The 120323-nt window shown below is 40.5% G+C and overlaps 3 protein-coding genes across 14 annotated transcripts; all 3 read right to left on the bottom strand.

Moving 5' to 3' along the window:
* Positions 1 to 16525: 16525 nt before the first annotated feature.
* On the bottom strand, positions 16526 to 29011 carry TAGLN3 (transgelin 3). Of its 2 annotated transcripts, none has more exons than XM_048494730.1 (5): positions 28687 to 29011; positions 28182 to 28363; positions 26932 to 27106; positions 20099 to 20201; positions 16526 to 17052 (listed from the first exon to the last, which is right to left on the bottom strand). In XM_048494730.1, the coding sequence occupies exons 2-5, from the start codon at positions 28359 to 28361 to the stop codon at positions 16911 to 16913; spliced, it is 600 nt and encodes a 199-aa protein (XP_048350687.1). In that variant the 5' UTR covers positions 28362 to 28363; positions 28687 to 29011; the 3' UTR covers positions 16526 to 16910. The 2 variants fall into 2 exon arrangements, with proteins under 2 accessions (XP_048350687.1, XP_048350686.1); XM_048494729.1 differs by having other exon boundaries at positions 28679 to 29010.
* A 4786-nt stretch (positions 29012 to 33797) lies between these two features.
* ABHD10 (abhydrolase domain containing 10, depalmitoylase) lies at positions 33798 to 44639 on the bottom strand. 3 transcript variants are annotated; one of them, XM_048494670.1, is made up of 5 exons: positions 44522 to 44639; positions 43788 to 43971; positions 41790 to 41901; positions 38396 to 38533; positions 33798 to 36478 (listed from the first exon to the last, which is right to left on the bottom strand). In XM_048494670.1, exons 1-5 carry the CDS (start codon positions 44625 to 44627, stop codon positions 36137 to 36139), a joined length of 882 nt encoding a protein of 293 aa, XP_048350627.1. In that variant the 5' UTR covers positions 44628 to 44639; the 3' UTR covers positions 33798 to 36136. The 3 variants fall into 3 exon arrangements, with proteins under 3 accessions (XP_048350627.1, XP_048350628.1, XP_048350630.1); XM_048494671.1 differs by having other exon boundaries at positions 41820 to 41901; XM_048494673.1 differs by having other exon boundaries at positions 44431 to 44567.
* A 2715-nt stretch (positions 44640 to 47354) lies between these two features.
* PHLDB2 (pleckstrin homology like domain family B member 2) lies at positions 47355 to 113749 on the bottom strand. 9 transcript variants are annotated; one of them, XM_048493507.1, is made up of 20 exons: positions 113633 to 113749; positions 100968 to 101072; positions 96921 to 98251; positions 87723 to 88106; positions 82043 to 82186; positions 80121 to 80258; positions 69330 to 69458; positions 65945 to 66100; positions 65147 to 65257; positions 64765 to 64854; positions 62310 to 62453; positions 61185 to 61358; positions 59496 to 59630; positions 57144 to 57234; positions 56023 to 56230; positions 55219 to 55309; positions 54311 to 54457; positions 52961 to 53180; positions 52473 to 52558; positions 47355 to 50804 (listed from the first exon to the last, which is right to left on the bottom strand). In XM_048493507.1, exons 2-20 carry the CDS (start codon positions 101011 to 101013, stop codon positions 50664 to 50666), a joined length of 3966 nt encoding a protein of 1321 aa, XP_048349464.1. In that variant the 5' UTR covers positions 101014 to 101072; positions 113633 to 113749; the 3' UTR covers positions 47355 to 50663. The 9 variants fall into 9 exon arrangements, with proteins under 9 accessions (XP_048349464.1, XP_048349466.1, XP_048349465.1 ...); XM_048493509.1 differs by having other exon boundaries at positions 64789 to 64854; XM_048493508.1 differs by lacking the exon at positions 113633 to 113749 and adding an exon at positions 113389 to 113611.
* Positions 113750 to 120323: the final 6574 nt, after the last annotated feature.

The raw sequence follows: 120323 nt of genomic DNA, 5'->3' as shown, positions 1-120323 counted from the left end.
TCTAATTGCATTCTGGCTACCAAATCCAGTTTGAGAATATTCTGCAGCCCTTGGGTAGCATAGAGTTTGGAGAGTTGAGAAAGCTCAGTAAGGATCCAGTGTCACAGAATATACCCTCCAAAGCTACCAATTCCACCTGGATAACTGATCTCTGTGGTCTGTAGCTCACTTATAATTCTGGGAGTACTTCAGACCCTGCCTGGATGCTGACAATCCTAACTTCACATAGAAGACTTCCCATGCTTACATACTGGACTAGGAAGTGGCTAGATAAGACTAGGAAGTGGATCTTGATAAATGTTTAGGAAAATTTTGATCTTAATGCTGATAAGCCTCTTGAGAGTTTTTGCCTATATATATATAACTTAAACACTTCACAAGTCATAGAGCAAACTTAAAAGGAAACATGCATACCTGATACAACCTAAGAAACACATTAATGCTGATACATAATATAATAAGGAATATATTCTGTCTTCCTAGCAAGCACAAGCAAAGCACATGTGACTTTGGCATGGACCCCCAAGTAAAGATATCCCTATGTAAAATAATCTGAGAGGTTCTGGACTTTAGTGTTCCTGCTGTCTGCCTTAACTAAGTTTAAAAGCATAACAACTCTGATGGAGAAGTTGAGTCAAAAGTCCCTTCCGCACAGAGGCGGAAGGGGTTGCTGACGACGCTGGGACCGTCCGCATGGACGGTCCCAGAACCGGCTGGGACAACAGCGCCACAGAGCGCCGTCACCCGGCCAACCCGCCTCTTCCCCGTCCCTCTCCCATCACCTCCATCGCCCTGCTTGCCTCCGTAGACCCGCCCACGCTGCCTGGAGGTCGGAGGACAGCGAGGGAGGGCCCTGGAGGTTGGAGGACAGCGAGGGAGGGCCTTCGGAGGCCAGCAGGGCGATGGAGATGACGAGGTGAGTGGGAGAGGGACAGGGACAACAGCGCATTCCCAGCGGGAATGCACTGTATTCCAAAAACCTCCCTCCAGGAGGGAGGTTTTTGGAGGCGGTCTGAGGCCGCCCTGGGGGAGGGAGAAGGGAGCCAGGTGGGCGCTGCTGCATTTTGGCAGCTCCGCCTGTGCGAACGGCTCCCTGGGGACGGCGTTTTTGCCGTCCCCAGGGCGTCGTTATTGGCCCGTGCGGAAAGGGCCAAAGTGTGTGACTGCTACTGATATCAGCCCGCGAGTTGCAGTGAAAGCTAATATACACAGACTGGAACGACCGATGGAGGGGTTTATTAAGAGGTCAAACTGAAGGGCCATATAAACCAGCGAGGAATTTTACAGAGAGGGAAGGATTCCTATATACCTATTGGTCTGGGATATGGGGTTTTGTTTTGGTTACCTCAGTAGTTTGTTTTACGGTTTGTTGACAGTTTCCTAACAGAGAAAGTTGTGTGGGAGGGTACTTGGTCTATGTACCAGGCCAATGTTAGAACCCTGAGTGAAAGTGAACAAACCATTAGCCAAAATATCTTGAAGTAAAAAGGAAACTGCACTATCTGTGAAACATCTAAGAAACTGAATAAGATCTAAGATGAACTGTAATTGAGAACTGAAACTGAGCAAGTATTCTCAAGTCTGTGCTGTGCCAACAACTAAATACTGATACTCTGCCAGGCTCTTTTGTAAATACTTATTTCTGCTGCCTTATCCATTCCTTTCTCCAAGTTATTTATCTTCCATTCCCATTTCCACTCATGTTAAATAAATCTTTTACTCTCTGCCTCATTATTATTATTTTGGTATGCCTTATAAAAGGGATCTGCCAAGGAAGTTCTTAAAATAATGGACTTCCTCCCCCTTCTGGGAATATAACAGGGCTGAGGGAAAGTTCTTCTTGTCACCAAACACTACTATTTCTGAAGCAGCCTGGAGGTGGAAAAGGTGGGGAAAATCTGACAAGTCTGGCCAGTGAGTGGTTTCCCTGCCTTGGTGATACTGGAAGATTTGGGGAGTCCATCTCAGTTAACAAAAGGGCAACTGCAAAGCTTAACATAGCTCACAGCAGTATATAAAGGTTTATGGGAAGGAGAGCAAAATATGGAAATTCCAAAGAGAATCCATAGAAAGAAAAAGGCCTGGTCTCACTAAAGCAAAATTCTGCAACAATATACCAGAGGAGAAGCCTGTCAACTGTGAGAAATGGCAGTATGACTCTAAACTAGATGTTGACTATAGCTGTGGGCAGATGTTCAGCAGGCATACAGGGGAATGTAGTGGGATCAGGTGCGAGACTTGTTTCAGGTGCACAGAGTTGAGAGGTGCAAAAGAAAAAGTAAGTAATATACTAATTCACTATTCAAAGCTGCCATGCTTTGGAAAGGGTGCATTTCTATTAATTCAAACTCAGCCAACCAAGCAGGGGCAGCAGGCAGGGCAGAAGGGAAGTGCCCCATGCTCCACCAAGCTCAGTTCCTTGCTGTTCGTCATCTTTTTAGTAAAAGCAGAGTAAAACAAAGTCTCAGTGAACGTAATACCAGTCTTTGCTGGATGTCATCTCTCTCTTTATCAATTTTACAGCTCAATTCAGAGTGGGGAGCTGAAGGGAGGTTTGAAAGTGGCAGGATCCTATGCCAGTGGAAATGCTCTCCCCAAAGCACTTTCCCTGGAGGAAGGGCAAATTCTCTGGCAGGTAGCTGTCACTGCCTCCTGAGATGCTCTGTCAGCACCTCAGCACCACTGCCAGCCCTGCCAGTCTAGCGTGGGCATTCTGAAGGCATGGCTGAGGAATGTCGTACATAATTTACACTGTTTTGTGTAGTGTGTTTATTATTTTAAAACAGCATCCTTGGCAAGGAGCAGTTGTCACCCAATCAACAAATGTGGTAGGCCAAAAATCAGAAAAGAATAAGAAAAACAGACACATGGAAGTTCTTTGCCACAGCAGCTTCCATCTCAGATTAGATAAGCTGCATTTCAGACTAAATAGCAGCTTGCCTCTTTGGGTGCTGGAGCTGCTTGAAGAATGCTATGAGACTCCATCAGCCAAAATTCTCACAGCACTAATTGGTGATGCCAAGACAGCGTCCTCTGGATTGGCTAAGCCAGGCACACAGGCAAGATGTTGTTGAGCATCATCATGGCAGACATGTTTAACATGCAGATGGTTTTCTCTAGATCAAAACATGGAACTATGTGTGTCCCACATGCCCAGCGCATTACAGGGGTAATGTTTTTACACAATGTTTCCTTGTGAGAAGAAAGTTCTAGAATGTTGCAGTATCCGGAATATTTTTTATAACATATGTTTAATAACAAATACAAATGCACAGCATAGGATAACACCTAGGTACTGGACATTTTTGCCGAAGCAAACGTGCTGTTAGTGCTGTCAATGGCTTCTTATTACCAGCCTGCTGCAACTTTAGATTTGTTTCCTTTGCTGGTTACATTTACACTCATTCATCTCCAGCATTGCTTAAGTAGGTCAGTTGTGTAGTCAGTCAGATCCACCAAACCATCAAAAGTCATTAGTGAACATTGAAATGCTTCTTCGGGCTATCAGTGCCGATTAAACAATCCTTCTTAGCTTTTTAACTGGATAAAACCCTACAGGATATTGCCATCTCCAAGGAAGATGTGTACAACTATATTTAATTGAATGTGTATCTGTTTATATTTAGGTTTCTTCATGACAGAACTTTCTTCCTTAAAATGCCCTGTGGACTTTTGGGTCTAGTGTATCAAATCTCTTTAGTCTCTTTCTTTATGTCTCAGGAAACTATTTGTATGGGCTCCACTGTCAGAACAATCAATTTTACACATGGTGATCTTCTCAGGAGCAGCAAATTTAATGGCTGATACAATTTAAATACGCCAAATTATTTATAGTCTCCTACAACAGTGCTTCATGTTTTTTTCTTATGCTGATTCCAATTACACATTGCTGAATTCATTTCCAATAGTAAAGCAATTTAAGTATCACAGCACACTAAATTATTTAAATCCTCCTCTTCTTTTTTACCACGTCAGGTCTCCAGGACAGCTGCAGTTACTATGCCAACAAACTGCACGCAGACTATATTTAGATACTTTTTGGCATATGAGGAATTAAATTAGTTTAATAGAAATACATTCTGGCTCTTAACAATCAGCTGCCACAAACTCTTGTGTTTTATTAGTTGTGTGTGACTACATACAAATGTTACACAAGAAATACACAATATATTTTCATCTGGGAATCTAGTAAAATTTACTGCAGTATTCTACAGGCAGTTACTTCTCAGAAACTGATTTCACTTTCACATACTAAATAAATAAATTCTAAACTGAAGCGCACTCATTTGGTATCAGGCATACTTCAATGCATGCTTAAATTTGTTTACTTACACTTAATTCATCTTCAGGATTTGCAGGTTTGTCACTGGTTTGTTCATCCATTGTCAAGAATTCTCTTTTTTTTAATAAAAGGATAAAATAAAATTCACTCCAGACACTATAAACGTCTCAAAAAAAGGAGTTACTACTAAAGATTCTTAGGAGCTGTTGCCCAAGAGGGACTGGTACAACTATTGAAGCAGACCAGCTGGGGATGGCATCATTTTACACCAAGAATTTCCATTGGTAATTTCATCTGCCTGGTCCCCAGTCTCTTGCAACCCGGTCCTAAGCACCTTTACTTTGAAATACACATCAGTGAATTCATTGAGCCTTAGGGCCAAAACAGATATGCAGAAAGTAAACTGCAGGTTTGCGTTGTCCTAATAAGGATACTAATCAAGACTACTTCTCAGAAATATTTTAACTTTAAAGAGGAAAAAAATTAGTTGAACTAAGTAGTGTAATGTTAGGTCTCGGACTTGAATCAGTAAATGGACTTGTTGATCAGCAGCATTTATTGGAAGGCAGTGAAGCACCCAGCTTGTTAAAGGCTGTTCTGGCGAACCTGGCTTTTGCTATCATCTTTATTCAGAAGTAATCTCCCCTCCCATTTTCCCAAAGAATGTGAGAAAGAGTTATTTTGGAGCCAAGGCGCCCCAAGGCCAGCAACAGATAGAGACAGAGTCACCTAGCCTCCTGCCCCCACAGGACAATGGAAACATCCCATTTCCTATGATACTAGAAGTGTCAGGGATAAGCCTAGTTATCTAAGCAGTGTGTGAAGCCATAAAGAAAAGATCAAGGAAAAAATGTCCCATTACAGCAGTGGTAACATATAGTAGGCTGCTAGCATATATCTTGTAGCGATTACACTGAGGTAGGAATACATCTCAGTTAACTAGATACAATCACCAGCAATATATTTTGAAACAACTACAGTGAGCTAGGAATGCATCTCAATCAACTAAATGCAATCCCTGACATGAAGCCATTTCAATTTGTGAAACTAAGTAGGGGTGAGATCCTTCCCCGAAGTCCTTCTCATTTTCTGTTACTTTCTCTAGACAGTGTTCCCACCAGTTTTTAGGTGTCCTAATGTTGGAATTCCTGTTAAATTCCAGTAGATCATCTTGGTCACTGAGTTGTGCCTCTGTTTGAACTCGGTCTGGGTGATCTTTTTGCAGCAGCTGCATACATGATCTACAGTTTTTCCGGCTTCCTTGTACAATCTGCACTTTGTATCATCTGAGGATTTCTTGATTCTGGCCATGATCGCAATTGTCCTAACGGCCTGCTCTTGAGCAGATAAAATCAGGGATTCAGTTTCCTTTTTCAAAGTTCCAGTTGTTAACCACAGTTAAGTCTTTACATTGTCCACCTTGTCCTTGACCTTCTCCAGAAATTGGCCATGCAGTGCTTTGTTGTGCCAGCTTTCAGTCCTTGTTTTACTCACTTTTTTCTGTATTCCTGTTTGGAATACAGATTCAGAGGGCATCATGACTGTTAGCACTGGCTAAGAAAAACCAGAAGTGCTTAAGAGGCATTTCAAGTACCACCATAAAATAAATGCTATGTAAAATGTTGCAGTAGATGAGAAAGATAAACTACCTTGTTCTGTTTACCACACGAGAGTTATAATTTTAACCAAGGAAAACAGTATCTAATAAGCAAGAACTCAGAGAAGACAGAATACTTGTCTAGCAAACTGACAGCAAAATTACAGCCTGTCATGGCTAGTGAAAAAGCCTGTCTACATGGTTCTAGAATCAAGATGGTTACCACAAAGGGGCAACAATTGAAGCTGAATATTGAACAGAATAATTGTCAGTCTGGGTTTCATGTTGCAAATGCAGCCAGTCCATTCCTATTCCCTTGTCTCTGTCCTTATCCTGTTATTGACCTATAAGAGGTCCAGGGACATTTCTCACTTACAGACATGTTGACCTCTGTGATATAAATGTATACTACTGTTATGATGTTGACAGAGTACGTTTTCATTTTAAACATCTGGCTTTTAATTGAAGTTTATTGATTAAACACTATTGTGAAAAAGTGAGCTTTTAGAATTCAAAACATTTTTATAGCCCTTGTGGATCCAGATTCCATATATAACTGTCATTAACAGACCTGCTGTAAGACAGCATTGCTTTTGTAACTCAATTCAATCAACATGATCCAGAGCCACTAAACTGATCTTAGACAGATGGGAAAATGTAGCTTGCCTATTTCTACATTATTATTTATTTAAAAGGGTAGCTGAGCACAAAGCCTGCCTAATCAGCCATTCATTTCCCAGTGACATTTTAAGGACACAGAAAGAGGCAACAATTACTGTTAGCTAACATTTTTGCCTCATTAGCCTTTCATCAAAGCAACCAATTAAATGTGCCCACCAACTTTTTCTCCCACTAATGTGATTAACAGCAAATTCATATAAACAAAAAATAAATAAATAAACTGCCTAGCAAATAGGAAACTATTCAGTTTGGTCAAATCGAACCACTTTCAGCCCTTTCCCTACTGCAAATGCAGCTGGATATTCATCCAAAAATATATTATTACTTACACACAGTTATACTCTGACCATCATCTTTTAAAAAAAACAGGTTTCCTGTCAGGGCAGCTAACAATGAAAAATAATTAAAATCACAATAGTAAAAACATTTAAAAACTTAGGCTTATTCCGCACATGCAGAATAATGCACTTTCAAACTGCTTTCAGTGCTCTTTGAAGCTGTGCGGAATGGCAAAATCCACTTGCAAACAGTTGTGAATGTGGTTTGAAAACACATTATTTTGCATGTGCAGAAGGGGCCACAATGTTTGGAAAAATAAAACATTAAAAGAAAGCAGAAATCATAACAGAAAAAAATAAGTGTTTATCTTGTGCTGGGAAGACACAATTTAGTACTAGGTAAGCAGTAGCCAAAATGAGAGTCTACTTCATGGAGCAACGGGAACAAAATAGGGTTCAACAAAATAGTTTGAATCACTTCTGATGCAAACCCTGAAGGGATTCTGCTGCAACAGTGCAACACTCTAGGTTTCACCTAAAACTTTGTGATAACATGGTATCTGCCCACACCCTGCCATAGCAGCATTTCAGGGAGATCAGCAGTGGGAGGAAGGAAGGAGAAAAGTTCTGTTCTCTTGAGTGAAATGTTTTCTATTAATGGAAAATTTAGTCTGGATCTAATGCATAAACGTAGAGGTTAAAATACAAAATCAAGTGCACATCTGCCTCTCTTCAAAATCATTGCACAGACACAATACTGGATTAATGACTGGGCTGAACTGGACTTTTGTCCAGAAACTTTAAAAGAATCTTCTTAAACTAATGACTAATGACTTAAACACTTGATGTCATTTTTCTCTTCAAGATGGAAAAAGGTCACAAAGAAAGTGAATGGAAATGTTTGAAAGAATTCTTATTTTTCCACTATATATTAGAAAAGTATGTGGATAGTGACAAGGGAAGTATCTAAGTTTAATAAATAAAATCATACATAATCACAGATAAGGGAAAATTTGAATGAACCTGGCTTTTTGATGGGCCCACAAATGCAACTACACGGCATCTCACTGGAAGATTGTCTCTCGGCCATTGAAATATCCATTTAAGATATCATCTTTTTTTCAAAGTTTCTAGGCCTTCATGGAGAGTAAAGAAGGGATTAGAACAGTCCCTGTGCCATTTACCTTAACAACTAAACCAGACCTCTGATGTGTATGAGGTGGAATAATCACTTCAAAATCTAGAAAAATACATTATGTGGAAAAATCCTGTAAAGCTTTGAAAGCAGTTTGCCAGATCCGCCAACCAGATTCAAGTAACTGTAGTTACAGTTTCAATAATACCATAAAGCACTATGCTGGTTTCCTATTGTATGAATCTCTATAACAGCTTTTATTCATTTGAAGCAAACTGGAGATCTCATTCATTTAATGAAATGTACTTTTATCTACATCCAACAATCCAATTTGTCTGCACCAACTGTATTCCTGGGAGAATTCAAGGTATAGAAAACGGAGAGATCAGATTTTTTAGACACTCCTCATCTTACACTGAGGCAGCTCTCACAGTATAGCCTTTTGTGAAGGAGAGGGTCCTGTGACATTTACAGGAGTGACTTGACAACTTTGCAATTGCATGCAGACCATATTCTTTTTTCTGAACTTTGTCAGAATTCACACTTGTTATGGATCATATGGGCAAGAGTCTATTAAGATACATCTCTTGTGTCAAAAGAATGATTCCATGATTGTTCTCGAGAAATAGGAACCCATATGCCCAAAAATAGAGTAAGAGTTTGGGTGCTGTGTGGTTTCCGGGCTGTATGGCCGTGTTCTAGCAGCATTCTCTCCTGACGTTTCGCCTGCATCTGTGGCTGGCATCTTCAGAGGATCTGAAGATGCCAGCCACAGATGCAGGCAAAACGTCAGGAGAGAATGCTGCTAGAACACGGCCATACAGCCCGGAAACCACACAGCACCCAAGTGATTCCGGCCGTGAAAGCCTTCGACAATACAGAGTAAGAGTTATTTTTCCTTGAAGAAGCAGGTCACATTCAGAAAGTACCTACATTTTTAATGTTATGGTTTCATTTTGATATTTGGCCTGTTCCCGTATCTCATTCTCTCTTGGATGTCTACCTCTGTAATAAATTTTGGATGTCTATTCCTTTAAGAAAATGTACTGTAAGACAATAAAAGCTGTGCAATAAGATTATTGGTTTGCCACAAAAACCTTAGCTCTTCTTCTTCTTTTTTTGCTTAGTGTTTTCAGTCCCAGAGAAAGCCAAGACTTCTCCAGCCAGCTTTTTTGCTGTGGTGAAATTTCCCTTCCAAAAAATTGTTACAGATAAACATTCCTCTCTGGACCTAGATATGCCAACCTTCTTTTTATTAGAAAAAAAGCTAGGTTGCAGAAACAAATGTGTAATCATTTTGTAGGCATATACACATATATCAAAACATGCATACTTTAAACAGCTATGAGAACCAAAATTAACTAGTGACAGCATTCAACAGGATATTTAACAATATTTCTTCTCACAGCAGTCATATATTTATACCACATGCCAGTCAGAATGGGGAAAAAAAAGATTTTGCACTAATAGTTTATCTAGAAGAGAATTTTGGTGAGGTACGGGCCAATTATTTCCTTGAGGCAGGAAATAATGCTGCATGTATAACTATCCTTACTTCTGCATCTAAAATATTCCATTTTCTTTTGGAAGACTTTAGTTAAACTTGCTTACAAACTGTTTGTTTGTGTTTGTGTTTTCCTGCAAAGAGGATACAAATTTGAAGAAGCAGCAAATTTTAAGGGTGTCTTTCTCAGGTGGAATGTATAGTCTTCACACTCAGGGTCTCTGATTTGGTAGGAACATCATGTCTCAGTTGAGCTGGCCACTATTTGGCGGGAGGGACAGGGCTCCTGTGCCTTAAACAGCTGCACAGCAAGAAGAAATCCAGCAGCTGAACCCATTCCAGGCATGCCAAAGAAGTTGGCAACCACATCTGTATAACATGCTTAATCAATTTTTTAATGTTTCCCGGCAGACATGCCTATGGCTTTAAGTCAGAGAAATACTAGTGTGGCATTTCATAGAGATCAGATCCTTCAGATGTTTCAACCAGGCTTGCCACCAAAAATAAAGAACATGGAATTCAAGTTGAATATTGCCATTTGGTTACTTCCAAATCTTGGTCTAGAAATTCCGGCAGTCCTTCCTGGTTCTTTCATTCTTTTATGAATTTCACTCTCAGGAATGGGCAGTTATACACATATTTTATATTCAACCATTTCGCAAACCATTTGCAAAACTCTACCTTTTTGCTTCAAGCCATCTTAATTCTTGCATGAGCAAACATGATGCCATCTGTAATCACTCAATAGTTTAACCTTTTGATGCCAGTCTTCATTCTGGTGAGTAAAATGCACCCAAGAGCCATTCTTCAGCTTCAGCATAATAGAAATGAGGGAAGTGAGTAATACCATTCTGTATACAGAGATACTTTCTTCATCATTGCTCTTTCTGAGGTGTGGGTTCTCATTGGCTGTAAGTACAATGCAGGCTTGGTGTGGCAAAGTAGTTTCCTAGAGAGTCCTTGTAAATGATGACATTGTCATATCTAGAAAATCCCTGTAAACAAAGAGCATCACGAATCACCCCAGGATCACTGAAAAATAGTGGCCTGAACCCATACCACCCAAATCCAACCTAAATATTCTATAAAAGCAAATCACATGACAAACTGCTTTCATGGGAACTCAGAGTGAGCAGGCCCCTACTGGAATTTTCAGCTCTCCCTTTTGTCATCCCAGTTATCAGAGATGTTACCTATTTTATTTCTGAAATGCCATAAATAAATGATGTAGGGATAGGAAGGGATAGGAAGGTAAAGAACTGGAGCCCTCATTCTAAAAACGTCCTTCCAAAAGGTCAACAGGTTATCTACTAGGTAGCAGTGCTGAATGAATTGACGCACAGCCAAAATGCATAAAAACATTTGTTGGAACCAAATTTTCTGATGCTCAGTCCTGATAATCCTGCTACCTAGTTGATGGCCTGATAAAACATTGAGAAAAGTAATTCCTCCAATTTGTCATTTGTCAGTAATTGTATCAAAGTATTTAAAATAATTGTAGGCCTACCTATAATAGTCTAGCAATCCCCAAAGCCTTGGACATAAACACAAATCAAATTAGCATCTATCTGTTTGCGCCTGCACATTTACCTTTAACCATCAGTGGAAAGCATCCATGTGCAAAGTCGTCACATATAAGGGCATTTCATACATTACTGAACAAACTCATCAGCAAAAGAAGGTTTAAAGATCTAAGCAAGCAGCTTTTAGAAAATGGCCTGTACACTAATTGGTTTATAGTTTATTGTGCTGCTAATAAAAATGCATAAAAGCATATAAATAGATTGTCACACTTTCTATCTGTAAATTCTCAGTGAATTTAATGTTTTGAACAATTGCAATTGATTCCTTGATATACTTTGATTTGCTCAATGAAAATTCTCCCTGCAAAGATATCCTCATGCACCAGAAATACAAATATCTTGGAAATTTCAGATAATAATTTGTTCTATGGGTTCATTTTATGCTTGAGTTTTTGTTTTGTTTCATGCTAATCCAAGTTATTAGTCTAAGTTTTTTTAAAAAAACAATTAATAGTTGAGCCAGAAGCAGACCATGGGCAGGGCAGGAAGTTCTTGTTCTGGCATTCTTGCACCAGTGCAGGGAAGGAACAATGACAGCAGTATTGGAATATGTGCATATTAAGCAGTATTGGAATATGGGAATGTAGGCACCATCCCCACATCCCTCCACCCTGGGTGACTTTCCTTGCGCATGTTGAATCAATTTTTAATTAGGCTTGCAAACAAATTTGAAACTTTATTAAAATAAGGGATTGTCATCTATGTTAACATTCTGTCTGCACTGTACAGTTACAGGCTTCATCTGCTGCTGATACATCATACAGCTGCTAGAGGGAAGTTATATCAAGGGAATCATTCCAAGAAATCTCATCAGAAATAAAGGTCATGCAACCAGCACTGACTATTACATTCATTAAAACTTCAGCTGTATTTATTCCTGCTGCTCTGACACAGCATTAGGTCTTTATTTTACAATTTTATTTAAGGTTACAGATGATGTATTTACAAAGACAGAGATTATAACACCAATCAGCTACAGTGAAAGTGGCAGAAAAGAGCATGTTATTAAAATTTTTAGTGTTGTCCATGATACAACAGAACAGGCTAGCTGGTTTTTCTTTTTAAACTCCCTTTCCTGTTTACCTAGTAGACTGGGTTTAGTAAAAATATCCATTGGTAAGCAAATGTTTTTTCCTGACCCTGCTATGACTGGTTACAGTCTTAGACAAGATGTTTCCAAAGCACAGAAATTAGAGGCATCTTTTGAAATTAAGTAGCTATATTAGTGTTTTTCTCATAGCTACCTTCAGTAATAGATATCTGGCTCAATTCCCATTGATGCATTTTTGCATGGGTGCATAAAGTGGAAAAGAAAATGTCTTATTTAAATTTAAAATGCTGAAATATTTATTTACATTGTTATACTATACTAATAATATACTACGAAGCTAATAGTGTATATTATTTGTTTGGGCACTCTGAATAAACCATGTGATGGATTCTCACAACAATAAATTTTAGCTCATGTCATGCCCCTAGTGAGATACCCTCACCATTTTCTTTATTTAAGCCTCAATAGTACCTTTAGATAGAATGGGCTTAATTGTTTTTGTACAGTATTCTGTGGGAGGGAACCTTAGTTAGACCCTGTCCCTTTAAGAAGCCCTCTATAGGCAAAGAGCGCTATAGTATCTCTCATTAGTTAGAAGTTCCTTTTTTCAGTTTGTTTTAGTTTTAGGTGTCTGGGGAAAGCTGGAGACAGCAATATCTCAGACGTATAAGGTGTTAAAGATCCATGGTAGTTTGAGTAAACAAGTTTCAACAGAATTGCAAGGAAACAGAGTCCAAACAGGGGACACCGGAAGATCTCAGAAGCAGCACAAGCGGAGCAGACTTTCTCGGAAACAAGCAAGGAAGAGTTGGTGTCTGTAAGTTCTCCAATAATCTCCAATAGTTTCCAGCATTGCAGGTATTCTTTATTAGTAAGACTTCATGGAAGCAGTCAGAATCCTAAACTTTCAATATTATTAAACCATTTTTGAATTGTTACTCATTCGTCTTTGGGTCTTACATTCTGTTCTGGCCAAGAGCAAGGCACCTGATAATAGTTCGCTTGGGGAATAGAACAGTTCAGATTTAGGCAAATAGGAGACTACTTTATTTAAACCACAAGAGCCGCATGGCGTAGTGGTTAAGTTCTTGCAGTGCCACTCACATGGTCAGGAGTTCGAGCCCCCTGTGAGTCAGATATCCTGGCAACTGGCTCATGGTCAACTCAGCCAACCATCCATTTCTTGGTCGGTTAATTAGTACCTAGCTCATAGCTAGGGAGTAAAGAATAGCCGGGAAAAGCAATGGCAAACTACCCCACAAAAGAGGCTTGCCTATAAAATCACTGCTCCCAGTGGTACCCCAGGGTCAAACACAACTTTTTACGTTGTTTAATGTCTCAGTCTCAAGCCTTCTAGGACTGCTGCCATTTTGAATATTGTCCATGACATACTCATCTGTGGTCCAGTATGGTTGCAACTAGTTATCCTACCAGAGATTTGGCATATATCTTGTGTTCCTATAAAATAAAGTAGATTTGAAAGGCATAGAGCTGTATTTTCATTGGAACCCATCCCTCCCACTAATATCAAGTAAAAAGTTATTGATTTCATTTTAGCCCATCGTTTCCCCTGTGTTGGACCAAGATGGATTAAAATGCAATGAAGCTATATACTGAAGCAACAGAAGCAATAGAAGTAGTCTGGAGACATAAAACACATCAACATCAAATCTGACAGTTTTTGGGATGGGACTTATAGGAGCAGGACTTATAGGAGCATGTATTTGGGGCATTGTAGAACTTGTTGAATATGTCTGGTTGGGGGATACGGATGACCTTGTAGAACTCCAAAGGGAGAGTGTCTGATTGGGGGATATTTGTGCCAATGTGCTTGTATTTGGTCAGTGCTGATATTTGAATGACCCATGGTCTGTTCTGTTCTCAGCTACTTGCTCCTCTGCCATGCTAAATGTGGCTTTGGCTCTTTGCGGCTCTTTGGGGGGAAATTGACAACTTTTTCTACAAGTTCCTTCTTTATCACATGAGTGGGCGGTTGGGACAGTGCTTCCCACATGAATGGTCAAGTGAGACAGTGCTTTGAGACAGCGATGGTGATCTTTGTCCATCAGGAAAGCATTGTGAACAACTACCCTCTGTCACTAACAGCAGGAGCAAAGCTTTCCTCAACTCCTTCTCAACAGACTGCGCTGCTGGAAACATTTGAAAAAAAAGGGGGGGGGTTGAGATAGCTCCGAAGAACTGTGACTAGTCTGAGGTCACCCAGATGGCATTTAGGCATTTTCTTACCCCAAATGAGCATCTTTACAGCAGGAGGAGGGGAAATAAAGCATTCTGCAGTCAGAAAGGAGAGTCAGAGCTGTTTCATTGGAATGGTAGCGTGTTCTGTGAACATCTCTGCCAAACTTCCTTGTTTTTTGCCGGCCAACGAGCGCTCTGTGTGTGGGGAAGATTGAAGCAGAAACACCTCGCGCGCCTCAGTTATGCTCCCCCTTCCCCATGTAAGTAGGAAAAATGGCCACAGGAACCTCACTGTTTGAAAAATAGCCCGTTTTGGCAATTAACATTTTGCTACATGTGGCAATCCTTACACGTCTGTGAGCATTCCTTTCTTGGCACAAAGCTGCATAAGACTACGCTGGCTTTTTGTTTTAAAAAAAACACATGAAAAAGTATGCACTGACCCTGCAAGTTAGAAATGTATGAATAAACCTAGACAAGCACAGACATGCCAACATATATCTGAGTTGGCAAGGTGGTAGGCCTATAGTTTGAGATCAACTAAGTCAAATACTGGTATCAGATCAAGTAATAACAGCAGTGCTGATCTGCCTGGATCCAGCTGTCTACAGAATTTGTCTTTGAGGGTGACCAACACCATTTCCATCACATGGGTAGTTCAGAAACTGGAAATGATAGTCTTCTGTCAACAATGGTCATAGGATACAGCAGGGAGTGAGAAAGACTATTCAAAGGGCATGCTGGTCACTCCTGATCCTGTGGTTCCCTTATCTCACTCTCTTGAGATATTGTTCGGTGTATGGTTTCTTCCAAGCTCTCTTTAGATATGGCTTTATTGTTTTTTTTTAATGCAGCATCATAGGAGACTTCAATGAGAGTGCATGAGCCAGCAGCTGACTTCTTATTCAATTCCCCTTGGTTTGTGCTTGTTTGGGTGTTCACATTTTATCAAGACTAACATTGCCAGCCTAAGAACACTTTCCTGGGAGTAAGCATGATTTAATTGGCTTCAGCAGGATTATGAGCAGACCTGATTCAGACTTCCCTCTAAAAACTCTCATGTTCAGTATCCTGCTTCTTTCCCCACCCCACCCCACCCCACCCCCTTCACAACTTCCTGTGGCCCGGGAAAAGGCATTCTTGAGAGACAAGTCAAGCAGGTTGATGTCTGTGGAGAGAAGTGGGAGAGAATGTCTATCCATCCTTAAATAAACAGGAGCAGGATATAACTCACCGTGTGTTCTACTTAAATTAAGAACGGCAGCTAAAATTAATTATTTTATAACTTTCAAAGTGACAGCAGAGATAAAACTAACACAGTTCACAAATCTGGGTACTTCTGTGGTTTTACTTCTGTGATTTTTGTGTATTTCAAATTTGGTTAGATTGAAAACAGCCAGTCAGTTTCCTTACAAGCATGGAGGATGACTAAGAACTTTGTTATATTTTACCTTGTTTGGGCTACTCTAAAAAATATTTGAAGAAAGAATTTTAATCTTCACCACCAGTAGTATCCATTCATTGCCTAACTGTCCACAAACAACAAGCAAGAGTATAATGTAAAAAAGATTTAAATTATATGAATTTGGCCTTGGATGGGCGAAATAGTAGAATATTCCGAAGAGAAATGTATCTGTAAAGATTAGTAAATTATTATATCCAAAAAAACAGAGGACTACACAATCTTTTTAATTCAACTAGACTATCCACAGCTACTTACCTTTTCAGTTTCCCAGATGATGCTAGTTTCCTGGCTTAATCCAACATACTTGCTATATAAGGAACCAATAAGCCATTTGTTTAAATAGATTTACCTTCCCATCCCATTCAAAGTAATTGAGCAATTCTCTGGTATGCCTGCTCCCTTTTGGGAAAGGTATTTTCCAGCTCTTTTTTTGGGGGGGGGGAGGGAGGGGAAGAGTTCTGTTCATATCTCTAACTATGCTCTTTACTACCAGATGATACTAAATTTGCCCTGTACTGTAATGGGATTAATTGATTAATTTCTTCTTTGTATATTCATCCTCAGAGTATGTATAGGAGCAGAAATTAGTAGGATCTTCTTGGTCAGCATTAACCATTCCAAGTACAGGACTAAATCGTCTTAGAAGTCTTGTTAGATGTGTTCTTATTTAATATTCCCTTACAGAACAGAGTATTTAGAGTATGCTTGCATGGCACAGCAAAGGTTGTGTACAAAGCATACTGTTGTGGCTGTTTTTTTAATTGATATTTATTTTTAGAAGAACAGATATCATAATTAGAGTGAAGAACAAGATAATTGAGGAGGCAAAAGCAAGTCCAATAACACACAAATACAGAAGATAACAAATTGCAAATAAATACAGAAAATCAGTGTATTTGCATAGTTCAAAACTGAACAATATGTGGCACCAGCCTGCTGTGTGAATTGGCACACAACAAACACATAGATAAGCATTATAGACCAAAGGTTGCAGCTGAAAAAATATATCCAAATATCTCAAAAAGTGAAATTTAGAAGCAGATTTTAGCATGAACGGTAACAAGCTAACTTTTTCCCCAGGCCATGCTGTAGTGTGTTGTTGGTGGTGTGTGCCTGTGTTTTAAAAGAGACCAAGTTATATTATCTGTCTTGGCATGCCATATCCTGTCATCCCAGACTGGGAGGCTCCCTTGTTGCTTCCCATTTGCAGACCAATGACATTCTGTCCTTGACGAAGTTGCTCCTCTGAAAACCCTCGCCGGTTTTTCTGTGCTTTCCTGTAAAAATGGGTTGTAAAAGTATTGTGTGCATTATTACTTAAAGTCTCTGTGCATTGCTTTGAGTTCTTAGGTAAATTGTACAAGCAAGTAAAATCTTATAAAAATAAAGCAAAGTACCTCTTTCATTCCCGATCTTTTATAGGTTATGTACTACTCCCTCACCATGATGATCTGGTGAATTGTGCAAATTCATAAGTACTGTGCTCTAACATAATCATTTATAGCTCCGTGCTCCTGGTTATTTCTTGGTAAAACGTCCCAGACAATTTAATAACATTCTGATCTCGTTCATGAATGGTTCCCACCCATCCAAGCGATCAGAATACCAGCTCACCCTGGAATGCTATTGTTGATACATTAGACAGACCCACAAAATGGGGGGAGAAATGCTCTTTTAGTATAGTTAAATCAATAGAAAGCCTTTCCAGTGGCTGAGATCTTAAGTAATCTGGCTAGCATCCAGCAAAACACTTAAGTGGATGCCCAAATGATCTGCCAGATTAAGACAAGAATGTATAAGACTGAACACCATTGTTCAAGAAATAGCTCTTTTGGCATAATAAAATAACTATGACAAAAAATGACCAATATTCCATTTATTCCAGGGTCTGTATTCTTTTCTGACAGCATATTCCAGTCAGATAACCAAATGTCCCATTGTGTAGGAGGCTCTGCTTTTAAAATCACCACATGCAAGAACTGTATTGGATACAGAAATCTTGATGAATGTGAATGGCTTGTTGGATTTTGCCAAAGAAAATAGTTTCATTAAACTGTCATCATTTAGATTTTCAGTTTTCCATTCATGTCCAGAGATCCCAAAGCCTGCCACAGCACTCTGGATCTTTTCACATTTTCAGTCAGTGTGGGTAGGGAAACTTTCTTAGGTACCATGTTGCAAAGAAAGGTTTTGAAATGTATAGGCTCCCTAAAGAAATCGCTCTGAATCCAAAGGATTACAGAGGAGCTCATCTGTTGGTTAGTGGCAATTGCTTTACTCTGAGTCAAAAGCACAAAGCTGACTGGTACTATTTAATGGTTCCTGGTCACATATTCCAATTTCCAACATTTTCCTCATCCTTTGAAATACTTTGTCTTGTCATAAAAATCCTTAACCTTTTGAAATGTGGAAATCATAGTGGAATATCAGTCAAAGCAGGCAAGATGCTAGAAAAAAACATGATTGAATCTCCAGCACACTTTCCTTAATAAACAGCAGCCACAATAGACTCCAGTTTGCCTGACTGGCAAAAAAAAGGTGGTGGGCACCTAAAGATTTTGCGTGAAAATGTGTGTTCTATCACCGATCCTTCCTTCTCATTTCCTGTTCTCCACTAAAATGAAATTGCCCTTATTGTGCAAAAGCTAAAGTGCAAAGGATGCATACTTTGGGTGATTCCCCACAGTACATTTTGTAGGGTTCGACTTGCGTCTGCTGGAATTTTTCTTCATGAAGTCGACTCACTGTCATTCCACACAGCGGCCGAGCTCGTTCTTCCTTAGCTGAGCTGAGAGGGCGGGATGAGCTGTGGACGCCTCTTCCTGCTTCGCATTCTATTGGCTGCCAGGAAAAGTTGGCACCTGAGCTCGATTCGCCGTTAATCCACACATTGCCGAGTTCGTCTCTCCTTACCTGAGCTCAGTGGGTGGGGTCGACTCTGTGTGTCATCCATTGGCCGAAAACGCACTGTGATTGGTTAAAGGGAAACTAAGCCCTGATTGGGCGAAGACAGGAACGACTCGATTGGCTGGAGGGGCGAGTCGAGTACAACAGACAGTTTGCACAAGCGTGAGCTTGACACGAGTTCACCAAAAAGTACTCCCTCCGAGCAGGGATCGAGAAGATCCGGCTCAGGCGGGTTGAAGGAGAGTCGGACTTGTGTCGAAATCTGCGGCTGTGCGGACTACCCGAACACAAGTCGAGCCCTGCTGGTAATGTACTGTGCAGAATCACTCATTGAAAGGCTCTTTGAGACAAGCCTAGGAAATATTCATGCCCACATCTGTAAAGGTGTTACTCATGTGAAAATATTTAGAGAAAAACAAAATTATAAATTGTTCAGTTGCTTAGAATCACCTGTTCACATGAGATATAGATTGCTCCAAGTAACTCTAGGAGAGCTAGTGTGGTGTAGCATTTAGGCATTGAACTTGGACCTGGGAATCCTAGGTTCAAATCCCCATTCGCACCATAGAAGGTTGCTGGGTGATCTGGGCTAGTTACACACTCTCAGCTATAATCCTGGCTAGTATTTGGATGGGAGACCTCCAAGGAATTCCAGGGTCATGATGTGGAGGTAGGTAATGACAAACCACCTCAGAACATCTCTTGCATAGAAAACCCTATGGGGTTGCCATAAGATGGGACTTGATGGCAAAAAAGCAACTCTGTCTGCTCAAAGTAGCTAGCTAACTCACTTTGATTCATAGAGTCATAGTCATTCTCTCCCAGTTCAGACACTGATTTGTCCTCAGGAGTGATACTTCCCATGGTAATTTAAATGATAAATGAACACATAGGTTAGTATCCTCTTCCCTGTGTAGCTCTGCAGAGACAAGGGGACACCCCCCCCCATGGCCATGGCGATGCCTCGGAGGTCGGTGGCCAGGTGGCATGACTCCTCATCCCCATGGAGCTACGCAGGGAAAAGGAGGTCATTGAAAAAAGAAGTGGTGCACCAAAAAAGGTGCCTTCCACCCGGTGCCGTTCACTCGGCACCAGGCGCACACCACTGTTTTTGAAAAACAAAAACAGCAGCTCGGGGGGGCGGGGGGAAGCACAGCACTGCCTTGCTTGGGAAGCAGCAGCTGTGCCAACAGCGCACCCAGGATGACATTTTTGCTGTTCTGGAGGCGCTGTTTATGATCCGTGCAGAATCCGCCAGAGTCTATTTTTTAAAAATTATCAAGGCGCAAAGAAAATATTCTTGGCAAAATGTCCAAAATACACTGTGTCAAAGGATTGAAACCAGTTTCTTTAAAATAACATCTTTAACATGTGTCCTAAAATTATTATCAGGGAATGGTGAGGTATGATCCTTACCTGTGAAACCAGGATGGATCTCCCCTATAACATCCATCATCCCTTGTGACAGCCTCACTGCCCAAAGCCATTAAAGTTCTTTGCACAGCCGCCATGTCTTTCCCTACAAATGAAGAAAAAATACATGATTTACTTTGAAATTATTCAGTTATATATTCAGCCATACTGTGGATGCCAATTTAATCCCAAAGTATTTCACTTCATCATTTCTTGTGTCCTGAGGCACAATATCGGGGGTGGGGGGGGGGCTTGGCTCACCTCTACCTGGCAAAGCACTCCACTGTTTTTACGAAGTCATGTTATGCCCTTGAAGCTGGCAAAACAGATAGTGGCAGGGCATTTGGGAAACTGAGTTGGTTGCCACATCTAATGGCTCTTGGCTCTGTCCACTGAAACCTGTTCCCAACTGTATTTTTTTTCTAATTGTATATTTTGTTTTGCAGGGTGAGGGCCTCTGCACTGAGGATCTGGGCTAGCATGGTCTTCAGCACCATGCTCTAGCCTCAGGCCTTCAGATGGCCTCAACCCTTGACTGCCACTTCCTTCTCTCTAGGCTCTCCCTCTAAGCCTTCCCTCCTCCTGCTGTCCTCTTATAAGGCCAACTCAGTAGTCACATCTGCCCAGTAGGACTTGCCTGCCTCTCATAGTGGGGAACAGCTTCTGCAAAAGGCCAAGTGTAGGCTGGATGGCCCATCCTAAAGTTGGCATTGGAGACAAATGTGGCTCCTTAAAGGGCCAGGCCTCCTGCCTGCATTTCATATTGTTTTCACTGCTGTGGGTGAAAGCAGATAGAGGCAAGGAGCTGTGCTAACCTTTGCCAGGAGACTCTAGTCAGCCATTTTACCCTCCCTGCCTGCTAATAAGCCCAAGGGCACTATAGCAATCCTTATATATTCATACATTCCAAAATAAGACAATAATAGTACAATTTACAAATTAAAAAAACTATCAAAACCATTCAAACCATCAAGTAATAAAGTACAGCCTCAACATTATGAAACAACAACCAGTTAAAACGAAAAACAGAAGCATAGTATTATTCTTTATCAGACTTTCATACAGCTCAATAGCAACCTGCATAACCTGCAGGGAGAAAGCAGGCAAGGAGATAAGTCAATTAAAATCATGCTGGTCCATGATCACCAACTGTTTGCTGTTATACTCTTCAGTAAGCCCTGTTCCCTGGGTCATTAAGGACTGTTGCTAAAGTTCCTCAACTGCTCTTGCCTCCTGCATCATTCTTTCACTACCTGCAAGATCTCTAAGACTGCATGCTCCTTTGTCCTATTTATACTATCAGATTCTTCATTATGTCTTTGTTCCTCTGTTGTTCCTAAATACCATTGTATTTTTATTAGCTACCTCAATACAAATGCCAAAGGTCTGTCAAAGTGCTCCTGGTTCCATGCTAGGAACTTAAATCCACAGGCCTGACTTGGATTGGAACCATTGGAAGAGATTGTTTATGTCTTATTCCCTTTCCTGTTTTGTCAACCTGAGATGATCCCAGGGAGCAATTTATCCCATTGGGGCTCTACATACATTGATGATGTAACCAAGGTTTCCTAATGGCGGTACAATGCATGAGCCAGAACTCTGATTAGTATTCACAAGCACTCTTATAAGCTACACAGCTTCTACGAGGCGCGGAAAATATAGATAAGAAATGTGACACAGAAATGAGAATAATTTTTCCCCTGAAGCTGGTTTCCTGATTTCAGACTACCCCTTAGAGTTGCTATGTTTTCTGTTGGAAGAAAGAATACTTCAAGTACATTGACAATAGTGCAACAAGCTCCGAATCAAAATATTCTTATTGGTACAATCCCAAGCAGAGCCATACTTCTCTTCAATGGGTTTAAAAGTACTCTAGAAATGCTAAACCTTAGTTTCCTGCGGGGAGGGGGGGATACGGTTCAACATTTTATGGATGACATATAATTGACAAAGCCTTCACGTTCCAGGTCATGTGATTTAATATAAAAATATTTTTATGCTAGGTAAACTGGGCTTTGCCCTAAGCTAGAAAGTTCATTTATTTATGTTTATTTTATTAGACTTTTAGGCTGCCCTTCTCTGTTGGATGGGCTCAGGGCTGCTTTTATTAGTTGGTCAAAGTCACAGGCAAAAATAATTCCCAATTCTACTTTCTCAGCTCTCATATATAATTGACAGCACAGCACAACCATTTCTAACAGCTGAAAATAGTTATCAGTGCTGCTTGTTTCATTCTAATCCACCAACTCAAAACTCCTGATCAAATGAAGATGAATGGGTATATCAAACATCCTCCATTTCTGATTCCGTAAAAATAGAATTTCATTGCTGTGATGATTAAAAAATGCTTGTTCTTTTGCACTTAAATGTTTCCTCTGTGAAGCAGTTTTTGAGCAGTGATTCTTGTTTCTCTGATGATTATTGATTCATCTCCTGCCTCAGCCACTCCATTAGGGCAAAGCAGAAATTGTTTTTGTGAGGAAGCAGAGGTTGCTTCATACCTCCTAAGGCAGTGTCTTTGGCTAGAACTTTCATTTCTCTGTGCCCATCATAATTTAATATTTACAGAAATGGCTATTTTATTTATTTTATTTTTATTCAATTTAATACCCCACCATTTCCCAGCCAGGGGCAGAGCAGCTCACGCATATGAATTGTACAAGACATGAATATAAATGATCAAACAAGCCCAAAAGCTGGCAGCAGTTCAAAACACAAAATAGGCATAAACTGAACACTGGGCAAAAATTAGAAATAGAAAATGATAACAAATAAAGAAGAGGGTTTGCATTGGCTATGTAAGAACCTGTTTTTGTTTTTGCTTTGTGGTGGGCTGCAAGTGTTTATTCTGACTCAAGTACACAGATTAGACAGCTGCTGCACACATGCTTTCCCTTTACATGGCGATTAGTGCTGTGTGAGAAAAATATCATGCATGAAGTGGGCCTTAATGTGGCTACTTTTTTGAAAGACGTTCATATCTATTCAGTACAGGGTATTTGAAATAATTCACCATGCAGTGGATTAAAATGATTGTGTAATTTGAACCTACATGTGGTGAAGGGACGGGAAAGGCCTCCACAAGAAACCAAATTAAAGACAGAGAGACCATCCCATCTGGCTGATTATCCAAATGATGAAAATGAAAGATGTTGCAGAAAACCAAACAAGAAAATCAAACAAGAAAGAATACCAACTGAAAAATAAAATACCTCAAATATTTATTTTCCCCTCAGTTCAGCATTTCATCACACCCATACAGCTGCTTTACACTAAGTTGTAATATTGGTCTATCCAAGAGTAGTATTGTCTGCTCTGATTGGCAGCAGATCACCAACATCTTAAGCAGAGACCTTTCATACCACTCACTACCTGATCCTTTTAACAGCAAATACAGGAGACTAAACTTTGCGAAGCTGATGCTCTATCACTGAACCACTGCCCCATTGATCAAACCCAATGATCAAACATTGTCATGTAGGAGAATCTTCACTTGGACATCCTCACATTTTAACATTAGAAGCAGCTACAAGGAGAAGGGTTGCCAACTTCCAGGTGGTTGCTGGAAATCTTCTGGAATGACAACTGATCTCCAGGCAACAGAGGTCAGTTCACCTGAAGAAAATGGCCACTTTGGCAGGTGGACTCTATGGCATTACAACCAATTGAAGTCCTTCCCCTCCTTAAACTGTGTCCTCCTTAGACTCCATCTCCAACATCTCCTGGAGTTGGCAATCTGAACAATGAGGGAGGCTAGTTTACATAGGGTCACAAAGCTGACAGCATCACTTTCTCAATAGAAATCACTACCCAGAACTTATTGAGGGTAGCTAACTTTCACCAGTCTTTTTTTATTAGTTCCAGGAGGCAATTCTATCAGGAAAGGATACATGTAATATAGGGTTTAATTGCCCTTCTTGTGTCATGACCTCAAACCAAATCCATTTTGCAGATACTTTTTAATGTTAAACATAAGAACATAAGAACATAAGAACAAGCCAGCTGGATCAGACCAGAGTCCATCTAGTCCAGATCTCTGCTACTCGCAGTGGCCCACTGAGTCCTCCTTTAAAACTCTGTACTCCAGCTCCCCCATTTTGGGTCAAAGGCTTCTACTATTAGCATAGAGACACCTGTATACCCTGTCTGGGATATCTGATCAGAGATCTCCCATGTAATTTTTTTCCTGATACCTAAACTGCATGTTAACTTCATTAAACTGTAGAACAAGGCCACGTACAATTTTTAGCCTTTACCATTGCCTGTGGCTGGAAGATATCTGTTTATGTCTGGTATACTGCAGGGTTGCTGTCTATTTTTTAACATAAAATGGAACATACAGGTGAGGAAAACAAACCGTCATCTCTGTCCCCTCTTAACTAGTTGCACTCTGCTGTTTTAGACATTTTTCATAGAGCTTGACTCATAGTGGTGGAGACAAACTGGTAGAAAATGTTTCAAACAAAAAACATTCAGAGCAATTTTAAGCAGTTACACCCTTCCAAGTTAATTGAAGTCATTGGGCTTAGAAAGGTTAATTCTAATTGGGTTTGCACTGATAGTAAAGACTAGAGGGGAAGGACATGAAATTAATAAACTAATGAATAAACATGTGGACTCCCCTACCATGTCCAGTTTGGCTATGAGTTTCTGAATTATAATGTGATCAGTTTTCAAATAGACATTGCTAACCTTTATCACCAGTGATGGGATTCAGCAGGTGCGCACCACTTCGGCAGAACCAGTTGTTAAAATGGTGCTTATAAACAACCAGTTGTTAAATTATTTGAATCCCACCACTGGAACTGGTTGTTAAATTATTTTAATCCCCACCACTGCTTATAACAAACTGGATTTAAATAATGTGAGTTAACTAACACCAGAAATAGAGCTGCTGCAAGTGGTCACCCCATGAGATAGTGAAAGAAGGCCTGTATCCAATGGTGGGATCCAAAAATTTTAATAACAGGTTCCGATGGTGGTGGGATTCAAACAGTGGCGTCGCCGCACATGCACTTCCAGTCACTATTGGGCAGGGAGGTTGCTTTAGTAACCCCTTCTTGGCACTCAGAAAAAATTAGTAACCACTTCTAGAGAAGTGGTGAGAACTGGTTGGATCCCACCTCTGACTGTATCTTAAAAGTTTGTACGTCCTGGGTGGATATTTTGGCTTCTGTTTAGGGTTACCAGGTATCTCTGGATGCATGATAGATGTCCTTCATGGAACATGCTTCAATCAATACCACAATACACACACATAAATGTATATTTCTTATTTTGGAACTACATGGACTAGTTGAAAATACTGCAGAGAAGCAATTTGATAAAATGTATTGACGGCAATTGGGCAACTGGTCATATATCTGCTGGGGAAGTGAATGCTTTAGACAAGTGGTTTTCAGAGGTTATCGTAGGTTACTAATTGAAGAGATCTGTAATAATAGACAAACTTTTGGAATACTGTTTGCCTACCACAATTGATATCACCTTGCAGTGTGCAGCCATAAGAGAATATTGGATGTGTTCTGGGTTATATTCTCACTTCACATGGTGCAATAGTATAGTAAAACAGGTAATTGTAAAGTAAAGTACTACATAAGCATACATTGCACTACATAAAGCCAGACATGTTGCCAGGAAGTCATCTGCAAGCCACTGGGATTTTGGGTTGACCTGGAAAAGTTAGTTGGAGATGTAAAAACTGGGCAACCATGGATTCAGGCATAAAAGACTCTGTCTTGAGTACAGTTTCACACATATAATCCATTAGGACTGTTTAAAGTCTAAATAAGCTAAGGTTCCAACATCTAATTATGGTTGCCCATACGTTTTGCTAGAAATAGGCCTGTGGCCATGGGCAGAGAGTTAGCAAAAATGTTTTCTACAAACACCCAATTTTACAAGGGGGTTGGAATGAATACACGAATGGAAGCCACTAGTTGTGCAGGGCCACTTGCCCTTACATTGACATAACATTTTAGTGGCCATTTTCAAAAGGGTAGAAGAAATAAGGGAGCCAGCTGTGCAAAATAAGTAGGTCACACTGTCCAAATTTCTGATTGGTATGTTGCACAGTAGCAGGCGCCTAGGCCTAATTGGCTGAACCCTACAGTTTCAGCACAGCTTGCACACCATCACAGTTCATCTGCTGCATGTGTAGGAGGAATAGCTGGCAACAGACGGATGACGCAGGTGGGTTCCTACCCAAGGCAAAGCATCATTTTGACAGCAAACTGTAACATAAAGCAGTGTAAAAACAACATCCTCACAAGTCTCAGCCCCCTTTTAAAAGCCCAAAGTGGAGCAAGGGTATCCTCCCCAACCAGGAAGTCCTATGACTATCAAACTATGATGCAGGCCCAAAAGGTGGAATAAGGCCAAATAGAGTTGGCACTCCACCCAGAAGGAATGGAGACATTGGTACATGGATTCCCTTTTTTCCTTTCCCAACTATGGGCACAAATTGGCCCCACATGAGTACAGGAGAAGTCATTAGTCCTTGGAAACAGACTTTTTATATCATCACAATTTTGCTGGTTATGCCAGTACAAAAACTTCTAGGTTTTTGTCTGTTCCTGTCAAACTGATCTAATCTAATCTAATTTAATTGGCACAAAATATTATATTTGGTACTGGAAAAAATAGAACTACCTCACAGAAGATAACAAATCACTTAGAAAAACAGGGCAGTGAGGCGAGGCAAACAAAAGGGAAAGATAATGACATTAGGGATTTTTCTCCTTGGGGAAATGTATGATTAACACCCATCTGCGTAGCGTAAAACAAAGAATGCAACTGTCACATCAGTGATGGCTCATATATACAAAGATGTGTACCTTCCCATAAATCCACCGTCTGGAAAATATCTGTTGTTCTTACTCCATAAATTTCTGCAGCTTTTAAGAACTGAGAAATTTGCTCCATTTGTTTGAAAGCCATCTTTGATTCTGAGATCTTTGGAATGGGTTCCTTCCCCCTTGGATGTAAACTGTTTATTAACTTGCACAGCAGCTGGGAAATTGAAGATAGAAGCAGAATTGAAAGCAGAAAACAGTCAATTAGTTCCAGTTGACAGACGACCAATGTATGTACTTAATTTATGCTAAACAGGCATTCTGATGCCACTAGTAAGTAAAATTTTAATTAAACAATTAAAATAATTAAAAAATAGGAATTTATACAACTGAGAATAATTCCAGCAAGTATGTTAAAAACTCTCTGCCCAAGCTTTCATACCCACAGCTGGACAAAACATGCATGGATGCACTTGAGCTTACAAAATCAAATCATTTGCTAAAGGTTACATAACAATTGACAGTTGTGTGGGAGTGCAATAATTAGTCTGAGTCCAAAATTAACTACTATCAATTAGTTTGCTGTTAAAAAGCACAATGGAGTACTCTTTGCATCTCTATACTTAGTTGACAAACAGATGAACTATGATTTAAAGCCATTATAGTGGCTGTTCTCTCCAAAATTGGATCAGGGGTATACTACACGTACAATTTTCTTATCCCATATTTTTGAGAAACAAAATATCATTAATTGGTTTCTAAAGAAGAAAAGCCTGGTATTAAAACGCTTGGGTTTTTTTGAAAAAAAAATCTGTCCTAATTATCAGAGAAATGGTAATCTGTAGTTACTATATTACATAATCATCCATCCATCTGTCTCTGCAAGCAGATGCTTACTGCTCTTGTGAAGATCTCCATATCATGATACATCATAGTTTAAGATATTTGAATAGTTATCTGCCTCATAAGACATACGAGGCTAAAAAACTGAATTGCTATATTCACAATAACAAAACACAATCCTGCTTCTAAAAACGTGATTTAGTGTGCAATCTTAAGTAGGATACATCATTCTGTGTCTACTGAAGTGAATAGGCTTAGAAAGGTATAACTCTTTTGGGGATTGCACTGATAATGTTCTTTGCTTCCAAGCAATGTGTTTAGAAGCACAGTACTTGTGTTAATTGTTTAACTTCACTCAGTGTAAATAAAGATGGGCCAAGTTAAGGACCCAGTGTTATTGTATGCAAACATTAATATATGAAACATTTGTAACATCAAATGTTACTTACTGTTCCATCCATTAGCCATTTCTGAAAATGTTGCCTTCCAGGAGGGGGCTGCTCTGTATTTTCATCACACTGTGCAATAATCCAGTCCACCAACCGACTTTCCAGTTCTGGGTCATATTTTTGTTCAATCTTCTCCTGGACTTCTCGGCTTAAGCCATAGCTTGGGCCCCTGTTGGCCATCTCTAGGAAGAAGAAAACCCACTTAATTTAATTTGTAAGGAGCACATCATGCAGCATCTATTAAGAATGCTGGGAAAAGATTCTAAAGTTTCCTCCCAAAAAATTTTTCAAAAAATGTCGCAAGTGTAAAAAATAGTCAAGGTTGTTTCTTTCAGCATGGTGCCAAATATTTTTAAGATCATATGAAAAGCTTAGCAGAGATTGCAAGTGATGTTCCTACAGTTGCTAGAAAGAGATGTAAACATTTCAGGTTAACATTGCAAAACCCAGAAGTATAATGGGGATGGGGGTTAAAGAACAACAAAAAATGACTATACAGGAGTACTTAAGAAATCCTTTCAGTGATGCAGTGCGCTCTTCTCAGCAGTGATCTAGGTCTGGAAATCCAGGGACCATCGAAGCAAGAGATGTCGGTTAAAATTTAAGACGAGATGAAGGCTGCTGCAATGTGCTGCTGCTCTTGGTACTGCTGCTGTAGAAGCATCATGATTTGAAGGAGGGTGTATTGATTTGATTTGATTTTCCTCACAGATGAGGAGGGTCAAAGCAGGGGCGTTGCTAAGAGCTACTAAAGAGGCCCTCCTCCCCTGTTATAGCTAGCAAGAGAGCTCTGCTGCAGCCTGCTCCTCTGCGCACCCTTCCGCTGCTGTCAGTCCTGGACTTTCAGGCTGCGCTTCTGTTCTTATGCTGCAGCCGTTGTCATAATGCCTGAGGAGATGGCAGTTTAAAACACTCTCGGGATAAATAGCTGTGGTTGATCTTTCTTTAAATCCAAGATATGGTGGGAGGGGGGGATATGGATCTGAGCAACTGTAAGCAATGCTGTTTCAAAAAGGTTTGCAGACTGTTTTCAAACAAGATGACAAGGAGAATTTTAACGGAATGGAAACACAGATTTTTTTTTCAAGGAACATTGTGAAGTTTGAATAAGATTTATTTCCCCAAATTCCCAGGTGCTAGACCTTCATGGCAGAGCTCAACAGAGTATTTCAAATTCTTTGACACTGGCATACCAAAAGCTGAGCTGGGCACAACATGCAAATCATTATTGCATATTTATTTACTTAATGGATATACTATTTTTCTCTCCAGGGGAACCCAAAAAAGCTTACATCATTCTCCTTTTTTATATTATCCTTACAACAACTCTGTGAGGTAGATTAGACTGAGTTAGTATATGTGGCTGGCCCAAGGGCACCCAGCAATCTTTCATGGCAGAGTATGGATTTGAACCTGGTTCTCCCAGATCCTAGTCTAATATGCCAACCACTCAGTGGTGTATCTGCCCGGGGACAAGGGGTAACACCTGTCCCAGGGCGCAACTAATCTGGTCACGGGGGGGGGGACAAAATTGGCCCCACATGTGACCAGATGCCTTTGAGAAGATGATGAGGCAGCAGGAAGTTTTCGGGCTCCCTTGGCCCTGCCCACATCATGGGAGTGACAGCTTGGGCAGGGGGAGCAACAACTTGGACGAGCCAGCTTCTGCCCTTCCCAGACCCTGGAACTGGCCTCTAGGGACCTGTGGGGGGAGGGGGATCTCCCACCCCCACAGCCCAGCCTCTGCCCTCCCCAGAGCCTGGGGAGAGCAGAAGCCACTACCAGCCTCCAGAGACGTGCTTTTAAAAGCATGGAGGCTGGGGGTGGGGCTCAGGCATGGCCCCACCCACAAGAGGGAGAGGCTTGGGCATGGCCCTGCCCAAGCCCCACCCCCAGGCTCTGAACTTTTAAAAGCACATATCTGGAGGCTGGCAGTGACTTCTGCTTTCCCCAGGCCGGGGAGTGTGGAGGGAAGGCAGGCCTTGGGGAAGGGGCCCTATCCCCCAAGCCCCATCCCTTGGAGGGAGGAGTGTGACCCCACCCCAAGCCCCACCCCCAGCTTTGGTGCTTTTAAAAGCACGTCTCTGGAGGCTGGCAGTGGCTTCTACTCTCCCCAGGATCTGGGCAGGACAGAAGCTGGGGAGCAGGGAGGGAAGGGCATGGTCCAGCAGCAAAGTTCTTAGCATGGTATAGAGGTTAAGAGCTGTGGACACTTATCTGGAGAACTGGGTTTGATTCTCCACTCCTCCTTCTCACGAGTGGCAGACTCTTATTTGTTGAACTGCATTTGTTTCCATGCTCCTACATATGAAGCCTGATGGTTGACCTCGAGCTAGTCACAGTTCTCTGAGAATTTTGGTAGCCCCACCTACTCCACAAGTGGAGAGAGGAAGGATTTGTAAGCTGCTTTGAGACTCTCTCGTCTTCTCACACAAATATAGTGATCGTGCTCTTTTCCCTGAGGAATGCTCACCATGACAAAGCCATAAGCCTAGTCTTGAAGGCATCTGTTTATCAAAATGCATGCAGTTTTCTGCATCAAATAAGAAACAGTGAAATGCTTTGCACAACATATCTCTTTGGCTTTGTACAACCAAACCTGCTCTCTGCAGATTGTCTCTTCTGCCAGATTCTTGAGTCAGGAGCTTGAGTACATGAAATATTCATTAGGTGACCTCATTTGACTGCTGGCTTTTGATATTATGTATTTTTAAGGCACAGTACTTTGTTGTATAATCCAGCTTTCCTAGAACTCATCCCATCATACAGCTGCAGCTCGATGGATCAAGTACCTGAGCAAGCCCGTTTATTTAACCACTGCCTTAAACATGCTGCATATAAAGGGGAGTACAGTACATTTGTATCATTCTGAAATATGCATGTATAAGATGCATATGGTCCAAGTTACCAAACAAACAAATCCTCAAATAATGCAATTTTAATTTGTAGAAGTTTGAACACTTTAGCTTGACAATAGATGGGTATTAGGTCCCATTAACACTAGTAGGGTCTTTTAAAAAACTTGGGTTGCTAGGGATTGAAACTGTGACCTTCTGTGTGTAAAAGTAGATGTTCCAACAATGAGCTACAGTTTTGCCCCAAAGTATTTTGTATTCTGAAAATCAATAATATACATATATTTCAATGTTGATCTGGAGATAGTTGTGAAGCCTGCTGACAGGCACCATTTGACTTAGATATGTGCTGTTCTTAAAGAAACCAAATTTGATGTTTCTGTTGATGAAGGTATATGGATAAGGACAGATGAGAGAAGAATGAACTATTATACAATGTATATAATTTTCAGCATGGTCAAATCTGCTGGCACATAAATCCAGAGACTGGAGGAATGAATAGTTAAGACAGATCTTTCTACAAGCCTGAAAGCATCCCACATTTGCCTCAAAAAATTAAAAAGCAGGGTTAACCCACCAAAATAGAAGAATCAGTACTTGTAAATTAAGAAACAAATTTTCCTGCTGGGCACATTTGGAATTCTGACAAAGCACAATGGGCCAGCAATAAAATGGCTGCTACAAGGAGGTGGACATAAGAACATAAGAAGAAGTCTGCTGGAACAGACCAGAGTCCATCTAGTCCAGCACTCTGCTACTCGCAGTGGCCCACCAGATGCCTTTGGGAGCTCACAAGTCAGTTACAAAATGATTGCCACAGGTTAATCACAATGTATTGCCAGGCTTCAAGCTTAGTTTGTAAGAACCTTTTTAGGACAGTTTTGGTGGTGGTAGAGCCTTTTTAGGACAGTTTTGACCTTTGAGGGAGGACTCATTTGGGTCAGCCCCAGCAGCTGCCACCAGGTTACTTGCCTCCATGACTCATCCAGACCTGGCTGCTTCCTACTGTTCCACAACAGCTACCCCATGAAAGCCAGTAAGGTGTAGTTCAGAGTCCCTGATCTTTTTGAGCTTATGGACACATTTGGAATTCTGAAAAAGTACCGTAGGCCAGCAATAAAATGCCTGCTACAAGGAGGCGGAGCCAGCCACAAAGTCATTGCCACAGGTTAACTTCAGTAACACAGTGTAGATCCTTGTGCTGTGCTGGCAGCTGCTGCCAAAGTAACATTAAAATCTGCATGGTCAGTCAAAAATCCTATAATTAGGAGCCTGCCTGGGCAGTTTTCCATGCCCCCTGTGTGGTCACCAAACCTCCCCTTTGGCATTTGCTCCACTATTTTTGTGTGTGGTTCCCAACCTGACACCTTACTCTTCTCCCCCTCTCCTCTTAATTCTTCCTGTTTTCATGTGTCTTCTATTTTCCCTCTGGTTTCATGGACCACTGATTCAGCGAAGCTATGTAGTATCGCTTCAGTGCATGTGTGGAATGATTAAGCGAAGCTACGTAGTATCGCTTCAGTGCATGTGTGGAATGAAAAAAATTTACAGCAGCCAGAAAACATTTCGAGGAGCAAAATGCTAAAAAAAACATTGTGAAAAATGCGATTGAAAACATGGAGTAAGTGCTGTGTGGAAAAGGCAAGTGTTTTCAGGCACAATGGAGAAAAAGTGTTTTGGAAGCATTTCAAAAACAAAAACAATGCGGAACTCCAGAGAGGAAAAAGTCATAAGTAGCATATGTGAAAAAGGCCACAATTAAGTGTATATAGCATTTTAAGTGCTTCATACACATTACTTTAAAGTATATCAAGTAAAACAGACCAGGATTATCTCTACACTCTGGATAAAGAATAATGATTTCCCTAAAATATGTATGTACCATCAAGTCACAACTGATTTATCATGACCCCAAGCAAGGTGCTTTCAAGTCAAGTAAGAAACAAGGTGGTTTGTCATTGCCTTCCTTGTCAGTCTCTCATCAAAGTTCCACCCCTACTTAGGTTCTGAAATTGGGCTACACAATACTGCTCCACATCCATTCCCTAAGACATGGATGGGCAAACTTCAGTCTTAAGAGGGGTTACTTTCCCTCCAGCACTTACGGAGACAGTTGCAAAAAGTTTTTTCAGTGGTCAGTCCTGGCCAAATGTGGATATAGGGAAGAACCAGTGATAGATTCTTGCAGGTTCAGCTGGGGAGAAAGGAAGTGGCATAGTAAATATAGAAATGAATCCCCCAAAAGTCTGAGAACCACTTTGTTAATGGGCTCCCACTAAATGCTCACTGTACTCAGATGTATTCAGCAAACAGAAGAAATCTGTTGCTTCTGCTCCCATACTGCTCTGCACTTGCCCACAATCATTTCATTTAGTTAACAGCTGCTGGACAGCCTTATCTACCACCAATGTGTCCGGCCTGTGTTTAAAGCTTCCTGAGCTGCTGATCACAATTTGAATGAGACACTGGATTTAATTAGTTTAATTATACATCATGCAAAGTATTTTCTAACGCTGGCCCTGAATCTTAACACTTACCAACTTCATTGAGTAATCCTGCATTCTAGGAATATGGGAAAGAAAATTTTCTACCTGCTTCCTCAAAACCCCAGTTTATAAGCCTTCCTGACACACCCCTAATCATGTTTGCTCACTAAAAAAAGGCCGCAAGCTTACTGCTTTTAAAAATAATGTGATGCTGTACAGTTGAACCTTTAATGTTCCACAGTTGGAGAGTACCAGAATAACTGTATACCAGTAAATTAATACTAAAGAATCTTTTTAATGAGTACAAGTTGTTTAACATGGTTACAGATGAAAAGAATGTGAAATCGCCATCTTTGCTTTACATTTAAATTATTAACATGTAAAAGTATTTTTATCCTTCAGAACTCTTGCTGTGGTTATGTAAGTCAACTGAGCTACTTTTAAAACAATTTCTTTCACTGCCACACCTGGTATGTTTGTTGAAGTATCTGAGGCAGCATCTGAATGTACAAACAAATTATAAGGGAAATATGAGAAGCAAAGCTTGTTTTAAACTTCAAATTCCTCCTAAGCATAATTTGGTTCAAGGAGTCCCGTTTCTCATCTTTGTGGAAGACATTAAAATGTTATGTATAAATAGATATAATGTGATCATCCAGTAAAAGACAGCTTAAACAGATCAAAACACACTGAGGGACAAGAAACGGGTTTCCTGTAATACATACCTTGGCTGTACAACAAAAAAAGCAAATAGGCATTAATCTTGTAGTCTACTACTGTATAGGAAACAAAACCACAATTTTTGCTAGTAACACTGGATCCATATTAACACAAAGTATTTTGATAATGCAAATCTGAGTTGTGGATTGAAGAGCATAACAGTCAATTTTCAACAGGAGCAGCATAAATCTATGCTTATACCTACTACAGGTTAATGCACCAGTCATCTAGGATTGTGAAGACAGGCATGGTCATGCATTTCAAAGGTGCTGAACTGCATCTGCTACTTTACAATTAAAAGGCAAACTTTCCCCAAAGAGGTTAGATAGTAAATGCTGAGATCCATATTTTATTAGATTCCAAGTGCTGAAGACCTCTCTGTTGGAACAGAACTTACTGAGACCATGACTTTTACTCACAGTAGTAATTTTAGTACCCAGAGAGGATAGTGTTAACAACAGTAAAAATGCACTGTAACATGGCCTGTAATTCTGAATGTTCACATAATCTTGCCTTTCACAAGTAAGAGTGATTTGCCCTCTGAAAAAAGTCTCAGGCAAGAGAACAATGCCAAAAAAGGACTTCAGCATAACAGAATAATCTGTCAATGTCATTCCTTACTGCAGAATTAGATACAGAATTTTTTAAGTTCATAATGCATATTCTAGACAAGCAACATATTTCTCAACATTTTTGGTCAAGACATTCCATTCCATAAAGGCGTTAGTGATTGTTGTTTTTTTCCCTCTCATCCCCAAAAGCCTGCATCCTGTAAGGGAAAGCCTTCTAAGAAAATCTGGAAAAATGAGCAAGCCTTAGAATCCCATGTTTCACTGTTTCTTCAAAACTGCAAGCAGAAGAATAAGTTCTAGTATCAAATGTAAACATTTAAGTAGTATCATTTAACTGACCAGCAATTCTAGAAGATGCTTTCCCTAAATCACACCTGTACATTGGAAAACCGCAAGAACTCACCATTCACAAATAAAATATTCACAATCATAAGATATTTGAACTGAGCAGGTTGTGACACTCTGAAGTCTTCTTTGGCTAACAGGCAGACATTTATTTAAAATATAGCAATATGGTGGACTATTTACCTGTAGACATTCAAAACACACTCATGATCTGGTTGTACCCTCTGCATAACACAGCCACCACACACTGCTTGGAAATAACTTATTTTGAAAAACGAAGGCTTGATTCCACGTAATGTGGTGAAGCTTTCGTAGACAAATGTCTGACAATATATATTATTTCTCCAGTTGCATAGATGTATATTGGGCAATTGGCTTCCATTTGGTTTCACTGTGGTGACAGCATGGGTTAGAAAATAACATTGAACAATTCCAGAAACTTCTAACTCTAATTTTAAATATGAAATGTTTATTTTTCCTATTTGTTTCTGCTAACTCACCCAATACTAAGCAAGCCTTTCTTCAACTGAATTTGTATGAACCAAAAATAGTGTGCCAGTATTCCAGGCAGTTTTCTTCTGAGTTTGAATAGATAATTTGCATTTTACAGCTCAAGTGGAAGAACATTAGAATGCATATATATTTTAAGATATTAAAAAATGAAAAAAGTCACAAGAAGAAAGTAAAAAAATTGTTGGCACACATATATCTGGGTACAAAAGCATAGGAAATACTGCCCCAAAAGGTGATTTGGTTGTGGTAGAAAGGATTTAGACAGCAGCGTTTTCTTCACATTTTCTGACTTTGTGCAAATGCCTTATTAATATACAAATTTACTTTTTAAAATGGTGATGCAGAAACAGCTCTAAAGCTCCTGGTCCTTCCAGATGACCAATCACAGTTTGAAAATTCCCCCGCCCTCCAACCAAACCATAGAGCCAAGTGCAAACTTCTTCAGCTCTTGTCTGTATTGCAATTCATGCTAGTGTGGTCAGCTTGTCAATCAAGTCTTCGACAGTGTACACAATAAGTTTGATATCATCTTGTTCTTTCATTCGATGTTGCCCAGCTTTGCGGAGAATAATATCCACATCTGTGCTGATCACACGTTCAGCAATTTTCAAGGAAGTCTGCCATGGAATATCTTCATCTTTTAGGCCATGGAGAAGTCGCACAGGGCACTTTATGGGAAGAGGAGCACCCAACACACAGTGATTTTCTGCTTCTTGAAGGAATTCGTATGGCACATTGTAAAAGCCTTCTTCGTTGTACTTGGTTGGCAACTTCCATTCACCCTTTTCTTCTATCTCTTTCTTCTCCTATGAAATAAAACATATGTGATAGACTCCTTAAAATAGACTTAGAAATTATTTTAAATCAAATTCAATCCAAGGCAAATTCACACAGAACTGCACATTGCTATCGTGCCCTTATGGACTGACTTGCATCATTCTAATGTCCCCTAAGGAGGAGTTAACTACTGAATTAAACCACACATTTCAGTTTATGACAAATTCCAGGATTACTAGCCATTCTGACCAGGAAATAAAGCCCTTCATCAATGTCACATACGGATACCAGATGTGGAGTGTGAACAAAAACTCAGGGGTTTAAAGTAAGTAGAGAGATTAAATTTCAACAGCCTAACCTGCATCTAGATTACCCTGCAGTAGAGGCAAATACATGTCCAGCCATTTGACAACTGTTCTAGGCACAAGCTAGTATGCACATTTGGCATGAATAATAGTTTGAATTGTGTATCTGCTGTGAACTTCCTAGGAAGCATCAGGCAAGCCATTCTGTATGCAGACATAACAAATCCCAATTTATTCTTGACAAACTCAAGCCTGGTTTATTCTAATATTCACAAGTTCTTTCCCCTTGCTATTGAAACGGAGATCAAATACTTGATTTAGGAACCAGAGTTTAATTCTAGTTTACTAATCCCATCATGAGCACAAAGAAACTCTGAGTTGCTGAAATAGCCATATAAAATGTAGCTAAATTGACTATTTCCTGATTTAGGAAGTTTTGAATCTTGGCTAAGCATAAGAGGAAGTGAAGTGTGCAGGCATAAAAATGAAGGGTTGTTTGAGGTATCTGAATGCAGCCCTCCTAACTTTTCCTACACTTCAGCTCCTCATCCAAAAGTGGAGATAATACTAATCGTTGTCAACAGCATTGTAAAAACCTAAAACACTTGAAACAGCCTATGCTACAATGTCAATTACACTTTTTGAGTAAAGACACTTTCTTACCCTCAAAAATCTAGCACTGGAAGATAGAGACTGCTGGCTTCACCAATTTAGATCACCACTACCCCACATACAAAATAGTTATCCACTGAACTTATGCAAGAGAATATCATATTTCACCCAAAGTAATCAAACTGATACAGCAAACATGTAGTTCTGTAAGGACACTGCTGGTTTTGCACAGAATTCTTCAAAATCATACACAAAAGCCAAATGCAGCAGTTTTTACTGGCTCCCATTGTCCTCCATGAAACAAAATAAACATTTGGAACAGGAAACAAAAACATCTCCTAGCCCAGATTTTCTTTTCCTTTTGTATTACAGGGAATGTCTACTATCTATTTGTAGGAGGCAAAAAATACAGTTTATTACTGGGGAAGACAACAGCATAACACAGAAGATCCCTTACACAGACATACAGCATTTGCTTTATATGAACAAAGTCCTAAACTCAATCCCTGACATCTTCAATTAAAAGGATCTGGTAACAGGTGATATGAAAAGCCTTTCCTTGCTGCCTGTCAGAGTAGGCAATACTGACCTTGAAACAGCAACGGTCTAACTCAGTACAAGGTGGCTTCACATATTGTCAGGCAAGCCATACATAGCAGTTTCTCCAGTGGTCCTTCAATTCCCCTACAATAAGGCCATCCCTCAGCATATCAACCTGACAATCATCACTGACATTTAACCAGTGATTAAATAAAAGGTAAAAAGGAGAGGTTATATGCAACAAAAAGGATTATAATGGAAACCTGCCTTTTTTAATTAATTAATTAATTAATTTATTAGATTTTTATACCGCCCTATCCCCGAGGGGCTCCGGGCGGTGTTTCTTGCAAAAGCTTGCAACATAGGAATGTCCTCTATAGCGTTCCTTTGTCAAATGTATATCCTCTTTATGGCACTGCATTTCCACAAAAAGAATCTAAGCGAATTTTAAAGACAGGATTGATGAGAAAAGCCTGTATCTCTACTTACCTCTATGGGAAGCTGTTGAAAAGTTGCTACAAGATGATCTGCAGAAGCAGCTATCCCAACAAGAGCAGCCATTTTTTCTGGTCGGGCAATTGCTGCATGAAGCATCAGCCATGCTCCCAAACTAGAACCAACTAAAATCTTAAACATCAAACCAACAAGTGTTAGTCTTTTCGGTGTCGCAGAAACGAAATGCAGTGATTTACTATATGAAGTATAATTAATCTATCATTATGATAATTAATCTATCATAAAGAAATGAAAGATAAAGCAGTATGAGGACTGTCTGAGAATGTACATGCTAATTCATTTTGCAACTATATTTTAGTCAGACTTTAACCTCAAGTAGAATCCAGACACTGACTTTTAGTAGCATTTCCAGTGAACATAGTTACTACACAGTTTACACCCTTGAATTTATTGTTGTATATTATTTGGAAGACTTTTATTTATGTTACTCATCTCCTGCTTCCAAAGTATGCTCTCAAGGCAGTGTATTCCGCCCCCCCCCCCCCAGCAACCATTATTCACAATTGCCTAATGAACAATTACACATTAAATAATCACAGGAAGATAACAGTGTGATTAGCTGAGGTGCAGCAATCAAGAAAATAGCATGCTTCTGCATTAAAATATAATCCTGAACAAATATGGAATTATTCATTTTTACATGCTGCCTTTGTCAAAGCCATTATCTTGTGCATTTTTGAACATGGTACTTTGATACAAGAGCATTTATAGTTCACCAATACTTGAATTTTAAAAACAGCATCACACATCTTCTTGACAAAATGGCTGACAGAGTAAGAATGGGCATGTATTCCTGCGGACAGAACTCTCCTCACTGCTCCAGTTGTCCCTTCCACAATGCCAAAGCACCCCCCCCCCCAAAACAGGCCCAGGTACCACAAGTGGGGCTGCCGAGGAAAAGTCCACATGTCTGCCACTATCAAGTGGCCGCCACTGACAGTTGCCTCTGGGTCATACCCAGAGAGGACGAATAGCTGCCACCGCACACAGGACACCAGAAAATGCTGCAGCCCTGCTGCTCGTTACCACTCAGAAGCAGCCAACTTGTCAAAAAATTTTTTTTTGAAGTTTTCCAGATAGCAGGGGGTGCCACACCCCTAACCCCAGCTACTCATGGCTGGCAAACGGGATCTGAGTAAGGGAGACCTACAGCCTGCTGTTCTTGGCCAGCCAGCATCAGCAGGGAGACCGGGCTCACTGCGGGCAGGTGTTTAGGCACCATCAGAATGGTGAATGAGGAAGGCCAGCTGGGAGTAAAGGTGTGTAACTGAGTTGAGTGCCAATGTTGTATAATTAGACTGAATGCCAAAATGTATTTTTACTTTTACAGGGGGAGAGAGATAGGGCTAAGTAGGAACTAGGACCCAGGCCGAGCATTCTACAACAAGGAAGATCCAGCATGGAGCAGGTGAACACACAATCCTACTACTATTATCTTCCTGTAGAATTTTGTTCCAGCAAAAACACATCCACAGTGACAGGGCTGTAGTAAAATCAGAACCTTTCAGGGTAGTTTTACAAAGTAACAAGGACTGTGCTTTTTATCACTGTTCATTGCAGACATTTATTTATACTGCATCTATATACTAACAGTCAAGTCAGCCAAATTTGAGGATTCTTATTTCTGGATTGTGATTGGAGCTGTCAATGAGAAAAAGTTCTTTCCCCAAACCTAAAAAGTCCCCTTGAAAAATGTTCTGTAGAAAAATGTAAAATCTAAACAAATGATACGGGGGGGGGTTTTAATGTGAAAATTATAAATAGTATGCCTGTAGCTGCACACAACAGATTTTTTCAGTGGTTGTTGCTGGGCAAACACAGTATTCCAGGATGGTTTCTGTAAGAGGGCAGGGGGAGAAGGCAGGGTCTTTTCCAGTACTATTATGGCCTTGAGAGAGGACTCAGTGGGGCAGGGCTGGCTAGGGTTGCCAGATCCAAATTGGAAAATTCCTGGAAATTGTGCAATGAAGTTCGAGGTGGGCAGGATTTGGGGAGGGGAGAAGCCTCAGCCGAACAATGCCATATAGTCTACCCTCCAATAGTCATTTTTTTCCCCAGACAGATCTGTTGTCTGGAGTTCAGTTGTAATTCTAGGAGATCGCCACATCCCACCTGCAGTTTGGCAGCTCTAAGCCTGGAAGAAACCTTTGGGTGGCTTGATACCACCCAACTTCCATGACTCAACCAGACTTGGCTGCTTGCTACTGTTCAACAGCAGCATCCTATGAAAGTCACTGTAGTATAGCAGAGCTTCAGAGCAGGGGCCAGGACACATAGGTTTGAATTGTCATTTTGCTGGGGAAGCTCACAGGATGATTTTGGACCAGTCACATACTTTCAGCCTGACCTACCTCGGATGGTTGTTATGTGGATAAAAAGGAGAACAGAATATCGTTAGCTGCTTTACACCCCATTGCAAAGAAGGGGCGGGGGCGGTATAAATGAAGCAATTAAATAATATAACTGAAGATGGGAGGCAGATAAAAGATAGGTTTGTGAATGAGAAAGAATGAGGCAGAGAAAGAGGTGAGAAGGAAGGAGTTCCAGGAGGAGGGAAAGAGGAAATAGTGTGAGATAGGTGATACAGTGGAAAGTAAGATGCCACCCCACAGGTCCTTGAGGGATCCCTACCATGTGGTGGCTGGCATGACACAACTGGGCCACAGGTTCCTTAGAGAGGCTGTGGGGGGGGGGCGGGAGTTTAAGACAGAGAGAAAGATAAAAGTAGGCTGCCTGTAGCGTAGGAAGGAGATACGGTTGCCAACTCCAGGTTAGAAAAACGCATTAGAGATTGGGGGGAGGGGAGTAGCCATCTCCTCCAGGAAAACTAGAATTGCCAATATCTAGGTGAGTATTAGAGATAAACTGAAATGGCCATACCCTGCTGAGGTAGTTTCTTTCTCTAAACTTTATCCTTCCAAGGCTCCCTCCCCAAACCCCCAGGAATTTCCCAACCAGGAGTTGGCAACCTGAAGAGGGAACTGGTCTCTATAGCTAGGAGATCTGTTGTGAATCCAGGAGATCCAGGTTGGCAAATTTAAAAGAAGAGAAAGAAGCAGGAATGGGGGAAAGGCTATGTGGGCTTTCAAGAAAGGAAAAGAGGAAATCGTGGGGGAGGAGGAAATGAGATATATCCCGTAAATCCGTGTGAGTTCCCACTTGTTACTTTCTAATTTTTGTAAATAAGTTTTTGCATTTCTTGCAGCACAGTTTGCAGTATTCCTGCTGTATTTCTCATTTTTTTGGTAATCTGCCTTGAGTCCTAGCTATAAAGGTGGACTGTGAAATATATAAATATCTAACCATTTTGATTCACTATAAAAGGTTGTGAAAATTGTAAGCTGGGTTTAACAGTCATCTTAAAAACCTGTGGTCCATCTGTGAGTTCATCCAGTACCGAAAGAACATCCTTCCGCCATTTTCCCATGGTAGATTCTTTGACATCGCCTTCTGAACTTCCACAGCCAGTGTAATCAAACCTATGAAGTCGTCAAAATATTAGTCTACATGAGTACAGATTTCTTTGAGTTCAAAATGACTCCCAAACAAAATGAACAATTACCGGTAACATAAAATGCAATATAACAATATAGTATAACAGTATATTTTTTGGGGAAAGGTGATAGCACATTTTTTTCTTTCTGCCCCCAACCTCCAATGCTATCAGCAACACATGCAACAGGGAACCAATCTAGAATGGCAAATATAAGATGCATAAAAGCAGGCTGCATAGTTAACTTCCCATGTTTTATCTAGACGGGAAAAATAAGCCAAGCAATCTGAATCTACGAACATTCAATTTTCCCTATTGAAACATGGACAGCCAATGACATCTGAAGTGAAGAAGGTATACTAGGAGGATGAGAGTAAAGATGTACTTTCTGTCCTAGGCCTCACAAAGCATTTTTAAGGTGTCTACTTGCCCGGGCAATTAAATATTGCTTCTAGTGTCATAGTTGCAGAAAGGCCTACAGGAACAAAGTCCAAATCATGATGTCCTTTTTAGTACTTGCCACACTACTATGAGGCTCAACTGTTTTTTACTTTGGTCTGAAAGCAAGGTCAGATGGCAGCTGGCTGGGCTCCAGATAGAAGATGCAGTGGCCAGCTGGGCACCTGGAAATATTAGAATAAGGAGGTACAACTCCCAATACAAGCATGAACGGAGGAGGAAAAAAGTGGTGCCAAACAGCCAATATCCTACCAGAATTGCCTTGCCCTACTACAGTGGTGGTTAACCTATGGCACTCCAGATGTTCATGGACTACAAGTCCCATCAGCCCCTGCCAGCATAGCCAATTGGCCATGGCCATGCAATTGGCCATGCTGGCAGGGTCTGATTGGAATTGTAGTCCATGAACATCTGGAGTGCCATAGGTTTGCCACCATGGCCCTACTACCATCCTGGTTCAGCAGCAGAAGGGTGTATAGAATCGGAATTCTAAGTGCTGAAGTCAGCAGGAGTAATAAAATTAAAAGCAAGCTTTCTTTTCACCTAAACCACTCTTATTTCCTTCATGCTCTCTTCTTCTACATGGGCAGTATCTCTAAGTATATACAAAACAACCCTAGTGGCATACCATTTACTCAATAAGAAGATGACTCTGAATGTTAAGATGACCAACCCTACACAAAATTTTATTGTTGGACACAACTGTAATTTGTATGCAGATTTAAGACAACCGTATCCCTCTTTTTATGGCATTCCTGAAAAAAATCCTAATCTTTCATTTGAGTAAATACAGTATCTTCTATTTGTTCTTATTTTTGCCTTGCAGAGCGGTCTTAATATTTCGTGCAAGTTGTCATTTTTCAGCATTTAGCCCTTCTTCAGAATCTGTAGAGGTTTATGTCTTGTTTCTAGTCCTATGTACTGCATAAATGAATTATCATTAAATGCATGGCATGACATTTTCACTGCAGGCTCTGAAGTATTCCACATTGTTGATAACATATTTATTTGTTCGATTTGTTCGATATATATCTTTAACAATTAGAATCGGCACTCTCTTGGCTCTCAACTCAGCACAGGACAATCCACTGCTGAATACATTAATGGAGTATACTTTTCAGAAAATAATGGAGGGACGGGATTGGCAGTGATCCTTGTTGCACAACACAGAGGTTGCACAAGTGTCTACCTATTGACATTCATGATGTATTGGAGTGTGTTTTGTTTCGAAACAGCAGAAGAAAATCAACAAACTTTGTGTTCCGAGACTGTAGGAGGTGGATTCCAATTTGGACCAGATTTAACAGTCTTGTTGCCCAACCCCATGTAGGGCTGCACATTATCAGACCTGATGAATTATTAGGAAGAGCCAGTCACTGACAACAGAAGCTTCACAACACTCTCAAGATGTACCTTACAAAAGCATGACCAAGAGACTTGCAGAAATCTTCAAGTGCAAGTGCCTTCTTGCCATTCATAGTTGAATAAAGACCTGGGAGAAAGACAACTCCAGGATTCTTGCCTTTTAGCTTATTATAAGCTAGCTTTGGACGATCCGGCCGGCTAAGGAAACTCGCTGTTGATTTCTGTCTGCAACCTAAAAAGAAAACATATCTTTTGGTTTGTTTAATATTCCAATTATTTGCCTCACTTTCAAAATACCACATGAGTTTATTAGCTCTGGGTAGAGTTCTGTAAGGAGTTAATTTGACAAGTTCTACAACTTTAGCTATGGCAGTATATTTGGTGATTTGCTTAACCCTTTTTCCAAATTATACAGAATCAAACACTGGAAAACATGGTTTACACTTTTAAAAAATTAAGTTCCTTAAGTGCTCCACTGGTCTGGCTAATGGCAACCCAAAATATCTTACAATGAGAAGTAGTTTAGGCTGAGGCTGGGTTTGATTGGCCCAAGGTCACCCAACAAATATCCATGGCTGAGAGGGGATCTGCACCTAGGATTCCCAGATCCAGCCCAATGTTCTAACAACTATGTCATGCTGGGATGAGACTACAATTTCTTTTAATAAAGCGAGGCACTTTCGTTTCTTACAGTTTCTTACGGCAGCTGCGACCAACACCAGGCAGACGTCTGGGGCGCGGCAACAACCGCTCCGCAACCGTCTCACATCACCCGAACCTACCTAGCAAATAAGGAAAATCCGCGGCCGCCCCACAGCTGAACTTCCCCCACCGCAGCAACCTCACAACTCCCGCCACCGCCATGTCCGTGCAGAGTGGGCGTGGCATTTAAAGCGACAGCCGCACCCCCCAGCCCTTCGCTGGCTCGTCAAGGAAGAGCGCGTGCGTAATATGAAGGGCCGACGCCGAGACGGCGGCGCGCATGCGCTAAAGCATCCTACTATAATCTTAGAGGTGAAAAAGGGTTTTTTTAATCTTAGTGGTCATAGAGTTGAAAAAGGAGCGGAACTGTATCCAGCCTGAATTTCCAATAAAATTTAAAAGTCCCGGAGCTACGTGAGCATAGTGAGGTGCAATATGTATTTCAGGCTCACAGATACCAGTGCTTAGAGCAGTTCCTCTACCCTTGCGTAGGTTGTGGTGTCTATTATTCACGGTGAATTTTGATCTGCAATGACGTGTGTGAAGTCGCGCCAATCTAGCCTTTTTCTAGTTCTATGGTCCTGAACCATGGATACATAAACAAATTTTACTAGACAGGCAGTTGCCTGGCTGCAGGATTTTCTGCTAATGTTTGACTATCGGTAGGGGGCATAATGGACAATGGTTCATTAGAGTCTATGAAAACTTTATGGTTGCTGTTAGCGTCGCCGTCTCGTCATCTATCCATGTCACAAAAAATCCCCATTCCCGATAATATTTAGTGGGGTATTTATTTAGTTGGGTATTTATTTTTCATATTTTTATCCCGCCCCGTCTCAGAGGGCTCAGGGTGGATATTTGCAGCAGGCATTTTGAGAAGGGGATTATTTGGCGTTACAGAGTACTTTTTTGTTTATTTGTTTTGCCCTCAAGTCACAGCTGACTTTTGGCTATCCCACCGGGTTTTCAAAGCAAGAGACCTCCAGGCCTTGCAATTGCCTACCTCCTCATCACAGCCCTTGTATTCTTTGGAGGTCTCCCATCCAAATACTTGCCAGGATCGAAGCTATAAACCTTCCTCTCAGTTTCCATGTGTTCTATATAGATTTCTGCTGCTATGAAGTAAGCTTTGTGGTGCACAAGATTATTGAGATCACTGAGGCTGTATTAATATATAAACTAAGGTTTATTTACCTACTGGTTGGTTTTAAAGGAACAAACCAGCAGCACAGGTCTCCAGGTAGACAAAACAGAAACCTGGCTGAGGCACAAAAATTTAAACTGGTTATCTTTAGTAAGTAGTTAGACTTCTACAATGCTTACAGGCACAAACAAGAGTTTTATTGACTAGCCACTAGGTTGGATCCTCTCTCCCAAACGGGATTCCACCCACACTATTCTTCCCTTTCCTTGGGCGTATTCCTCATGGGTCAAAAACAGTGGTGTGAAAATGGTGTAAACCGTTTCACACTGTTTTCACACCGTTGTTTTTGGCCCATGTGAAATCCGCCTTAGAGTCAGACGAGCGGTAAAATCCTACCGGGGGGGGGGGGGGGTTAGTTGCACCACGACCAGGGACAGCACAGACACAGCACAGCTGAGCTATATCCTAAGTGGCTTCTTGTGCATGGCAAGACATAGAACTGCTCTATGCAGCTCCCTGGGCCTACCTTTTTGCCAGTGTAAGCTTGTGCCAGCAAATGTGGGATTTCCTAGGTGAAAAGGCGCAGGGATAGGACTAATAGAGGATGGGGCGGTATAAAAGTTTAAAAAATAAATAAATAAATAAAATGCCAGCCTTGCCCTGGGAATGCCCCATTTGGTGCCGGTGAAAGCTCCTGCACCAGAGGCATGCTGCCTCCATGGCTGCACTGATGCTCATGTGTGGCACAACCATGCTGCTCTCCTGCCCCAGTGCAAATATCCCTTGCCATGAAACAAGGTTATGCCACCTCTGGAGTGTCCTCCCTCTGGATTGTGCTGTGAATTTTATTTATTTATAATTTGATTTATAGGTCTGCTCCGTACCAGTGAGAGGCTGAACAATCAAGCACCCTCATCTCCCAGAGATAAAGCTTAACTGCTCTACCACACTACCAAAGTTACCCTTCACTCTGTCTGTTCTTGTTTATGAGCCAGACCTGACTTGTCACTGTTCCCTGAACTGAACACTTTCTTCCTCCTACATCTCATCTCCTATCTCAAAGTGACTGGATACTGGAATAGCATTCCTAAGGGCTCACCTGAGTAGCTGATTTTCCCTTCAGTGGCAGGACAGCCTCCTGTCTATCACAGACCCACTGAACTCAGTGCAATTTATTTGTGTAAATATATCTAAGAGTCTTAATGTGTTGTATTTTTGTGAAAATGACAGGGCAAGCATCTATTGCTTGTAACTAATATACTTTGTATAGGAAAAGGTGAGGAGAAAAAACCTACAAGAAACTTAGTTTCTGACAATCGAAAACTCAAAACAACAAAAGCTGACATTGCTCCAATAAAAACTGGGTCTGTTGTAACAGCAAATGTCCCTGAACCTCATTCCTTGAAACCATTTTCAGTTATGCTATTTCCTCAGGAAATAGACACCTTATTTCCAACTTGCTTGACTGTCGTGCAGATATCTCAGTATGCAGTGGAAAAGTCAATTTGGTCAGAACTTGGGCTTTATTTGGTGAGAAATGATGCAGATTAGGGAGGGTAAATGGTCTTTCTATCTATTTCATTTGAACCGCCTAATAAGCTCAACATTAGTTCATCTTGGCGTCATATACCAGGACTCTTGCAGCATCTGGGCTGAAGGCAAGCTATACTTATTGACAAATATGGGCAACTGTAGCTCAACTGTGCATTTGAAGAGAAAACTCCTCAGATGGAGAGTGAAACTTGGAAAGAAATGCACTAAGCAGGAAATTTGTTCTTAGAGGCATTTAATCGTTTACAGACATTCTCCTAACCTAAGTACAATCCTAAGAACACTTGCTCACCTGGTTAGTGTTGTGACTAGATACCATCAACATCAACAATGGATCATATGAGCACTAATAAAATCTAACAAGAAATCCAAAACGTTGTTTGGAAATAGGATATTTTTGAACATTTATTTAAATGTTATTACAACATGCAAGATACAAAAATTTAGAAAACATGTAAAATTATATAGAGAATGAAAATCACAATACATGGTAGAAATGTTATAAACCAATGCCATTTGCTTCTGGAATTTATCTTCAGACGCCACAAATATTGTTAATCAGATCTCCTTTTAAGAATACAAACTAGGCTTTGTGGTTCCATCCTTTCTTGCATTATTATTCACAGTTACTTTCTGCCTGTGGTACATTTTCTGCTACATTCCTTGAGCCATTTATTCCAAATTTCAACCAAATGAACGGAATATTGCCAAGCAATTGTTCTAAGCACTGTTAACATGAATGTATATTTCAGTGTTATTTGCCTTCAAATGAATATGTTTAGCGTTGTGGCATTTGAACCACTGTAATCACATTACTTGGTTATACCACATCTTACAGAATTCACCTCTTCATGCAGGATGTATTGTAAAATGGCAACAATTTCTACAAGTGTATTTTATTATTTATTATCTTAAACAAGTAATAATGTTATTTTATTGCATTGAAAACATGGCACAAAGTCAAATTACTAAAAGAGAACATCAAACGCAGATTTGTAGTTCAAATTCAACCAATCCTCTCAAGGCTAAAAATGTATTTTTTAAATTGAAAAGATGTGTACAAGAGAGGCACGGTAGTACTTTGTCTACATGAAAATTACAGAGTTCAAACTGCCTTAGGATCATGCTTGAAAACCGTTTCTGACCCATCAAAGAATAACTGACCTCTTGAGTCAAAGTGAACCACTGGCCACATAATTTCTGTATTAGTATGTTTTTATACAGCCTATTTACATTCTAGAGAAAAGTATGGAATTGTTTGTTTTTAGACATTTTTCATATATTTCTTTAAGCAGAAATCTTTTTTGTGTACAGTTATGGAAAATGCATTTATTTTGGTTGAAGATGTATATGATAGAAATACACACAGTAACAGACATAACTAATGTTTGACAGCAGTCCTGGGGATGGAATGAGGAGTGAAAAATAACAAAGATTGGAAGCCAGCAGCAGTTATTCAATTTACAACACCGAATAAGTCTATGTATCTAACATTTAGGGAATCCTCAAAGTTCCATGGGAGGGAGAAGATACTTAAAATCAGTGTGCTGTAATGCTTAATGTTGAATTAGGTCAGAAGAGACCCACGTTCAAATTGGCAGTGGGCTATGAAGCTCACTGGGTAACCTGAGGCAAATTACGCACACTCATCCTCACCTACATCAAAGGGTTGCTATGGAGACAAAATGCAAGGTGGGAGAACTATGTGTGTTTCCTTGCAGGAAAGTTAGCTTGAAATGTTTAATTCAAAGAAATAAATGCTGCCATCCTTCTGAATAATCCTTAGTCAATTTAAGAGCTATGTTTGATGACTAGCCATTTCTGCACCCACAGAAATCATCCCAATTTACAGTTTTATGTCTGTCGAAAGGTATGTAAGAGTGCCAAAACTCTCATGGCCCTTGTGTGGAAAGCTAGGGTTTGTGAACATTCTCAATGGATTACAGAGAATTATTATCCTACCACAACTACAAATTCTATGATACTCAAAACTTTAGTGGATTTTGCATAGGCTGAAAACAGTGGAGTGCAGTCGGTGTAAACGGATACATATCTGCCCCAGGGCGTTTGCATGGCCGGGTGTCCCGTGGACAGCATGCAAATCGGCCAAGCTGTGAGCCTTCGCACAGTGCAGCGATTTTTTTTGTTGGCCGTCCATTCCTGCGTAGCTACACAGGAGTGCACACATGAACCCCCACAGCCATGCTGACATCCCACAAGACCCAGATACGACCCTATGCTGCTGCATGGCTATGTGGAAGTGAGCTGGAAAAAAAACCACATGCAAGTGTGGCTGAAGCAGAAGCGCCTTCTGCTTGGCCGTTCGCTCAGCGCCGGTTGCTGAATGGCGTTTTTAAAAAGATCGTTCATTTAGCGAGTCAGATATACACTAGTTTGAGGAAAATAGGCCATTGTGGCTTTGCTTCAGCAGCGGTAGCTGTGTGAAGTCCTCGCCCAAAATGATGTTTTTACTGTCCTCACACCGCTGATTTTGGCCTGTGCAGAATCTGCCTTTGTCTACTACAGAGAAATGTTGGACTTGACTTGATGGCCCTTGGGGTCTCTTCCAACTCTGTGATTCTATTATTCTATGTATTTTGTGGAAATATTAGTATTTTGGGGATGGTGAAATTGCCAAGACAACTCTGATGTTCTGACTGCAGGACTACCAATTTTGACTTACTGCAATTGAAAAAGAGTATGTTCTTTGGATATTAACGTTTTGTTGTGGATGAAGAACATTATGTAACAACTTGAAAATCTACAGAAATTAAGAATGGGAGCCAGACAGAAAACCTGTGTATGTTCGTTCGCACGACTGCCAAACATTTGGAAATTACTAAATTTTTATGTTTGCATTTGGAGCTAAAATCATACCTGTACGGATACCTGTAGCTATCTGTAGCTATCTATGCCTGTAGTATCTGTCCAGAATAATCAAAAGAACAGTTTTCAATACTCGTTAGCATTTATGAACAGTTTTATACATTTTCATTACATAAATGTAAATCACATTATACATTGTGAATCTTTGGATGTGTAATGAACCCAGACAAAATTTTCATGCACTCTAGTTTTAAAATGTGTTACGCTATACCTGTAAGGAAAATAACTTTATAATTGTACAGCAAAACAGGCATTGCCACTTTTACCTTCCATTTCCTAGTGGCACATTGTATCATTTTTAAGCTATAAAGTTTAATTTTACAGATAAATCCTGCATGACAAAATTTATAAGAAATTACCAAACAATTTGTATGCCAGGTATACGGTTTTCTGATTATATATATTTGGAAGCACTACTGTGTTTTAAGCATATTTTCTTTTGCAAAAATAGTGATTAACAAATTTAAGAATTAATGCTTGCATACACAGCATATGATTTATTTTGGAAAATAAGGGAAGTTACCTGTGTGTTATTTTTACATTATGTGACTTTGTCAAATGTGATTAAATATGGCTTTTCTTTCCCAGATGGGAGGCTATTATTGCATTTTGCCCTGTCAATGAACCCTTGTACAATATTACTATAACATGAAGTGGGTGTAGCCTTCTGCTCCTGTAACTATCACATCCATCCATATCCGCATAGCTTCTGGTGTTGGAGCCACCATGTAATATATTCTGTCATGCGTCTTAACACTGAAAGTTAGTAATGGATTAGGACTCTGAAAAGAAAGAAAGGGAACATGAGGTCAGTAGCCTAAATATGAGCTTTCTAGCGATATGCTGCAGCCTCATAACTGACCACTGAAAAACACAGATGTAGACTTTTCCATTGGTACTCTTAGATTCATTGCCTTCCATAGCTGACAAAGTGACCAGGTGGCAAAGAAAACAAAGTTTCACAGCCCAGGTCAAAGGAAGGGCAGTAGAGCAGCAGCCAGGGGCAACGGTGCAGCACTACCTCCAAAGAGTCCATTGGCAGTGCAAGCACCAAAGGAGAAGGAGAAATTCCTTTCTTTTCTGGAAAAGCCCATTGAGGCATACGGTTTATGCTACCCTTTTTGATGGCGTACGCCTGTGCTGCTGAAGGGGGCATTCCTGATCTGAAACGTCTTTGGAGGTGACTAAAGTCAACTTCCCTTCTGGAATGCCCAACACACTGGTGTAGCCTCCTTCAGTGTGGAAGCAACAGCGTGGGGGGAAACAGTGTCACAGAGCCAAAGTAAGTCCCTCTGCACTGGCCCCTGTGGCACTGTGCATGGCACTGGTGGCACTAGCACAACCCTTCCAGCGCTTCTAGTGCAGCTTCAGCCCTTTCCCTTTGGATTAGTTAGTAATTCCAAAGACAAGCACAGTTAGTAATTCCAAAGACAAGTAGATTGAACTAAACATAATTCCATTTTTGCACCAAAACACAAAAATCTCATTTGTATCTGGCTGTCCTGTAGAGGAAATTACATGTATGCATAGTTCTTTTGTATTATAATCTGTGAGTAGAACTAATTATTGTTGCCCCTTAAAAGTCACTGTAGGAGTTTAACAATGTTTAATACATTTCTGATAAATAATTTGGTTCCACTTTCTAAAAATTCTGTAATATTTGTATATTTTCATTTCCTATTTTGGATGGTATATCATGCATACATGTACCTGTATCACCCAACCCATCTGAAGAAGACATGGAGAATACTATACAAATATTACTGAACAATTTTTAAAGCATTTATCCTAAGCCTATATCTGCCTTTCCTCTGTACCAGGACCACACCTAAATTTGTAGACTTACTGTAACATTTTTTTTCAGAGTGTACTCTGAATTACTTCAGAGGATTCACATTCCTTGTACTGGCAGGCAAATGGAAAATTTTACAGTTTCAATAAGGCTTCTACTTTGGGTACTGAATGTTTGCACCACTTGATTACACTGTTACTAAAAAGTTGCTAACCTTGAAGTGGTATTTATGGACATGCTCATAAACTTCATAGATTTCAGTGGAATATGGTTTATAAGTAGGTATTCAAACTACTCTGTTTTCAGATCAAGCCAGATGCTTATTTATGACAATTACTTGACATGAAATGTTTGTTGATAATAAATAATGAGAAGCAGCAACATTTAAAATTCAAGCATTGCATATTGTTGTATGCAATGTTTCTCCCTTTTAACTTTTATAAGAATTTTGAACAGAAATCCCTGGAGATTAACAGTGATTTCCTAGGATTGTTTTCTAGCCTTCTTTAGTATAATTAACAAATAATTTATTTACCTTATGTACAGTCTGCCTTTCTCACTGAGACTGGATTATAGAGTATTATAGATTATAGAGTATATAAAACAAACAATACTGGATGAACAAGTCTATGAATGTGTTGTTGTTGCTGCTGTTTACCTTGTAGGCATTCTTTAGATGATCATAATATACTTCTTCAATAGCTTGGAAATAAATTACTCCTTTTAATTTAGTTTCATGTTTGTCTGCAATAAGAAAAAGGAGCTGAGATGAAAATCTAGGCAGCAATCAAAGGATTAGTTTTTCATGCATTAAAATGTTTTTATGAAATATACTTGTTCAATGTTTGGATGCATACTATCAGCAAAATTACAAGTTCGGTATTTCTCAGTGGAATCTGCCACTTGAGGCGGGAATCAAACCTGTTTTTCCAGCTTAGAGTCCACTGCTCTTAACTACTTCCCCATATAGGTTTAACCAGATTTACTCAAGAATTGTTACTAGGGTGAGTTGGTATAATGCAAATTATGACTTGTGAAGCATCAGAACATAAACAAATTACTATAAACAAATAAACAAATGTCAGACTGAAAGAACTTAACAGAGAAGCCCCAGACACTCGACGCTAGCCAGAAGATGCAACCCACCTGCATAGTAAGAAAATGTTCTTTTGTTTCTGTCGAAGACAAACCAGCGCTTTTTCCATGTTTTAATTTTCCCACCCATCTTAATAAGAAAGCCTCGACAGGTCTTCTCAGTAAGTGAAACATGGTAACAAGTCTCTATGTTGTGGCCAGCTGTCTCTACATGGCCTCGCAGATCAAAATCCTCCTTTCTGACTGGCAAATAACGAGTCAAAGGACGAGACTAATGAGAAAAACAAGCAACGTTGTATGGGCTTATTTTTTTTCTGAATACAAACATCATGCATTCATAGTATTTGAAGTCTGAAATAATATTTTATATTGCTTAAGACAATATTTTAAGATTACAAACTTAACACTTGTATATACTCTAACCATTAAAGACACGTATAGCCTTAATAAAAACATTTATTGAACACATGAAGCTGCCTAATGCTGAATCTGACCACTGGCAGATCAAGGTCAGTATTATCTACTCAGATTGGCGGTGGCTCTCCAGTCACATGCAGAGGTCTTTCATATCACCTATTATCTGATCCTTTTAGCTGGAGACTGGGATGTAGGTAAGGGTTTTTTTTCTCCGGTTTAATCCTCCCCCCAATTGCATGTCTGGTGGGGGCAGGCTAGAGCTACTCAGAGCCCGGGCAAGAAAGGAAGCGGCAGCGGCAGCGGGGAGCGATCCGGCGGGGAGCAGGCACCCTGGCTCTTCCCTGCCCCCACCTGCTTTGCAGTTTCCTTGCTTGCAAGCAAGGAAACACCAGACAGAGCAGTTGTCTGCTTTTTGGGTTTCCTTGCTTGCAAGCAAGGAAACCCAAAAAGCAGGCGAATGCTCTGTCTGGGGCTGCTGTGGGGATCTGGGAGGCGGAGCGATCCGGCAGGGAGTGGGTGCCCCGGCTCTTCCCTGCCCCCACCTGCTTTGGAGTTTCCTTGCTTGCAAGCAAGGAAATCCCAGAGCAGGCGAGGGTTGGGGCTGCTGTGGGGATGCGGGGGGGGGGGGAGCAATCTGGCGGGGAGGGCTCTTCCCTGCCCCTGCCTACACCTCTGCTCCAGAGTCAGCCAGAGCAGGGGAAAGAAAGTTTCGCCTCTCATGAAGCTTTCCCTGGCTCCTACTGGCTTCCTGGGTGGAGGCGGGGCTTGGGGAGGCAGGGAAGAGCCCCACCCCCAAACCCACCCCATAAAAAATCTATATCTACATCCCTGGCTGGAGATGCTGGGGATGGATCCTGGGACTGTGGTGTTCTGCTGCTGGGCTACGGCTGCTTCCCAAGTCAAATCTTGGCAAGGTGATGTATAAAGCATAAAGGATTACATGTCATAAAGGGAACAATTCCATATACTAAGCAGATTACTTACCTGTGACCTTTGCTTCTCACGTATCTTTACTTCTTTTTCAATTAGTTTTTGTCGCTGGCTAGTTTCTTCTTGCAACCTTTTCTCTAGCTGCTCTCTGCGACGCTTTTCTTCTTCTAATGCTCTTTTCTTAGCTTCCATTTCCCGTTCCTAAAAGCCACATAATTCACTGAATCATAAACTGAAATTTACGCTAACTTTAAAATACAGATTAATTTCAAAAACAGTGCCTTACAAATCCACTCATTCAGACTCGCCTGATGTTAAAAGTCAGCACTGTGTGATGTCCCGTGTGGTGCCGATGCAATGTTCTATTTTTTAACTAACGTCCCATTTTTTAATTAATGTTTTACTGCTGCATCTCCAGACAAATGCTGGCAGAGCTCAGAAATAATGTGATGGTGCAACAGCTCTTCACACTAGCCCTTAGCAGAGGAAACTTTTATGTGTTACTGCTGCCACTGTACTATGGATATCTTTAAAAGGCATTAAAATTATACTGGGAAATGGAATGATATTAAAAACATCAATAAAGAGGCTTTGCATGGAATGAAAATTGTAGGCAAAACTGTGCAAAAGCAGGTGAGAATGGAGGTTAAACTGCCAGCATGGCAATGCCATGACACTGTTTCCAGTTACACTCCAGCAGTCTCCCCAAAGTATACTGTAAAAGCATAGAGTTTGTAGGGCTTACTACTGTGTTATGGCAACATATGACCTCACTTCCAGTTACATGATTGGAAGTGACCTCACAACATAGTGCGACACCGGGCCTCGCTCCCAAAAGCTTTATGTCGATAAAAAAGTAAGCTGTCATGTTGGTCCTCAGCAAAATTGCAAACCAAAAGCCCTGTAATAACTCAGCCTACACTGTTTCACCAGAATATTTGATATCACTATTTTAAAGTTACCCTTGATTCAAGTAATTGTGTTTTTTCAGCATGAGCTTGTTTCAAAAGTCTTTCCATCTCTTCTATTCTTGCAACATTTGAAGTACTGGCACTGTAAGAAAAAAAAAAGTTCTTTGAAAAAGCAGTTTAACAGAAGAATTTTAAAATCTGAAAATTTAGAATGTAAGAGAAGGATGCACACCAGTCCTTGCAATACTGTCACAGGGGAAAGATGGCCTTGCCCCAGCCCGACCTTGTCCCTGCCCCACAAAGGAGGAAGCACCTGTCCAGCCATTCTCAACTAGGAGGTACCTGACAGAGATGGGCAGGGTGAGGCCGGGCTAGGTGCTGGAAGTTTGGGAGGGTATGTCCTTTGCTGCAGTGGACCCACCTTCCCCTCACCTTCTACTTGTATTCTCTCTTCTCTTTGAGCTGCAGTGGTCTTAGCAGGGTGGCCATCAGCCCCTGGGACTGTTTCCAGTGGCCTTCATGGCCAATCCTCCATGTTTAGATAAAAACCAATAAACACAGCAAAACTGTCTCCACAGTTTGCTGAAATAATTCACAGTACATGTATGTACATAAGCCATACAAAGAACTACCATTTAACACCACCAGTCATTTATTAAATAAACACTGGCAGTGCAATCCTAACAAGACTGTAAATCTGTTTACAACTACACTGCAAATAAGATTTTAGAAGTAGACTTTCTAAACATTAATAAAATTTTAATAATCTTGTACATAAAAAGTTTTAAAAGTAGTACCAATATCTTGTATTTCTAATGACATTTACTGTCGTAATAAAATATTGCCATGATTTACCTGGAAATATTATCTGGGGAGCAGGCAGATATGCTGGTTTCCATGCTGTCAGAGCTGTCTAAACTTAGAGTATCAAAGGCATGGTCCTTGTAACTATGGTCAGAATAATGGAAGGTGTTCAGATACACATTGGACTCTGAGGCAGTTCTGTTGTAGAATTCAGGAGATTTCTGGCTTTCATCTTCACATATAAGCTGGTAGTTATATCCTAGAAAGACACACAGAAAATGTATGTTGGTTTGCCTTTGCTTTGAACTTCAAATAATCTGGAATGAAAATGCACAAGCATATTTATTACATTTTGGTTGCTGCTACGCAGGTGCTAATCCCAGTTCATGTCTATGAAGCTTTGACTCAGTCTGACAAGAAGCCAGCTATAGAAACACAGACTTCTAAGATTATGTCCCAATCGCTTTTATGTAGTTTCCATTGAATGAACTGTAATTCACAAGGGATATTAATCAACCACCCAACCCCTCAGTAGTTTGAACAGAAACACTTTAGAATTGATCCAAAAAAAGAAAGCTCTTTGCCATTCAAGGAAGGTTCAGGGAGTTGCTGCCAATTAAATAATCCACCCCATGTACACTGCTCATAACTCGTGTGAGGGCCTGCATAGAGAACATGGAAACAACAGATCTAGATGTTTTGTATCTAATGGTTTTTATACCCAGCTTTTCTCTACCTTCAGGGAGTTTCAGAGTGGCTTGCAATCACCTTTCCTTCCCTACAATAGGCATCTTGTGAGGTAGGTGTGGCTGAGGGAGTTTGGAGTCACCCAGAGAGATTCTTGTGGAGGAGTGGGGAATCAATCCCAGTTCTCCAGTTTACAGTCCACCACTCTTAACCACTATGTCACACTCTCAATTTCATTTCCCATTTTGGCTCAAGAGACCTGTGCACTAATGTTGAACAAAAATTACAAAAACTATTAAGAAACTTGATTCCATTAAAATGTTGTGGTTGAAACATTCTACCTTTAATAATATATTTATGAACTTAAAAGAGAAACAAAAGTCCAAGTACCAGTTGTGGTGATTACCATCAAGTTGCATTTGGGATTTGTTCAGTAATGTTTTATTGCATACTAATACATAAAGATAGTTATTGAAGGGCCTTACCTTTATGCACCCTCCTTGACTCAGACTCTTTGGGCAAACAATGGGGAAGAACACTGCCACAGCTATTACTTTGCCCAAGTGGCAAATGACCCTGCATGAAATATTTCAAATGGCTAGTTACAGATACTGTACATTAAACGTTATTCAAATCATTAACATATTCATGAGTGACTAATACTTCCTGTTCTCACTTCTTCCTTGCACTGCCTAAAGTGGTTCTCATGTATCTTGACTGGTTGTTATAAAACCTGCAAGCTGGAGGATTAATTTCAGATGACAACTTTGGGCATTACAGTGAAGCACAGGAAGCCAGAGCAACTCCCATTTCCTGCCTTCCCGCATTTAGTAACATCCAAAGGTACTTAAAAATACTTGGAGAGCTGGACATTCCATGGAAGTACAGAAGGAATGCTCTCAGTACCAGTAACTAGAACTGAAAGCTAGTTATTTTATTTTTCAAATGGAATGGTATTAGATATAATCTACCAGGAGCTTTGGGTGTACATTCAGAAGTTACTTTCTATCATGATCAGGACTAGTCATGAAAGTCTTTTTTTCTTGATCCCTGATGTGTTGGGGCTGATTACAGTTATTCACAATGAGGGGAAAGGATCCCTTCAAAAATATACCCCTCATTACTATGCCACATTTTCCCATAGTTCAGTTTTTGTATCAGAAACAGATTCCAGGACTGGACCTAGGACACATTCTAGTAAAATACATGAACATTCTAGTGAATTATGTGGATGCAATGGAGTTAACAGGATTGCACATCACTGTCTGGCCTAGACATGATTTTTTAAATTTATGAAACAAAAGGGGAAAATCAGATTATTCAAATCCAATTGAGAGTACCAGTATGGTGTAATGCAGCAGTGGACTTTTTATGGTAGGGCCAGGCCCAATCCCTACTCAGCTATTGAGTTACAGGAGTTACTATGGCCTATTAGCCTCTCTTAGCCTAAGCCAGTGATGGCGAACCTATGGCACGGGTGCCAGAGGTGGCACTCGGAGCCCTCTCTGTGGGCACGCGCACAGAGAGTTCGTCATATGGGGGGCGGAAAATCACCCCACACACACACATACATCTAGGCTGGCCTGGGCCACTGAGCACAACGTGCACGCACCGCGGTGAGCAGGGAGGACTCGACTGGCAGGCCTGGTGCCTATGCTCCGGGTGGCTGCTGCCGAGGGGAGGAGGGCAGAGGAGGCAGAGATGCTAGGGAGGCACAGAGCGGTGTGTGTGGGACTTGCTGGAGGCTAGAGCAGGCTGGCCCCTGCTCGAGTGGGTGGGGCGGAGGAAGAGGGAACCAACCAGTTTTTTCTAAACTAAAACCTCAGCATTCAGGTTAAATTGCTGGGTTGGCACTTTGTGATAAACAAGTGGGGTTTGGGTTGCAATTTGGACACTCGGTCTCCAAAAGGTTCACCATCACTGGCCTAAGCTACAGAAGGATGCTGGAGGAGGGAGAACAGAAAGCCACATATATGCTTCTTCTTTTTTCTTAGAGGAAGAATTAGAAACCTATATAAACATAGTAAGTAAATAAAAATGCATACACTGATGTTTACAGATCGATAGTAAATGACATTACAGGAACTTAAATTCAAAATTAGTTTGTTCAGCTTTCTTTATGACGTTGATATGGATAACATAATGTCAAAATAAAAAAAGAATCACTGAATCCATATACAGGCTTGCTTACCATAGCAAAATTAAAACAAGTGAAGGTAACCATAACAATCCATTTGATGTACTCAGTTCTGAAGTAATGGACATGTTATGTCCAGTGGTGGGATCCAAAAATTTTAGTAACAGGTTCCCTCGCCAGCCCCCTCCCTCAGCAAAAGGGGCAGAGGCATATCTAGGCAAACCTGAGCCCTGGGCAAAACTTTAGTTGGATGCCCCCCCATGGGCAGCCACCCCACCACAACCCCCCAAATTTTTTTTGCACCAGGTCACTTCTAAATCATCACATTATAAAAAATGCCCCAACTCACAAATCTGAACACAGCAATGGTGAAACACACAGGTTCTTTGATAAAGACTGGTGAGATAAAAGATACGAAAGGCTGAGAATCAATGAATTGCAGTAACCTGAAAGGGATTAACCCAGTTCAGGGAGTTACATTATTAGTCACAATTGCTATATGGAACCTTCATGTTCAAAGGCAGTATGCCTCATGGGGTGGCGAGGGTGTGGAGATGAAAAAGCGGACCCAATTAGTAACCCCCTCTCGGCACACACAAATAATTAGTAACCCACTCTCGGGAACTGGTGAGAACCTGCTGGATCCCACCTCTGGTTATGTCACAATATAACAGCCAGGTTGTGTCAACATGTTGCCTACCTTAACACTTCGCCCAAGAGTAGAACTGCTGAAATGGGGTGATACAGAGGAGGCAGTTTTCTTGCGAGGCAATGTATCACTCATGTACATGCCTTCTTTGTGCTGCTTCTTTCTCTCTTCTAGATTTCTGAAGTGCTTAAAATGCAATTAGATACATCTCGTCAAGTTTAGGTTTTTCAAAAAATGGATAAAATCCCAGCATAACTGTAAGGGAGACTGTGTGGTGGATTCCTTTAAATCACTGTGCTATTCTAAAAATTCTTAATTTATATTTATCATGAATTGGCTGAGTTTATTATTTCTAAATATAACCAAAGCAACTGTAAAACTTCTACTATAGCAACAGAGATTTCCAAATGACAAAAGAATGAAAAAGCAGTTTTGAAATGATGACTTGAACAAACAAATTAAAAATGACAGTGGAATTGCAGTTGAATTAGTAAGTTATTTCCTTTTTCTATTACTTATTTCTCCCTTTTAGCCTTGGGATTGGGCGCCCGTTTTTACCGTTTTATTGGTTTACTGTTATTGTTTAAATTGTATATGATTGCTGCTGGATTTTAAATGTGTTGATTCATGTTGTTGGAGTTGCTGTCATAGAACAGCCATGTTGGAAGCCGCCTCGAGCCCCTTGGGGAAGAGGCGGCCTATAAGTTTGAAATATAAATAAATAAATAAATATATTGCATCTTAAGGAGAGTTATATTTACAAAACCAACACATTTCCTTAAAATGGATTTGATGTAAATCTGTCTGCACTGTAATGCAAAATATGAGTGCATTGTAATGAAAAGCTGGATGTTAATTTTTCATTAGTTCAGTATTGAATACTGAATTCAGTATAGTTATACCAATCTCCTTAATAGTGGTAAGGGAAATGAGGATAGTGCCTCATTGTTTTGAGGGTTTTGAATTGAGAACAAGAGGGCCTTTGGCACGGAATGTTGTAGATAGCTTCCCCACATCAAGTATCTTTGCTCAAAAACGGATGTATTTTTGTAGATCCAGAAGGGTATTTGGATAGAATAGAGATCCAACTGACAGATCTCGGTTGTCTTAGAACTTTGGGTAGGGGACCAAACAGATGTCTATCAGTGCTCCCTTAGTGTCTGTGTTGTGTCCTTCTGGCTCAGCTGTTCCTGTAAGATGGGAGAGGGAGGTATGGTGGTGAAATAAACTTTGTTGCATGAAGAGTGATATGAAAATCCTGGACCTTTTCTAATGTCCATCCTATCCAGAGGAATGGTGGTATGTAGCCCCAATTAATTCCCTTCCCTTCTATTCAAATATATCACCATATAATCACAGTGTAGGAGTAAATTGCAAGAAATCTGTCCTACATGCTGAGCTCCAGTGGTTTGATTTTGGCCATTCTAAACCAGACGTTTTAAACCAGTCCAGTCTAGGTTCCTAGGACCAGACTCACTTTCTCTGAAGCCATACAGCAGCTGAGGTGAATTAATTTTTAAAGCACAGCAGGGTATGCCTTTGGATCAGAAGTATGGACCTTGGATCAGAACCTTCTCCCTTTCCTACTAAATAGCTAACTGGTAGGATTCTAACTTCTTTAAAAAGGGCTTCAGTCACACAGTCCTGGATGTTCTGCACACATTTCATAGGATTGAGTAGAAAAGTCCATGCAAACTGAACCTCATTGCTACTGAGGCTGCCTTCCTACAAGCATGTTACCTGTGGTTGCCTTCGGTGTTTCTTAGCTGGAAGAGGTGGTGGTGTGTCAGGTAAAGGAAAAGGTTCTACATTTGGAGCCCTGACCTCAGACCAGTGGACTGGTGAAAGTTGTGCAAGAGGGCGAGGAGAAAGGGAGTGAGGAAAGACAAATCCAGGACAGAGAGATGACCTTAGCTTTACAGGAAAGAGAGAAATCATATTAAGAGTTTTCTAAATGGAATGACACACAAGCTTCACTTTCTAGCATTCTGCTGGTGGCATAAAGCACCGTAATTTGGACCTGTGAAAAAATGGGGGGAAGGGGAAACAGATATGGAGCTACCCACAGAGGCAACAACTACACAAGTGCTAGTTTCAACAATGAAATGTATACCACACACATTCACAAAGCTACAGGTCTCAGTGTTATCTCTATGGCTGAAACAAACATTTGGATAAAAATGAGATATCCCATGTTTGCCTTTTTCTGCTGCTGTACTGTTTGCAGCAGCAGATTATTCCTACCCATCTGATTATTCATTTAAGTACTGAAAAAAAGTGTATGCCATCCATCCCTTCACACAGTCAGGTTTGGCAACAAGAAAACAGCAGGTAATATGGCAAATAATACGCGGAAAATGTCTAACTTTCATAAGGGATATTTCACTTTGTATATAAGTTATCCATAATACCTTTGGAAATACCTTCAGAGTTTATTCTATAAATCAAACCACATGTATATGATTTAAATTCATTCTTTATAAATTAGTCACAAGTACTGGTTCAGTTGACAAAAGGGCAAATGATTTTAATTAGCCTTTTCTTTGAGGTTCTTCTGATTGACAGTGTGGTATCTTTTTGAACTTCTAGTTACTTCATAGAAAAAAAGGGTGACTTGAATTGGGTCGTAAGAGACAGACTGTCAGGTATAATCGCTTATATTTCTGTGGCAAGGATCAAAAGGAGAGATTGTTCATGCAGCCAAGATTTCTACCCCTCAAAATTATGCCATGGAACGTACCATCAAGAATACACTTCATTTGGCTGTCCAACCAAAAATACAGTATTAGAGCTATCCTACATGCACTGAAGGAACACAAAGGTAAAACACAAAGTATACAAATGGGAAATATCTCTCAAACAAACCTCTTTGTTTTGTGGCTGGCTCACCAGGCCACCTGTGGAAGGTTCAGTAGGAACAACAGCAGCAGCAGTGGGGGCTTGAGTGGAAGGGGATATATTCGTGGAATTGCCATATGGCTCATTAATGTCACTTACACTCATATAAGCCTAAAAGGAGGAATTCAGAAGTTAAACATATAAAAGAAGCAAAAGCCAAAAGGCATGCAAGAGTATTAAGGTACCCAACGTGCTGTGAAGGATTAGTTTAGAGTGACACAGCTGATTCTTTGTGGTATTATTAAAAAAAAGTTCATTAGGCTATAAGGAGTAATCAAAATTACAAAACATTTAAAAGAGTGAGTTAAAATGACAGAATTACTATGTATATGATCAGAAGGTTATTACATTTGAAGTGGCCTTCTGTAGCAAGACTGTGTCAGCACTGATGGGGCTGCATCCAAGGATCCATTATGGCCTGGGTCCAAAAATCCAAAGAATGGATGTTTCCTACCTTCCTCCTCCCATTGCAGGTTCCTAGCTGCCCAAAAAAGTAGCCTGGCTCTCAGAAACAGTGCTTGGTGTGATTTGGAGGGTATGCAGTACAAAGGGGAAAACAGCAATTAACGAGGTGGGTGGGGAGTGAAAATATCCTTCTGCTCACAGAAAGATGTCTTTGTATCCAAGCCAATTTGTTGGCTTCGCATGCTCAAATTTAGAATTCACTGCCGTATTTCAAATTTAATTTATTGTATTTCCCTTCAAGTCAAATTCATAGACATTCATAGTCAATTTATGAATGCAGATTACATTGTGATAGCTGCTTGGTAGCATCTCACAATAGAGTACTTTTCTAAAGTGGTTCATTGGAAATTTTGACTGTTTTCATCCTGGAAGCACAAGCCATAATTCTCTTGCCATGGAATATGTCTCTGTAGTTACATTTCAAGAAACATCCATAATACAACTGGATGTAGAAATTGCCTTTTAAACTTTGGTATCCTCCTTTCCATTTGGAATCCTCCTTTGGACCAAATTCACTTTTTGAGAATCAATTTGTGATGAAATTAATGAATCAATTTGTGATGAATTAATGATTTAGGATATTATTAAACAGTTGAATGTTTTTGGTTAAGGTTATAACAAAAATGGCAATTTTCAGTTGATAATTAGGACTTTACAAGCAGTAGTGGCAGCAGTAGCAGCAGACAGACTTTAGACAAAGGCAAGCATCAGAAAGATACACTGGAAGAGTGCATGTGTATGTTTCAATTCTAACTGAATAAAACTTAAGAACTTCAACAATTCTGGGAATTTGGGTGCTGTGTGGTTTCCGGGCTGTATGGCCGTGTTCTAGCAGCATTCTCTCCTGACGTTTCGCCTGCATCTGTGGCTGGCATCTTCAGAGGATTCTCTGAAGATGCCAGCCACAAATGTAACGGCAAGAGAATCTGCTAAAATACTGGCTTCCCTTCCAACTCCACAACACCAAGCTATTCGACGTGAAAGCCTTCGAAAATTCTGGGAATGTTGACAGAATTGATTAGAACAATGTAATATAGGGCTACCATGAACAACATTCAGAAAAGCTACAGCTATTCACATTCAACAGAAAGCCAATCACTGGAGAAAGTCATATGGACCATATTGCTACAGTCTTGGTCCATCTACAGTGGCTTCCATTTTGTTTATGGCCTGCTGAGCTTTAAACGTGTATATGGTCTGAGGCCAGCATAATTTTAGAATCATGTCCTCCCATACAAATCTACCTGATCATCATAGTCATCTTCTGAGGCACTGGTTCAGTACCTCTACCTTATGAGGTCAAAAGTGTGGCAACCTTAGAAAGGCCCTTTCTGATTGTGATATCAAGAACTGCCTCTCCAGGGATATTGATCTTTCTCCTTGTATCACTGTCTTCTGCCAGCAAGTGAAGACGTTTTTGCTTCTTCAGCTGTTCATTTTATATTGTGTTTTTATAATGTTCTGTTCTATGCTGTTAACTGCTTTGGTCTGGTTGGGCTGAAAAGTAGGATATAAATCTTTACTATTAGTGAGATTTTGCTTTTTGTTCTGCAGGTTTGATAACCCTACTAACTTATGTAGTTTTGGGACAAAATACTTCCACAGGGAGATGTGCTTGTAGGCATGCTGATGGCGTAAGACGCATCCAAAAACGTTAAAAGTGGTTGATGGTTATGTCAAATCTTACAAAAGCCTTCCTGAGGTAAACTGGCAAAATTCTACATTGTCAACAAGTAGCTCTTTCACATATATAGAATACTGAAATTATACATATATTTTCCCCTAGGAACTGTAAATTATATAATTTATTTATTTATTTATATTTATTTATTGGTTATATTTTTATACCGCCCTCCCCCGAAGGGCTTATATAAGTATAAATCATCATTGAATATAAAAGAATACAACAGTAACAGGTTCCTTCACTCCATTTTCCCAATTAAAAAAAAATGAATACCTCTTTTAAACTGGTTGGACTTACAGGGAATCCCTTTCCTCCGGAAATTGATGAATATTTCTTTTCTAGATTGCAAAGGTTTTCTTTTTCCTGTTGGTAATAGACACAGTTACATTTTGGAGGTAAGAACGCTATGGATGCCATCGTAAACTTCAAGGAGAAAGAGTAGATACAACGAAATGGATAAATATTTAAAAGTTGAGTTTGCTATGACGATATTTACAACCCAGCTGATGTGATTAAACTTAGTAAACCTGTAAAATGGCAACATGATTTGACAATGAGGAACAAGATAAGTCTTTTCCAAGTGACTGCACAACCGTCATACTGCTCTTTAGATTATTTTTAATCAATGTCTTAGAGGATCAGAAAAAATGCTTACCCTTTGCAGCATCATTAGAAGGTTATTTTTCTCTTTGACAAAATGATCTTGTTCTCGTTGGGCTTGCTGGACAATATGATTGGCTTGTTTTTTGAGAGCAGAAATTTTCTCCTGTTATAAAATTAGCATAGATACTCATTGCAGAATGAGCTTCAGAAAACAAAGTATGCCACATGAATACCAATCATCAGGAGGCTCCGACATTCATCTGACAAAGATGCTGTATGCCCCAGGTACCAGCACACAGACGAGGGCAGGTTCTTGCCCAGTATGGCACGGACAACACAGAGGCTGCCAGCGTGCAGGAGAAAAGAAGAGCGGTGATATCAGCAGTCATCGGACCACCCACAGAGGCTGCAGGCGCCCGCAGATGAGCGGGAGAGACCGGAGAACACCTGCACTGCACCAGAGAACAGGTAAGTGGGACCCTCACTTGAGTATAAGCCGAGGGGGCCTTTTTTAGCATTAAAAATGTGCTGAAAAAGTTGACTTATACATGAGTATATATGGTATGTTAGCCACTGTGAGTCCAGCCATCAGCTGAGAAAGGGTGGGGTAGCAAGCCTAACAATTTAAAAAAAAAAATGTAATGTGGCTAATGAATTTTTCCTCAATTCATCCATGAGGAAACCAAATGGACTTCATTCTCTCTGGATCTTCAACTAGAATTAGAATCAATTCACAAAAAGTAATGTGCTGTGCAGTCTCACGAAGAGTCACACACCCTTCTAAGCCCAGTGTAGTTGATAGATTAGAAGAGGGCAAATCAGTTTAGGACCAGTGGTTTATTCCTCTTACCTTTCTGCTAACAATGTTACGTTGATATTCAGCTACTTCACGCAGGAGTTGCTGTGTTAAATTCTCTTTTTCTTCATCTAGCCTGCTTTCATGTTCTAGCTGCTGAAACTCCAGATCTTCAAAGTGTTTGCTTTCTACCTCCAACAGATCAGCATCCTTTAATGACAAAACATCAGTGTAAATAAAAAAATTACTGTTAGTGAAAATAGATTAGGATGCCAACTTTCCACGGTAAAAACAAAAATGTTTTACAACTACAGACTTAAGATAGAAATTCTCCTTCCCAGTAATGCAGTGAATGAACAATGGATAAAGAAACTAATTCACAAGCATCTTTGACAGCCTCTCCTTGTCAAGAGATGAGGATGGGAAGAGCTAAAACAAAACAAGGAAGGGAACACCATTTGTTATTTGTATATGCTTCAGGAATTTCTTTTACCCTGTTTTTCTCCTCAATGGGGACCCAAAGCAGCTTCCAAAAATCTAATTTAACAGACAATTTATTGAGCCAAATGCAATTTAAATAAATAGAGAACAAAAAATATGCCAAATGATCTCCTGGGCTGGTCCTGTGTCCACTGGTCTGGCATGCTCAAAACCATAAACTGCAAGTCAGCAGTGGGCTTCAACCACCAAGGTGTTTGCCCCATGCCTTTTCCCACTAAGGAACAGTGACAAGATGGTTAAAGGGAAGTCATACACTGTGAATTTAGGCTATAGCTGATGTTACATAATGCAATAAAGAGATAGTTTTGAGGCCCTACTATTTGCTTACATGAAAGGTGTAGCTTAGATAAATAGATAAGGGAAAGGAGGTTATAGCCTGCCTCCTATATTATCTCCTTGTAATTTTCAATTCAAACTATTCCATGGCCTTTGCAAAGGGGATAAAGAGGTAAACTTAGCTATCAGCGCTCTGACTTGATCCTCACTTGTACCAGAGTAGTAATGCTAGGTGAAGATATACCTATCTCCCAATGGACAGTTCTCCACTGCAAGCAATGTTCATTGACTGGCTTCTTGCACATACATGAAAGCATGTCCAGAATGGAAATGGGCCTTGCCCATATGCACGGGGTACAGCCAGTGCGAAAGAACTAGCCCTTTTTTACTCAGATGAGATGGGGCTAAGAAGGAGCTCAGAGGTGCTGCACAGAAAGATTGAAAAGAAAATAAGCTAAATTTCTCTCCGGTGGACTAAAATGCTGCTGTGTTACTTTCTGACTGGAAATTATTCCATTTGGAGCTGCCTTATATCCAAAAGTCTGAGCTCACACTTTAAGGGGAAATTCTACTTCATTGTAATGAAAACTTCTGGAGGCTACGATCAGGAGTGGAGGAAAGGCAGAAGGAGAATGGTTATTTTATCCTTCACACTCAGCAACTGTTGTTTATACAAAAATATTCACCATTAAGCTACAGGAGGAAAAGATATGATAACTTGTGTCTTTTTATCTGCGAAAGGAAAAGTATGTGGGGGCATGATTTTGGGGGGAAGAGAATGGATTTAGCTTAATTACGCATCTTCCTCTCCCAATGTTAGCCCCCATCTCTGTGGAAAACTACTGCACAACTTTGCATTACTTGTACTGTTTTAGTCTGTGAAGAAATATGTGAAGTGGAAACAATGAATTCTTGGATAAGCAGCAATAGTTCCATGGAAGCAGTATTGTTGCTTAAAATTATCGTACAATGGCAGTTCAACAATATGCTTTAAATAAGCTAATTTTTCTCTATCTCTCTCTTCTCTATGTATATGGTATAAGTATACTTACAAAAACACAGAAAAATATTTTCTATTTATTGTGATTTCTTATGTTCATAGCCATTGTTCTGCTTTCCTACATTGTCAGCATAAAAAATAAGGAAATCACAAGATCCTAACAGATGAAGTATGGCATGGCTTTAAACTTTTTTTTTGGTGCTTCTTAAGTTACAGTATGAGAGACCCACTCGCTCCAATACAAAAGCAGGAATCTCACATTAGTTAACACTGAACAAGCTTATGTACTTTGTTTAGTGCTTGTAAATATGCAGCATTACTGAGTAACAGGATTATATCATGGCCTTTTCACATATAACATAGAGGCAAACCCAGATTTGCCAAATACTTTCCCAGAGCCTCTGTCTTTCAGCTCTCTCTCTTCTTTCTCATTCCTCTTAGTCTCACAATCTACCCTGTGGTGTACTGCCACAAAAAGGCACCCGGGGCTTGCCTTGGGCACCACACTCAGCTCCCTCCACCAAACTCACTCTCACTTCTGCCCCCCAACCCCCACCCCCGCCAGCACAAAGCTTTTCCTCATCCAAGCATCCCCAGCTGGCAACACCCTGGGGGTAGATACTTCCCTTGCATTAACTCTGTTGCCAGTTGGCACCACACAGAGGAAGAAAAGGGTTAGTAGTAGCTGCTGTTGTTATTTTAGGAAATGGGAGTTCGGAGGGAGGGACAGAGGAGTTCAGCCGAGGGCTGGACATGGGAGAGGGGGATCAAAATGCACCCCATGTGACCCAGGCGAATGGTGACTAGGTTGCTTGCCCCCTACTAAGAGGAAGCTGACTTATTTTTGGGACTCAGCCCACCATTTTAAAACCACTGCTTTAAAGAGAACAAATGTTTGCATCTCTTTAACATATAAGCACTGAACCTACTCTTCACGTCCATAATCTTAAGTACCACTCCCCAAGAAACAGCAGGTATAATCAGTGATCACAGGATCTGTAGATTATACTAACTCCTTACATGTTCATTAGTGTGAAATTTTGTAAAAAGGATACCCCTTAAAGGTTTTTTATTTGATTTTAGATATTGCATCATCAACAGTTCTTTCATTATGTTACAAATGTAAAGTCAAAAAATGTTAAAACAGTAGTCAAATACTGAAATAGGTAACAAACCACTTCTTGAAACAAAAGGCATTTCATCAGCATATTTAAAATTAAGAGCATTCTTTAAAACTGGACACCAATCAACAGAGATGCTCTATTATTCTGCAAAAGAGAGCTTTAAAATTGTTTTTTTAAGTGCAACAATTTACTGTAGGAGCTGTTATTGGAGGGTAAAAAAATTCAGTTCTCATTTTATAGTGGACTCCCAAAAGCTCAACCAAACATAACATTCACCAAAAAACACCAAAAAACCCAAACACCTTTATTAGCCGGAGGCGCTAAGCACTAGCTGGCAGACAACCTTTAAAAGGTACGCGCTACAAACAATTCTTAATCTAGTTCTTTGCATTCTGCTTATTTGTCACCATGCAGCACTCTTATTAGCAATGTACAAAACCAGTATTTAAGGCTGGTGATGAAGAAGTCCTTTGCACACTTGTGGTTGATCATGTTACAAGTAACTAAGCAAAAACAAAAAAGAATCCATGCTACTGACCCTGTTTAGTTGCTGTTGCAATTGTTCCCTCATGGCCTCAGGGCAATTATCAAGCTGGGTCTTCTGCTCGGAGTAAAGCTCCTGAAGCTTTTCTAGTTTTTCCCTTTCAGCATCAAGCTTTATTTTTTCCTGGAGTTTCAACCAGACAAATAAAGGACAGAATTACCTTCAAACCCAAGCAGTTGTTAGTGATTCTGATGGCGTATAAAGCAGGGCAAAGGAAAGAAGAATGGAAAGCGGGTCTTGATCAGTACAGAAGACTGGTATAGAAGGCTGCAGTTAATTTGGAATAATCTACATATCTTTGTCACTCATCTATCAGGTTCTGAATTATGTTGGGTGTGGGGAGCAAGGACAACACATTTCATTTATTCCACAGTATTGTTATTCTGCAGTTCTACAATTTGGGTGTGGAAAACAGGGTTCATCTCTTGGAAATCAGGTTTTAAAAATGGATTCAGAAGACTGGGAACTACAAGATAGTTACTTGGCCTCCTCGCGGGGATGGGGGTGCTGGGTCAAACCACACAACTGAAGGTGACAGGCACCATATCAGACACTTCAAGAAGCTACCATATGATTCTTAATTTGTCTCTCCTTGGTTCTAATTCTTTCAAAACTTTCTCTGCAGACTATTTTATTTATTTACGTCATTTATTTACTTCCTTCTCCATAACAGGGACCCAAAGCAGTTTACATGATTCTTCATTTTATCTCCACAACAACCCTGGCAGATAGGTTAGGCTGAGAGTGTGTGCGTGGCCCAAGGTCACCCAGTGAGCTTCCATGGCAGGGTGGTGAACTGAGCATGGGTCTCCCAGATCCAAGTTCCACACTATACCACACTGGTAAAAAAAACTCAAATTGTAATCTAATCTCTTCAACAAAGGGAAAGTTGCCAGTAATCATTTTCAAAGGCAAGAAGGAATACTCAGGATTACAGTGGTTAGGTGGGTAGGCATACAACCTGTAGCTGATACACCACCCACCTTCAATATACAGTAACTTCTATTAATTAATGAACAAAATCCCATCCTTGATTAGAAAGAATTAAAATTATGGATTTGTCAGAATTCTTATTTTTTAAATGAACACACTATCCTTAATAACTTTTAAGACTGGATAATCCTGTTCTCTGTTTTTTATATGGTGGTATATTAGCTATTTAGAAGCCAAAGTATTGGTAAGTTAGTCTAAAAATGATGGAAGGATGGGAAATTATAAGACTTTATGAAGTGAACTAAATGGCATATTATCCAGCGCAGTACAGAAGTAGGCAGAATGAAAACACAAGTGTGATGGTAAGTCACAGAGGAATATTTTTACAAGCTGTGAAATGAAAAGCTGCACAAGCATAGCACAAGGAAGTTACTGGTTTGGAGCAGGAAATTCTGTTGTAGTAATCCAACATGCTGAATAAATAGAATTGGTTTATTTCATTCTGAAAGGAATTCTATCCTGATCTCTGGGATAACCTTGGAACTCAGATATAAAATCTCCATTTCAACAATAAAGAAGAATGCACATATATTTTATACCCAAATCAAAATAGGTTGAATATATATGTTTAGCCAATTACCGGTACTCTGTTACTCACAAATATGCTGCAAGACTTCTAGCCTCTTTTGCACACAGATCTACAGAAGCAGCAAATTATGTTTAATTACCAAAATGAAAACTGTCTCATAAAAAAAAAAGTTCATACAGCTCATTTTGAAATTTACACCAGCCTTTTACAGACAAGATAACTGTGTACTGTCAACACCCATAGAGTGGTAGAAAACTGCCTAATGTCAACAGTAGGCAAAGCATTTATAAAAAAAAATTATGGACTCAAATACTATACATGCTCCTAGGCTCGCTGTATGGATGTGTGGCTGACCACATAGGCTAGTGGCAGTGTTAGTTGGTACAAACCTGGTTCCTCTTCTATACACATTTCCTGCATGTGATTATGTTTTGTGTAGAGGTTTTATGTTTCAGTTTTTAAGAGAACAGACTTTTTCTCAGAATAACTGTAGTCTCCATTGAAAGCTGGCAATGATGTCTGACTTCACTACTCATCAAACATTACTTTATCTTATGGAATCACAAAAATTATGTGAAAGATCTTCAAATTTAACCTACAAATCCTGGTTTTAAAAAAATACAATGATCAATTGCCTTATCAATACACATTATTTCTTAGGGCGAAGAAATATTTCAAAATCACCACTGTTATCTTAAAAAATCACCTGAACATCCACTGCACCAGAATGGTATACACAAATGTGCATATGGTCTGTCCTGACAACCAGTGACATTTTGATCTGTTAGGTACAAATATAATGTACCACATCCATCCCAAGTAGATCAGCCTGATCTCAACACAATGTAAATTCCTGTAACTGACCTCCATTGTTCTAACATTACCAAACAAAATTTCCTTTACTGCTTTTCTCCTCCATTACCTTTTCCTCATCTGTCATGCATGTGTCTCTAGCCCCAGTCTCATTTTCCTTTTTGTATGGCATCTATCACCAGCATTGTGCATTCTGTTTTAATTGGTAAAAGTTGTTTTGAAAAAAATTATTTCTAAAAACTAGGATTTTAAAAATCAAAATCAATGTATTAGTTAATATAGCAGTCTCCATTTCTTTCTAACTGAAATGTTAACTATTTTGCCACAAATTCATTGTTTTATAGGAGCTTCAACATTCATTCTTATAGAACATCAGAATCTCACAAGACTGTACCTCACCATTCACTTCCTGAATAAATAAATGGAAATATCACACCACACTCATAAATCTGTCTTATACTGAATCAAACCACTGGTACGTGAAAATTAGTATTATCTACTCAAAAGTGGCAGCAGCTTTCCTGGGTCTTGAGGTTTTTTCATATCCCCTCCAACCAGTGGTGGGATCCAAAAATGTTAATAACAGGTTCCAATGGTGGTGGGATTCAAACAGTGGCGCTGCCGCACACACACACCTCTGGTCCCTATTAGGCAGGGAGGATGCTTTAGTAACTCCTTCTCGGCACTCAGAAAAAATTAGTAACCACTTCTAGAGAAGTGGTGAGAACTGGTTGGATACCACCTCTGCCTCCAACCCAACTGCAGTGTCCTTCTGCATGTCAAACAATTGCTCTACCATTCAGATAACAAGTAGAGTGCATTTTCTCTCATCTCTCACCTAGAAAGTGACCATTCCTAAGTTATCCATAAAGATAGTTTCAGAGAGTAGCCATGTTGGTCTGTAGGAGAACAGGTAGATTTGAGTCCAGTAGCACATCAGAGACCAACAGATTTTCACGGTATAGGCTTTTGGAGAGCCAAAGCTCCCTTTGTCAACTTCAACCATCCCCCCCCCCATTCTTATTTGCCTACAGATGCTAATTTTCTACCCCTAAGCATTATGCCTCTGTAGCAATGTATAATATACATAGAACATTTTCATCGTTTGCAAGCAGTCTTTACAACACTGCTCCCATCTTCTGAGTGGGATAATAATACTTGTGCCTCACAAACAGAACTTTGACTCTTGAAAGCTTATACCCTTAAAATCTTGTTGGCTTCTAATATGCTACTGGACTCCAATCGAAGATATCCATAAAAGAGAATCTAAAAGTTGATTAACACATACTTTTCCTAGCCATTCTGGAGTGTGTCATCTCCTCAGCTGAAGAACACAAATTTTATATTTCAAGTTCAATACTTTTTGTTTCCAGCTGAGAAACAGTTCATGCTACCCGAGACCTTGAAAGTGGCTGCCAAACAGAGAATACTTCCTGCCTAGGAACATGAAACAAACTCTGTCAAGCCACAACTAAGCCGGAAGAGCCCATCTGCAAAGTTCGGGGAGCTTGTATGTATATGTGTGCAGGGGGAGAATCTGTAAATAAACTTTTTTAACTGAATAATTAGGCTAGGTGGTAAATTGTGGGGGCAAATGGGGAGGAAAGGCAGGAGGGTTGGCCCTCTCGGTGGTCACTATTAACCCACCAACAGTTTTCTAGAGCAACAGTTTTCCAGAGTTAATGGTATTTGTTATATAATGGGCTTTACTGATAGTCTGTTATAACTGTGCTGGGCATGCTTCCAGTTACTGCTTGAAAAGCTAGAAAACCTGGAAATGTTGATTTGACTGAAGCAGCTAAAATAAACAACTAACCACACAAGAAACAGCAGTTCTAAAAATCTCACTTTGAAATCTGAAAAGCTATACACATCTTTTAATATTTTTCTGGATTCTTAGAGCTTCTGTTTCGGACAATTTCCAGAGTAATAGAACATATAGAGGAAACCTAATGTGGCTTATTAGTCACTGATGCTAAGTACAAGGCTGTCATTAAGCTCATTTTACAAGGGAAGCCATTAATTCGGGAGACTAGCAGCTGCATGCTAGGAATGGAAAGAGAACCTGACACCCAGTGGAAGAGCCATTTCCTTTTTCTACTAACGCAGAGCCATTATTTTTGCTGTGGCAGAACCAGAATCTCTAAGGGAAGGGGAACATATAAACAATAGTGAGAATAACAAGAAAAATGTATGCTGCAACCTAGCCACAAAAGTAATTTTTTTTGCCCATGATTTTTACTCATTTTAAATATATTGATCTAGATCCAAAGAATTACAAGTATATTGAAAACAAGCTGCTGGTGCTGTTCCACAAAGGTGTGCACAAGGGGTCATGCCCAAGAATTCACACAAAATAGATAGGATTTAGAGCAGTGATGGCGAACCTATGGCACGGGTGCCAGAGGTGGCACTTGGAGCCCTCTCTGTGGGCATGCACACAGAGTTCATCATGTGTGGGGTGGAAAATCACACACACCCCCACACACATTTAGGCTGGTCTGGGCCACTGAGCACGGCATGCGCGCACCATGGTGAGTAGGGAGGACTCGGCTGGCAAGCCTGGTGCCTGTGCTCTGGGTGGCTTCAGCCCAAGGGGGGGGGGGGTGCAGAGGAGGCAGAGATGCTAGAGACGCACAGAGCGGTGCACGCAGGACTTGCTGGAGGCTAGAGCAGGCTGGCCCCTGTTCAAGCGGGTGGGGAGGAGGAAGAGGGAGCCAACCGTTTTTTTCTAAACTAAAACCTCAGCATTCAGGTTAAATTAAAGGACCGGGTTGGCACTTCGTGATAAATAACTGGGGTTTGGGTTGCAATTTGGGCACTCAGTCTTAAAAAGGTTCACCTTCACTGATTTAGAGGGATTCTCATAAACCTGTTAGTACAGCTTGCCTGAATTTAGATTTCTTTTCCAAACAAGGCACTAACACAGTGGTTCTCAACCTGGAGGTCAGAACCCCTTTGGGGGTCGAACAACCCTTTCACAGGGGTCACCTAAGACTCTTTGCATCAGTGTTTTCCATCTGTAAAATGGATAAATGTTAGGGTTGGGGTCGCCACAACATGAGGGACTGTATTAAAGGGTTGCGGCATTAGGAAGGTTGAGAACCACTGCACTAACACAATATGTAAATTATCCCATGTAGGAACAAAAGCTGCCTTCCACATGTGGAAAATGCCTCTGCATCCAACCCACTTTGATTATACTAAAATAAGGAGAGATCCTACAGACCTATGCAGAACAAAGAGGTACAGATGAAAACAGGACAAAATTCAACAGTTGACTGCTGATTGCTAAGTACCCCTTCCTTGCTCCAAAGAATATTATGTCCAGTTTCATAATGGCTCACATTCTGCATCTGCCAATCATACTAATCAAAAATGAGATTTTTTTGACAGGTCTTCACCAGTTACTTAGTTTAATGCCAGACAAAACCATGTCTGATTCCCTGTCCACATTTTCTTAGTCAGGGTAATATGGAACAATAAAAGGTTTATCAGACACTGATGTGAAGTACAATTAATGCTGTCATTAATTACATCTCACTCAACCAATGTACAGTAGTCTCATGAATTCACTTTTACTTCAGGCAATTTTTATTAAAGCTAACATCTGCAGTCTTATACAATTTACATATTTTGTCAATTGAAAGAAAGGATAGAACAAGCTATAGTGGGTAGTTCATAAGCAACCAACATGGAAAATTATAGAATGAAAAAAGTTCCAAACCCCCCAAACAACCATTGGTGATACTAGCTGGGAATCATTTTTCCCCTCTAGCAGTTAGGAAGCTGTGGATTGTTTTTGCATGAGTACATCGTTAGGTATCAAAGAACAGCCAATCCCAATCTGACTACATACCCTTTGATGTCTGGAACGAACCCATAAATTTAGCCAAGAATCCAGCTGGGAACTGGCCCAGATCAAACTTCTGCTTCTTAGTGCTGCTGCCACCATTCTCCATTTCCTTCCCCTGTCCACAACAGGCCTTTTTCTGCCCAGGTGAACATGCATGACAGAGATTTCAGTTCACTGTTTTCCTTTCCAATTGATCTTTGTTGTGAGGAAGATCCTAGCCAGGAGATAAGCAGCAAGAGAGGGCAGAAATGGAAGCTGCAGAAATCCAGTGGCAGGGGAAAGCTAAGAACCACAACCCATCCTGAAAACACTTTCCTTCCTCTCCAGCAGCTGTGACCGTGTCAAATATCACAGCTAAGAGCCTCTGCTTGGAGTCTTAGCTGTGGCTGAAGGCTCAAATCTAATCTATTCCCCATACATGGACATATATGGTGTGGCACAAAACTTCACCCCAGGGGAAATTCCACTGAAACACCTGTTTTCTCCTGGTTTCATCTAACATCAAAGATTTTTTCCACTGGGGAAATGGTTTGATAGCACCATCTCAAGCTGCACTGTAGAAAAAGGCATGTTATATATGTTATATATCTACCAGATGAACAAAGTATACCCTTCCAAATAGCCAGATAGAAGTTTAAGTAATTTCTGCAAAGGTCAAAGTTTTCTTCTGAACTCCGAATGGTTTTAAGAAATTTAGAAATCAAAATGATGAAATCAATAACAGGAACTGAACTTACTTGGTTAAGCAATACATAAAATCTCTTCCCCTAGTAAAGTGGCTGAAATCCCAATTATTTTATCATATTTGATTCTCATAGCTATATGATTCATTAAGGTAGTAGAAATTTTTTTTAAAAGCAAACACTAAATAGGCTTACATGAAAATGCCTGCAACAAATATCGACAGCATTAACCAAGTCTAAGTATTAAACGTACAGGTTTCTGTGGAAACCCAGTTAGAATTCAAATGGTTTTTAACAAAAATGCAACTACTGAAGTCCAGCGAGCCTGAGCAATGAAGCAGACAAGTTCTAACTTACTTTCTCAAAAATATCCTGGAATCAATACAATAACTTCCTTCCAAATATTAGTATCAAAAACTATGAAAACCAATCATAATATATAAATAAAATACACTGTCTATGTAGATTTCTTATCACACAATAAGGAGAGAAAGAAGCAAGAACTGAAGAGACTATGGGAATAGTGGGGAAGGGGGAAATCCTTGCAGGTTTCCACCTGTTCCTATGGATTACCCAAGCAATACTGCTAAATCTTCTAATACCTCAATAGAGGTATGCAAAGGAAAAATAATAATTTTGGACTTGGGATTTGGTGGAGGTGTTACTGTGATTGCTTATTTTCAGATAAATTTACTAAGGGAGAAGATTTTATGTATTGCTATTTTATGTATTTTCAGAAACACTATCAGTTTGTGTTTCAACTCCATGTAGGATTTTTTTTTTGCGGGGGATGTTCTGGACCATTATTTTCAATGGGAAATAAATATAAGAGGGTCTGAAGCAGCTTTCATGAAGATAACAGAACCAAATTTGCACAGAAACTGTCCTTTCTCTAAATTAAAGGTCCCCTAAGTTTCAAACAGATTGAACAAATTAATTTATTTTATAGATCATCAAAGTAGGTGCACCTTGAAACACATATATAAGTTCTCTCTACTGATTCTTAAGGGGGGAATGATAGTCAAGCAGCAACCTAGCAGGAGAGCACCTCCTAGCCATTGGTATTTTTTAAAAAAAACTATTCTCAGTTTCTACCATAGCAGCCCAGTCCAGAGACTTAGATGGGCAGAGACAGCACCACTGCAGCACCGCTCCTCCACCTCCAAATGGCTTTCTGGCAGCATGGCTGAGAAAAACCCCAAAACTGCCCCTGCCACAAAAGCCCTCCATGGGACTTAATGGACTTACATCGCCCAACTGATAGCAAACTAACATCAGCTCCACCCCCAGGAAAGCCTCCAACATGCCCCTGCACTGGCATAAGTGCCCCAGGAAGGCCAAATCCACTAGTGCAGGCCTGTGCTGCTTCCAGGAGTCACTTTGCCCCCCGGATTGGACCATTATTCTCAGTGACTGAATGTAATATCTTGCCTAGGAAAACTCTGTATTTGCTACCCTTACTTGTTGTGGTCTGTTATTTACTTCCTTTCACAAAGTTAGGAAAACTTTCTTTGCAGAAAAACATCCATCCCCATACCCAAAGTTTAAGAAGGCACATCATCCAAGAAACCATTGTAATAACCTGAACTAGTGATTTCCATGTACATCTTCTGCTTGGGAATTTTGTAATGCTCAACATATGAAGAAAAACTTAGTACAGCTCCTCAATTCCTAATAATGATAATTTGCAAGAAAGCAAAGTTTTGAACTATATCGTGACCCTTTTAGAGGTTTTTGCTTTAGTTTAGATTTTCATCCCTCCAGTTATAACACTCCAAGGCAGGAATGCTCAGGAAGTAGGCATTTCAAAATGGGCTACTCTCTTATTTGCCTTGCTAGCTAGCTTTAATAGTTTTGTGTCTTTCTTCAGTCTCTATATCATATTATTTATCCATACATCCTACTCAAATCCATTTGAGTCCCACTGATCATTCTCTTCATATATGTCTTACTGACAAGTGGCACTAAGTATACAGGCTAGTGTAAATGGAAATCTTGTAATATTTCCATTTTACTAACTGTGAATACAGATTTGCGGCTGTATATTAATTAAACAAACTGGATTTGTTATTTCCATGATGATTAATATCATGTAACTATGTTCCTGTGAAAGTGCAAAGAATGTTGTAGTAAACAATTATAGTAAGTAAAAGAACTTGACTCCTTCATATCACATTTAATATCTTCAGAGATGACAAATAAAATTGCAAGTAATATGAAAATTCTCCCTTTAATCTATTTTAAGCACCCTGCTAGTACACCATTAATCTTTCCATTTATGATAATTTCTTTTTAAGAATTTCACAAGCTCCTGAAACAGGTGCTCCTACAGTGGTCAGATGAATTTGTGCATGACTTCCTGTTCAACAGGTGCCCAGATCAACAATTAATTCCTGCACTTAACTCTTTCCATAAACATCAAGCTCTCATCACCCCAAGCGGAGGGGTCATAATGTATACTACTGTGAATGAAGTTGGTTTTATATTTCAGAAGTTGTATGGAGATATCATTTTACTATTTGCAGAAATCAGTTCACTTGTAGAACATATTATAATGACAGCTGTCTGGGAGCAAATAGTAATACCAGAAAATGGACTATGACCTGGGAAATGATATGGCATGTGATTTTACACTACAGACAAACATTTAATGAGACAAAGAAGATATCTGGCAAAGATGCAGGTGCAAACATTACAACCTTTCCAAATTATTAGGGAACTACCATTGAAAGTGCTGAATTCGTTCAAAAATTCCTTCCACTGTCTCAAAAAAAGGGGGATGCCCATATGCTTTTTAACATTACCATGTGAACTAACTTTAAATAAATAATTAAAATTATCCCAAAAAAATCTTTGGCAGACACTCATCATTTGCCTTTAGATTATTTCCATCAACCGATATGATTAACCTTGAGCTTTCTGTGTCTATTAAATATCTCAGCATTAAGACCTTTTTATGACAGAAATTGGGAAAATTTGAAGAATAGGAAACCTGAAAGCATAAAATAAAATTACCAAGTCAAACCTTAACTGTCCATGCACTATGATCCTTCTGGTCTATTCTTGAAGTAGCTCTTTTGTTGGCAGGTCTCCCTATTCTTGTGTGGCTAGATGATACATACAAATGCAGTGACTGATCCTGTACTCCCTAATTGACCAAACCATAGGGGCTGACATTTGTGCCGAATGTGTATGGTTTCCTTGGGAAAAGTGCCAAAAGTTACATAATCTTGAGATTCTAAGATCTGGGCACCATCTCCTAAAATTGAACTGTTGGCAAATTTGCAGCATTGTTATTCACAAAAACTACTGCGCCAAACTCTAGCTATGATTGCAGTTTATTTACTTTTTTGCTCAAATTATATATTCTGCAATAGGATATTGACGTTATTTTGAAGGAACATATATCACAAATGTGTAAAATATTATCTAGCCATGACAGCTGCACAAAAGTAAGTTAAATTAATCATCTCATGAATGTATAGGAAAACGATTGCAGATTACACCATATACTAAACAATTAAATGGGGAGAAATTACTGCCAACATAATGATGTGGTCCTGCTTTAATTATGTGTTCCTGCATTGCAGGGGGTTGGACTTGATGGCCCTTGGGGTCTCTTACAACTCAATGATTCTATAATTTTAACATAAAAACTCTCCTCCACCCCTCATAATACCCCCATATTGTTCCTTTAAAACAGTAATGAGTTTCTTCAACAAGCAAATTTCCATTTAAAATATGTTACAAGTTATCTTGATTTCCATGAATTCTAGAGAGAAATCAGTAAATAAGATTATTTTAAATTAAAACAGTGCATCTCTGGGACATTTTTTTTCCAAATACTGTTTGATGAAACTCTAATTCTGTGCAAAAACCATGGAGATCATATAACTGTGGACAGTATTTACCTTGGCCTTCTCACCAATAACATTTCTATCCAGTTCTGCAATCTTCCGGTTTAAATGATCCAGTATTTCCTTCTCCTTGAGAAGTTCAGCTGTTTCAGATTTTTGCTCCCCATCCAATAAGGCACATTCCATATCCATCTAAGAATACAAAGCAATTCTCAGCCTCATTCCTGCTCACAAACAAATTCTGCAGTATAATTTTGGGAGTCTTATTAGTGCATGATGCATTTTTTTAAAAAAATCCTGCTGATGCAAGGTATATGTGAAAGTTCTTGATTATACTTAAGAGAAAACCAAAATTAATTGCACAGTACAAGGTTTGAAATTCAGTTTTAAAATAATGTTTCTACTTAACAGAACATTTTGCTTTTCACAGATGCCCTGCAAGCACAGGAAGAGCTGAGTGGTCTGAGAGACATGTGAACTGGGAAATTTTCCACTTACAGTGCAATCCTAACAGCGTTATTCCAGTCTAAGATCACTGAAATGACCATGAGTCAGACATTTCACCAAAGTCCAGTCTCTTTCACAGAGAACCAAACTTTAATTCAATGTGTTTGAATGAGAAAAAATTAGTTTAGTTTCAGAGATTACAGCTACATCCAGATGTCAACGTAATCTATTGTTTCTTTAAACCCTGATTTGTGTCACAGGCCGTTTCTGCATGGCCACGCTGGGGGGGGGGGCGTCGGCGTATACAATGCCGACACCCCTCCGGGACCATTTGAACGAACGGTCCTGGTAGGAGCAGGGAAGATGGCGCAGCGCTGCACCATCGCCCGATCAACATACCTTCCCTGCGACATTTCGACGTGTCGCCCAGGCCAGAGGACATGCCCCCCTGCCCTGCGCAACAACTCTGGAGTCGCAGGGCAGGGGGGCGTGTTCCCAGGCCTGGGCGACGCGCCGGAAGGTCGCAGGGAAGGTACGTCGATCGGGAAAGGGGGGGGGGATGGCGCCTTTCAGCCACTGTTTCCAGAAAACCTTGCTCGGGGAACAGCGGGAGCCCCCCATGCGAACAGCTCCCTAGGGATGGCGTTTTTGCCGTCCCTAGGGCGCTGTAAATGGCCCGCACGGAAAGGGCCACAGACTATAATTGGATAATCAACTGATCATAAGAAACAAATACCATTTTACAGGAAAATTTTAAGGGGCAGTACTATTCAAACTGTATATTTGTTTTAGATATCACAATAAACCATAATTGGGACAAATAACAAGCTAGTTAGAAATTTGTTTGAAATCTCAGCTGGGTATTACTCAACAAACCACAGTCTGCATTTAACTGTCACTACTAAGCAAGATGTGACCAAAGCACTGTTATAAAGCACTGTTATAAATCACAGTCTACTGCGAGGACTTTATATGCTTGCACCTTGTTCAGGCTTCATTGGAAACACAATTTTTGTATCAAACACTTGCTATTTATATGATCGGCATAACATAAAAAGCCTGATATTTGGATATTGTATATGATTTCAGTGCTGATTAGGATTGATAGGTAGGGGTATTGGGGTGGGATGATGCTAGCTGTGGCATCACATCAATTTAGGTAAAAACCAGGAAGTGATACGATTTCATGAATAGCTGGAAACTCTTTGTCAGATACATGTGGTGGGGGGAAGGGTATTTTTTCTTACGGCCACAGAGAACTGTGGCAAGCAATAGGACCAGGGGATCCCCGCATCCTAGCTGGGGACTTGGAAGACCTTTTGGCTGATAAACTTGTCCCTTGAGTCTACAATAAACTAAGAAGGCAATCGCTTATCTTCCTGTGTTGTAGTACACAAAATATTCTTGTGTTTCTATATGTAACTGTATTTGTTTGCATAAATGTCTCTAATATATGTGCATTTTTGTATAGCAAATTAGATTAGCAAATGAGATAAATTATATTAAAACAGCAAAAAATATTGTTATACCTCTCTGGAAGATTCATCCATCTGATCATTTAAATCTTTGATCTTTTGCTCAAGTTCTTCCAAGTTATTCAGTGTTATAATGCGCTGTTCTTCCATCTGATTAAGCTCCAATGTTCGCTGTTCATCACTTATGCATTCTGCTGTCTACAATAAAGCAATATTGTTCCTTTTAATGCTCAAATTGTACATTATTTATTATTCTCTTGAATAACTAGAAGATGCTAAAAATAACATTTCGCTCATATAAATGAGGTATTAGCAATGTCAATAATCACAGTGTATATAGGATCTTCCTTATTCAAGTTGCTTTGACATATTCTTCAAGAACACTTCAATTCCCTTTTCCCTTGTCTTCTACATCCATTTAGTTATTGGAAAATATTTGCAAATAAAAAATAAATAAATTAGCTTCAGGGAGGCTTTCAGGAAACAAGTATTCTCTGCATCAAACTCCTTAGCACAGAAAAAAAATACAGTGCAATCATAAGCAGTATTACATCCTTCTAAACTACCTAACTTCAGTGAATGTAGAAGGTTGAAACTCTGTTTACGATTACATTGCAAGACTCCAAACTATTTTCCCCCTTTTCATTGAATTTAGATATTAAACTACTTGCATAGAATCTTTGCATATTAGAATTACATCCAGGCCCTGGATCCCATTCCCAATTCTTCATTTTATAGTATTACTAGCGGTATCCGGCCACACGTTGCTGTGGGTTATTGTGGTGAAATGGGAAAGGAACAGTAGCAGCAAATCAATTGCAGAGGCCAGCAGTATGTGCTCATGGAAACGTGCAGCCTGATACTTTGCGATGTCATTGATGTGTGTGACTGCATTCCTTGGGGGGGAATGGAAAGGCACCCCTCCCACACATCTAGGCTTGCTGGTCACGATCCTTTACCTGGGAGTAAGTTTGGTTGGTGGCAATGTTTGTCGCTTCTGAGTAAACCCTCTGAGGGGCGAGACACAGGCATTCAAAGTATGTCACAGTTGCTTTACCGAGCTTACTCCTGAGCAACGTGTGCCTGGTTTTCTGAACTGTAACCGCAGTATTCAGGGAATCTAGGATGACTGCCGCCTCCCTCCCGACCCTTGCATGCTCTCCCCTCCCTCACTTCTCTTCTCTTGCATGCCACCCCTCCCACTCCCTCCCTTCCCTCTCCCTCCGCTAGGGTGGGTGAGTCATATCCAGATGCTGGGCCTCCTCCCTCCCCTCCCTTCCATGCCACCCCTCACTCTCTCCCCTCCCTCACTTCTCTTCCCTTGCATGCCTCCCCCTCTGCTCCTTCCCTTTCCCTCCCTCCAGCTGTCTTTTACATTCAATCTTGTTCAATATGGGTGTGGAATATCAGTCAGGAAGTATTTAAGTGGTGGTTGGATGCAAGGGAGGGCAGAGTGAGGAGTGTGAGGATGAGCTGAATGTGTATGAGAGTATGTGTGTTGTGCGGTAGTAGTGGGTGAGGCACAGAGAGTGAAAGGTACCTGCGTGTGAGGGGGGAACCCCACCTGACATCTCACACGGCAACATGTGTATGTGTTTCACTTCTACTTGAGTTATTACCTATATACTGTTTTCACTGCTCATATCTGGCCATCTGAGCTAACATTCTAAAGGCACGAACATTCTAAGGGTGACAGTTACACACAGGCAGCTTCATGTCCTTCACCATGGAGCACCAGGAAAAAGGCGTTTTACCTGGGCCAAGTGTGAAATTTCAGGTATGTGACTACAGTGGCTAGGAATTTTCAGAGGAATTGGCCCAGCAGTTCCTGTGCTAGACCATCAGGAACAAACTCACAGTTTGCTTTTTTTATATATGTAGATTAAACCATACATTTCTCCACTTTCAGATTGGGCAATACAACTTTGTAGATGGAATTCTAGAATTTTAGAGCCTTTTTAAAAATGGTGACTACTATTCTGATATAACAGAAGAACACTCATAAACTGTTTTCTTTATTAGCTCTAGTAATCCTAGCTCTAGTAAGCCTCCTTTTCTCTAGTATCCTTCTTGGATAACACTGACACTGAGGCTAGGATTTCATCTTCCTAAGGGAGGATTAAAAACAGGATCTCTTACTTATGAACAGCAAAGAATAATCACACAGATATGCTACAGGCTACAGTCCTTGAATTCCTTACTGTATAGAAATGCCAGTAAAGACAAATGGGTTACTCTTTAATGGCACATACTAAGCACTAATCATTTAGATGAGATGAAAAAACTGCGGAAGGTAAAGGGCAATTTTTTAATTTGAAATCATTATCATTCTTAAGAAGAATCAGAAGTAGATTATAGAACTTATAAAATGATTTCCCTGTAAATAATTTTATAAATCCCTTTCTACTTATTCTCAAAGAAGTCCAGCACAAAAAGAATACAAAGAGAACTGGAAAATGGCCAGTCTCTTTCAAGCTGTAAAAGGGAATCTTCAACTCTACGGTTACTGTAAAGAACAGACTAACAGTGGCACAGTTGATTTTAACACCCCATAGGGATGCCTCTTGGACAAGTTTTTGTGGAACTAAAATACTAGAAATAGAAATGGAAACCCTGCAGGATTTGGGTTAAGTTATAGCAATTTCATTTTTGAGAGAATAGTAGAGTAAGACAGGATAGGTACTTCCTTTAGAGCAGGGGTCTGAAACCTGTGGCTCTCCAGATGCTCATGGACTACAAATTCCATCAGTCCCTGCCAGCATGGCCAATTGGCCATGCTGGCAGGGGTTGATGGGAATTGTAGTCCATGAACATATGGAGAGCCGCAGGTTGCAGACCCCTGCTTTAGTGCATGCATATGGTTTATTCATTATTTGCAGCTCATCTCTCATCCTCACCACAACCCTGACAACCTATTTAAAAAATTTTAACAATTCCCATTTCTAGTTTAACTTTTTTTTTAAAAAAAAAGCTAGGATTAATACATTTTTGAGGGTCCGTTATATAAAATTTCATTCCAGGACAGATATTGTGGGTGCAGAGCACATGAAACATTGGATCATTAGATCTTGAACTGACCAAGGTATGATTTATATAGCATGAAATGTTTGGAACCAATCCTAAGGAACGTAGTCTCTGTTGAAAGACCTAGGATATTACCATTTGTATTAAAGGATGAGGATCCAAAGATTACTTTAGCCATGAGAAATGTTTTTTCAGTGGAAATTACACTGAAGGAAATTATGCACTTTTAATGATGGGGCTAAGATTAAAATTAAGGAATAATTAAAAAGGGATAATTTTAAATCTAGGAATAAAGTAGATTAAGTACTACATATATAATTTTGGAATAAAAATAATTAACTAATATAGCAATAATTCAGCATGGCCCGAAGAGACTTTAGGTCAAATGAGTCACCCACTAAAGAAAGGAAGAAATTAATATGAATAGGGAGGTAGCAGGACTCTTCTTCTTCCTCCTTTAAATTCCTTGTCATCTGTACAATCTGTCACTATGGCCACTCTACAAATCGTTTTAAGTCCTGAGCAACTGAGATGTTAATGAACTAGTTGTATCTCAGCAGGTCAACTGCGGATTTAGTGGAATGGCCTAATTCACAATAGTTCCGTTTCTAAGCTCTCTAAGTTGTGGGTGAAAGACTGTAATTGGCATTAATTAATGAGTTAACTTCTTCCCTTTCTTTGTATCAGCAGAAAGAAAAGTGTATTTGGTGCAGTACCAGTTATGTAAGCAACCTGCTGCAACTCATTGTAAACAATGGTTCATTTTATTTTATTTCATGTAATTTTGAAAGTGAATCAGAAGAAATAATTTGTGCGATGTCTTGAGCACATGGAAAAGATACAAGTACTTTCAATTAGCACAAGCAGATAGTGAGGAAAGGGATTTGGGTGTCTTAGTTGATAGTTTCGTGGGAATGTCAACTCAATGCATGGCAGCTGTAAAAAAGGCAAACTCTATGCTGGGGATAATAAGGAAAGGAACTGATAATAAAACTGCAAAGATTGTCATGCCCTTATATAAAAAGTGGTGCGACCACACTTGGGAGTACTGTGTTCACTTCTGGTCACCACATCTCAAAAAGGATATTGAAGAGATAGAGAAAGTGCAGAGAAGGGCAACGAGGATGATTGAGGGATTGGAGCAGCTTCCTTATGAGGAGAGGCTGAAGCGTTTGGGACTCTTTAGTTTGGAGAGGAGACCTCTGAGGGGGGATATGATTGAAGTCTATAAAATTATGCATGGGGTAGAAAATGTTGACAGAGATAAATTTTTCTCTCTTTCTCACAATATTAAAACCAAGGGGCATACATTGAAAATGCTGGGGGGAAGAATTAGGACTAATAAAAGGAAACATTTCTTCACGCAACGTGTGATTGGTGTTTGGAATATGCTGCCACAGGAGGTGGTGATGGCCACTAGCCTGGATAGCTTTAAAAGGGGCTTGGACAGATTTATGGAGAAGTCTTTCCATGGCTACCAATCTTGATCCTCCTTGATGTGAGATTGCAAGTGCCTTAGCAGACCAGGTGCTTGGGAACAGAAGCAGCAGAAGGCCATTGCTTTCACATCCTGCATGTGAGCTCCGAAAGGCATCTGGTGGGCCACTGCGAGTAGCAGAGTGCTGGACTAGATGGACTCCGGTCTGATCCAGAGGGCTCTTTCTTATGTTCTTATGAGGAGTAAATTCTCCGCTTCTGCTTAATGAAGGACTATTGTCCATATGGAAATCTCTGTTAAATCCAATCTATAATTCCTTAAGTTATTATCTCATTATTGAATTTACTTAGATGAATATATCTATGAACATGTTTATAACTCATTCAAAGACTGGCTTTTACACTCCAAGAATGGGAAACACCAAAGAGGAACAGAACAAGCAGTGCTCTATCTTTACCAAAATTTCTAAGTAGGTAAGATAAGAGAAAGAAAGAAAGAAAGAAAGAAAGAAAGAAAGAAAGAAAGAAAGAAAGAAAGGAAGGAAGGAAGGAAGGAAGGAAGGAAGGAAGGAAGGAAGGAAGGAAGGAAGGAAGGAAGGAAGGAAGGAAGGAAGGAAGGAAGGAAGGAAGGAAGGAAGGAAGGAAGGAAGGAAGGAAGGAAGGAATTCTTCTCTCCATCTGCCTTGTTATCTTCCCGTATTACAGGAAAGGGCAGAAGAATTTTTTTCCCAGTGTGCCTTTCAGAAACCAAGGCTGCAGCAACTATAGAGATCCCAGGTATGAGCAAAATACTTGCAGAGATATCTGTTTAAGAATGCTGGTCAGTTTCAACAAAACATTGGGAAGGATAATGGAGGTAATTATTTTCATTCTTACTTGAACCAAATGTCTGCAAAGAGAAAAAACTGGCTATGGCACCTCCCTCTCTGGCTTTTTTAATTATTATTATGTAGACCCTGGACACCACAATAGTGTGACAGTCAAAAGAAAGCCTGCATGCACTATATGAAGTGGACTTCACTCTGTGTCACTATTTAGTGGTGGAAGTTAGAAAGCTTTTCTGCTTGCAGCCAATCACAGATAGTTGGCTTTGGAACCTCCCTTTCTACAGGAATTCAGGAAAGAGGAAATGGAATACTTTTCTGGAATGTGTCCACAAAACTGATAGCTTCTATCACAAAAACAGTAGACATACACTTATAATCTGGATTTAACGTTTTAACTATTTCAAGATTTACAATCATTTCTCCCCTGCAGAAAATTTTGCTGTTACCTTTGGCATGATGCTTAAATAAGAAGGTTCAGTGACATTCTTCAGGAAGGCACAAGGAGGTAACAGTGAAGTAGTCCTGTTTTCGTCTAAATGTTTATTTGTTCTGATCCCTCTAAAGGAAAGGAACTCTGTAACGTTTTGACCAAGATCACTGAATTCTGAGAAGTCAGAATCACTTGCTGGCAGTTGCAAATTATTTCTGATTTTTGTTTCTGGAGTCACCTGGGAATCTTCAAATACAGAATCTTCATCAGAAAACTGAAGTTTTTCAAGTTCTTTATTAATTTTTTGAACATCAGCAACTGTTGTTACAGCTACAGAGTCACTGTCAGGTTTGGAATATTCTGCACAAAGGTTAAGAATGGTTTCCAATCGTTGGCGCTCCTAATGTGGAAAGAAAGGGTGACAAATAATAACACTGAAGACAGAATACATATAGAGGTCAACAGTAGTGCTAGAAAAGGATACATTCAAGTTCTTATAATAAACTAAAACTGGGACACTGACCCTACATAGAATGTACAGCATAAATTAGTTAAAAATGCAAAAGATAGAAAAGGCCTCCACAGTATAAAACAACTACTGATGTCTGGATTCCAAAATTATTTTTCAGACACAAACATGAATATTAAAATATATTACATATGAAACATGTCATTAATGTTGAACTGAAACATTATAGAATACATTGTTAGCAGTACAGAGTTTCAGAACTGCCTGTGAACCCATTAAACAATGATATTGTTAAAGAATAAAATCAATTGTTAAAGATTAAAATTGTTAAAGATTAAAATCAATGTCTGCAGTTTACCGATTTATTGTACATAAGATACCAGTCATATGAAGCATCACCTTAACCACTGTAAATGTATCACTTTAATACCAAGTGATTTTGTAAATAGAATGTAAATTATGTATAAATTAGGATCCTACAGGACATCTAATGATAAAAACCTATGCAAAATGTAGGTAATCCCACTAAAGTCAAAAGTATAAGTTATGTGATCTATAAATCACTCCTGTTGAGAAATTTTGCCAATATTTCTCTGTGCTTACATTTTCAAAATGAACACTTCAAATTTATGCAGCACACATAATTGCAAAACTGATATGGATAGTGAATTACAGTGCTTTATGGTTAGAAGAAACTCACTAATAAAAGTCACATTACCTTTCAAAGGAAGGTGGGACCAGAATGCAAGTGGGGTCAGAATATAACTATCTTTTTTATTAAGAAGCTGCAATAATTAATGCATTCTGTGCCAGCTCTCTTAACTGCAAGTAAGAAAAAGCTTTACTTGTCAGCTATCCAATTTTTATAGTTTTCTTTTAATCCAATATTCACTATGGCAACCAGTGCAGCTACATTTCTTGGGAGACCTAGCTAAGCCCAAATTTAGAAGTAAGAATATGCAAAAACATGGCAGTACCACGTAGGTTTGCTCAGATATAAGGCCCAATGGAGCTTACTGCCAAATAAATATACAAGTCTACAGCCCTAATCTCAATAGAAACAGTCCTGGATACTGATGAAGTTTCTAGAAAAAATAGGAACACTTCTGATTCTGCTGGGGGAAGTCAGAGAGGAAAGCCCCTTTCAATCTGAACACACCAATTATTCTGTGTGTTCATGAAAAATATGAATTCAACCAGAGCTCACTGTATTCCCCAAAAGCTAAATTATTATTATTCTCATCAGATCTGTGCTTCTATGTGACACAAGACAAATATTACTCTAGATAAATATATATTTATGGTGCTACTGGTCACAGTGCCTTCTTTTAAATTATCCCCTATTTTCATTTAACCTCCCTTCTCTTTCCTGTCTCCCCAAATCAGGGAAGACAGTCAACTAAAATGACAGCATGACAATGAAATCACTGCACCTCAAAACTCCTTCGTCCTCTCCAAACATTTTCTCCACAAGCCTCCAGCTCCCTCTTCATGGGGTTAGCCCGTATTTGCTTTCTTCCTCTTAAGCCTCTATCCTTTGTGCAGGCCACCCATTTCTGAAAACACCGCCTGACTGCTGGCCAGGAACTCCAGCGTTTATCCATCTGTGATGCTGCAACCCCTTTGCTGGCACTTTTGATACCTTTACCAGAACCTCAACTGCTGGGATAAACAATACTAGCTCGCCCAGTCCACCCCCACAGTCAGCGACAGGATGTGCTCTGCTTCGGCATCTCTCCTCACCCACTCTTTGGAACACACAGGACATATCAAATTGTCGCTCACACAACTACAGTTTACCTTCTAGCCTATCTCCAGCACAGGAGGGTCAGTTCCGTTATTTACAAGTTTCACCAGTGAAGTCTACAATATACACCAACCGATCATGCTCTGACGTTTTAAAGTGGAATAACAACATTATCAAACCTTGAGAAGGTCAGTATTTTAAATTCACACTTCCAGCCATTCATGCATTGGAAGTCTTCCAAACATAAGTGCAGACCATTTAAATCCAAAATGCCAGAAGAGTAACGTCACACAATTTAAGACAAACATGATTTTTTAATTTGAGACTGGCAAATGTGAACATATATGGAATCACCAGTTCTTAAGCGTCCATATGTTCAAGAATGTCTCTGTGTCCAGCAAAAATTTAGCTTCCTTTACTACAGCACTCCTGCACTAGTAATAGGAGAATATGTTGCCTCATTTCTATTTCAATATATGCAACATGGTATTAGAGAGCTTATGCACAGGAAGTTCTGTCGGCTGCTATTTTGTGCTGTCTCTACTCATCACTCTTTTGGCAGCCAGCTAGTCCCTGTTTCACTGCACCTGCATTCTTCAGTTCAGCCCATAAATTTAAAGACTACTTGTAAGTTAGGAAAATACTGCAGAAACTGCAAGCAGTATCTGGAATATTTGCTGGGTAAAATACCATGCACATAAAATCAAACAGTTATTTTTAATTTTTTAAAATGTGTGTATTCAAATATAAAGCAGATCAATTTACTGAACAGCACTGCTTGTGTGAGGATTTAAGATTCAAAGGGCACAGTCCATCAATAGTTACTCCTCTGCAAAAAACCTTCAATAAGTTCTAAATACTTCTCAATGGACTGGAGCTTGTTATGCACACTATACTATCTGCATTGCATTCTTCTAAGGCAAGAGGCCTGGACCTACAGAATGCCTTTATATCACAGGATGGAAGTGAATGTTAAATGACTGCTCATAAGCAAATGTACATGTGATCTTGGTCCTAGCTATTTCTCAAATATACTAAGATTGCCACAAAATACTGCCTCCAAAGAAATTTGAGGTTAAATTCATATTTTGTTAAAGTGGAATTATATATCAAAACCAAAAAGCAGACTTTTACACCTGTAATATTCAATGCACAGGTACAGTCACCCTGCATGATCACTTTTGCAGTCTAGTAAGAGCTGGAGTAGTGATGGTCCATCAGTGGCTTCTGGCCATGGTGAATACTGCGAACTTCCAATTCAAAGCAGGAAACCTCTGAATACCAGTGCCATGAGGAGAATGTGGACACCCATCATAATTATTTGCTTTATCATTGTATTGTCGAAGGCTTTCACGGCCGGAATCACTTGGGTGCTGTGTGGTTTCCGGGCTGTATGGCCGTGTTCTAGCAGCATTCTCTCCTGACGTTTCGCCTGCATCTGTGGCTGGCATCTTCAGAAGATCCTCTGAAGATGCCAGCCACAGATGCAGGCGAAACGTCAGGAGAGAATGCTGCTAGAACACGGCCATACAGCCCGGAAACCACACAGCACCCAAATGCTTTATCATTATTGTAATTTCATATTATGATTAATCTCAATAGCTGTTTGTGTGAACAGATGTCATCTAAAAAAATTAATCTGGCAAATTATACACGTGTATGTGGATCTTTATATATATGCTCCTGTATGTAGTGCATCTTTTTTAAAAGTGTGCATTTGTTCTGTGCACAGAGGTGCATTGTACACTACTTAGCAGAACCATTTCCCATTTAAACTGCAGGACCTTGCTAATCCTTAAGCTTTCGTTTTATACTGTTCAAATTAGCAGGGATCAGAATGGTGTTAGCTACAGACATGAAATGTAAAAAATCTGAGACCCTTCTATTTTTACTTCCAGCTTCAAATAGGCATTTTTAATTATATAGCACCATCTACAGGTAAAACTGTGCATCCCATTTAATTAAGTGATTTTGCACAGTTTGAACACTGGAGGCAGAATTGTCTCCTTATGACTCTTCACCAACAATAAATGCTGAAACTTCGTGCTAGCAGCATGAGCTATTCGGGTAAAATATTTCGAACACAAATGAAACTGGTTTTTATGAATTAAGAAATTATGGCTAACACTGGCCAAATTTTCCAAGAAATAATACTGCTCTTGTAATATAGACAATCAACATTACTACAAATACCTCAGATTTGAGATTCAAATATAATATTATTAATGATATCACTACTAGTGCTTATGACATTATCAGTAAATAATCTAAAGTTCTGGTACTGGAAAAATACTTTAAAAAGTACATAATATGTACAAGGTTCAAACTATGCATTTCCAAAATATACTGTACCAGCAACGCTCTGGGACTCTTTGTACAACACAACTGTACAATCCTCTAATGTCTCAGACCTCTCTAACACCATCAACAGTGTAATCCTAAATTGATCTATTCAGAATCCTACCAAAGTGTACTCAGTGAAGCTTATTCCCAATAAGGATCACACTGCAAATAAAACGAACTGGTGAATGCTTGTAAGCATATACAATTAAGGAACTGCTATGTGAAACAGTTTGTAAATCTTGTGTTTTGCAAATACCATGAGAATCTCAGTGAAAAATTTTTAAAAGTATGGATCCGATAAGAGATATGAACATTGGTTAGTGGTGTATTCAAGAATGGAGGGCAACTATATAAACAAACAAACAAGCTTCAAGATAGTGAACTGGTTTATAGTTGATGTAACACTCACTGCCTGGACCAAGCAAATTTGCTTAGAACTAAATCCCACTGAATTCTGGGGGGCTTACACTCAGGAACAACACTGCAATCCTATACTAAATGATAGTATATACTCTTCAAGAGAGCAATGATATTACAAAAGTTTTACTTAACATCCAAATGTATTGCAAGCCAATTAGATTGTAAGAATATTCAGTGGAAGTTTTTCTCTCTAAATCATGATTTTGACTTATTTCTATGTGATAATGCTAACATAAATAGTCTGTTTCTAAGCCTTGATGATAAACTATTTTTTGCTGCCAAGTAGAAGGCTTCTATTTTCAACTGTTAATTTTTTATCATTCTTTTCCAACTAGAACAAAATCAAATTAGCTATCTTTCAAGAGCATTGATTTTTAGTGGGAGCTCCATTAGAGTAAATGGGGAAAGACTGGCTGAATTTGCTTGTAATTGTTTCATTTGTAAAATTAAGGCCTTTATTATTTTACAGGATATCAATACACTTAACAGCATAGGTTTGTACGAAGTTACACATAATACATTTAAATGTACTCAATACAGTAAATACTTGATAACAAAGTATTGTATATCGTTTCAAATATTCACTAAATTTTCTGGGATTGATGTAAAAAACCCTACATTTAAAAGTCTCTTTTGATACCTTTACCACTTCCAGAAATTTTACAACTCTGTAAGTTGGAATTACCTCTCAAGTGAAGAAATAGCGATTCTCTAATTATTAATATTATTCAAGTTAAAACTTTTTTAAATGCCAAAATAGATGACTTTGTTAATTTGCTGGAAATAGTTCTGGATTGCTGTTTGCTTTTATATTCTGTGTTTGGAAGACAGGCATTACATTATAGTCTGAACTTCAGCTGAAGGACCAAGTGAAGAGCCTTTGTCGAAGGACAGCAAAATTACATTTGCAGAAGGGTTGACCTTTGAAGGAGAGAGGAGGGAAGCATCAGCAGTCCTTTTTTTTAAATAAATAAGCACTTCCTTCCAGGGCTCGGCTAGTCAGTTATTTTGGTTCTTAATTACTTCGAATAATTTGAACACAGTCTTCAACTTCAACCCTTTGACCAAGCAGCTTGAAAGACAATTATCCTGCAGACAGCTAAAAATGGAAAACTGAATCAAGGGAGGAAATTCCTTCACACATAAACATTCAGCCTTTGCAAGACCAGCAGGCCAATCCCTCCTGTTACAAGATTAAGACTGTTTCTAAAAAGTGATGATGCAAGGGAAACGTGGCCAAATAAAACAGACAAAAGTATTTTTCCTTCTTATACTTAAGACCAGAATAATTCCTTAGGCTTGCATAAGAATATAATTATTGGTTTCTCCAAGTTCCTTATTACAGACTTCCTCTTTCTGCTATATATACATATCAGCAGTTTTTAAATACGCATCACCACTGGAGGGGGGGCTCATATGACTCCCCAGTATGAGTGTTTGATATTCCATCAGACCTTCCTTCTAGAAAATTGCTCTAAGAATGGACATGAACATAGTGTTTGTTGAGAATCAATAAAAATGGGCAGTCAAGGTAACAAGTGTAAAAACAACTCATTCATACATGCACATTGCATGATTTCTCATCACTTAATTTCTCTTTCATTGATACATGACAGCTGAATGTGAGAGAGTTTAGAAGAACTCTAGCTGTGATTCTTTTTGTTCAAGCCTGGATGCCAATTTTTGCAATTGTTTGAGATATTTTTCAGTTTATTCAGTCTAGGAATGTGGACAGGATTCTGGGGTGTTTGAGGCTTACAAGGTACATGTATGACCTTTGCCTTCCTGATTACTCAAATCTGCTAGCCAGAGTGGGGTACAGGATGACTGGGTCCAAGAGACAGTTAATGTCTCATTGGTTTCCCCAACTCTTGAAACAGGCATGGTGGTATGCACAATTAAAGGAACCTACCCTGGATCCAGAAGATAACCATCTACTCTCAAACCTGCTACTTTTGAGTAAGGTGATTGAGTGGGTGATGGTGGGATAACTCCAGGATTTCCTAGAGGATGTGAACTGTTTGGATCTTTCCCAGCCTGGCTTCAGGTCAGGACTTCATCACCTGGTGGATTACCTGGGCTGGGAGATGGATAAGAGAATGGAACTCTATCGCTTATAAGCAGGTGGCGGCCATGACTATGTGTGCCATTTGCCAGATGTTACTGATTTCCTTTCCTGGAAGAAGAGATCTGGATACTTTCTTTCATGCCTCTATTAACATCTAAATTAATTCTGCAACATAATACATGCAAAACTGTCCTTGAAAAGGGTTCAGAAAGAGTGGGGTACTCTAATATAGATCTGTGCTCTGGAGGCTGAGGCTCAGTTCTCTGCGAGGTGAACAATTTGGAGTAAGGACCAATTTATGTGAAGGAATCTGCACCAAGGTTTTGTAGGTAACCATTACACAGAAACCCTAACTGATCATACTGGTGACTTGGTTTAACTTCTCTGAAGAGAATTCACCCAGATATGGGGCAGTGAAGCTCCTGAGGGTGGTGGAAGTATAAACAGAAAAAGGATTAGGTTTCTGGAGGAAAACCATAAGTCCTACTCTGGGTAAGCACTATGTGAAACACTGGGGTGCTGTGTGGTTTCCAGGCTGTATGGCCGTGTTCTAGTAGCATTCTCTCCTGACGTTTTGCCTGCATCTGTGGCTGGCATCTTCAGAGGATCTGATGGTAGGAATGGAAAGCATGGAACACAGCCATGCAGCCCGGAAACCACACAGCACTCCAGTGATTCCGGCCATGAAAGCCTTCGACAATACACTGTGTGAAACAGATGTATCAGATTAGGGAGATAGTTTAGGAGTTCGTGGTTTAGGACCAGTGTTGGTTACACTTAACTGAAGTGAGGAATTAAGTCTTGTAAGCACTGGAATTAGAGATTTCCAAACTAAAAGAAACACCTTCTTAGGATAGGTTTTTTTTCTAAATGACTGAAACAAACTTGAAAGCACTCGAGTTAGTGACCAACGCTGCCCTTGTAACAGCAATTTAAAGATACTGACACATCTTGTAAACAAGTATCTTATCTGAACCAGCTTCTTGTGTATACTTATTAATGTGATTCTTGGTTTAAAAATATTCCTGATTTAATCCAATTTTCTTGTAAACAAACATCTGAATTTTTGCTTGAACTCTACATGCCTCTGGTGCCAATTTAATGTTTCTCTGACTGACAGGAATAGATTACTGAGAGCTACCTATCTTCCTGAATGTAATGTGCTTTGTTGGGGAGGAGGTAATCTATCATACCATTGTTTTCATAAAATTATAGTCAGAAGAATTTGAGGGAAATTCTGTTAGAAATTTATAGTAGCCCCAACTCACCTGTGGCCAGAGGTTCAAATATATTTGTTAGGAAACCCAAATTCAATGTCCGTTTGAAAAAAAATGAAATTGGGCGCAAAGACCAGGTAAAGTATCTATTCATGACTCATCTGTAATAATTTAAGATTATTGCATTCTCTCAATGGGATGACAGACAGTGAACTCACTGAGGTTGATAGTTCATTAATATACCCAATTTTTTTAAAAAAAGCATAAATATATTGAGGTAGGTGGTATGTTTCCCATTCATGTTTCCATTTCCTAAGGAATTTTCTAGCTTTATATGCTATCCCCTTGATTAGCTTACTCAGCTATAAATAATAATTTACTGAATATTAAATTATCATACTTGCTGCAACAACTCATTGATGTTGTATTACAGGGGTCAGTTTCTGCATTCTCAGAAACATTTACATGAGTTTGATGAAGAGGCAGAAACTTAACATGTACATGGTCAAATAATTTTCTGCCTGGTTTTCTTCAGCAAAGTACATACAAATATGTCCCCAAAGAGCTTAGCATGGAGACATGGGCTGGTTATTTAATTACCACAAAACAATGACATAAGCTTTTTTTCTTGCTGGATCCCTGCAGTACATCATTTGTGGCTTGTAAATATGCAGTCATTTTGGCAGAACGTACAGGATAAATGGTTGTAATTTCTATCAATTTCCAACCTCCTACAGATAGTTTAATTATATCTGCTATTTCTTAAAGTAGCATCTTGTGCAATGAATTTGGGCTGGCATAATGAATGTTCTTTCATTTCTGCACATGGATTAGAGAATTCACATTTGACAACATGGCAGAAGAATATCTGCACACTGTGTAAACAGTTAACAGTTTTTAGTTTAAGGAAGTTAGCTTTTGAAATAATTAACAAAAAAAAACAGAATTACCAGTCGCTCCATTTCCTGCTCTTTCAGCCTTTCTTCCCTCTGTCTTCTGTGGTAGTCCATTAGATCATCCCTTCCAGAAAGTGAGCTAATGCTATTCTTCCTCTCCCTTATGGATGGAGTTTGTCTGAAGCTTTCCATCTCTGTTTCATCAAACTCCACTGAACTGCTTGAAACTTTCCTTCTGAGAGGGAATGCTCTCTCAGAATCCACAGGAGGAAAGGAATTATTGGGGGTCGTCCCTGAGAGTCCACCTCTATCAAAGTCGTCAGACATACATGAGAATGAAGAGGCCAGAAGCATTTTCCGAGCTATACGAGGACTTGCGGGAACGCTAAGAGTTGAATTCACATAAGAGTTTGTGTCAGTTGCAAAATTCGTAAATGGCAAAGCTCCTGAGGCATGAGAAGAAAAATTAAGATAATTGTCAGCATCCAGTATGCTTTGAGGTAGAAGATCTTTCTCCATAGCTTTTTTTCTTTTGGAATTCCCAAGAGAGCTTCTTGGTGGCAAACTCAGTGGAATAAGCTGGCTTTCTGACGATTTGTACAGCCTAGGTAATGAGCGGCTGTAAACTCCCATGTGACTCAGGGAGCCACCAGAATACTTTCTGGTTCTAGATCCCAGCGTTTCCACTGTTATGTCCTTCTGTTTAGTTTGCTTGGGTCGAAATGATGGGATATCCTGAATGTTCATCCTCCGGCCTTGCTTTGGACTAGAGGGCATACTGGCAGCTCCAGAATGGCCAACTGGTGAAAGAATTATGTCACTCCCTGAGTTTCCATTCCATATTGCAATAAGAGAACCAGAGTTTTTCCGCCCATCCAGTGCTCCTGGGAAGTAGACATTATCATGAGATTTATTTTTCTGGCTGTACTTTGAATAGAGAAATTTATCCAGATGTCCAAACTGTTTTTCATTTTCTCTGTTAGCATAAATATCAAAGTCTCTCTTTCCTAGACTGTACCCACTTAAAGAAGGAGACAGGCCTGAAATGGATCCCATATGCTTTGCAGAGATAGTCTTGTCAAAAAGATAAGAGCTCTCACAAGCCAATGGTTTGCTTCCATGGATTTTGGTGACAGCAGGCATACTTTTTACACTAGACGCAGGGCTGGATTTAGGTGGAAGAGACTGTGAAAGCGTCAAGTAAGAACCAGGGCTGTCACAATTTGTTTTAAATTTCAGGCTTGATGAATATTTTTTCTGGTTGAGCCTGTACATTAGATCCTGAAGATCATTTTCAAGAGATTTCACCACTGAATCCTTTTTTAAATTAGTATTTTGTAATTCCATTGGGTTTTGCTTGTACTCTTCCATCATTTTATTTGAATCTGAAAGAAGAATAAATGAGAAGTGAGAAAAGAAGAAAATGAATGCTTTTCTAGCAACATTGATTACATTCTAGTGAAAAAAATTAACTACTGAGAGTTTCAAATTAGGAAGTTGTCAAATATTCTTGTTATAGGAAAGGATTCAAAATGATCAAGTAGTAATTTGCTCAGAAAGCAAAATCTGTATAAGGTTCGAACAACTCATAATCCCATCAAATTAAAAGCAGTGGGACAACTATGCATGGGGTAAGTAACTGGATCTCTCCTCCTGCTAGGGTGTCCCATGAACGCATGGGGGTCAAAAACCGGCATCAGAGCAAGACACTATTTCCTATAAAATGGATGCCTCTCAGACAGTTTTGGGATCTATCTTGTGTGTCAAGCCTGGGCATGGAGTTAGCTAATCCACATTATGTCACTTTACAGTGATTTAATCAGTGATCCAAGTAGACAATTACTTACCTTATCTGCACCAATCCAAGCCAATCAGTATGCAAGAGAATAGTCCTAGCATTCTCTTGACAACTCATCTAGGCTCTCCTTCCAATCTTATTGTTCAAACCTCAGAAAAGCAATCAGTTCTTTGTCTTAGATTTTCCTGCCACCTTCACTCATACTGACTCAGGACCCATTTTCTTTCTTTCTTTCTTTCTTTCTTTCTTTCTTTCTTTCTTTCTTTCTTTCTTTCTCTCTCTCTCTCTCTCTCTCCCTCCCTCCCTCCCTCCCTCCCTCCCTTTTTTTGGCTTCCCACACCACAGGAAAGCCCTTGGGAGAAGGCAGGTCATCAGTCATGGTACTACAATGGCACAATGGGAGCCAGATCCTAATGCCATAGCAAGGGAGGAAGAGGAAGAGATGGAGAAAAATTAATTTTATACCCCACTTTTCTCAGCCTTTAAGGAGTTTCAAAGCAGCTTACAAACTCTTTCTCTTCCTCTTCCCACAACAGACACCTTGTGATGCAGGTGAGACTGAGAGTTCTGAGAAAATTGTGACTGCCCAAAATCATTCAGCAGGTTTCATATGGACTAATGAGAAAATAAATCCAGTTCAACAGATTCGAGTTTGCCACTCATGTGAAGGAGTGAGGAATCAAATTGTTGAGATTTGAGTCTGCCGCCCTTAACCATTATACCATGCTGACTGTTAAAAACAGAACATAGGATCACAAATGAAATGGATAATGAAAGTCTCAAGGTTTGCTAAAAATAATCAGGATATTTTCAATGGCTTCTAATTCTGGGAATCATTTCAGTCGAACAGATGAATATAATATGATCCATTTTCAAGATAAGATTATGTTCATCTGTTTGTTCACTGATGGTGTCCTTACTTTTGAAAGAACATTTTCTTTTCAATGGTGGACTATCGAAGTCAAATATGAACTAGTTTAACACAATGATAGCACTCCCCTTTCTCTCAAGCTAATTATTACAACACATTTTAGTTGTAGCAACAGTGATATGAAACACAGGATTAATGTGCAGCAGGGAGCAGATGGAAAACATTGTGAATTGGCAGGAATCTTTTGTTACTGTTCTCCACATGCACGCAACAACTTGATTCAATCGCGAGAGTTATTATCTCTAGATTCATCTATCAAACCAATGCACTTCCTTTATAATTCAAAGAGTAAGTTAAGTTCCCTGTCTTCCCATTCAGAATTATAACAGTCCTTAGCCAGAATCCCATCACTTTTGAGGAAACTTTTCATAAGTCTTTCTTGCTTAATTGAAGAGTTAACTTTTTTGCCAAATATACTGGTTTTCTATTTCAGAATCTGAAAAAGTTTGCTGAAATAGAAATCCTTCTCCCTAACTGATAATGTTGTGGACAGGAAAGCCCATGCTTGGAAACTATCTTCATCATCAGGGTAGATTTTCAGAACAGGCTGTAGAAGTGTCAGTGCCATTACTGAAATCAAACAGTAAAATTGAAATGAAATTGAAAGTCTGTACATCCCATATAACAGGTGGTAGGCTTGGAGCCTGTGAATAAAGACCTGTTAGATTTTATTCCTGTACAATATATTGAATATTATAGACACTTCTACCAATAATAAATAATTATAACCATTTCATATTCCTCTTCCTATCAGTTCCCAGTTAATAGGGAGTTCTAAATTATTAACAACAAAGTAATAATTCATCTTATTACATAACTGTTTATAATTCAATAGCTCTGAAAGGATTAGTTGTTATTTGAAAAAAGTGTAATTTTCTAAATATTTATTTTTAACTTTTATTTTTAATTTAAGATGTTGTTCAAGCTGTTTTCAATATTAGTTTTTCCGATTGTACTACGATTTAGAGATGGTTTTGTTGGCATGTCTTACTAAGCATAGTCAAAACAGTTTGTTTTTTTAGGTGTCAGAAAAACTTACTCCACCTGGAGGTCAGCTAGAGTTTAAACTGATTAACTTTCATTGTGGAGTGCATGCCTTATCGATATAGGAAAGATTTGCTTCTTAAAGCTATAATGAAACATCCTTTCTTTCTTGTCTGGTTTCTTAAAATAAACAATTAATTGTAGACTCAGCATTACTGGATTGACAGAGCCAACAGTGGATCTATTCTTATTCATTCAGGTAGCACAGGTGTACAGCTGTACCAAAGTAACTGGGATTACAGCACAAATTGGCATCTAGAATATTCAAAAGAATCATCAAATTATAAAGAAATATCATAGTTACATGTATAAATAAAGCAACTCATACCTTTCCCAACACTCTGGTAGGCGAAAGCATTTCTATTTGACATCATTTTTCTTTTTTGCCAAAGGTCAGATAGTTGCCATCAAGTCAGACTCAACATTCTGACTCCTGTATATATAAGAGAAATATTATCTTAGTAAATGTTTGAAGACACAAACCAGCAGGATTGAATAAATAATGATTCAGATTCTGGATATAAATTAATATCAACATGATTTATGGCATTCTTGTAACATAATCAAACTTCCTAAAAATATTTCAATTAAAGTTGAAATAACTGTTTTTAAATTGACATGTCGCTCATACTGTTCCCATTCATTTGGATGGAAGGGACTGTTCCATGTGGCATATGTTATTTGGTTCTGTCCATTGGAATGAAAGAAGAGACAGTTATATGTGGTTGAATGCTCCCTGCATATTGTAGTTACCACATCTAGAAATCTAGAAAAAATGCTTGGCTTAGGTCATATACTGCCCTGGTCTTTCCCCCCATTTGGAATTCATTTCATTTTGATTGTAAGTGGAAATATATCACAAGGGCCCAAAGTAGATGGCAATAGTTTAAAAGATATTGTGTTCTCCACTACAGAAGCCACCATCCAGTCCAACACTGCCCCATCCCCACACACTCACCTGAGAGGCTGGAGCAGGTCCAGGAGGCAATGTTAAGCTGCAGGAGGCTGCCTCAGCCAGCTTGGCTCTAGGGGGGAGAAACATGAACCGCTGCACCAGCACCAGGTGGAGAAGAGCAACAGATGGGCCAGCAAGGGCCCGTGGAGGCCTACCCATCTGGCCCAGGCCTGGCATCCAGGCCCACTGGCAGAAGGCTGGTCATGCTATCACCACTCAGGGTGGGGAGTGAGGAAGCATAACCTGCCCTTCCTAGGCATAAGGGCGGTGGAGCCACCAACCAGGTGTCTAACAGTAGGTAGCCAGATTGGTAGCCAATGGCCCAATGGGGAGCTGAAGGGAGGGCTTCAGGGGAGTGGGATGGGAAGAAGGGAGGGACTAAGAAGGGCAGATCAATGGCAGAGGGGTGGCAAAGGACAGAGAGGGAAGAGATAGGGAGACAGGGAGACAGATAGTGAGAAACAGAAGGAAAGAAGGTGCAAAGAGGAGGAAGACCTGGGCCCAGGAAGGCTCAGCGGCCTGAGTTGGAGAGCCCCCCCTCCCCACTGGCCAGAGCAGCCCACTCAGCCCACCTGCCTGCAGGCAGGCCACCCAGCAAGCCTACCTACAAGGCCAGGCCCAGGACTTTAGGGAGAGAGGACCAACTGAACATCTGCTCCCAAGCCATCGGAAGCGAGATTGGGCTGTAGGAAAGGGGGAGGAGGGACATCACACCTGGCAAATCTGGGCCAGGAAAGAGGGAGGCCCCACAATATGTAAATATTTTAAAACCATAAATAGTAAACTCTATACAAGTACGTGCCCTATACAGATTATTCCAGGCTACCATCAGTGATTGTGATTATAAACTTGCTTCAGTGGGGTTTGGAAAATTTGGAGGAGTACCTAGCCTAGTTAGACAGGAATATACTTATGGACAGAGACTTTATTTTCCTCACTACAATGTGTTGGAATGCCATATAATCTCACTACATTCATTCTTCAAAAAATATTTTATCCTGGCATGGAAACTTGTGTGCAGGATTTAAGACATGAATGTTTGAAGAACATTCAAGAAAGCTCAAAGGCACTATGTAAAGATTATTACTATAAAAAAAGGGGAACAAACTTTCATTTAAACAGCTCGGACTGACCAGACATCCTTTACTAACCCAATACATAAAAAATGTAATGATAGACTATGATTGTTATTTGAAGTTTCTAAGAAAGTTGTTCTAACAGAGAAACTTACACTGAAATAAAACTTAAACTGTACAAAGACGGAAGTCAGTGATTTACAGTGCAATCCTGAGAAAAGTTACTCCAGGCAAAGGTCATTGAAATGAATGGGCTGAGAATGGAGTACCGGTAACTCTCCTCAGGATTGCACTTTTAAAAACAAACTCAATTAAACACCCCAAATACAAAGTCATCTGAAAAATCATACTAAATTTTATTTTATATTTTCCCACTGTTTCTGTACAGGATCAGAAACATAGCCAGTAAATATTTTTTTAAAAAATATTATTACACTAATACATAAAACAAGTTATACCTCTCCCCCAAAGGACTACATGCACAAACTATTGTTTGTTTAATATCAGCAAGAACTGGAAAGGGAACTTAATAATGACAAGGAGCCATTTGATGGAACTCATAAACCTGGGGTTGTTTCAACATAATTAAGGTTCAGTTGTAAAGCCAAACATTTGTGTTTACATTACTCATACTACCTGTGCTTTTTTATTAATTGGTTCGTGTCAAGGTCATTCCTCACTTTTTATTTCAATTCTAAAATGGATTCTATAATGATAGGCAGAAATAGGTCTAAAAATGAGACAAAACCAACATTCCCCGTAAGCCATCCAGCCCCGCAGACACCATATCGGTGCCATGGACTTTGGGCAAGTGCCAGCAGGGGCAGTTCCCATAGGTGTCTCAGTTCCAAGCAGAGGTAAGGAACTTCTGTGCAGTTCCCTATTGTGGTTAGAGGGACTATTGGACAAAACCATTCAATACACTGAACTTAAGGGAAATCAAATTAACTAAAAACTCAGTTGTGACTATCTCTGAGGCATACTGTGCACGGCCTAAATGCATGCCTGGTGTAACATACTGCACAGTAAAAGAGTCCAAAAGTGCAGATGCCTGGAGACATGTTTACATATTGGAGTGGGAAATAAACTCCCTGGGAACAGGGAAACACTCTGAATGGGTAAGTTAACTTATACTCTGATTGGTGTAGCAACCTGATGACTCAAAAAGGGAAGAGATTATCTCTCTGACAGAAACCGTTTTAGGATGCTTTTGGATTTTGATTCCTAGGAGTGGACATCTACTGCCTTAACAGGGTGATAAAACATATCTGTTCTGGGGGTGTAATTCAGTCAGGGTATAGATCTGACTGGTAATATGGAATGTCAGTGTGAACTGAAGAAGCAAACAGTACCCAGACAAAAACAACTGCTTGTTTCATTTAGTGGTCAAGGCTGAGATGAAAGAGCAGTGACTTTCCACAAGTCACTAAAATATAAACATGGAGATGAACAGATATTCAGGGATAGAATAATTCCTGAACCAGTTAATGTGGGATAATACATATTAGGTGGATCATTTCTTGTGTATTAGGGTTTTGCTTTAAATGAGGTTTATGTTTGAGTTGGGTAGCTAGCAAAGTCAAGGGGTGTGGGGGTGGGAGTGAGAGTTTGTGTGTGTGTGGGGGGGGGGCTGTGTACACTGTGAAAGGGTACCAGCCTGTTAGGACCCATGGTCTGTGTTATCCATTAGCCAGTAACATTAGTAACATCAAACTGTACTATCTGAAGTAAAAACCGCTAGGACATCTGTGAGCACCTGTCTGCCGGCCACCCCTAAAAGAGAGGCCATTTTGGCCCCGTAGGAACTCTCGGCCACCCTTCTGGAATAAACAAGATGTGACTCTGGATTCTGTTCATAAGCTCTTGACTCCTGTCAGGCAGTTAACAGCACTCCTGTAAACTTGAGCCTATCCACCAAACCAACCTCCTCCTCCTTTCCCTGCCTCCCTTTTATTCCCCTCAGTAGGTTCCCTCCCTCCTGGAAGTTTCTTGCTCCAGCCTGGTAGGTGCAGGCCAGCCCTACCAGTCTGGGACTGCCTCTTGAACTTTCCTGGCTGTCTTCCTTGGTTGCCATCTGGCTGGGGTTGTGCTAGCTCTTCCCCACTCTCTAAGGCTGCTGAGGACTTCTGATTGCAGCTTGGCTAGGACTGTGCTGCCTCAACTCTTTTCTCTGGAACTGCTTAAGTCATTGCTCTGCAGTTCCTCCCAGCTTCTGGCTTCCTGGAGGTCCCTGCTCCTATTGGTAAGTCCAAGGGTAGGGCTGCTGGTTGCAGGGTGCTCCAGGGTCCCTATGTGGGTATTTGTGACAAAGAGGGAATGGAACAGGCCGCTGGGTGCTGGGAGGTAGTGCCATTCCTGGCAACATATAAGCAATTGAAACTTATGAAGCCTAATGAAGTTCTGCACCAGTGCCTGAAAATTGAAATTTAAAATCAAAACTGAAGTTGTATGTATATATTTAGCTCCTCCCTACTTTCCATCCATTTAAATTCTCTCTTATCCCATCTCATCTGTTTAATAAATTTTACTTCCGTTTTTTGAACCTGCCTCATTATTGTTTGGTGCCTTGATAAGGGATTTGCCGTAAGTTAAGGCTTCTTTCACCTTCTGTGGAGTTATAGGGCTCAGACATAGTTTTAAATCACCTCACTCTACCATACAAAACAGTTCAATCCCTGAGAAAAGGCATAAAATCTGACCAGACCAGCCAGAGTGTGTTGAGTAAGTGAGGAGGAACTGAGAAGGGAAGGGGTCTGTCACGCCTGGTAGCACTTTTTAAAAAGTCATTTCATCACAGTCTTTGTTCTTGTTTATAAGGAGCCTTGTCATCGCATAACCACTGTACAATATATTAGATGTCTTGCACAAACTTTACCACCTAATAGCTTACCTTGGACCCTAGACCATTTATGAATAACTTAAGACACCATCCATTTCAAGTATTATCATCTTCCTAAGAACTATCTTAGAGTCAAACTACACATTATACTTTACACAAGCTCAGCAGGCGGATTTGTAGTCAAACTGCATCTGCAAGTTACTGATGGCAACTCCTTTGTAAATCACATGCAGCTCCCAATGGGGAAAGCAATACCCCCTGTGGCCCCAGATTATTTTAGCTCCTGAAGGAGGAGGAAAGCAGGAACCCCCTCAACAATCCAAATCAAGCTCCTACTGTGCTTACAGCCACAATATGGTTGCCAGTCTAGACTGGCAATTCACATAAACTGTAATGCATAATTTGGTCTTTGTATAAATTCAGTCTTTATAAAAAAAATAGATAATCTTTCACAGGAGATGCTAAAACTGGAGAGCACAGATCACTTTTGAAAGCCTTTTGGGGGAGGGCAGTATATAAATTAAATATACAATACAATACCAAGGGTTATCGTCTAATATATTTGCATGTGTTCTTAATACTTTATTCATGAGATCTCCAGAAATCATTCAGGGATCACCACTGACAGCCCACTGAATATCAAAATTAATTCATAATTCTCTGGAGGTCTACTGAGTCAAATGGTCTCACAAGATTTTACAGAATTAATATGGCTGCTCAGATTAAATAACAACTGGGCAAGAGAGTGCCTTGAATGCTAAAAGAATTCCCAGTCTCTCTCTGATTTCCTAAAAAGGTATATGCAACTCAAAGCAGTGATGTTTTAAGCTGGGCAGCTACAAAAGAATGGAAATTGCAACAGCAATTCCTGAATCATCAAGCAAGATCAAGTTACACTTAGTATCTGGCTAGGGCTGGCACAATCTCTGTCAATTTACACACACTAGTGCCCTACAACAAGAACCTAACGATACATACTTGGTCAGCAGCTCAAGGCTGAAGCTATCTATGATGAACATTTCCTGCACTAGTAAAGTGTGGGAAAGGAAATATCCATGCTGCCTTCTCATTTGGGAAGATTTGTGGGGGGGGGAATGGTCACAGGAGCTGTCAGAGGGCTGCGCAGGCATGTTTGTCCCCTCCACCAGTGCAAGGGACACTCTCGCTGGTAGAGGGGCGAAAGGGACTGGTTATTTATGTCAACAATCTTAATAGCCATGTAATAATTAAAAACCTTGTCTCTCACTTATTAAGAACTGGTTAGATTGGTTATATCTGACCAGAACAACTATTTTTTCTAAATTGTACCAATAGGACAGCACATTATACTGTTGATCTATTATTAGCAAGAGTCCACGGATTGAGGAGGGAAGAGTGGTATAGATTTATTGACTTGGTATCTGTTAATTCTTGGGTAAAAATTGTTAAGGCACATTGCTACTGTTGTTGGATGTTGGAGACTGATTTAGAGGGGGAAGGAAATGGAGTCTGCATGTGCATGGGAGGCCAGCACTGGTTCAGGGATCCCTGTGATTGGGGAGCATTGGAAGTATGATGACAGGAGAAGGTTTTATAAGGGATGGAGATGGAAATATGGTTATGCTTGGTCTTCTTCCAACCTTTGTTTCATCTTGAGGTACGATAATGGTGGGGTTATGAAATTAAGGCTTTCTCCAACACTGATGTTGGGTAATGCCAAGTCCATTACTCATAAGAACATAAGAAACAGCCTGCTGGATCAGACCATCTAATCTAGCATTCTGCTACTCTCAGTGGCCCACCAGGTGCCTTTGGGAGCTCACATGCAGGATGTGAAAGCCTTCTGCTGCTCCCAAGCACCTGGTCTGCTAAGGCATTTGCAAGCTCAGATCAAGAAGGATCAAGATTGGTAGCCATAGAACAACTTCTCCTCCATAAATCTTTCCAATTCCCTTTTAAAGCTATCCAGGTTAGTGGCCATCACCACCTCCTGTGGCAGGATATTCCAAACACCAATCACTTGTGGCGTTGCTAGTGCGAAGAAATTGTGTTTCTCTTTTGCATTAGTCCCCTAATTCCCCTACCCCCACATTTTTCAAATGTATGCCCCCTAGTTTTAGTATTGTGAGAGAGAAAAATTTATCTCTGTCAACATTTTCTATCCCATGGATAAATTTATAGACTTGAATCATATCCCCTTCAGACGTCTCCTCTCCAAACTAAAGAGTCCCAAATGCTGTAGCCTTTCCTCGTAAGGAAGGTGCTCCAGTCCCTCAATCGTCCTCGTTGCCCTTCTCTGCACTTTCTCTATCTCTTCAATATCCTTTTTGAGATGTGGCAACCAGAACTGAACACATTACTCCAAGTGCGGTCGCACCACTGCTTTATTTAAGGGCATGGCAATCTTTGCAGTTTTACTATCAATTCCTTTCCTAATTATCCCCAGCGTAGAGTTTGCCTTTTTCACAGCTGCCATGCATTGAGTTGACATTCCCATGGAACTATCAACTAAGACACCCAAATCCCTCTCCTGGTCTGTGACGGATAGCCCTGATCCCTGTAGCGTGTATGTGAAGTTTGCATTTTTTTGCCCCTATGTGCATCACTTTACATTTTGCTACATTGAACAGCATTGAATTCATAAAACTGCAATGGTACAGAGCATGCACTGGACCTGGTATGTGTGAACAAGACCTGGGTGAAAGAGAATGATATGGCTGCTTTAAAAGAACTGGCCTCCTTCAGGTTTTTAAGTTATAGGCAAAGAACCAGGGGATACTCATTTGGGAGTCTTTCTCCTTCAGGGCAATTCCCATCCCAATGATCTCCAGCACTGACTGTGTTGGTCTGGTGTTCGATGTTGATGAGCATTTGGATATCTTACTGGTATACCAGTTATCTAGATAACCAGGAGATCCCTTATCGGACTTGTTAAAGGAGGTGTCAGACTAGGCCCTGTGAAGTGGCTGCACACCGGTATACATGATACCTGTGGAGCCCTGAGCAATTTGCACACTTCCGTGTGGGTGGACCTGGAGCTGCCGCAGCCTGCAGAGGCACTTGCTGTTTTTTAAAAACTTACCTTCTCACCCTGCACAGCTCCACAGGGACAAAGAAACATGCCCCCATGGCCACGCCTCAGGGGTTGGAGGGCAGTGTGGGCATGTCTCTTCATCCCTGTGGAGCTGTACAGGGCAAGAAGTTTTTTAAAAACAGGAGGCACCTAAAAGCAGCACCTCCCACCCAGCGCCATTCACTCGGTACCGGGTGCAAAACAGTATTTTTGAAAAAAAAACCTCACTCATTGAGTTGGGGCGGAGGGGGAAAGCATAGTGCTGCCTTGCTTTGCAGCCATGCAAAGTGCTCCCCCGAAACAGTTATTTACCGTGCCTAGTGCGCTGTTTTTGGCCCGTGCAGAGTGGGTCTAGGTCTTGAAATTTCCTAGACTGATGGTCTTGGGCACTTCAATGTCCATGATAACACAGCATCTTCTTTGAAGGCTATAGACTTAGTGTCTTTCATGGCATCACTGGGACTCTGTCAGGTTGTGTCACATCCCATGCATCAAGCAGGCCACTTGCTGGATTTGATATCTGTTATATTTGTTATGGGGGTAAATGTAGCATGATGATGAATTAAAATAAATAACATGTAGGATTTCAGGTGTAACTTCATTTGTACCACCAACATATTGGCAGAAAAGGAAACAGGTAAAACATTTAAGTACATACACCATTTTACATCAGACTAAACAAAAAAGCCACTTGTAAATACTCCTGCCTTTATCCTTCTTTTAGCAGCAAATAATAACTTTTTTTTTAAAAAAAGTTGAATATAATGTATTTCTCTGATTTTAAAATGGACATCATTAAATACTGTCAGTGAGGAAAAGAAGAGAAGCTGTTATAAATGCAGTAAGCTACTCTGCAAGAACAGAGACCAGCAATTAACATGTTAGCTATTTGAGACCCAGGAAGTCCACACGGGCACAGATTGAATTTTGCAGCAACTTGTACTTCTTGGACTAATGAATTGTCTGCTAAAATAGAAGAGACAATCATGTCAGCAAATTAAAATTAATGATGACCCACAGGTATCAACAATGTAGTTGTACAACACTGTTACCCAAAATGGAGACACAGTCTCTCAATAAAGTGGGGAATATGCTTAGAGCAGACTGCTTATTAATGTTGCAAGAGACTGGGTAAGGAATGTTTAATACCTCTGTATGCACAGATCAGCTCTCAGAAGGAAATCCAGAGAGGAATATGATGCAAATTTGACAATCTTTATTGTAGGGATAAGAAGTTCACAAGCATTTGATTCAATTTAGCAAACATGCACACACAGAATTCCTAAGATATAGGTTGGAAAATAGATTTAGAACAGCAAAAGGGTATGGGTATATGGGTAATATAACCTGAACATGGAGGGTTCAGAGCCAAACAGGCAGCATCTGGTTCTAGGGGGGTGCAATGCGCTGGGCGCAAAGATGTCAATGGCACTGGGCAAATGGTTTCTGAGAGGGGGTAGAATATTTATAGGGTGAAGGACCATCTCTGGGGGTGTCAGGACAACCCTTGAGGGATGTCAGGACCACCTCTGGGGGATGTCCGGATGGATTGTCTGAGAAACAATAGAATGTATTGTAAGGTGGTCAGAAGAAGTTAGTTACAGTAGGGAGTATCTGGGTTAAGATAATCAGGGGAGACAATGACATTAAGAGTCTTCTTGTAGCTAGAAATGAGTATCCATTCAGCAGGGCTACTGTATCGTGTTGAGGACACTTTCTTCCTTGGCAGTTCAGCTAACAGAGTGCTGACATGGCAAGCAGGCTGAGAGCATGAGAACCAAAAAACAATTCCTGGAAGTTTCTTATAGGTAGACCTGGCTATTGCCAGAGAATTGGCTCCCCATCTCTGCAATGCCAGCATCACCCTTTAGGCTGGCACATGGGCAGGGATACCTGTGAATAAGCACTCCCCCACCCCCCAGCTATGGCAGGGTGGTATGGTAACACTGTAAATTGAAATCATACTAATAAGTCTGTTTTAACCCTTTGATTAAAATCATGATACTTTTTTTACCAGACTATTATTTAGTTATCACTTTTATTCTCCTCTCGGACCAGCAACAAATACGTTTTCTTTACTGCAGAATAGTTCTCTGTGTTTCTTAATTTGTGATAAAGCTACTATCCTCTGAGCTTCAGGGAATGAAAAGGAGATGACGCCAAATAATGGGCACTCTTTCAACTTTCTACATAACTTCATCAGAAAAGGGGACAAAACTCTAACAACTGAGTTGAAGGACTCTGTAACTACCATGCATAATGGTTAATCCAGTTCTTCAAGACTATCAATGATTACCTTTAAATTCCAGGCTCTGGTCATTGAAAGTAACATGCTTTGATAAATTAATCACCTTTCTGCCACAGTGCAGTAAACTTGCAATGCAAAAAACTGATCACTTACACCATGTAAAATTTATATACTACTACAATTTTGAAAACTAGTTCACATCTTCACTGTAACACTCCGTAAAACAGTTCACTATTATTGCTGTTGGTGGGAAGTTAACATACTCTCATAGTCAGGGCTGATACTAAAAGAACAGTTACATAGAAACATGAATGCTTAAACTTTTTGCCTTTCTGTTCTTGAGTGAGGGAAATGAACACAATGTACAAGCATCTCAACAGTGTAAATCTCTCTTGCAAGAGGTTCTCATCACCAAGGATATTGGAGTAGCACACCAAAATGACTCAAGAAATTGAGAGCAAACCATAACTTGAGATATATCTGTATGCCTGTAGAATATTGATGTTGTGTATACACTAGGACAGGGGTCGGGAACCTTTTTTTACTCAAAGAGCCATTTGGCTCGCTTGCCCGCCTGCCCCCCCGGCCGCTTTCCCACCCGCCCACTTGGAGCCCGCTTGCTTGTCCCCCCACTTGCCAGCCCGCCTCCCTGCTCGCTTGCTCGCCCCTCCCGCTCACTTGCCCGCTCGCTCGCTCCCCCGCCCACTTGCTCCCCCTCGCCTGCTTGCCTCGCTCGCTTGTTTGCCCCCCGCTCACTTGCCCCCCTGCTTGCTTGCCCCCACTCACTTTCCCGCCCCCACCCCCCTGCTCGCTTGCCCGCCACTGCTCACTTGCTCGCCCCCCAGCTCACTTGCCTGCTTGCTTGCCCTCACCCCCGCTCCGCTCGCCTGCTTGCCTCGCTCGCTTGTTCGCCCCGCCCCGCTCACCCGCCCGCTCCCCCACTCACTCCTCCGACCACTCGCGCGCCCTCGCCCCATGGCTTGCCTTGCTCGCTTGTTTGCCCCCCGCTCACTTTCCCACTTGCCTGCCCGCGCTCGCCCGCCCCCTGCTTGCCCCTGCTCACTTGCCCGCCCGCCTCCCCCCTCGCCACCCCTTGCCCCCGCCCCGCTCGCCTGCTTGTCTCACTCGCTTGTTCGGCCACCTGCCGCTGCCGCCTGCTCGCCCCCTCGCTCACTTGCTCTCCCGCTTGCCCCCGCTCTGCTTGCTCGCCCGCTTACCTCAATGCCTTTCTGCCCGGGAGCCACACGAGAAGCGGCGAAGAGCCGCTTGCGGCTCGTGAGCCGCGGGTTCCCGACCCCTGCACTAGGATGTAGTTATGTGAAAATTATCAAGAGGCAAAGCACACATACATAAAGGTGATTTATGAGACATTTCTATCCAGGTATCTTCTCTGTACAACTTCATTATTATTAGCAGCCCAGAAGTTGTGCTTCTCCAATTTTTCTGGTGTTTGTCTTATTCATCTAAAGAGGTTCTATTCAGGCATTGAAGTGGAAGAGAAAAAGCAGATGCAACATACAGCCATGTATAAATACAGATGCATTTCAAAGCTATTCAAAGTGACTTGAATTCCACTCTCCTAGGTCATGGGTTTCCTGGATCAAAACAGCTTTCACATTGCACATAAGCTAAGACATCTTTACACCAAATCCAAAGTAACTACCATTTCTTCTTTCTATGTATTACTGATAAGGGCAGGAGGCCAGCTGCAAACCCAAGAACTCTTTCTTGAGAAGAAGCCCCACTTAATAAAACTGCACTTCTGAGTAGCGCTGCTCAGCACTGCTCTTCCTAACTATGGAACAAGGAGTGGGGAAACAAGTCTCTTTCTACTGCCCTGATTTTGAATTTAACATTATTAAGAGATAATATTATAGGACCCAGAGTAGGAGCTTTAACTCCTGCACGGTTTAGTCACAGCTGCAGCCAGTGTGCTTGCACATGAACCACGAAGAGCAATAAGTAAATGAATAAATCCCACCTTCATTTGTTTTGGCTTCCTGCCACTGAAATGAAGAGCATCCCCGGCCAGTTCCTTCCTATTTGAGAACACGCAGAGCTTCCCAGAGGAAGAAACAATAGACTGCAACAAGCTTTCGTAAGCAAATAACCCCCCCCCCCGCCCTCTAACAATGTGGGATAAGGCAGAAAAAAGGGAAACCGTATAGGAATAGGTCCTTTAAGGGGGGGAAACCAGAAAAATGAGGGAGAGGAAATGGCTTCGGTGTGTTTTTAAAAGCCCTTTTATTCAAGACTACCATTAATCCTCCAGCGACAACGCGTTCCTAACCAAAACAACTGAGGAACGGGTCTCAGCGGAAAGGAGCGGTCACATTAGGTTAACAGCACTCAGACTTTTTTTTTAACGCTCTCCCAGTTGTTACCAAAGACTTTATCTGATCTCTAGCCAGCTCCCTAATCAGAAATGCGGAAAACTGAAAAGCACATGGCAGCTTAAATGCCTAAACGAGGTGCGGGGGGGGGGGGGGACGGGACTGCATGAAAGTCACAAGCAACTCCACCATCGCGAAACGCACACGCGCGCCAACTTTGCCAACACAGGGGATCAAAAGACCCACGGGAAACCGAGGAGCCGCGTTGTCCAACGATGCCCGGCCTCCTTTCCTCTCGGCAGTTCCCTCACTGAAAAGTTCAGTTTTTTTCCTAACGTTATGTGATTTCCGTAGGAGATAGCCCGAGGACAACTTTCCTTTCTGCGGGACCTCCGCGCGCCGCTTTTTGCCCCCGAGTCCCGGCTCCCTGTTGCGCGCGACCGACAAAGCAGCCCAACGCCCAGGTCTGAGCACGCAGCGCCCCACTCACCTTTCCCCTTTTGTCCATCCTTCTTCTTCTTCCTCAGCCACTCCAAAGACTCACTTCGGGCACTTGCTAGGCACGCCTCTCTCTCTCTCCCCCAACCCTAAGGACCCACCCCCTCCTCCTTTTCCCCCCCTGCTCTGCGGAGGAAACAATCAGTCCCGCCCATCCCGAAGACCGGCCCCTCCGAGGGATCGGACCTTGGTGCTCGAAGAGTAGCGCGATGTCACCAATACCCCCTCCCCCTCGTTATCTTACAATGGTTTGTTCCTCCCAGAATCAGCCTTAGGGGGCAGGATCACGGGGGCGAGTGACTCAGAGAAAGAAAAAGAAAAAGCTACCTTTCTGAGGAGCAAAAGCTGGGCACAACCGCAAAATCTTCCCATCCGGAAATGTTAGTGATAAGTCTTGCTAAAAAAAATCAGTGCTGCAGGGACTGATTAATGTTTCGCCCTCTACCCTGGTTGCTAGAAGCCGCTTTTGGCCAAATTATTTGCCTGCTGAAGTCCTGCCCTGCAATAAATCCCGTCCCCTGGGGACTGTCGGTGAGGTCATGCAGTCTTTCTCTAGAAACAACGGATCTAGAGAGCTGTGAGGGTTTGCGAAATGCGAGTCTGAGAAATCTCATAATGTTTTTTTAACGGTGACGGCGCTCGACAAATTGTTATGCATCATGAGTCAGTTTCCTATCAGTGGCCTCACCAAAACAAAAAGGAGCAAAGGTAGCTAGGTTTGGAGGGAAAATGAAATCCTGAACTGAGCCTTAGAGGGACTAACCCGCTCTCTTCTCTAGAACTTGGCCAAGAGTCAGACTCCCAGGAAAAGGACGTCTGTGTCTTGCAAGCCAAGCTTTCTCCAGATTCCAGCTGTGTTTACGTGCCCTCTTTTGAGGACACTGTGGAGTGAGGACTCCTTAGTATAAAATGTGGGGTTCACGGGACAGTGTTTAAAATTCTGTCTCAGAGGCAAACTTCAATAGCGCTTGTTGGCAGAAGTTCATCTCCTTGATGTCTACAGAATCACTACAGAAGTTCTTGATGTCTACAGAATCACAAGAGATGTATTTCAAATCTCTGGCAGAGTTATAAAGCACAAATAAAGAAATGGGTAGCAATTGTTTCACTGTGGCCTTGCAAGGGAAATTGTAAGAGGTTCTTTTCTGTATGTTTGTGTTTCCTTGGACCAGGCTTCATGTCAAGGATGTGCTTTTGCTATGAATGCATGAAATAATTTTCTAAACATTGTAAAGTGCACTATACAGTACCTGAGAAAGTAGTCTCCCTAGGTAATACAGTTACCGATATCTTAAAGCAATATGCTGTACTAAATCATTTGAGTTAATTGCGTGTGTGTGTATGTTACGTGCCATCAAGTCACTTCCAGCTTGTTGTGACCCAATGAATCAATGTCCTCCAAAACATCTTTTTATTAAAAGCCTTGCAAACTGAAAGTCAGGCTTCCTTTATAGAGTCATTCCATCTCATGTTAAGTCTTCCTGTTTTCTTGCTTCAATTTTTCCTTTCTTATTGTCTTTTCCAGTGAGTCTTTTCCTCTCACAATGTCCAGTAGCCTAAATTTACTATTTTTAGCCTCTAGAGATAGTTCAGGCTTGATGTAGAACCCACTTTTTAGTTTTTTTGGCAGTCCATAGTATCCATAAAATACAAATTTCAAAAGAATTAATTTTATTCCTGTCAGCTTTTTTCATTGTCCAACTGTCACATCCATGCTTATTAACAGAAAATACTGTGGGATGAATTAACTTGACCTTGTTGTGGTGGGTTTTCGGGCTGTGTGGCCGTGGTCTGGTGGATCTTGTTCCTAATGTTTCGCCTGCATCTGTGGCTGGCATCTTCAGAGGTGTACACCAGACCACGGCCACACAGCCCGGAAAACCCACAACAGCCAGTTGAATCCAGCTGTGAAAGCCTTCGACAATAACTTGACCTTGGTTGCCAGTGATACATCCTTATACATAAGAATCTTATCTAGTTCCTTCATGGCTGCCTTTCCCAATCACTGGTCAAATTGGGTCTGCACTGATCAGAATTGTGTCTATTCCTTGATATGAGTATGAGGGCAAGAGGAAAGAAGCCCAGACCATCAACTTATGAGAAAAGAACTAGATATCTGATACACTACATGCTATGTGCCAGAATGGTGAAGTGCTTAAGAGTGGTAGACTTTAATCTGGACAACTGGGTTTGATTCCCCACACTTCCACATGAGTAGCAGATATTTACCTGGTGAACTGGATTTGTTTCCCATTCCTACACATGAAGCATGCTGGGTGACCTAGGACTAGTTATAGTCCTCTCATAACTCTAGCAGCCTTCCTACCTTACAAGGTGTCTGTTTTGGGGAGAGGAAGGAATTTTTAAGCTGCTTTGAGACTTCTTACCGGAGAGAAACCCAGGGTATAAATCCAAGTTCTTCTTCTACTACTTCTTCGTCCTTTCATATTTTAAATTGTAAATCATTCTTGTTAGTACATATAGGCATTAAATAAATACCCAAGGACCAGAGTGCATATAGCTGTATTTGCTAAGGTACCTTTGACATTTTATAATCCCAGATGGCTAAACAATTTCAATCTGCTATGATCTTCCTCCTTCTGGGATCACATTGTGCTCCCTTGGCTAGCTCACATCAAAATATGTTTATAAACAGACTTTTGTTGCCTTCAGCTGTTGCTAAACCCGGCTCCCAAGTGTGCCTTTATGCCTGGAGGCATAAATAATATTTATTTGTATTTTAAAGGCTACTATTTGCCATAGATTATGAAATAATCTATGAAACCAGCTACATGATATTGTGCTTGTCATTATTTGTTATTGTTATTTTTGTATGTTATTTTGACCAAATTACTAAGAAATAGTCTGTAGAGAGGTGGGCTGTTAGAAATTGGAAAAAAATATTGTTATTTTATTAGTTAGTACAATCTTTTAACTAAAACAGCTACTCCTAATAGTTTTCATTGCTCACTCCGTGCATTGGTAGCAAACACTGAATAGAATTTATCCCAAAGTTAGAGAACCTACACTCCATATCTAATCTAGTTTCCTAGTAAATCCTTGTTTATGAGTAAACATTTTTCAAATTAGTCCATGTACGTCTCTCTCCAAATCTTGCTAAAAACAGCCATAAGTAATTGTCTTTCAAACTGGTAGGAAAGATTAGTTCTACCTTACTTTGCTTTCAGCTGAAATTAGTCACAGGTGATTTTAGCTAGGCTTGAGCAATTGAGCTTACATGTGTAGAATGATGTTGGGTTAATGTCCTGGATCAACAAAAGTACATGTTTTCCTTTCTTTAGGAGCTTGTTTGTGAATGTGTATGTTAGATCAGAGTGCACAGTTAATAATTTTTTTTAAAAGGTATAAAGAAAGTTATCAATCTCAAGTGGGGCCTGGAGTTCCTAGACTACAGATGTAAGGAAGGGGGAGCTGAATGTGCCATTACTAAATGTGGTATCTCCATGCTGAGCTCCCTTCTTAAATTCCACCTTCCCCTAAACACCAGAGGTGTAGCTGGGCAAACCTATGCCCGGGGCGGCCTCCACGGTTTCCACCCCCCATGGGCCCCTGCGCTGCACCCCCCTTACCTTATCCTGCAGGTATGATGGTGTGTGGGGGTGGCTGCAGTGGGGAGACCCATGGGGAGTAGAAAACACAGAAACCGCCACCCCCCCTCTGCCCCATGGATTGCCTGTTCTGGTGGGGCAGAGGAAGTTTTCCTTGCTCCGTGCTGCTGCACAGAGCAAGAGCGGAGCGAGAGCCGGCAGCACCAAGCAGGCCTCTGCTGCCATTCCCCTTCTGCCCAACGGAGCAGGTGGCCGTCCTCTCCATCAGACAGAAGGGGGTTCCCTGGTCGGTGCTGCCTGCTCCCACGGCACGAGAGCCGGCAGCACTAGGCAAGCCTCCACCACCATTCCCCCTCTGCCCCATGGGGCAGGTGGCCACCTGCTCCACGGGGCAGAGGAGGTTTTCCCTGCTCGTCACTGTCGGCTCCCACAGCGTGAGAGCTGGCGGCACCGAACAGGCTACAACCACCATCCCCTCCTCCAAGTCAGGGCACCTTTGGCTCCCTCGGCCAGCTGCGCGCCTCTCAGGCAGAGGTGGTTCCTGCCTCTCAGACAGGGGCCAGCTGAGGGGAGCCAGAGGAAGCAGCAGGGGGGCCGCCTGCAGTTGAACCAGGTGTGGGGAGTGTTTTTGCGCCCCCACGTGACCTGGTGGGGCGTGCCCAGGGCAGATGTCACCGGATGTCCCCATTGGCTCTACGCTACTGCTAAGCACTGCCCCCAAATCTCCAAATTTCCCAAGCCAGTGTTGGTCATCCTAAGTACACTGGTAAGCTGTACCAAAGTTATCCACATTTACAAACTTTTTTTGCTGTTGATATCACTATGAGACTTTTAAATTCTTTTCATAAATGCAATAAAGTTTTGGGCATTTGCTTTCACTGTTTGTATGGAAGAGTCCTTGGTGTTCAGAACTGAAAATAGTTATTTAGTGGTGCACTCCTAAAGAGAGACATGCCCTTTTCCGTGGTACGCTTGTTCTTTCATATTGTTTTCTGCCTGTACTACATAGAACTATCTCCCACACAATTACTCACTGGTTACCATTTATCAAAAATTATTGCTTTATTAAACAGAGAAGAAAGTCTAGTAAGTAAGTTCAAGGAATTTTGCTATTGTATTCTGGTCAGCATAATTAAAATTATATTTAATTTGGCTGGAAAAAATGATTGAACATGAAAATTTAAACTAGTCATAAAATTCGTAATGCCTAGGCCAGGGGTAGGGAACCTGCGGCTCTCCAGATGTTCAGGAACTACAATTCCCATCAGCCTCTGTCAGCATGGCCAATTGGCCATGCTGGTAGGGGCTGATGGGAATTGTAGTTCCTGAACATCTGGAGAGCCGCAGGTTCCCTACCCCTGGCCTAGGCTGTATCAAGTAGGAGTCAAAAGAACCACAAGGATCATCACTTTTACTGTAATAGGGTAATAAACCTCCCTGTGTCTGAATCTAGCTGGCAGGAGTGCAAATATTTTTCTAAATTATTCTTTGATGGTGAAGCAATCTAATATTAATAAGAATAAAATTAATCATTTTATCTTTTGAAAAAGTAGTGGGCATGGATTAGTTACATTGTGTGGCAATATGGGGAAATGACTGTGTTCTGTTTGCCTTTGTTTCTTGTTTAAACAAAATAAAACATTTTCCATTTAACAGGTTTTGGCTAAAATGCAAACCCTGAACTGTAACTGTTCTTGCCAGATCTTTAAAAACCACTTTTCTCTGCAGAACCGTAATGACATCTGCTCCTATTTTGTAATAATGCATGCAACAGCTCTCCAAATAATTGCTCAGTTTGCTTTAGACGGTGTAATTCCACTTAAACACAACTATAGGATTTCTGTGTAACTATTTTAAGCAACTGAGCACTTAAGAGTATCAGATGGTTAAACTGTCAGCACGATAGCTTTAAAGTGCTTCATGCATATTATCTAGACTATCAGATAGGTCACTCATTAGCTCAAGTGTGAATGTGATTTGAACACAGGACTGTACACCAAAGGGCTGTCTTACACTTAAAGACACTCTGAAGGGAAAGGAGGGCTCAGAAACTATGGTGACAAGGATTTGCTAAGTCAGACTGTCACAAAAACTGCCACCCTTAACCAGCATAATTACCACACAATAACCCAATTAAGGCTACTCCTACATATTGCCCTCTTCCCCAGGAATGGTCTGGTTTGTGGAACAAAATGTGCATGCACTAACACCAAAACCAGAGCTTGGAGAGCTTGGGAGGTTGGTAGTTGGCAAGGGGGCCCTTTCAATCACCTAATATTTTCTGGCAATGTTTTCTGATGGTAGAGATCTTCACCTCTCCCTTTCTTGATCTGCCAAAACATCCATGCTGAAGTGTAGCCATTTTACTGACCCTTAGGTAGACTGGGGTGCTCAGGGCAAGCTTAGTAATTCTCTGGCCCTGGGCAAAAGTCAAGGATGCCCCTCACATCCCTTTATTACCACCATCACATACCTCACCAACTACGAGGACTGCTTCTGTGCAAGCCACAGAGAGTGAGACAGGACATGAGGGGGGGTGCAGTGCTCACTCATTCCTCCACCTGGTAGGGCTGGCTGTTTTAGTGAACAAATACTCATGTACCTACCAACCAGAACCCATCACCAAACACCCTCTCAGTCACCTTTCAGCAAGGAGGGGGCAGAGTAGCTGTGCGACAGTTGCCTTTCCTCACCACCTCTCAAATCACTATTATAACCGCTGCAGCAGTTGCAGTGACAGCCATATCAGGCCTGGTGTGAGGTTCTGAGGAGATTCCCTAGTTGCCTAGGGTTGACAGGTTTTCCCTGGCCACCAGCAGGGGTGGGGGGTACCACATAGCAAGGCCTGCAGTGTAGGGGTAGGGAGAGAGAGGCTCTAATGCTGAATCTCTGTTAAATCCCTGTGGGTCATAAACTTTAGCACTGAAAATTGACTCAATGGGACTACAAAATGCAGATGATAGTAGTTCAACATTTCAGACACAAATAGTGCAATTTCACACAGAATTGCACCATTCCAAGTCTACTGAAATCTTACTGCAGTCGGAATAAGTGAGATCAGGGAGAGAGAAAGAAGGCTACTTAACACCACTGGATGACTTTCTGGTATGCTTT

The sequence above is a fragment of the Sphaerodactylus townsendi genome, linkage group LG04, assembly GCF_021028975.2.
Source record: "Sphaerodactylus townsendi isolate TG3544 linkage group LG04, MPM_Stown_v2.3, whole genome shotgun sequence".
Lineage (NCBI taxonomy): Eukaryota > Metazoa > Chordata > Lepidosauria > Squamata > Sphaerodactylidae > Sphaerodactylus > Sphaerodactylus townsendi.
The sequence above is the reverse complement of the archived record's forward strand: the minus strand, read 5'-3'. Positions and strand labels throughout refer to the sequence as shown.

Bases quoted from the DNA above. Each gene is read 5' to 3' on its own strand.
- TAGLN3 (XM_048494730.1), bottom strand. From the start codon at position 28,361: ATGGCCAACAGGGGCCCAAGCTATGGCTTAAGCCGAGAAGTCCAGGAG. The intron at 20,202-26,931 runs GTACACATCTTT...CTTCATTTGTAG, and splicing joins GACGGTGGATTTATGGGAAG to GGAAAGACATGGCGGCTGTG. The intron at 17,053-20,098 runs GTAAGGATCATA...CCATTTTTACAG, and splicing joins GATCCATCCTGGTTTCACAG to GAAAGCACAGAAAAACCGGC.
- ABHD10 (XM_048494670.1), bottom strand. From the start codon at position 44,627: ATGCCACGCCCACTCTGCACGGACATGGCGGTGGCGGGAGTTGTGAGG. The intron at 43,972-44,521 runs GTAGGTTCGGGT...TTTTCTTTTTAG, and splicing joins GGATTTTCCTTATTTGCTAG to GTTGCAGACAGAAATCAACA. The intron at 36,479-38,395 runs GTAAGTAGAGAT...TTTATTTCATAG, and splicing joins TTCAACAGCTTCCCATAGAG to GAGAAGAAAGAGATAGAAGA.
- PHLDB2 (XM_048493507.1), bottom strand. From the start codon at position 101,013: ATGATGTCAAATAGAAATGCTTTCGCCTACCAGAGTGTTGGGAAAG. The intron at 62,454-64,764 runs GTATTCATTTTT...TCCTCCTTTTAG, and splicing joins GTCCAACCAGTTTAAAAGAG to GCTTATATGAGTGTAAGTGA. The intron at 56,231-57,143 runs GTAAGGCCCTTC...GTGTCTTTCTAG, and splicing joins GTCAAGGAGGGTGCATAAAG to GATATAACTACCAGCTTATA.